Genomic DNA, 144,179 nt, shown 5'->3' on the forward strand with positions numbered 1-144,179 from the left:
GGTCAAATAATATAGAAGCCTCCATGTGGCACACTGAAACAACACCTGTGATCACTGCATTTGAAGCAACAACATCTGGCATGGCAATAAAAGCATAGAATCAGGCCTGACCGCCACCTAATCTGCCTCCCCCTCTTAGGCGACCCCTAGCTGCCTGACCCCCACCCCGAGCTGGTTGGGCGAGTGGTGTAACTACTGGTGCTGGTGCCGTTGGTCGAGAACTCTGCTGTGGAGCCCCACTCAATAGCCTAGGACAATCTCTCTTGAAATGACCCAATTCTCTACACTCGAAACAACCCCTCCTCTGACGAAACTGCTACTCCTGATAACCCGAAGAATTACCTGTAGAAGCCTGAGCGGAAGAGGCCTGATGAGAACTCTGCGCTGGTAGTGCACTGAACGAAGACTGGCCTGAGTGAGCACTGTAAACACCGTGGCTAGCTGATGTACCCGATGAATTGGATGACCTGCCTGAGCGTATCTGTAAGAACGACCCCTACCACGGTAAAACTGACCCCCTGAAGGAACTCCGCTGAAATCACCGGAACCACGAGGACTCTTAGCCACCATTTCAACCCGCTCCTGGGTGCGAACCATCTCAATTTGACGAGCAATGTCAACAACCTCGTCGAAAGTAGCACCAGACACACTCTCTCTCTAGTCATGAATAATCGCATCTGATAAGTGAGGCCATCTATGAACCTTCTAGTCCTTTCCTTGTCTATAGGAATCAACCAGATAGCATGACGGGCCAATTCTGAAAATCTCATCTCATATTGTGTCACAGACATATCACCCTGATGAAGCTGCTCAAACTGCTTGCGCAACTCCTTTCTGCGGGACTGAGGTACGAACTTCTCCAGGAATAGATCGGAGAACTACTGCCAGGTAAGGGGTGCTGCACCTACCGGCCTACACCTCTCGTAAGACTCCCACCATCTGCAAGCAGCCCCAGAAAACTGAAAAGTAGTGAATGAGACCCCACTGGTCTCCAGAATACCCGTTGTCCGAAGCATCCGCTGAGACTTATCGAGCAAACCCTAAGCATCCTCTGACTCAGCACCGCTAAAAGATGGAGGTCGAAGCCTCTCAAATCTCTCAAGTCTCCTATGCTCATCATCTCCCATAACAGGAACTACCGGGGCTTGAGCAGCTGCAACCGGCTGGGCTGGAAGTGCCCCCGGTATCTGAAGTCCCTGTACTACTTGGTCTGGAGTACGGGCAACGGGGGTATGAGTACCTCCCCCGGCCTGAGAAGCGACAGGTGCGGCCTGGGCCGAAACTCCCTGAGCCAGACCAGTGCAAACTGCCAATATCTGGGCCAAAGTCTCCTGAAGGCCAGGAATCTCAATGGGCACAGCTGGTGCCTGAGCTGATCCTGTCGGCTCAGCTATATCTGGAATCTGCTCCTGAGCTGGAGAAACTGGTGGTACTATAGGTGCTGGCCCAACTGTGGTACGAGCTACATCTCGGCCTCTACCTCGACCCCGGCCTCTACCACGGCCCCAGCCTCTCGCGGCCCTAATTGGTGGCACTGGTAGCTGACCGTCCGATCCGGTAGTACGTCTTCTCACCATCTGTGAGAGAATAGAATAACATAAATTTAGTTTCCAGAATCAACAATATCGCACGACGAAACACAAGAAAGTGAATTTTCCTAAGGGTTCTGCAGCCTCTCGAAGATAAGTACAGACGTCTCCGTACCGATCCACAAGACTCTACTAAACCTGCTCATGACTCGTGAGACCTATGTAACCTAGGCTCTGATACTAACTTGTCACAACCCAAAATCTCACCCATCGTGATGGCGTCTATCTCGATACTAGGCAAGTCGTTAATGTCACTTAACCACATTTTCTTTTAAGTTTGAAAATATAATATTTAAATACAATACAAAATCTCCCAAATACAAATACGAACACTCCCCAAAACCTGGTGTCACTGAGTACATGAGCATCTAATATGAGTACAAGTCTAGAAAATACGGTCTATAATAGTCTGAGACTAAATATAGTAAACAAGGAGATAGAGAAGGAGAGACAAGGTCTGCGGAACACGACAGCTACGTCAAAATCTCCTAAAAATCAACTGCGCAAAATGATCAACACCCGCTATGTTCAGGAATACTTGGATCTGCACACGAAGTGCAGGGTGTAGTATGAGTACAACCAACTCAGCAAGTAACAATAATAACTAAGGAACTGAAAAATAATGACGAGCTACACAGTCATAGTTCACTTTCAGTAGTTCCAGCAAAGAATAGACATGCTTCCAAATACGGCAGTTTAAGTCAAATCAATTTTATACAGTTCAATTTCATGTAATCCGGATATAAAATCTTTCAGAGATTTCACAACAATGACAGATAGCAATCAAGAGCAATAACAAATGCAAAGCAAGTAAAGCCTCTCAGGACTCACACTCAATGGGTACCCGCGCTCACTGGGGGTATGTAAAGACTCTAGAGGGGCTCCTACAGCCTAAGCGCCATAATCCGCATGGACAACTCAAGTGATGCACGGACAACTCACGTTCTATAATATCCTGCACGGACAACTCACGTGCCATATATCCTTACCTCACCGACAGGCCCTCGACCTTACTCAGTCCTCAACCTCTCTAGTCTCCCGGGCTCTTGAAAATCACAAAGATTAGCCCAAACAAATATAACATAGAAAATCAACAAATATCAAGAAAGACTGAGGTATAATGCACAAGTAAAATCATGACTGAGTACAAGACAACAATTAGCAAATAATTCAACAAGTACGCGACTTCTGTGGGTCCCAACAGTACTATCACATAGCCTAAGCATGATTTTTAACATGATTTACAGTCAAATTTCTTCAACACAAAGAGAGCTTATAGCTAACAACATGTTATTCAACTTTACAGTTTCACGGGACGGACCAAATCATAATCCCTTCGGTGCATGCCCACACGCCCGTCACCTAGCATGTGTGTCACCTCCAAAATAATCACATGACACAAAAATCTGGGGTTTCATATCCTGAGGACCAGATTTAAAACTATTACTTACCTCAAAACGTGAAATTCTTTACTCTTTTATGCCTTTACTTGCAAATCGGCCTTCGAATGCCTCGAATCTAATCACAAATAATTCTTTTCAATCAATAAAATTTATTGGAATTAATTTTCCATAAAAATCTGAAATTTAGCTCAAAAATTGCCTGTGGGGCCCACGTCTCAGAAACCGATAAAAATTACAAAATCTGAAAGCCCATTCAACCACTAGTCTAACCATACTAATTTTACCAAAATCCGACCACAACTCAACCCTCAAATCTACAAATCTTATTTCCAAATTTCTAAGTTCCAATCTCCGATTTACACCTCAAAATCATGTAATCTAGTCGGATTATTCGATGATAATACAATATTATGGAGTAGAAATGATTACAAGGGACTTACTTCAAGTTTTCCTTGAAAATATATCAAAAATCACCTCTTTTCAAGCTCTAATTTGTCAAAAATGACGAATGAGACGAAGTCCCTGCTTTATAATTCTGCCCAAACTGCCTCGGTTCTGCCTCGATCTTGGCCTTCGATCGAGATCCTCGATCCTGGGCCTCGATCATGGCCCTCGACCCTGGCCTTCGACCCTGCCTTCGATCATGGCCCTCGACCCTGGGCTCGATCGTGGCCCTCGACCCTGGGCTCGATCGTGGTCCTCGTCTCTGGGCTCGATTCTGGGCTCGATTTTCTGGGCTCGATTCTGGTAGAAGAAATTTCCAACAGAAGAAAATTGCAGCAGCTGTTGTAGTTTAATTTTTTATCCGTTAACCATCTGAAACTCACCCGAGGCCCTCAAGACCTCAACAAAATATACTAACAAGTCCTAAAACATCATATGAACTTAGTCGAATCCTCAAATCACCTCAAACAACGCTAAAACCATTAATTACGCCCCAATTCAAGCCTATTGAACTTTGAAACTTTTCATTTCTACAAACAACGCCAAAACCTATCAAATCGCGTCCGATTGACCTCAAATTTTTCACACAAGTCATAAATGACATAACAGACCTATTAAAATTTTCAGAATCGAATTTCGACCTCGATATCAAAAAGTCAACCCCCAGTCAAACTTCCCAAAAATTCAACTTTCGGCATTTCAAGCCTAATTCCTCTACGGACCTCCAAAAAAATTTTCTGACACGCTCCTAAGTCCAAATTCACCATACGAAACTATTGGAATTATCAAAATTCAAATCCGAGGTTGTTTACACATAGGTCCATATCCGGTCCACTTTTCTAACTTAATTTTTTAATTATGAGACTAAGTATCTTATTTCACTCCGAATTCCTTCGGGACCCGAACCAACTAACCCGATAAGTCATAAATCAATTGCAAGGCATAAATTGAGAAGTAAATGGGGTAACGGAGTTATAATTTTCAAAACGACCGGTCGGGTCGTTACAAAATCCCTCCAAAATTGCCCAAATCCGAGCTCCAAATATCCAAAAACAAAAATGACGAAATGACCATTTTTGGTCCTTAACATTCTGTCCAGTTTTGCACCTACAGACGAGTCGCCGCATCTGTGGAGCCGCTTTTGCGAGCCAAAACTCGCTTCTGCGAAGGCCACTGCCAGTCGAAGCATCGTACATGTGGGAAAAATGTCGCTTCAGCTAGAACCGCAGATGCGGCCAATTATGCGCTTCTCTTTTGCTTCTGCGTTGCAAACCTCGCACTTGCGATATTGCAGGTGCGCACCACTGTTCCGCTCACGCGTTCAACGTCCAGCCCTATCAAGCTTCCGCAGAAGCTATTACACCAGTAAGTCCAAAAATTCCAACAGCTCTAGTTGTCCACAAATCGATCTGTTAACCATCCGAAATCCACCCGAGGCCCTCAGGACTTTAACCAAATATACCAACATGTCCCAAAATACAATACAAACTTAGTCGAGGCTTCAAACCACATCAAACAATGCCGAAATTACAAATCGCGCATCGAATCGAATTATGAGTTTTCAAATCTTCCAAATTCTATATTTTGCGCTGAAGCATATCAAATCAATCCGGAACAACTTTAAATTTTACACGCGATTTATAACGTAATGGAGTTGTTCCAATTTACGGAATTGAAATCCGACCTCGTTATCAAAAATTCAACCTTCGGTCGAACTTTCCAAAAATCTGCTATTTCCAATTTTTGCCAAAATGCGTCGAATTGACCTACGAACTTCCAAATCCAAATCCGTACGTACGCCTAAGTCCGACAATCAACATGCGAAGCTATTGACATCATCAAAACTCCATTCCGAAGCCATTTTCTCAAAAGTCAACTCTCCGGTTAACTCTTTTCATTTTAGCTTCTAAAATAAGAATTGTTCTTTCCATTTAATTCTGAATCTTCCGAACATCAAACTCGACGACACAAGCAAGTCATAATACAAATTACAAAGTTTCTCGGGACCTTAAGTCGCTGAACGGGGCATTAATTCTTAAAACGACAAGTCGGGTCGTTACACAAGGCTAACACATAATGAAGCACAATTTCCATTAACAGTCAAGTAACCCGCCCAAAATTCAAGTAAGTGAAATTCGGTCTTTCATAAATCCTTTAACAACTTCCACATAATTTAGGCACTTTAATTAACAAGTAGGGTGCAAACATTACATGTAATTCATGATTTGGGTCCTAAACTACCCGGACATAAGCATAATTAGTAGCTACGCACGGACTCTCGTCACCTTGTGCGTACGTAGCCGCCCATAATTAGAAGCAAATATTAATTTAAATCACCTATGGGGTAAATTCCTTCTTACAAGGTTAGACAAGAGACTTACCTCATCTCAAAGCTCGCTTTCTAACCTCAAATTCACTCTAAAGTCTCAACTCGGTGCCGAAAATCCGAAACTAGTCAAAAGTTGTATAAATTAATCAATACATGTTCCAAAGTTCATAATTTAACTATTAGAGTAATTACCCAACCAAAATTGGAAGATTCCTAAAATTCATCCCCGGGCCAACGTGTCCGGATTCCGAAAATTTTCAAAGATAATCGCTACCCATAACCTTACGAACTCAAATATATAATTTTCATCCCATTCCATAATCATTTTCATGGTTAAATTTCATTTTTATCAAAACCTAGGTTTTTATCTAAAACCACAATTTTCACAATTTTACATGTTAAACTCTACCCATAATCCATGTATTTAACTTAAAATGAATAATAATTACTTACCTCCAATAGTTAGGTGGAAACCTCTCTCTAAGAGCTCCAAAATTGCCCAAGAGATGAAAGACAATGAGCCAAAAATAGCCTAAGTCCCTTTTTAAAAATGTTTCTGCCTAGTGGTCCTTATGCGCGATCGTGGCCAAGCTCTCGTGATTGCGAAGGCTAAACTGAAGAGCCCAGGAAAAAGGCTCTACGCGAACGTGAGAGTAACCTCGCAAACGTGATGCACTAGGTTGCCTACCCCTCGTGAAAGCGGGGCCTAACACGTGAACGCGTAGGGAAACTGGGTTGCCGAGGCCTAGGTCCAGGCTTCTATGCGAACGCGGCATGTCGAACGCGAATGCGAAGGCCAACAGTCCAGGTCTCCGCCAACGCGGCCTTGAACTCACGAACGTGAAGGGAAAAATCCCCAGTACCCCAAATCCTTCATCGCGAACATGCGGGTCCTTCCGCGTTCGCGAAGAAGGAAACCAAAATAACAAATTCTGGTGTTTTCAACATAACTCTGGGAGATCCGAAACACACCCGAGCCACTCGGGACCCCGACAAAATGCACCAACAAGCCCATAAATATGATATGGACCTGTTCGAACTCCCGAATTGCGTAAAACAACATCGACACTAAGAATCGCACCCCAAAACCAATAGGATCAACTTATGAACTTCAAATTCTTCCAACTTACTCCAAACACGACGATTCATACTTAAACTACTCGAAAAGACATCAGATTTTGCGTGCAAGTCTTAAATAACCATAAGAAACTATTCCTAGGCTTAAAATCTCAAACGGACCTTGATAACACCAAAACCTACTCCAAACCAAATTTAAAGAACTTTTAAACCTTCAATGCGCCAACTTTCAACTTTTTGCGTCGAAACGTTCCTGGGTCATCCAAAACTCGATCCGAACGTACGCCTAAGTCCAAAATCATCATGCAAACCTTTTGGAACCGTCAAATCTTGGCTCCGAGGTCGTTTATTCAAAATATTGACCAAAGTCAAACTTAGCCTTTTAAACCTAAACTAAGGAACTAAGTGTTCCAATTTCAACCTGAATCCTTCTAAATCCCGAACGAATCATCCCCGCAGGTCATAAAACAGTAAAAGCACATACGGGGAGTCTTATTTAGGAAAACAGGGATGTAGAAAGCAAAATGACCGGTTAGGTCGTTACAATCTCCACCTCTTAAACAAGCGTTCATCCTCGAATTGGTCTAGAATCATACCTGGAGTGTTGAATAGATGCGGATATCTGCTCCGCATGTCCTCCTCAGCCTCCCAAGTTGCCTACGCGAATGGTTGGCCCCTCCACCGAACCTTTACCGCCGAAATCCTCTTAGAGCTCAGCTGGCAAACCTATCTGTCAACAATGACAACAAGTTCTCATCTAACTGAACTGTGCTGAAGTCTAACACATGCAACCTGTCGGCATGATATTTTCGAAGCATAGACACGTGGAAAACTGGATGAACTTCCGATAGACTGGGAGACAAAGCAAGCTCATAAGCAAACTCTCCAACTTGCCCTTCTGAGATTCCCTTCATCGGCGAGACTTTCAAGAGAACCTTCTCGCCCACCATAAATGATAAATCACGTGCCTTTCGATCTGTGTAACTCTTCTGTCTGGACTGTGCTATGCGAAGCCGCTCCTGAATCAACTTTACCTTTTCCAAGGCATCCTTCACTAAATCAGTACCGTATAACTTAGCCTCGTCAGCCTATAACCATCCAATTGGCGAACGACATTGCCAACCATATAAAGTCTCAAATGGAGCCATCTCGATGCTGGACTGATAACTATTGTTGTAAGCAAACTCGGCCAAAGCCAAGAATCGATCCCACTGCCCTCCGAATTCAATCACACATGCTCTGAGCATATCCTCCAAGATCTGAACTGTCTGCTCCGACTGTCCGTCGGTCTGCGGATGGAAGTATGTGTTGAGCTCTACCCGGGTCCCCAGCTCGCTCTGTACTGCCCTCCAGAAATGCGAAGTAAACTGAGGCCTCTATTTGATATGATGAAAACAGGCACACCATGCAACTGAACAATCTCCTGAATGTAAATTTGGGCCAACCTTTCTGTAGAATACGTGGTCACAACCGGATGAAGTGTGTCGACTTGGTCAACTTGTCGACAATGACCCAAACTGCATCAAACTTCCACAAGGTCTGCGGCAACCTAACTACAAAGTCCATAGTAATGCGCTCCCATTTCCACTCAGGTATAATCATCTGCTGAAGTAGGCCACCTGGACTTTAATGCTCATACTTAACCTGCTAGCAATTTAGACACCTTGCTACATACTCAACTATGTCCTTCTTCATCTGCCGCCACCAATAATGTTCCCTTAGGTCGCGATACATCTTTGTAGCACCTGGATGAATAGAATACCGAGAATTGTGTGCCTCCTCTAGGATCTTCTCCCTCAAGCCATCAATATTAGGAACATATAGGCGATCATGGAGTCATAAAACACCATGCTCACCTATAGTAATCTCTTTGGCACCACCCTGCAGTATCGTCTCTTTGAGAACTAACAAGTGCGGATCATCAAACTGACGAGCCTTGATCTGCTCGAATAGTGAAGACTGGGCGACAAAGCATGCAAGTACTCTACTGGGCTCTGAAATATCCAACCTCACAAGTCTATTAGCCAAGGGCTGAATGTCCAAATCTATTGGCCTCTCCTCTACTGAAATGAATGCCAAACTGCCCATACTCTCCGCCTTTCTGCTCAAGGCATCCGCAACTACATTAGCCTTGCTCGGATGATAAAGGATGGTAATATCATAATCTTTTAGTAACTCAAGCCACCTGCGCTGCCTCAAATTGAGATCCCTCTGCTTGAACAAATGCTGCAAGCTGTGATGATCGGTGTAAACCTCACAGGATACCCCATAAAGATAATGCCTCTAGATCTTGAGAGTATGAACAATCGCGAGCAACTCCAAATCGTGTACAAGGTAATTCTTCTCGTGGGGCTTCAGCTGACGTGAAGCATATGCAATAACTCTCCCCTCCTGAATCAATACACAACCCAAATCAATGCGTGAAGTGTAACAATACATAATATACATCCCTGAATCGGAAGGCAACACTAACACTGGTGCTGAAATCAATGCGGTCTTGAGCTTCTAAAAGCTCGCCTCGCAATCATCGGACAATCGGAATGGAGCACCCTTCTGGTTCAATCTAGTCAAAGGTGTCGCAATAGATGAGAAGCCCTCCACAAATCAACGATAATAACTTGCTAACCCCAGGAAGCTCCTAATCTCAGTCATTGTGGTGGGACGAGGCCAACTCTGAACTGCCTCGATCTTCTTAGGGTCTACCTTAATAACCTCGCCTGATACAACATGCCCCAAGAACGCCATAGAATCTAACCAGAACTCATACTTGGAGAACTTAGCATATAGCTTATGTTCCCGCAATGTCCGAAGCACCACTCTCAAATGCTGCTCGTGCTCCTCCATGGTATGCGAGTATATCAAAATGTCATCAATGAAGACAATGACAAACGAATCCATATATAGCCTGAACACCCAGTTGATCAAATCTATAAGCGTCGTCGAGGTGTTAATCAATCCGAAGGACATCACTAGAAACTCATAATGGCCATATCTAGTCCGGAAAGCCGTCTTTGGAACATATGAATCCCGAATATTCAACTGATGGTATCCCAATCTCAAGTAGATCTTAGAGAACACTCTAGCACCCGACAACTGGTCAAAAAAATCATCAATACGCGGCAACGGGTACTTGTTCTAAATGGTAACTTTGTTCAACTGAAGATAATCAATACACATCCGCATGGTCCCATCTTTCTTCTTCACAAATAACCCCGGTGCACCTAGCAACTCCTCGAGTTGTTCCTTCAATTCTTTTAACTCCTTCGGAGCCATACGGTATGGTAGGATAGAGATAGGCTGGGTACCTGGAGCCAAATCAATATAGAAATCGATATCACGATCTAGTGGCATGCATGGAAGATCAGATGGAAACACATCAGAGAACTCTCGGACTACAGGCACTGAATCAATCACCGGAGTCCCTGTGGTAGTATCCCGAACATAAGCTAGATAAGCCTAATAATCCTTCTCGACCATGTGTCAAGCCTTCATAAAAGGAATAACCCAACTAGATGCACTGACAGATGAACCCCTCCACTCCAGTTTAAGCAACTCTGGCATCGCCAAGGTAACGGTCTTGGCATGACAATCAAGAATGGCATGATATGAAGATAACCAGTCCATGCCCAGGATGATCTCAAAGTTGGTCATATCAAGCAATCGAAGATCCGCTCTTCTCTCATAACCACATAATGTAACAATGCAGGACTGATAGATTCAATCCACAATGACAGAATCATCCACCGATGTGCACACATAAACAGGAACACCCAAGGACTCACGAGGAACACTTAAGTAATGAGCAAACAGAGATGAAACATATGAATATACAGACCCTGGATCAAATAGTACTGAAGCATCCCTACCGCAGACAGAAATAATACATGTGATCACGGCATCTGAGGCCATTACATCTGGTCTGACCAGAAAAGTATAGAACCTAGCTGGAGCGCCACCTAACTGGCGTCTACCTCTAAGACGGCCCGGCCTCTACCCACCTTCCCTCCGCCTCTAGGCGGCCGGATGACTGGTGGGCCAACTGGAGCAAGAATCACAGGCTGCTGACCCTGCTGCACTACCTTGCCCAAAATCCTGGGGCAGAGCCTCCACACATGATTGAGATCCCCGTACTCGAAACAACCTCTCGGTACGGTGGACTACTGACCTGAAGTCTGACCCTAATGGCCTAGATACCTACTAGAGGAACTCTCTGGCATGGCTCTGAAATAAGGTCGCACTGGAGCACCCCGAGGAGGCGGTGGTGTTGGATATATGGGCCTGCTAGACCGACCCCTCACAAACTGACCTCTGCCCCCAGCCGAGGCACCTCTGAACGCTCTAGAATACTGATACCGCTTGTCCCTCATAGCCTGCTTTCAACTACATTGACGTACACCCTCGATCCTCTGAGCTATCTCTACAACTAGCTCGTAAGAAGTCCCCATCTCAACCTCTCGGGCTATGGTGGCCTAAATACCAGTGTGCAAACCTGCAACAAACCTTCGCACTCTCTCTGCATCAGTGGGAAGTATCATAAGTGCATGGCGAGACAACTCAAAGAACCTCGCCTCATAGTCGGTCACTGACATCTGACCCTGCTGGAGCTGCTCGAACTGAAACCGTAACTCTTCCCTCTGAGAGGGAGGAATATACCTATCCAGAAAAATACGGGTGAACCGGTCCCAAGTCATGGGAGGAGAATCTGCTAGTCTGCCACCATCTACAGGCCCTGCCCTTCAGCTGGAAAGTGGCAAAGTCCACTCCATAGGACTTCAATATTCTCATGTTGTGTAGTCTATTCCTGCACCGATCAATAAAATCTTGGGGGTCCTCATTCCGCTCACCTCCAAATATGGGAGTATGAAGCTTGGTCCATCTGTCCAATTGCTTTTGTGGATCGCCAATCGCAGCTGGTCTGGGATCAGGTATAGCTGCTGTAACTGGCTGAGCTCCGCCCACGGGTAGTACACCCGGGGTTTGATATACGGAAGCTGCATGCCCTGGACCCTGAGCGGTAAGGGTCTGTGCTCCCCCTCCTGCCTGAGATATGGCTGGGTCTGCTGGAAATAAACCAGTCTGAGTCATAGAGTCCATGAACCGCAGGAAATGGCCCATGACCTCCTGGAATCCCGGTGCGAACATGAAATCCACCGGGGCTGGCTCTGTTGCAGGCACCTCACCCTGCTTCTCAATAATAGGATCCTCCATTGGATCTACTGGTGGCATAACTGGAGAAACTGTAGGAGGTCCTCGTCCTCTACCACGAGCTGGAGCCCTCTCTCGGCCTCTTCCTCGGCCTCTAGCAATAGGGGGAGCAGCTCCTGCATGATTGGGTAGATCTGCCGCGTGCGTTCTCACCATTTGTGAGGGAATAAGAGAAATATGCTTAACACAACATCAACTGCACGATTAGCCTCTCGAAGATAAGTACGGACATCTCCGCACCGATCCGTAAGACTCTATTAGGCTTGATCATAATTTGTGAGACCTACGTGAACCTAGTGCTCTGATACCATGTTGTCATGACCCAATTTCTTCTATAGGCCGTGATGGCGCCCGACGTCGTCGCTAGGCAAGCCAACAGTGAACTAACTACGTGAATACTCTTTTTAATAAGGTTCTAAGTAATTAATTTTCCATTGATTAAAAATTTAGAAGCAACATATTTAAATAAGTAAGTCGAAAGTAGCTGAGTGCAATCATGATAAAGGTAATAATCCAAAACCATAAAGTTTACTGGTGTGTGTGTCAAGACCTCGTGTCACAAGTGTATGAGCACTAGTGGAATATACAAAACTTTAACTATTGTCTAAAATAAAATAGATAGAAAATGAATAGAAAAGAGAGACTCTAGGCGCTGCAGAACGGCTCAGGAAGCAACTCACCACTAGGCCAGGGGAACGGGGATGCGCGCCGGTATGATTGCCAGATGCACCTGCCTCAGATCCTGCACAATAAGTATAGAAGTGTAATGTGAGTACATAAACAATATGTACCCAGTAAGTATCAAGTCTAACCTCGAAGAAGTAGTGACGAGGGGTCGACATCGACACTTACTATGGGCTAAAAATAAAATACATAAGCTCTAAATAAGCGTGGGTTATATATAATTACAACAATTCAATAATAAACAGAAAGTAAATAATTCTTTCATACATGATAAATCCCAAACCAATTTATGTCTGATATTATTTTAACCTCTCAAGCCATGAAATAACATCAAATATATAATTAAACTCCAAGTATTATCACGCACGATTATGCCGAGGTCATACGACCCGATTTAGAATAACGTGTACACTACCGAGGGTCGTGCAGCACGAACCATAGATGCATCTATCTACTGTCGAGGCATTCGGCCCATTCTACAAGAAGAGATGATACTTTATAAATATTTGGTTTAAAAGTTATTACAAGGATAATACATAATGAAGCACAATTTCCATTAACGGTCAAGTAACCCGCCCAAAATTCAAGTAAGTGAAATTCGGTCTTTTACAATACCTCTAACAACTTTCAATATAATTTAGGTACTTTAATTAATAAGTAGGGTGCAAACATTACAAGTAATTCATGATTTGGGTCCTAAACTACCCGGACATAAGCATAATTAGTAGTTACGCACGGACTCTCGTTACCTCGTGCGTACGTAGTCCCCCACAATTAGAAAAAATATTAATTTAAATTACCTATGGGGTAAATTTCCTCTTACAATGTTAGACAAGAGACTTACTTCGTCTCAAACCTCGCTTTCTGTCACGACCCAAAATCCCACCACAGGCGTTGTGATGGCACCTAGTCTCTAAGACTAGGTAGGTCGATTTTAATTACAATTCAAGCCATTTTTTTTAATAGAAACTAACAACGGAAATAATTACAAATATAACAACCTTCCCAAGACTGGTAATACTAAGTCACAAACTCTAACTAAATACATGAAATGATCTCAAGGATCGAATATTCAACACTATTTGAATAATAAATAATAGTACAATAAAATGGAAAGACTCCAAGGAACTGGGACGACTAAGCAGCTCTACCTTGAATCCTTGCGATCCCACTCTAACTCTGTCCGAGTCCGATATCTCCAATACCTGGCTCTGCACAAAAATGTGCAGAAGTGTAGTATGAGTACACCATGGTCGGTACCCAGTAAGTATCAAGGCTAACCTCAGTGGAGTAGAGACGAGGTACAATCAAGACACTCACTAGTCTAATAACCTGTGCAATATGATATACAAAATAATAGGAAACAGATAACAATAAGGCAACATAAAACAACCAGTGATATGCACAGCAAGACAACAAGAGCACCATTAACATCACTCAACAAATAATAAATACAAGTACACACAATTAATTAAGTCATTTCAATATAAATCTTTTGCCTATATGTTTTTCAAATATAAATCTTCAAGATATAATACTTTCAAATAAATCTCTTTTAAATAAATCCCTTTCAAATCTCTTTTAAATATAATTCCTTCAAATAAATATCTTTCAAATAAAATTCTTTCGAATAAAATTCACCATGCGACACATCATTTCAAAATCATAAAATACGGGTCTCAGCCCACTTTCATATTTTCACGGCACCTCATGCCAATTTCTCTATCAAAACTGCACGGACAACTCACGTGCCAATTCATCGTTATTTACTCACGGCACGTCGTGCCCACATTTTATATCACAAATGCACGGACAGTTCACGTGCTAATATCATCATTATTTACTCACGGTACCTCGTGCCCACATTTTATTTCATAATCTGCCTAGCAATAACCACAGGCTCTCAATTTCAACATAGATCAGACTATTATCAATTTACCAACAACAAGACAAATTGCACAAGGTATAAAATAATAAATACAAGGAAAATCACAACATCACATGAAAATTACCAACGCAATAACCCCACATAATCACATATTATCCCTGACAATAGTCACTCTTATCTCTCCTATAGCCACCCTTATCACTCCTATAATAGCCTCTCTTATCCCTCCGCCCTGACAATATCAATAGCCACCCTTATCATTCCTATAGCCACCTTTATCTCTCCTATAGCCACCCTTATCGCTCCGCCCAGACAATATCCCAACACATATTAGTGAAATGTCACCCTTATACCACATAATATCAACAGTGAAATGCCACCCTTATACCAACATAATATCAACAGTGAAATGCCACCCTTATATCCTCAAAATAATAACTCAAATAACACAACAATTTACACGGAATATTATCACAGCAACATAACAAAATCAATTCATATCACAATTTGCCCAATGACCACAACCAATTTCAAAGATATAACAAAATTAATTAATTTCACAACAAATAGCCCAAGACTCCACACAATGTGTATAAAACCTCAAAACAACAACAGAGATGGAAAATACTCAGTATAGGGCAACACCTTCATTAATCCAAATTCTTGATAATTATATAACGTTTCAGCTTAAACTTATTTTATTAATTATTTGCAGATGGAAAATCCATAATATAATTATTTTCAGGAAATATCAAATCACCAAACTCACGGAATTCACATAAATATACAAGCAACAACCACATCCAATTATCGTATAAAAACAAATTCAACAAACGTGAATTGAGGCATGACAAATAGATGATTTAATAAATGCCAACAATTATCCAATTTACTATACAATATTCCTAAGACTTTAACCCAATCAATTTTGCACATATAAGCCCGAGTACGTACTCGTCACCTCGCGTACACTGCTTTTTACATTTCAAAAATGGCACCTAAGACTCGATGCCTAAGAGGTAATTCCCCCACTCAAGGTTAGACAAGATACTTATCTTTTTGAAGTTATGCCGATGTTCCAAAACTGCCTCCTTGCTTGAATTGACCTCCCGACAGCTCAAATCTATCCAAATTAATTGTATAACTTCATTAGAATTCATCGGAAATAATTCCGGAAAATAAAATGTCGACTTAAAAATTTATTCTAAAAGTCAACGCGGGGCTCGCCCCTAGAAACCCGACAAAATTTTCATGAAATCCGAACACCCATTCCGATACCAATTTTATCCAAATCTGACTCCGGATCGGTATTAAAATCCCAAAAATTTGTTTTTATGAAATTTCTACAATTTTTCCCAAAATACTGATTAAATAATGAAAGCAATGATTTATTCATGTATGTTAACCAAATCTGAGTTAGAATCACTTACCGTGATGAATTTCTTGAAAATCCCATGACAAATCGCCACAAACCGAGCTCCCAAAGTCCAAATGTGAAATAATACCCAAACCCTCAGTTTTATAATATGCAATCTGACCCCTCATTATGCTGACCGCACAATTTTTGTATGGTCCGCACATTCCAGGTACTGTGGTCGCACTCCAAATTGTGTGGCCGCACTTCAACACTTTGCACTACCAGACTTCAGTAAAATACCCATAACTTTCTATACAATTATTCAAATGATTCGTGCTTTACCTTTCTGGAAACTAGATTCAAAGGTCTACAACTTTTGTTTTTGAATCATCTCCAAATTCGTTGTATATTAAACGATATAAGCCTCCGAAGTTGGACCATCGAACCTGCAGAACCCCTGATGTGCGGCCGCACACAAAATTGTGCGGTCCGGACTTTTCCTCTAGAGTGCGGCCATACACAAAATTGTGCGGTCCACACTTGTGCTCTGTGGTCCGCACTTTTCCTCTGAAGTGCCGAAATGTCCTATCTCGCTCAAAACTCACCCCGAAACTCATCCGGAACCTCCGAGACACAAACCATATATGAATTACAATCATAAAACACGTTACAGACCTGCTCGTGCACTCAAAACACTAAAAAGATGTCGTCTTGACCCGATATTGACTATGGTCAAACTCCCAAATTTCTTAACTTTACTAATCTCTCAACTGACCCAAAAATACACCCAAGCCCCTCGGGACCTCAACCAAATATACCAACACGTTCCAAAATACAATACGAACTTAGTGGAGGCTTCAAATCACGTCAAAAAATGTCGGAATTACGAATCGTGCCTCGAATCGAATTATGAGTTTTCGAATCTTCCAACTTCCATATCATGCGCCGAAACGTATCAAATCACGTCCAATTGATCTCAAATTTTGCACACAAGTCATAAATGACATAACAGACCTATACAAATTTTCAGAACTAGATTCCGACCCCAATATCAAAAGACAAGTCCTTGGTCAAACTTTCCGAAAAATCAATTTTCGTCATTTCAAGCCAAAATCCACTACGGACTTTCAAATAATTTTTCGGACACGCTCCTAAATCCAAAATCACCATATGGAGCAATTGGAAATCATCAGAATTCGAATTCGAGGTCGTTTACATATAAGTCAAATCTCTGGTCAACTCTTTTTATTTAAGCTTCAAAAATAATAATTGTTCTTATAATTAAATTCAGATTCTTTCGAAAATCAAACTCGACCACACACGCGGGTCATAATACATATTACGAAGTTGCTCGAGACATTAAGTCACTGAACATGGCGTTAATTCATAAAATGACAAGTCGGGTCGTTATACTTTCCAGGCTCAAATTCACTCTAAAGTCTCAAAACTTAGGTTTTTCATCTAAACCCACAATTTTCACAATCTTACATGTTAAAATCTACCCATAATCTATGTATTTAACTTACAATGGATAAAAATTACTTACCTCCAATAGCTAGGTGGAAACCCCTATCTAAGAATTCCAAAATCGCCCAAGAGATGAAAGAAAATGAGCCAAAATAGCCTAAGTCCCGTTTCTAAAATGTTTCTGCCCAGTGGTCCTTATACGCGATCGCAGCCAAGCTCTCGTGATCGCGAAGGCTAAATTGAAGAGCCCAGGAAAAAGGCTCTACGCGAAAGCGAGAGTACCCTTGCGAACGCGATGCATTAGGCTGTCTACCCCTCGTGAACGCGGGGCCCAACACGCGAACGCGTAGGGAACTAGGTTGCCCAGGCCCAGGCTTCTATACAAACGCGGCCTGTCGAACACGAACGCAAAGACCAATAGTCCAGGTCTCCACGAACGCGGCCCTGAACTCGCGAACACGAAGGGCAAAAGCCCCAGTACCCCAAATCTTTCATCGCGAACACGAGGGTCCTTCCGTGTTCGCGAAGAAGGAAACCAAAACAGCAAATTCTGGTGTTTTCAACTTAACTCCGGGCAGTCCGAAATACACCCAAGCCACTCGGGACCCAGCCCAAATACACCAACAAGTCAATAAACATGATACATACCTGCTCGAACTCCCGAATCACGTAAAATAACATCGACACTAAGAATCGCACCCTAAAACTAATAGGATCAACTTACGAACTTCAAATTCTTCCAACTTACTCTGAACGCGCCGATTCATACTTAAACTACTTGGAATGATACCAAATTTTGCGTGCAAGTCTTAAATCACCATACCGAACTATTCTCAGGCTCGAAATCCCAAACGGACCTCGATAACACCAAAACCTACTCCAAACCAAATTTAAAGAACTTTAAAAACTTCATTGTGCAAACTTTCAACTTTTTGCGCCGAAACGCTTCTGGATCATCCAAAACTCGATCCGAACGTACGCCCAAGTCCAAAATCATCATGCGAACCTATTGAAACCATCAAATCCTGGCTCCGAGGTCGTTTACTCAAAATATTGACCAAAGTCAAACTTAACCTTTTAAAGCCAAACCAACGAACCAAGTGTTCCGATTTCAACTTGAACCCTTCCAAATCCCGAACTAACCATCCCCGCAGGTCATAAAATAGTAAAAGCACATACGGAAAGTCTTATTTAGGGGAACATGGATCTAAAAAGCAAAACGATCAATTAGGTCGTTACAAAGTCTTCTCCTAATTTAATCAATTTGAAATTAGTATTTAAGTAAGCTTTCACGTATGGCGGGATATTTATCATGCTATGTGCACTATAATGAAACATTAAATGGGCAGTGAATAATTGACAAAATCTATAGAGTTATCAACTAATACATAAATTAAGGTAAAATGATATGAACTACAATGTGAATAACAAATTTCTCATCAAGTATCTCTGTGTCACATATTAAATGTTTAGCTACGGAAAATTAAAGCTATTGTTTTTTCCATCTACATGAATTGTGTATGGAGAATATTTGTATTTGTAGGGGAAGGAGAAGCAAAAGAGCTAGGCATCAATGCGAAAACCAGCGGTTCCTCATTCCAGAGCACATACCATGTTCTTTCTATACTCTATCCAAATAATGATTTGTACAATTTTACCTTCTTAGCAAAGTGATTAATTTTCTAACCAGCCTTTCTAGAAAATATTGAGAAGAAAAACTAATTTCTTTTGACAAAAATCACTTCTTCAACATTGTTTATTCATAGCAAGGTTGGCATTGCGATAGACGATGACACATGTCAGATTGAAATGTTGGAGAACATAAGCATATGAACATGAGTTCAGAGGGATACAAGATCATGTCAATATGGTAAAAAAAAATTAATTGCTTACTTTTTAGTACAAAGCATCAATTTCTGTCATTCAAACGATTAAATATTTGCCACATGGCCAAAATATCGGAGCAGATGGACTATCTTTAACTTGTACCTTCATTCTCTCCGGTCTACAGTTAAACTCAAGAAAATTTTGACCTTGACAAAGGCAGTAATTGATCAAGATCAGAAGACCTCAATTTTTACCAAAGATTAGTATTAAATCAAGGATCTATTGTACTTTTGTATGCAACTTCTATACCGACAATTTTCTATCTCTATCAAACAAAAATAATTAGTCATCACATATTAAGGAACTACTAAAAATTGTATTTTGTTTAGGCGCAAACCTGCATAGGATCTCATAAAAATTTCTTATTTTCTTTCACAAGAAGTGAGCAAGCTACGTACAAGAGACATGTAGTGCAGTGTAACTCATTGTAAGAAGCTTTCTAAGTTCATCAATATACAAATTAGACTAATTGTGATGATCCAAAATATCATCTTTAAATTTAATAAGTAATTTTGTGTTCTAAGACCTCGAAAATCATCATTTATCATTCTTCGACTTGTGTGTGCAGTCCGTAAAATGTTCCGGAAAGTTTTCACGTGAAAAATAGATTAAAATGTGAAATAGAACTTTAAAACTCAACTGAGTTGACTTTGGTCAATATTTTTAGCAAACGGATCCAGATCAGTATTTTGACAGTTCCGATAGCTACGTATCGTGATTTGGGACTTGGGCGAATGCCCGAAATTTAATTTGGAGGTTCCTAGCTCAAGTTATGACCATTTAACGAAACTAGCAATTTAAAGGCTAAAGATTTCCAAGTTTGACCATGGGGTTGACTTTTTGATATCGGAGTCGGAATCCAATTTTGAAAATTTGAATAGCTCTCTTATGTCATTTATGACTTGTGTGCCAAATTTGAAGTCATTCCGGATTCATTTAAAATATTTTGGCATAAGATTTGCAAATGGAAAAGTTTAAATATTTTAGCGTTGTTTGACGTGATACGAGACCCCGAGTAAGTCCGTATTATGTTATTGGACTTGTTGGTATATTTGTACGGGATTCCGAGTACCCCGAAAGTGATACTGATTGAAATCGGATCAAGAATTGGACTTAAGCAAAATCTGAATTTTTCCTTCTGTTGTTTTTGCCCGCAGGTCCGAGCTCGCAGAAGCGAGCCTTCCATCGCAGATGCGCCCAGGCGTGTCTAGGCTTCGATCGCAGAAGTGTGTCCGCAGATACGCACCAAATCACGCAGATGCGGGACAGGGCTAGCCTGGGGTCTTCGCAGGTGCGGCCATTTTGCGCAAAAGCGGATGTCGCAAGTTCGACAGGAGTGTCCGCAGATGCGGAACTTCACCTGGCAGCCTTGCATCGCAAATGCGAGCTTTGTCTCGTAAATGCGAGTCCGGAAATGCGGAACTTTTATCTGCAGATGCTAAAATGACTAGGCAGAGCCCATAAATTCGAAAGTCGCCATTTTTACTCATTTTTGAGTTTCAAGTCTCGGATTTGGGCGATTTCAAGCGGAATTTTTACGACTTTGAATTGAGTAAGTGTTCTTTAACCAAAAGTAATTATATTTCACAAATCCATGTCTATATTCATCATTTATTTCGGATTTAGATGGAAGAAATTGGAATTTTTGTAAAACTTTCCAAAAAACGAAAATTTAGATTTGAAGGTTCATTTGACATCGGAATTGGATAATTTTTATATGGTTGAACTCGCAGAGGAACGGGTGTTCGGATTTCGTAAGTTTTTCCAGAATTTGAGACGTGGGTTCCACTGTCGAATATTTTAATGAATTTTGGATTTTTATCCGAAAAATTAGTAAATTCATATGGAATTAATTCCTATAATTAGTATTGAATATATCGAATTGTTTGTGAATAGATTTGAAACTTTTAGAGATGAATTTAAAAGGAAAAGATGTATTGAGTGATTGATTGGAATTTGCAAAGCGAGATAAGTGTCGTGGTTAACCTTGACTTGAGGGAATATAACCCTTAAATTAATTGTTATGTGAATTGCATGTGAACGACGTATAGGCGAGGTGACGAGTGTCTATACGTCGTCAATTTAGTTGTTTGCATAATTATTTGAAAATCCTAAATTTGTTTTAATACATGAATTAATTGTTATAATAATTGTTTCTCTCCTATTCATTTGCCAAATATTAATTCTTAAATTTCTGTAATAATTGCTACATGCTTATTTGAATTATGTGCACTAATTGCTACTTGACATTTAGCATATTAATATTAAACTGTCTATTTTCTTCCTGATTTCCAAAATAAATTGTTATTGCCATTGTTTGTTCATAAATAAATTATAATTATTGTGTGACTTGATGCTTAATAGTTTCTTATTGGACGTGGTATTTATTGGAGTAATTTTTATTTACATTATGAGTTGTTTAAAGTTATATATATTGGGAAAACGGGTTGCACGCCGCAACGAAAATGAAGGTAAATATATCTATATTGGGGGATCGGATTGTACGCCGCAATAGACTTATTTAAAAGTCAATATTGGGGGATCGGATTGCACGTCGCAATAGACTTATTTAAAAGTCAATATTGGGGAATCGGATTGCACGCCGCAATAGACTTATTTAAAAGTCAATATTAGGGGAACGGATTGCACGCCGTAACAGACATTTTTAAGAGTCTATATATATACTTGATTGAAATAAATATATGACAGACTTGATTAAAAGGAATATATTGGGAGAGCGGGTTACACGCTGCAACAGAATTGAATGTGAATATATTGTGAGAGCGGGTTGCACGCTGTAACAGAATTTGTTGAAATAATAATGAATTATGACTGCTCAGTTGGCTTCAATTATTATAAATTAGTTACATGATTTATTTATATTATTTGTTGTTATTATTAATATTACGTACAAGTTAATGTAAGTGACCCACCTTAGCCTCGTCAAAACTCCATCGAGGTTAGGCTCAGCACTTACCAGTTCATGGAGTCAGTTGTACTGATACTACACTCTGCACTTGTGCAGATTTCGGAGTTGGTCCCAGCGGCGTGCCATAGACTTGCTCGGATTTCAGCTACTCGAAGGAGACTTGAGGTATAACTGCATGGCGTCCGCAGTTCTGAAGTCCCCGTTTATTTTACTTTAGCTGTGTATTTATTTTCAGACAGCTTTATTTTATTCAGACCTTTATTTGTATTATTCTAGAAGCTTGTGCACTTGTGACGCCAATTCTGGGGTGGTATTTAGACACTGTTATTTTTATGGATTATTCACTACATTTCAGACTTCACTTCTGCATTTGTTCTTTGATTATTAATAAATTTAAAAATAGTTTTAAAAATAGATAATATTATTCTAATTTTGGCTTGCCTAGCAAGTGAAATGTTAGGCGCCATCATGGTCTGAAGATGGGAATTTCGGGTCGTGACAGTTGGTATCAGAGCACTAGGTTGCATAGGTCTCACGAGTCACGAGCAAGCTTAGTAGAGTCTGAAGGATCGGTACAGAGACATTTGTACTTATCTCTCAGGGGCTATGGAGTTTAGGAACAATATCACTTCTTTCTTATTCTATCGTGCGATTTTATTCTATTATCGATGATTGAACCATTCTACTCTTATTCTCTCGCAGATGGTGAGAACACTTAATACCTCTACCGATGGTCAGGGACCAGAACCCCCGGTGGCAACTATGGCCAGGGGTAAAGGTCGAGGTCGAGGTCGAGGTCATGCTAGAGGCCGGGGCAGAGGCCGAGGTAGAGCTCAGTCCGGAGCTCGAGCAGTTGCACCTGTTATAGAACCTCAGGTGGACCTTCAGGAGTAGGTTCCAGTTCAGAATGTAACAGTTGGACCAGTTCAGGTCCCGGAAGGATTCATAGCCACTCCAGTACTTCAAGACGCTCTAGTCCGTTTGGTAAGTCTTATGGAGGGTGTGGCCCAAAATAGTACATTTCCAGTGGCACCAACCATCTCACAGGCTGGGGAAGGAGCACAAACTCCCACTGCTCCCACACCGGAGCAGATGGCTCCCTAGAATCATACTCCAGCAGCCCCGCCAGTTGGGGTAGTTCAGCCAATTGTTACGGCACAGATCGGTGATAGGTCTGTCATGTCTTTTGAGGCCTTATTAAGACTGGATAAGTTTACCAAGCTCTTTCCAGTTCACTTCAGTGGTACAACTTCTGAGGACCCATAGGATTATCTTGAACGCTGCCATGAGGTGCTGCGGAACATGGGTATAGTTAAGACCAATAGGGTCGATTTTACTGTATTTCAGATGACTGTTTCCGCCAAGAGGTGGTGGAGAGATTATATATTGACCCGACCAGTCGGATCGCCTGCACTTACATGGGAGCAGTTCTCTCACCCGTTTTGTAGATTTGGCCCGTTATCTTCTCCTTTTATTACCTACGGAGGGAAAGAGAGTGAGGAGGTTTATTGAGGGACTCACTCACCCTATCAGACTTCAGATGGCCAAGGAGACCGGAAGTGAGATTTCTTTTCAGGTAGCTACTAATGTCGCAAGGAGGATCGAGATAGTTCTTGCACAGGAGAAAGGGCAGAGGTCCGATAAGAGTCCTCGTTAGTTCGGTGGTTTCAGTGGTGCCTCGTCTGGAGGCAGAGGTAATTTTGGTAGGGATCATCCTCCCAGAACATTTCATTTGGCACTTCATGTATCTCCCGGTACTTCAGGGAGTCATGGTCCTATCATGCCTTACTCTTGGCAGCCAGCATTCAGTGCACATTCAGCTCCTATCAGTGCATCACCACTCCAGAGTTACTACAGCGGTTATCTGGCCCATTTGGGTCAGTTTCAGCTTCAGCAGCCACAGCATCAGGATGGGTGTTATGAGTATGGGAACATTGGTCACATCAGGAGGTATTGCCCTAGATTGGCGAGTAACAGATCTCGGCAAGATTCTCGTGCCATCATATCGGCACCGGTTGCTTCATCGCCAGCTCAGCCAACTAGAGGTAGGGGTCAGGCATCTAGAGGGGGAGGTCAAGCCATTAGAGGTGGAGGTCAGGCCATTAAAGGCGGAGGTCAAACCGTTAGAGGTGGAGGCCAACCAGTTAGAGGTCATCCCAGAGATGAAGTTCAAAGTGGTAGGGCCCAGCTCCGATTTTATGCTTTTCCAGCTAGGCATGAGGCCGAGTCATTTGATGTTGTGATCACAGGTATTATTCCAGTTTGCCATAGAGATGTTTTAGTTCTATTTGATCCAGGATCTACTTATTCATATGTGTCCTCCTATTTTGCTTCATATTTGGTTGTGCCTTGTGATTCTCTGAGTGCTTCTGTGTGTGTATCTACACCGGTGGGAGACTTTGTTGTAGTAGATCATGTCTATCGTTCATGTGTGGTTACTATTGGTAATCTTGAGACTAGTGTGGATCTGCTACTTCTTGATATGGTAGATTTTGATGTCATCTTGGATATGGATTGGCTGTCTCCTTATCATGCTATATTGGCTTGTCATGCCAAGACAGTGACCCTAGCTATGCCGGGGTTACCTCGGTTAGAGTGAAAAGGAACTCCTGGTCATTCTGCCAGCAGGGTTATTTCTTATATGAAAGCTCGGCGTATGGTAGAGAAAGGGTGTCTAGCCTATTTGGCTTATATTCGTGATCCCAGTGCGGATGCTCTTTCTATGGACTCAGTACCAGTTGTTCGTGAATTTCTAGAAGTATTTCCTGCAGATTTGCTGGGGATGCCACCCGACAGAGATATTGACTTCTGTATTGATTTGGCTCCGGGCACTCAGCCCATTTCTATTCCACTATACCGTATGGCCCCGCCAGAGTTGAAAGAATTGAAAGAGCAGTTACAAGACTTGCTTGATCAGGGATTCATTAGACCCAGTGTCTCGCCCTGGGGTACACCAGTATTATTTGTAAAGAAGAAAGATGTCTCTATGCGAATGTGTATAGATTATCGGCAGTTGAATAAGGCCACTATCAAAAACAAATATTCGCTGCCAAGAATTGATGACTTATTTGATCAGCTTCAGGGTGCCAAGGTATTTTAGAAGATCGATTTGAGGTCTGGTTACCATTAGTTGAACATTAGGGCATTTGATGTCCCTAAAACGACTTTTCGAACTCGGTATGGGCATTACGAATTCCTAGTGATGTCATTTGGGTTGACAAATGCCCAGCAACATTTATGGATTTGATGAATCGGGTGTTTAAGCCTTATTTGGATTCTTTTGTGGTTGTATTCATTGATGATATCTTGATTTACTCCAGCAGTCGAGAGGAACATGAGCAGCATCTTCGAAGTATGCTTCACACCTTGAAGAATAATCAGTTATATGCCAAGTTTTAAAAATATGAGTTTTGGTTAGACTCAGTTGCCTTTTTGGGGCATGTTGTATCGGCAAAAGGCATAAAGGTGGATCCTAAGAAGATTGAGGTTGTTCAGAATTGGCCTAGACCTACTTCAGTTATAGAGATCCGGAGTTTTCTAGGTTTAGCAGGTTATCATCATCGGTTCGTGGAAGTGTTTTCATCTATAGCAAGCCCATTGACCAGATTGACCCAGAAAGGTGTCCCATTCAGATGGTTAAACGAGTGTGAGTTGAACTTTCAGAAGCTCAAGACCTCTTTGACTACGGCGCCAGTGTTGGTATTACCCACAGGTTTAGGATCGTATACGGTATATTGTGACACATCTCACATTGGGCTTAGTGTAGTATTAATGCAAATGGCAAGGTAATTGCATATGCGTCGCGGCAGTTGAAAGTTTATGAGAAGAATTATCCTCTTCATGACTTAGAATTGGCAGCCATTGTTCATGCGCTGAAGATTTTGAGGCATTACCTCTACGGTGTCTCGTGTGAGGTATTTACTGATCATCGTAGCCTGCAGTATCTATTCAAACAAAAGGATCTTAATTTGAGGCAGAGAAGATGGTTGGAGTTGTTGAAAGACTATGATATCACCATTTTGTATCACCCCGGAAAGGCCAATGTGGTGGCCGATGCTTTGAGTAGAAAGGCTGTGAGTATGGGCAGTCTTGCGTATATTCCGGTTGGTGAGAGGTCATTAGCTACAAATGTTTAGACTTTGGCTAATCAGTTCGTGAGGTTAGATGTTTCAGAACCCAGTTGGGTTCTAGCTTGCACAGTCACTCGGTCTTCTTTATATGAGCGCATCAGAGAGAGGCAGTATGATGATCCTCATTTACTTGTCCTTAAGGACACGGTGCGGCACGGTGATGCCAAACAGGTTGTTGTGGGGGAAGATGGGGTTCTGCGAATGCATGGTTGTATTTGTGTGCCTAATGTGGATGGGCTTCGTGAATTAATTCTTTAAAAAGCACACAGTTCCAGGTATTCTATTCATCTAGGTACCGCCAAAATGTATCAAGATTTGCGGCAATATTATTGGTGGAGGAGAATGAAAAAGGATATAGTTGCATATGTAGCTCGGTGTCTGAATTGTCAGCAAGTGAAGTACGAGCATCAGAGACCTGGTGGTTTGCTTCAGAAGTTAGAAATTCCTGAGTGGAAGTGGGAGCGTATCACTATGGATTTTGTTGTTGGGATCCCACGGACTGAGAGAAAATTTGACGTAGTTTGGGTCATTGTGGACAGGTTGACCAAGTCATCACATTTCATTCCAGTGGCAGTTGCCTATTCTTCATAGAGGTTAGCTGAAATTTATATTTGTGAGATTGTCCGCCTTCACGGTGTCCCCGTGTCTATTATTTTAGATCGAGGTACGCAGTTTACCTCACATTTCTGGAGGGCTGTACAGCGTGAGTTAGGCACGCGAGTGGAGTTGAGTACATCATTTCATCCACAGACAGACGGACAGTCAGAGCGCACTATTCAGATATTGGAAGATGTGCTCCGCGCTTGTGTTATAGACTTTGGAGGTACTTGGGATCATTTCTTGCCACTTGCGGAGTTTGCTTATAATAATAGCTACCAGTCGAGCATTCAGATGGCTCCATATGAGTCATTATACGGAAGGCGATGCCGATCGCCAGTTGGTTGGTTTGAACCGGGAGAGGCTCAGTTGTTGGGTACCGATTTGGTACAGGATGCCTTGGATAAGGTCAAGATTATTCAAGATCGACTTAGCACAGCTCAGTCTAGGCAAAAGAGTTATGCCGACCGTAAAGTTCGTAATATTGCATTCATGGTTAGAGAAAGAATATTGCTCTTGGTTTCACCTATGAAAGGTGTAATGAGGTTCGGAAAGAAGGGCAAGTTGAGCCCTAGGTATATCGGACCCTTTGAAATTCTTGAAAGGGTGGGTGAAGTAGCCTACATGCTTGCATTACCACCTAGTATATCAGCGGTTCATACGGTGTTCCATATGTCTATGCTCCGAAAATATCATGGTGATCCGTCCCATGTGTTAGATTTCAGCTCAGTCCAATTGGACAAAGATTTGACTTACGAGGAGGAGCCGGTGGCTATTCTAGCACGGCAGGTCCGACAGTTGACGTCTAAGAGTTATCCTTCAGTTTGGGTGCAATGGGGTGGTCACCCGGTAGAGGCATCTACCTGGGAGTCCGAGTCAGACATGCGGAGTAAATATCCACACCTTTTCTCCAGCTCGGGTACTTTTTCTAACTCCGTTCGAGGACGGACGTTTGTTTTAGAGGTAGACAATGTAATGACCCAAAATGTCATCTTTAAATTTAATAAGTAATTTTGTGTTGTAAGCCTCAAAAAGTACCATTTATTATTTCTCGACTTGCGTGCGCAATCCATAAAATTTTCCAGAAAGTTTTCAAGTGAAAAATGGATTAAAATGTGAAATAGAGCTTTAAAACTCAACTAAGTTAACTTTGGTCAATAGTTTTAGCAAACGGACCCTGATCAGTGTTTTGACAGTTCCGGTAGCTCCGTATTGTGATTTGGGACTTGAGTGTATGCCCGAAATTTAATTTGGAGGTTCCTAGCTCAAGTTATGACCTTTTAACGGAACTACCAATTTAAAGGCTAATGATTTCCAAGTTTGACCACAGGCTTGACTTTTTGATATCGGAGCCGGAATCCGATTCTAAAAATTTGAATAGCTCCATTATGTCATTTATGACTTGTGTACCAAATTTGAAGTCATTACGGATTCATTTAATATGTTTTGGCACGAGATTTGCAAATGAAAAAGTTTAAAACTCAACGTTTGAATCGGGGTGTGAATTGTAATTTCAGCATTGTTTGACGTGATACAAGACCCCGAGTAAGTCCATATTATATTATTGGACTTGTTGGTATATTCGTACAAGGTCCTGAGTACCCCAAAAGTAATACGGATTGAAATCGGATCAAGAATTGGACTTAAGCATAATCTCAATTTTTCCTTTTGTTGTAATCGCACCTGCGGATTTTTGCCCGCAGAAGCGAGCCTTCCATCGCAGATGCGCCCAGGCGTGTCTAGGCTTCGATCGTAGAAGCGTGTCCGCAGATGCGCAGCAAATCATGCATATGCGGGACTGAGCTGGCCTGGGGTCTTCGCAGGTGCGGCCATTTTGCGCAGAAGCGGATGTCGCAGGTGCGACAGGAGTGTTCGCAGATGCGGAACTTCACCCGGCAGTGTGTCATCGCAAATGCGAGTTTTGTCTCACAAATGCGAGTCCGCAAATGCGGAACTTTTATCCGCAGATGCGAAAATGACTGGGCAGAGCCCATAAATTCGGAAGTCACCATTTTTACTCATTTTTGAGTTTCAAGTCTCGAATTTGGGCGATTTCAAAGGGGATTTTCACGACTTTGAATTGGGTAAGTATTCTTTAACCAGAAGTGATTATATTTTATAAATCTATGTCTATATTCATCATTTATTTCGGATTTAGATGGAAGAAATTGGAAGTTTTGTAAAACTTTCCAAAAAAACAAAAATTTAGATTTGAAGGTCCATTTGACATCGGAATTGGATAATTTTTGTATGGTTGAACTCGTAGCGGAATGAGTATTTGAATTTCGCGAGTTTTTTCGGGATTTGAGATGTGGGTCCCACTGTCGAATATTTTAATAAATTTCGAATTTTTATCCGAAAAAATAGTAAATTCATATGGAATTAATTCCTATAATTAGTATTGAATATATCGAATTGTTTGTGAATAGATTTGAAGCTTTTGGAGATAAATTTAAAAGGAAAAGTTGCGGTTGAGTAATTGATTGGAATTTGCAAAGCCAGATAAGTGTCGTGGTTAACCTTGACTTGAGGGAATATAACCCTTAAATTAATTGTTATGTGAATTGCATGTGAACGATGTATAGGCGAGGTAACAAGTGCCTATACGTCGTCAAATTAATTATTTATATAATTATGTGAAAATCCTAAATTTGTTTTAATACATAAATTAATGTTATAATAATTGTTTCTCTCCTATTCTTTGCCAAATGTTAATTCTTAAATTCCTGTAATAATTGCTACATGCTTATTTGAATTATGTGCACTAACTGCAACTTGACATTTAGCATATTAAATATTAAACTGTCTATTTTCTCCCTGATTTCCAAAATAAATTGTTATTGCCATTGTTTGTTCATAAATAAATTATAATTATTGTGTGCCTTGATGCTTAATAGTTTCTCATTGGACGTGGTATTTATTGGAGTAATTTTTATTTACATTATGAGATGTTTAAATTTATATATATTGGGGGAACGGGTTGCACGCCGCAACGAAAATGAAGGTAAATATATCTATATTGGGGGGATCGGATTGCACGCCGCAATAGACTTATTTAAAAGTCAATATTGGGGGATCGGATTGCATACTGCAATAGACTTATTTAAAATTCAATATTAGGGGATCAAATTGCACGCCGCAATAGACTTATTTAAAAGTCAATATTGGGGGATCGGATTGCACGCCGCAACAGACTTATTTAAGAGTCTATATATATACTTAATTGAAATAAATATATGACAGACTTGATTAAAAGGAATATTTTGGGAGAGCGGGTTGCACGCTGCAACAGAATTAGTTGAAATAATAATGAATTATGACTGCTCAGTTGGCTTCAATTATTATAAATTAGTTACCTGATTTATTTCTATTATTTGTTGTTGTTATTAATATTGCGTACAGGTTAATGTAAGTGACCCGCCTTAGCCTCGTCACTACTTCGTCGAGGTTAGGCTCAGCACTTACCAGTACATGGGATCGGTTGTACTGATACTACACTCTGCACTTCTTGTGCAGATTTCGGAGTTGGTCTCAGCGGCGTGCCATAGACTTGCTCGGATTTTAGCTACTCGGAGGAGACTTGAGGTATAACTGCATGACGTCCGCAGTTCTGAAGTCCCCGTCTATTTTTCTTTAGCTGTGTGTTTATTTTCAGACAGTTTTATTTTATTCAGACTTTTATTTATATTATTCTAGAAGCTCGTGCACTTGTGATACCAATTCTGGGATGGTATTTAGACACCGTTGTTTTTATGGATTATTCATTACATTTCAAACTTTACTTCCACATTTGTTCTTTGATTATTAATAAATTTAAAAATGGTTTCAAAAATAGATAATATTATTCTAACGTTGACTTGCCTAGCAAGTAAAATATTAGGCGCCATCACCGTCCGAATGTGGAAATTTTGGGTCGTGACAGTTGGTATCAGAGTTTAATCCATTTTCAACTTATGTATGGAGCTTTGAATGCACATTTGTTAGTGCGAAAATTTCAGTATTGAAAGAGAGATGGGACATAGTTCAATGGAAGACCTGATATTCACGCGATCTTGTCATATTTTTTCACCAGAAACATCAGCACTCAAGATAACCTTAACTTGACGTTGATTCCAACAGTTAGACCTTTCTTTGATATATATTCTCTATTCCTAATTGCTGTTTTTCGGAAAATACTGGAAAGATTCAACACAAAAGATAACATGTTAGAATTAAACCTTGGAACTCTTGTTATCTCAGCAGAGCAACATATAACTAAAAAGGGGAGCGAAGCAACTAAAGATATATCACCTCAGGAAAACCATTTCGATATTGCAACCTGGAACACACGATTAATAAGTCCCTCAATGAACTTTGTCACAACATCTGCAAATTATTACACTTCAGTATGTATAGAAAATAGATATTATTCTTTCAATAGATAACATAAGACTGTAGGACCTATTATATAAGCATGACAGAACCATATATCATACACACAAATGTACATAAAACAGAATCGTTTTCACTCCTCAATACGAAAAAACTAAGAAAAAATAAAAGCGAATAAAAGAGCAATATTTATCGGCCTCCGAAGTACTGAACAAACGAACGTATAACAGACATTAACAAAGAGCAAAAAGTTAAAATAAATAAGATGAAACAAAATAAATTAACAAAAAAAAAATTAGTAATAGACATTCGCAAAGAAAAAGCTCGAAAAAGACAAAACTTTACAAAAACAAATAAAGTAATAGTAATGAATATGCAACTGAGAAATCAAGAAAAGATGTATTATTTCTTGCTTATCTTTGATTGTGTAGGAAGCACAAAATGAATGTTTTTTAAACTTTCTGAACACAACGTTAATCCTACGCCAATAATTTAATATTATTGAAGTAAAAAAAATCTTCACCTTCTGAATATGCCTCTCATAAGAAATTGAATATCGGGAAAGTCGGTACAGAAATAAAAATGAATTGGACTATAAATTTTAATAACCAAAGCAGATAGATTTATATATAGTAAATTGCAGTTCTCCCACGAACGCCAATTAAAGATTAGATTGCATTCACTTGAATAGACGGAGCATCCAAAAGATTGAGGGAGTTCTTCTCCCTCATGCCTTACTTTCAAATCCCAAAAATATCCGATGGAAATTATAAGTCAGATATGATAAGGATGGAGAATCCGACAGATTGAGCGAAAAATGAGCTAAGATTTAGCTGAAAATTCATCTTTCAAACCCATAATGAGAAGTCCACCATTGTTCTTGTGTTTAGCTAGTAGAACCGAAAAGTAGGTAAGAAAAGAAGAACAGAGACGGTGGTTGAAAAGCTCAATAACATGTAAGCACTTTTATGGCTGAGAGAAATGATTCTTCTACCCTTGGTCGATCATCTACCCTTTTCTACGTAATAATATAATATAACCAGATGGGTATAGCCCGTGCTAGCATGGGCCCAACATTTACACTTTGAAGTGATTAGTTTTTTGCTATTTGGAATATTATCAGGATATGCAATTGAAGAAAATGCAATTGAATGCAAGCACTAATTTTAGCATTTTAAGCTTTGATATTACAAATGATTAGATCCTATTATTAGCTGAGTATATCGACTCCCGTATTGATCTTCCTGTAATAAGTTAATCGCAGGGATGAAATAAAACAAAATGTAACAGCTAAAAATATACACACGTCTTAGGAAATTATTCCTTCTTATCACAACAAAAGCTGGCATAATAAAATAAATGATTAGATACTTAGGCATTTGTCAAGTCTAATATAGCTCGCTTTAGTTGAGTAACCTAAATACGTCTGCGTAATCTGAGCATCTATAGGATCTCTATGGAATATTTTCTACATAGAAAAGTCGATCAAAGTCTTAATCCAAGCAAAGTTTCTGTAAACCAACTTTGCTTTTTTCACTAGTATACCTTGTCTTCTAAATATAATCCAGATACACAAAATGAAGTATTACAAAAATACCTTTAGTAACACAATGTTGAACGACATATCGCACCTTTTTGCATTGGTTAGTAAACAGGACACTGAGGATCGCGTGATAGGAAAGAAATTCAGTAAGAATTACAAATAAAATGGCAGCCAAACTTAATTTGACCAATCCATGTATAAATAAGAACTGTTCAAAGTTCTTCACTATACACAATGTCCTGAAATCTCTGTAATGGTACAAGGTACTTGATGAAAGACTGTATGAGATAAAGAAAAAGAAGGTATACGAAGCTTACCATGATACTTTTACTAGAAATTGTCCATTTATCATGAACAGTCCTTCTCTCTGAGTCAGGATCATTAACCTTACCTACCACAGTAGTGCAATAAGATAAATCTCCAGATAAAATACATCATAGTCTAAAGTATTCCACTAAATAACAAAACATTGACGTACCTTCTTGGTCATCTCAGAAAGCAGATAATCAAAGCAAGACTTGTAATATCTCAGAGCCTTGAATAGCAAAGTCCACATGTTGTTAGGCTACACATTTAAGTCTTAAGTTCACAGGTTTCTGTTCAACCCACTGTCGATCTGATCTGAGTAAACATACAAAAAACATTGTCACCCTCAATTATGCTGAAATAGTTTACATAATAAAGAAAAACAAGCACAATTGCCTCTTATTACTGAGAATGCTTATGCTTCATGGATATCTTTATATTTGCAAGTAGTTTTATCCAGCGCAAGAAAACCTCTAGTGATATCCTGGAAGTTGTTTTTTATTTTGGATTATTTGTGATTTTGTTTTGGTGGCTTTTTTCCTATTCTTCCTTTGTTTGTTCTTTAAAAATTCGTTCTCCTACTTAAGATATTGCAAGCAAAAAAAAAATTCTCAGTTTCTTTTTGCCCCCAAATACGCAGTAAAGGTGAAAATCAATAATCAAGTGTTTTAAAAGTAATGAATAATAGAATAGATGAAACTCACAAGTCATAACTTCTAAAACACCTTAAAAGAAAAGGAATTAGCAAGATTTCTATCTCCATTTTAACATTAAACTTTAGAATTTAAGACTTCTTTAGATCTGAACAATAACAAAAAGAAAACACCCATTAAGTTTTTTAACAATAAACTTAAACTTATGGATACATCATGGTTAATACACATATATTATCCAAGAAAATAATCATTTGGTGCATGCAACTAAGCATAGTCATTAGCAACTTCATTCGCTTATTCAATACTCTATTTTACAAGTCAAACAGAAATAGCAATTCTTTTCCTCTTTCATTTGGATACAAAGTTAAGACTTTGACAACTTCTAGTACTATATGAACGACTCCACAATTCTACTACATGTCGTCACACACAGCTAAACACATAGTAAAATTGTATACGGTCGAGCACAGAAACCTATGATCTTGCATGTGACAACTAAAATCAGAAACCAGATAAACATTGCGCTCTTAAAACTGAATCTTCCACTACCCGAGCTCCAACAATACTCTTCCTTCACGAAATCAATCCACATAAACTTTCATTATTTATACTAGAAAAAAAGAGAGGAATTTTCACTTTTTTTTTACTATGGTAACAATAATAAAGAGGAATTTACACTCTTTAAGAATTGAATTCCCCCCAATATTTGAGCTGCCAAATTGTTTAACCTAAGTGGAGCCACATAGAATTATAAGAAAAAATACTCATAAAATAAAATAAAATAGGATTGAACTCATACTGAGAATTTTTTCGAGAACGACATATTTCCCAACACTTTGAGCTACCGGAAAATAATCTCATTTTACATAAATGAACTATATAAAATAATAACAACAAATAGTTACCAAAAATATAAAATAATAATAACCGAAACAATGAAATGAACAAAGAAGAAGAAAAAAAGGCAATCTCACCGGCTACACGGGTGAATCTAGCCGAAGGAAGGACACATAATCTGGAGAATAAATCTGCAGCTATTAAAAAAAGGATTGCAGTTATGTGAGGATGACAATTGAAAAACCTTCACATCAGTAGTGAAATTGGGGAGAGAATTAGATAGAATAGTGAGGACATCAGACATAAATTTCAGTTGTGAAATTCGGGAGTCAGGAAGAAATTTGGGCAAAAATGAGATAAAAGCTAACCTCAAATGTGTAGAGATTTCAAAAAGCCATTCTTTAAAAGAACTGATTGTTCTCGAAAGAAGCACCGGAAGAAGAAGGCATTTTTATAATTGAGCAAAATGTCAAATTTGCCCTTGGTCGACCACACTTAGCTCTTCTATATAATAGAAAAAAATATATAATATAATATAACTAGTTTCTCGGTGTCACGACCCAAAATTCCACCTCAGGCGTCGTGATGGTACCTAGTCTCTAATATTAGGTAAGCCGATTTAAATTATATTTTTGAAGCCATTTTTTTAATTAAATAAATAATCAAAACTAACAGCGGAACAAATATGAATATACAACCTCTCAAGACTGGTAGTATTGAGTCACGAACTCTAACTGAATACATGGAATGATCATGAGGACTGAATATACAATATTGTTTGATTAAAAATTAACAATACAATGAAATGAAAAGACTCCAAGGAACTGCGACGACCAAGCAGCTCTACCTTGAATCCTTACGATCCCGCTTTAACTCTGCTCAAGTCCGATATCCCCAATATATGGCTCTGCACAAAAATGTGCAGAAGTATAGTATGGGTACACCACGGTCGGTACTCAATAAGTATGAAGACTAACCTCAGTGGAGTAGAGACGGGGTACAGTCAAGACACTCACTAGTCTAATAGCTTGTGCAATATAATATATAACATAATAGAAAACATATAACAATAAGGGCAACATAAAACAGCCAGTGATATGCACAACAGACAACAAGAACACCATTAGTATCGCTCAATAATTAATAAATACAATTACACCTAATTAAATCAAGTCCTTCAAATAAATGTCTTTCACATATAATTCTTCCAAATAACTCTCCTTCAAATAATTTTCTCAAATAATTATCTTTCAAATACAATTCTTTCAATAAATCTCTTCAAACATAATTTTCTCAAATAAATATCTTGAATATAATTCTTTCAATTAAAAGTCACCATGTGACATCTCATTTCATAATCATAAGAATACGGGTCTTAGCCCATTTTTATATTTTTCGTAAATACGGGTCTCAACCCATTTTTTATATTTTCACGGCACTTCGTGCTCTTAGTTAAATCATATTATTTTCCCGGCACCTCGTGCCCTCATTTCATATCACAACTGCATGGACAATTCACGTGCCAAATATCATTATCATTTACTTGCGGCACCTCGTGCCCACATTTCATTTTATAATCTGCTTGGCAATAGCCACATGCTCCTAATTTCAACATAAATCAGATTGTTATCAATTTACCAATAACAAGACAAATTGCATAAGGTATAAAAATAAATACAAGAAAATCACATGAAAATCACCAACACCACAACTCCACATCATCACATATCGTCCCTGACAAAAGCCACCCTTATCTCTCCTATAGCCACCCTTATCCCTCCGCCCTGACAATATCAATAGCCACCCTTATCGCTCCTATAGCCACCCTTATCGCTCCACCCAGACAATATTCTAACAAACATAACAACAGTGAAATGCCACCCTTATACCCATATAATATCAACGGTAAAATGCCACCCTTATCTCCTCAAAATAAAAACTCACACAATACAACAATTTATACGGGATATTATCACGGCAACATAACAAAAATCAATTCTTATCATAATTTGCCCAATGGCCACAACCAAAATTTTAAAGATACAACCAAATCAATTAATTTCACAATAAATAGCCGAAAGCTCCACACAATGTGTATAACACCCCAAAAACAATCAACAGAGATAGAAATTACTCAGCATAAAACAAAGTCTTCATTAACCCAAATTTAGATAATTATATTAACACTTTTTTTTAAACTTGCTTAATTAATTATTTGCATAGGAAAAATTCATATTGAAATTTAATTTCCAAAAAATATTAAACCAACAATACTCATGAAATTACATGAATATTTCAAGTAACAATCACATCAAATTGTCATATAAAAATAAATTCAACAACAAGGATTTAGGCATGGCAAACAGATGATTTAATAAATGTCCACAATTATCCAATTTACTACACAATAGTTCCTAAGACTTTGATCCAATAAAATTTGCACATATAAGCCTGAGTACGCACTTGTCACCTCGCGTACAAGATTTTTCACATTTTACAAATGGCACATAAGACTCGATGCCTAAAGGTTAACTCGAGGTTAAGCAAGACACTTATCTTTTTGAAGTTAGGCCGATATTCCAAAATAGCCCTCTTGCTTGAAATGACCTCCGGACAGCTCAAATCTATCCAAATTAATTGTATAACTTCATTAAAACTCATCGAAAATAATTCCGGATAATAATATGTTGACTTAAAAATTTATTCCAAAAAGTCAACAAAAGTCAATGCGGGGCCCGACCCTTCAGAACTTGACATAATTTTCATGAAATCCGAACACTCATTCCAATACGAGTTCAACCATACTAATTTTATCAAATTCCAATAACAACTCGACCTTCAAATTTTAAATTTAAACCGAGAGATTTTTTCTAAATTTTTTTTACTTAATTTACCCATTAATTGATGGATTCAAAGACAAAATTATGGAAATTAATTAAAACTGGATAAGAATCACTTACCCCAAACACCCACGCAAGAATCTCTCCAAAAATCGCCTTCTACCGAGCTCCCAATTTGTTTTTGTGTTAGGAACTCAAACTCCCGTTTTGGGACTTTTAATTTCGCCCAGATAGGCCTTCTTCGCGTTCGCGACCATTGCTTCGCGTTCGCGAAACATAACCTCGACTGCCAGATTTAACCCTTCGCGAACGCGAAGGTTTACTGTCCCCTCGTTCGCGAACGCGACGCACATCACGCAAACGCGAAGGCCAAACGCATATGGTCCCCAGCTGCTTCCTTTTCTTCTTCGCGAACACGTAACATCTCTCGCGTTCGCGATGCACACCCTGTCCACCCTTCGCGAACGCGAAGAGCAAATATTGCCAGCTTCTCAGTTCCTCTTCGCGAACGCGATCACTCGTACGCGAAGAAGACTTGCCCCAACTCTACGCAAACGCGGACTAATATTCGCGAACGCGATAAAGAAAATTCTACTACCATCCAAATACACTATGCGTTCGCGATCCTTGCCTCGCGAACGCGATGAAGGATTGAGGCACCAGATACCAGCAGAATACATCAGTGGAAAATGAAAGGAAAATGGTCCGAAATCAATTCGAAACCCGCCCGAGCCCCTCGGGATCTCAACCAAACCTACCAACAAGTCTTAATATATCATACGAACTTAGTCGAATTCTCAAATCACATCAAACAACATCAAAACGACGAATCGCACTTCAAATCAAAATCTATGAACTTTAAACTATCAAATTCTATATCTTGTGCCGAAACACATCAAATCAATCCGGAATGACTTCAAATTTTGCACACAAGTCATGATTGACATAACGAAACTATTCAAATTTCCAGAATCGAATTCCGACCCCGATATCAAAAATTTAACCCCCCCGATCAAACTTCCCAAAAATTCAGCTTTCGCCATTTCAAGCCAAATTCCTCTACAGACCTCCGAATAATTTTTCGGACACGCTCCTAAGTCCATAATTATCATACGGAGCTATTGACATTATCAAAATTCTATTCCGGAGTCGTTTGCTCAAAAGTCAACTCTCCGGTCAACTATTTCCATTTAAGCTTATAAATAAGGATTGTTCTTTTCCTTAAATTTTGAATCTTCAGTAAATCAAACTCGACCATACCCGCGGGTCATAATACATATCGCGAAGTTGCTTGAGACCTTAAGTCACTGAACGGGGCGTTAATTCTTAAAATGACAAGTCATGTCGTTACACTCGGTAGGTGCGTTGCACGTATATACCGAGTCATATTGTATACGATTTTATAAAATAATTCAATATAATCAAAATAAAGATTTCAATAAATAATCATACACAAATGAATAAAGTGCAAGTTTCTATAAATGATTAATGTTGATCGTTGTATGATGACTTATTTGTTGTAGTCAAGATGATTGGATATCATCTAAATCTATGAAGATGAACAATTAAGTTTTAATTAGGTACGTGTGTTTTTTCTTACTTATTTTGATTTTATAAGGTACGCGTATCTCAACTGATATTTCCTTATAGATGATATTCTTAATGTAATTTGCTTTCATCGATTTCGATTAATTTCTTTCATGATTAAGACTCTTGTTGGTCGATATTAATATCTCTCTTGAAAGTGTAACGTAAAATTGGCACATGTAGGCGGAGCCAAGATTTGAAGCTTATGGGTTCAGGATCTATTTTTTTAAGTTATTGATTTCTAACTTAATAATATACGCAAATTTAATAAATTTCTTAAAACAAATATAATGTTTGGATCAAACCTACTGGGTTCGGCAGAACCCGAAGCCGAAGGGCTAGCTCCGCCGGGCTAGCTCCGCCCCTTCATGTAAAGAAATATGTATATCCCCAAGTAAGTTATTTAGAGACTTTAAATTCGTAGATAAGTTACCTAGGGATTACAGATAACGATCATTTTTTATAAATCTTCTTAGAAAAGTTACCTAGGGATTACAGATCGGTAAGGTTAATTATCTTTATAGATAAAGTTAGTGCATTCACATGTTTCGTTAGTTCTTCTAAACCTCCGATATGTGTTACACAATTTTTTTCGTACGTCACCCAACTTTTTTACTCTATCTCTATTTTAGTGTCGTTTATCTTGCAATTGAGTATAGTTCAAAAATTGAAAGAACAACCTAGGGTCTAATAATCTCATCAACTTTTCATTATAGCAATTGTTGATTGCTCATGTTTATAAAGGTCTTCATCGTATTAAAATATATCTGACATAGTTACCATATCAGTCTAAGAACATTTTACATTATAAAGTAAATGAACCAAAATACAATTTAGCATTTTCCTCGCCCTTCTTTGACTTTCTTTTTAGGATCTTTTGTTTGTGTCAAGCTTTTACGCGAAATTCGCTTATTACCGGTTGTTCTACAAATAAACAAACAAACGTAAGATCACTTGATATAATACCAAAATATTGATAAAATATTAAAACTTACCTTGTGGCTTCTCCAATATAAGTTCATCATCACCAATCATGTGCGAACACTGAACATCTTGTATAGGATAAATTACTTTTGCTTTTTCTGCAAAAATTCTCGAATTAGAAATCATGTTATTGTAGTTTCTCTCTACACCCTTCGAGAATTTAAAATTATTTAAACTTCAACTGAGAAAATTGGTCATTGTTTGCCACCTTCTGCAATAGAAACTTGACTCAGCGGAGCAACAAAAATCTCCTCAATCTCTCACCTAAAAGAGAGTAAAATAAAAACTTGATACATAAAAAGAGAAAATATCTTCTGATTGGAAACTTTCCTTGTGCAATAGATATTAACCTATTGACTTAGCATCCAAACCAGTTAGCCAGTTACCAAAAGTAAAAAATGACAAATATCGAACCTAGATATATCAGTCAGTTACCATAACATAACAATGGTACTCCATAGTTTGTATTTTTAACGTAAATAGTATAATTATTAAAAACTTAATAAAGCTACTATATATCTTAGAAAAGTAACAATAAGTGTATAAATGCTAATGGCAGTAACATTTTATCTACGTTTTTATTCATGAACTTTAAAGATAAAAAGGTTGAGAAAGTGATCACTACCGTTAACATAGAGTTAATATGCATATTTAACTTTGGAGATATAAGAACGGATTGCAGGGCATTTGTATATCAAGGATTATACATATTATTATGCATTTATACTCGTGGCATTTGTGTTAGAAGAAGAAGTTAGTTACGATTTTGAATGAACACAACTTTTAGGAAAAGACATATCACATAGTTTTCTTCTCGTCCCGCCCTATTTAATAAACATTAATTATTAGATAATATTTATATAATTAAAAGTAGGGTATTTAAGTTATTTAAAAGAATATTTTTGTAATTTAACGTTTTGGTTTTTGGGGTTCCTACAAATAACATTTAATTTTTCACACAAAAAAACTTCCACACATCATATATCGGTTGAATAAACTTTCACACCAAAAAATATTTAATTAAATACTTATTAAAAAGACATAAATTTTTTAAAATGACACTTCAGATCAAATTAGTTTTCTTTTTCTTAACAAATACTATTGTTAACAAATATAGAATTATATATATTTATATTTAAGGATTTTTATAAATAGGATATTTATGGTCAAAAGCATACCTGTTTAGTTCTCAAAACGAAAAGGAAGAACATTGTAGAAAAGTATGGATAAAGGAGGAAAAAGTGTAAAATGGAATGCATTAAGAGGTAACTAAAGATAATCATTAACAGTGGTAGGTTATAATTAAAGATGTACTAATAGTATCATTTTTTTTATGTACGTTGTCAATACATAGTACAAAAATCTTAGTTAAAATAGGATCCGAAGGAAAGATAGTTAAAATAGGTCTTAGTTACCGAGTTTGATGACAATTGACGGAGACCCAATATTAAATACGGCGAAGGGCAAATATATCCTTGTACTTTCGAAAATGGTTTAAAAATACCCCTCGTTATACTATTAGGCTATATATACCCTCCCCGTCATACTTTGGAACAAATATACCCTTATTTTGGACGGAGTGCCACGTGTCAGCACCAGATGAAAACGACTCATTTCTTTTTTCTTACCCGATCCGTTTTAAAAAACTCACCACCCGACCCATTTTAAAATTCAGCTTTTTTAAAGCATATATTTTTTAAAAACTGAATTTTTTTTTTGTAAAAACTGGAAAAAAAAAAGAAATTTGTAAAATATATATTTTTAAGTCTTTTCAGTTTTTTTAAAGTATTATTTTTGTAAAAACTGAAAATAAATATATATTTTTTAAAATTCTTTAAAAACTAAAAAATATATATTCCGTAAAAACTGAAAAAAAAAGGATTTTGTAAAATATATATTTTTAAGTCTTTTCAGTTTTTTTAAAGTATTCTTTTTGTAAAAACTAGAAAAAAAATATTTTTCTTAAAAGCTGGAAAAAAAACTCTCCTAAAACAGTGGACTACATATGCATTAGTTTTAAAAAAATAAAAATATTATACAATTTTTATTTTTTTTTCAGTTTTTACAAAACTAATACTTTAAAAAACTGAAAAAACTGAAAAATATATATTTTGAAAATTTCTTTTTTTTTTTTCAGTTTTTACAGAATATATATTTTTTAGTTTTTAAAGCATTTTTTAAAAAAATATTTTTTTTCCAGTTTTTACAAAAAACATACTTTAAAAAATCTGAAAAGACTTAAAAATATATATTTTGCAAATTCTTTTTTTTTTTCTAGTTTTTACAAAACAAAATTTCAGTTTTTACAAAATATATGCTTTAAAAAAACTAAATTATAAAACGGGTCGGGTAGTGGGTTTTTTAAAATGGATCGGATAAAAAAAAAATTATCGTTTTCATCTGGTGCTGACATGTGGCACTCCTTCCAAAATAAGGGTATATTTGTTTCAAAGTATGACGAGAAGGGTATATATAGCCCAATAGTATAACGAAGAATATTCTTAGACCATTTTCGAAAGTATAGGGATATATTTGGCCCTTTGCCGTATTAAATAAGATACGGGACTTGAGCGGTGTCACATGGGAAGAGAAGCAGAGTCGAGGGAGGTGGGTAAAGGCCGAGTCTTGTGCTACATAACATGCATGCCTAAGCCAACAATAGCAATGGCTGAATACTATAGAAAATAGGAATGGTTACTCACATTAGTAATATATAAAATCTGAAGGGTTACACCCCTTCAAATATATTTAATATTTTTATTTATTTATTTAAATAAGTAAAGAATTTTAGATTAATAAGAGGGGTAATTTGGTAATTTAACTTTTTAGTTATGGGCTTCCCACTTTTAATATAATATAAATATAGATAGATAAATAGATAGAATATAATAGAATAGAATAGAAAAAATAGAAATCAAACATATTTGCAGGATCTTCAAATTAATTTGGATTATAGAATTTTAAAAACTACATGATTCCTACGTTGGGTTATCAATTTGAAGAAACTTACCATATTAGGAAGAAAACTACTCCCAATATGAATTGACAATTATTATTTTTAATTTTCGATTTTTTATTTTAAAATTTTAAAATAATTTTGAAACTCCAACTTTCTCGGAGCTTTATCTTAAAAATTTACACGTGTCATCTTATAATTATGCCACTTGGCATTATATAATTGTTTTGCTTCTCTTTTTCTATTTATAGAAGAAGATTAGTTTGTGTGTCATATCACGTGTTCCACTATGTATTTATTTTGTGCTGTCCCAAAATTGAGTTCAATTTCTCAAAGAAAAACTTATTGCTCGCCGTTAAACTTTTTAAACCAAAATTTTGTACAGTAAATTGGGTTGGATACCAGATTGGGCTTTGCTTAGTGGACGACCAGATTTTTAGAAATTGAAAGTATCTTTAACAAGAATAGGCAAACCCCATGCCCAGACAACCTTAGGATGAATGAACAAAAGGGTCATTAAAAATATCCAGAATCAGAAAGAACGGGTATTGGTGATAAAGTCCAATAAGGCTTTCAACATGAGCACTTGCTCATAACTACCAGCTCGTACTGAGGGAACAAGTAATTAGTAATGTATAAGTTGCACATCGACAATGCATCGAGATCCCTGTAAGAACGTTTTGGTTCACCTCCTGTGGTGATGACCACAAGTCCACAACACTTGCTCCGTAGTTATTCATATGCGGACAAATGACATGATGTAGCAACTTAAATAGCACATTGCGAATGCTGCTAAATCGATGGTAAAGAACGCGCTCCACTTCACTGGAGAACAAGAGCGAGCTCAGAACTAGCATTCAGCAGCAGGAGCACTTAGCTGCTAGTTTCAATCACTAGCAGTCACAGGCCTGCCAACACCCTCAGTTCTTTGGGTCTCAATTTCACAAACCGTATACTCTGTTCAATGAAAAATAAAATAAATTTTCTAGAAAATGTTTTCTTAAGAAAAAACAGTAACGCTGAGGCAGCTTCGGGCATGAGGATTTGCATGCAATAGATATTTATCTAAAGGTTTGCAAGTTACAATATTGAGTAATAGATCATTTCATTCATGAGGAATTGATGAAACCCCTTTCGCTTAATTCAAATGTTTTACTTCTATCCAACCTTTTACTATTTTGATAGTCCAACCCACTTTATCTTGGATATGAAATTAGGTCAGCATTCTTGCTGTTGGCAATGGCTTCAATCTTATACATTTCAAAGTATTGTGAGTGCAGTGAGAACCATTCTATGCACAAGGCCAATGAGCAGAACACAGAAAGGGCATTCCAGTTCTCTCTCTTTAACACGGTTTGCTGAAGTCAAAATGCAACCCTCTCGCTTGGATCAGGATTAACTGTTCTTAACCAAAGTCATTGAAGCGAAGGCTGCAGTTCATTCTTCTGCATTAACGTGCAGCACTGCTTTTCTATAGTGTATCCTACTAGACAATCAGGTTCAGGGAAAATGTGTCGGCTGTGAATTTTCATCAAGCAAAACTTGTACGGATGAAGCTTCAGATAATAGCATAATCATAATCATGAAGGGTTGATAAAGAGATATTGAAGCAGCGGAGCGACTACTCCCACACTTAAACTGTTTCCTAGCATTGCATAACTGCAGCAGAAAACCAAAAGGCATATCTTAGCAAGCAATTTTTTTATGAAACCCAGAAAAAAATTGCTGAAATCTTGTGAAGTAAAAAGCCTGGAAGAACTCCTAGCCCTCCTCGCTGATTCTTGTCAGGATAGCATTTAAGCTAATTAAAGTGACGAGTCTAATTTCACAAGGCAATCTCCGGCAATTTGGTGTGGTATTGCCATGTTTACTTGTTTGTTCATTTAATTGTTCACTTCTGAGAATATGGAGTTTTAAATAAGGTCTGCATGCCTTCTATACCGATTCAAATAATTAAATGATCAGAATCATCATATACTCCGTCTTCTTCATGTTATATGGCACTCATTCGGTTTTAGCATGTTCCAAAATGATTGACATGTTCTATATTTGAAAACTCTTTAACATTAAATGATATGCTCTTATAGCCATAAAAATGCCATGGCATGTCTAAGACCACAAGTTTTAAGAGTAATTTTATACATAAAAAAAGTTTTTCTTCTTTCTTAAACACGGTGCCCAGGAAAAACCCGCCACATAAAATGGAGCGGAGGGATTACACTGTTTGTAGCAGGGCAGGGACATGGAAATTTTTCTAAAATTTCAGTCCAACCACAATGTCCCTATGGCCTATGCAATATCAGCTTCTATAAATAACAAACAACAACTATACACTAACAATTGAACTATAAAATCACAAGAGTTAAAGAAAAAAAATGATTCATTACTATTGAAGTATGAGTACTGGGAAAAAAGACATACCGTTGACGAAGACTGATATGTTGTGGAAACTGGAAGTCTTCCGGAAAAGAATGCAAATTTGCAACCTACAATATCAAGAGGCATGAGATGTCTTGAATCTATATTGCTTTATTTCCCAAAAGAAAGCTAACAAGTACGAAGAGAAGTAGTTCATGAACTGAAGAGAATGAATACCTCCCTAGGTGTGAAGTATCTTAGACACAGATCCTGCAGTGAAGGTGTTCTTTTCTCTGTCTTTTCCTGGATTTATGAAATGGTACCCCATGAAATCACTGGAGAGAAGTGCTTTTAAAAGCGAAAAGCGCAAAAAATGACAGCGTTGATGAGGCTTGAAGCGAAAAGCATTGAAGTGAAGCATCCAAGTTACGAAAAATTTAAAACTACTAAATACATATGAGTTTAGTACTGTAATAACCAAATTGCAATTAAACTAACCAATTTCAGCCTCCAAAATACAATAATGCCGCCACAAATCCAAAGATCCTCAAAGTTGAGATTCGACAAACCGCCTGCTTCTTATTTGAAAGAGGGAGATGTGAATGATGCATTATTTTGAGCCCCACAAATGCCACCTTGGCAAGCAGTGACCATCCTTACACAAGTATTACAAGTTGTATTTAACATAATGTAAAATTTCTGTCTCTTACAGTCTTCATTCCAATTTCATTGACTGCTAGAACATCCTTGGATGCTAAAATTGCTCCTAATAGTGTAATGTCTGACATCTACAACAAATTTATTGTAGAGAGAGAGAGAGGGAAGAGAGATAAACCTCCACAACTTGCAGTTAAAAAGAACCTATGTGATCACTGTTAACAGGATGTACATATGTCTCATAGAAACAACACGCTCAAGTAGGGGTTTTCAATTTATGAAAATACAGAAGGAGGCATAAAAGAGAAGGAATAGATCTCTCGTAAAATTATAAAGAATGTGGAACTACTTGGGGGTTGTTTGGTTCAAAGATCAGTTTAGGAATAAGTAGTGTAGGAATAAGTTATCCAGGGATTATAGTGCAGAGATATTTCTTGTTGAATTTTTAATCCAAGTCTGCTAATACCCATATTGTTATTCCACATCCTATCCGACATAAAATAATACATAATTTCCCGCATAACTTATACAAGTATAATTTATGAGGAAAAACAAACTAGTAATCAAACGATGTACAAAACAATGCTGAGTTTTATATGGATTAATTCTCCATAATAACCACCCAAACGAGCATTTATTGTAATGGGCTACGGAAATGAGCAGTAATCAATATATCCTCCATGATACGTGGAATCATAGTTGCATGTCTGACATCTTATGTTCCTTAGAATTACCACAAACTTGCATTCAGTTATTCAATGTCCTTCTCCATTTCTATGAATGCCTAAACAAGAAATATCAAGGTAATCCCATAAAGTAGCAAAAGAAGAAATAAGATTATAAACCACTTTTCAGAAGCTACAGGGATTCTTTCTTAATTGTTATATTATATTATAAAGATAAGAGAAAAAAGTAAACATATTCAAGGAGAAAAGTGAACACCATGACATACTTTAAAGCTTTACCTGGACAGTTGCCAGCAGGGAGCCAGTACCCTTCACATATCTGTAATAGCTTTTTGTAAAACAACAGCAACGCTTTGAATGAGGATAAACAATATCTATAATATTTTAAGGATACATCCCTGCAATAACTGACAAGCAGAGAAAGCTATATTATGGCATAAGAAACAGAGGAAGGAGTGGGAATCAATAGCAAGAAGGATACCCATGGCACTTCCCCATCTCTCTACCAAGCTTGATGGAACAAAGTACACATTATTCTCCTCATCACTTCTATCTGATTTTGCAGAGTCATTGGCATGGAAAGAATAAGTTGATGAGTCCTCCCCCTTGCCAAAAGTTTTAAATACAAGAAAATCATCCACAGGTTGACAAGCTTGAAGCAGCTCATCCCAGTACTCTGCCGATTGCAGCTGTTCCTTTTCCATTGTGCTTTCAGTCTGTCCAAGTAAAGGGCCAGGGGTCCGAAGAAGCTGATTGTTAAATTCAGGGACTTCAAAGGATAAAGGTTTCCTTTTGGCCTGCAGTAAAGTATTTCCAGTCGATTCAAATTTGTGTTTTGCAAAATAAATAAATAAATGATCAATAACTCTTAGTCGATCGTATTATATACACCAGTATAGAACTTACTATGAAATACTTTTTGGTCGCCCCAATAAGCCACATTTGTGTTATACTAAACTCCCATGTCTAACTAGTCTTTAACAAAACTGATAAATATAGGTATTCCTTCTCAAAAAAAAAAACTAGTCTTTAACAAATAATGACGACGAAAAGCCTTGATTATTTATTTTCCAACTCAAGCATGTCTTCTGCAATCTATAAGCCATTGTTCATAAAGTCACCTAAACGTTTTCAATACTAGATAGTTGTCTGTTGCCTGTGGTTCAAGGGACAGAACGTGTTCTATGAAAAATGGACTAACTTAAGGATAACTTGAAACAATTACAATTTTTTTAATAACCAAGAAATCCTTGAGGACAGCGGGTTCAAAACTCGGCGGATGATCGCCCCCTTCCCTCACCCTTCTCCATTTAAATATACACGCTTTTGTCTGCCACATAGTCCAACCACGCGATGTGCGCCTAACCCACACATTACACGTTACACTCTTACCGCTAGATCAAACCCCGCTCTAGGGAAACTCAAAACAATGAAACATTAGAACAGATTAAGTGCTTCAGAAAGGTCTGGCCTAAAATCAAAACAGTAATGCATTTTTACCAAAAAAATGTTTGTCAACTAAGTGGCCCAAGTTTTTATAATCGAAGTATCCAACTATAATCTAAAATGTAAGAACTTGTAATGACTGAAGCATATTAAAAAAAGGTAACTGAGGAAAGCCGTTAACAGAAAACCATAGCATACTGAATATAATTCGAAAGTTAAGAGGAACCATATTAGTTACTGGATGTTAAGCATTTGACTAAGAATTTTATCTTTGCTCGTCTATGCCAAATATGATCAATGCCTTTGACTTTCTATTCAAATACAGCAATCTTTGCTCCACACAACATGTTTACTTGAGCACAATTCATTTTAAATTGTGAAAGATGCAACTTACAAGTTTCAATATGTCAAATTTAGTAATTGAGAAGAATCAACAACAATCAGTAGGTAAAACTACCTATCCTTTTCCCATTTGTTGGGAAAAAAGAGAACTTTTATTTAAACATGTGGGTAAGCTTCATAAGCCAAAGAGGAAAACTGCCCAAGTTCTTCCAATTTCTTGAATTATTCTTTGTCTCCTCATTAATCTGTTTCCCACAGAAGACTTTGCTTTCTAAGAGGAAATTTCAGTCAGTTCCCATAATACACTTCAGTCACTTCTCATTAATCATAAAGTGTAATCCATCAATCAATTAACTATACCTCAATCAGAAACTAGTTGGGTTGGCTATATGAAATCCGTTGGTACTATTCCTCTCTATTCAGCTCATTCCATTTCAACACATTGATAAGTGTAATACATTCCCAAAATATTAACAACGTTACAGATGTACAACTCTTTGAAAAAATGAAACAAGGCCAGAACATGCAAAATGAATGAGAACATACATGTGATGACGATGTATACTAGTCCATATTAGATAAAAACCAAAGAGGAAGACATAGAGACATACCAAGCAATAATAACGAGGCCGAGAATATGGCAGTCCAAATTGCAGCGGACTCAAAATAAATTCTTGTGTAACAAAATTATTCTTTTCCAATATTTCGACCAATATCTCATGGGTATCAGAAGTCTGCAATAAAGGAAAAAGTATTACATATTCCAAGATGACCATCTTTGAAAAGTATAGCAGAAGATAGTCGGATAGACTTAGTAAAATATAGGTGGTAGAATGGAGCATCGATTGGAAAGATACAAACCTCAAATCCTACAACATTTTCCACAAAAAGATATGATGGAGGCTGCAATAGCTGTGGTATAAGTTCCAGAATTTTAATAAAAGATGATGCCCGTGCATCACTGGAACCTTTCTGGAGTCCTGACACAAAAATGTAACAAAAAGGTTTCAGTTAATATGGCAATAAGAAGAACACGAAAATAAAAGGGAAAATTGGGAACACAATTCATCACCTTGTCGAGTATATGGCTGACAAGGAGGAGAAAGTAACCAAGCATCAGCATTGTAGCGGTCAAGATCAGTGGCATTCAGAGTCTGAATGTTACCCTAAGGTCATCCAAAAATATAAACTTTACCAATATTATTTAATTGTCATAAAAACATCTGAAACTACCAATGGATGAACAAATTTTCAGTAACTTTCTCTTTTGATAAGTACACATTGTCAGCTACATTCCTATAAAATTCAACAGACTAAAATGCTCCCTCCAATTCAAATTGAATTTCACATTATTGTTTTTAACCCATGTGATAATAAAAGAGTGAACTTTTCATACGTAGTAATAGAGGACTCACTTTTACTTTTCTCTATAAACTTATTCTCTACTTACTATACATAAAATAAAAGATACCTAAAAAGCTTAAGCATGCCGCATGTTCCTTTAATAAATAGTGAATAATTAAAATCTTTTACTGCAAAGACAAACAAAATTATTAAACTGAGAACAAATGCCAATATTAGGAATGATGTAATGCACTTCGTAAGTTTCTAGTTTAAATAGAAGTTGTCTCGTTACCACAAAAAAAAAAAAAAAAAAAGGAATTATGTGGTGAGTTTTCTCAAAAACCTGAAAGGGGCGGTGACCGAAATTGTGCTGGTAAACGTCATTAGCGACGTCGTTTATGTCGAAAGCTTCCACAACGGTGGCGTTGACGGCGGCTTTGAGCAAAGAATATCGCATGCCACCAATGCCACTGTAGAACTCCAGCACTCGCCATGGCTTTCTAGAACCTTCCAACTCCATCAACTTGCTGTTCCAACAATTTGAAAGGGATTCACAGAGTTCGCAAGTTGAAGCAGCTCGGTCGGATGAAGCTCTTTAATTATTAGAGTTGTTAACTCAAATGGTCCCTTAAGTTTGGGGAATGGTCTTTGTTGGTCCCTACTATAGTATATTGCTTAACATATATAATCCTTAAGTTTAGAAAATTAATACGCTTTCACCAACATGAGAGCCCCCTCTTAAGTGAAGAATATAATATGTCTACTTAAGATCGGAGATGAACGTCTTAGAAGGAAAGTAGTGCCAAAGCATTAATGCCCTCCTGGAGTTAATACTATTATCTTTCAATAATACTAGTTTTTAATATGTCTGCTCATTGACAAGCACCGCTTTGATACTTCAAGGTCGAGATAGTATTCGTCAATCAATTAATGTAGCTTGTGAGGTATAGAAAGAACTATCAAAATTTTAGCACGTCAATAAACTTCTTTGCTAGTTCATCGGCCATCCTGTTTTGATGCATGTGGTAATGTCTGAGATGAAGAGATAATAGGATTATAAGGTAATTATCCCTGGTTAAGCATTTCTATTACTTCCATCAACCAGTTTGTGACCTCAAGTGGTATGAGATTGTTTTCATACTACTGCGCTTCTCAACGCATAACGAGCTTAAGAGAATGCTTTCAATTCGACTGGCTAGTATTTTTTTTCCACATTTTAATACCAATTTTTTTGAATTGCCAATGGCATTCACATTTATTTCCCCTACCTAGAACCCATCCTATTACTGAGCTAAGTTTGAAAAAACAACCCATCATGAGTTTGGACTCACCTATTAGTCACTTATTTCTAGAATTTTATTCTTTTTCATTAAGTGCGTGTTTAGTATAATTAAAATAATTTTTATAAAAATACAAAACTTATGTTTTAGTATGTGGGCAAATATAAAAGTGTGTGATACATGGTAATCGCACAAGGTTGAGGATAGAATATGTTGATAATATCATGATGATATTCTTAAATATTGAAACTAAACCATTATGTTTAAATATTGACTTAAAAAAAGTTATGTGTAGCCAAAGCAGTGATATTATAAAAGAAAATGATTTTTGCCAATTAGTGGGGGAGGTGATTTTATCACTACTCTTAAAATAAAAATTTACCTAGAACAAATATTTTTAACAACTAAGATAATTTCATCAAGAAAAGGTATTTTGACAAAATATTATTCTTCATGTCAAAACACATTCATGGCAGAGTTAAAGGACCAACTAAAAAATGCCAAGGAAATTAGGTGTGGGCAAAGTTTGGGCAAATCCGAAATCCAAACCGAAATCCGAATTTTTTAAATTTTTAGATTACGGGTTGGATTTTAGATTTAATTTTTAAAATTTTTGGATTTCGGATTGGATATTGGATTTGGTACTTCGGATTTTTGGATATCTAAAAATTCGAAATTTTTATACTTTATATTTAGTCCATTATCCATATGCCAGTAGTAATAAGTTCAATACCCTACCCATTAAATATTATCTAATATATTCAATATTAATTACTAAGTTACTATCATGATACTTTATATTTGGATATGATTTTACTATTGCTGCTTCTTATCGATCGTATTAATGTCTATGTTGTATTTTATTAATAATAATTTTATTACTTGAATACTTTATTTGAATAATTGCGTCAAAAATAAAAAACTTTTCAGGCAATTTAACATGAGTATTTTATTTGAATATTTATTTTTCTAAAAAATAAAAACATCTCAACTTATACCTCAAAATCAAAAATTCATAATATCCAAACCGATTAATCTGAAATCGAACTTAAAAAATTCAATCCTATCTGAACTTATTTTAATTAGATTTGGATTATCCGAAATACGAAAATGCAAATCGAAATGTTCATATCCAATTCGAACCGACCAAACGACGGCGGAAATGTGTTCATGTTTGAGGACGAATAGTTGATGAATCTAAACGAGGGCTCAAAAGCAAATTCTATCAAAACATTAGCCAATGAGTCAATAACCCGAATTCTTTGTTTCCTGGGACGAATGAAAAAGACAGCAACTGCTGCTCTGGGGTTTAGGGTTACTGTGCTTTAGCTGACAAAAAACTAGCTAAAATGAAAACTTTAGTTCTCCCTTCTTCTTCCTCACAGATTCCACCATGGCTAATCCTCTTTTGCAGACGCCATCTTTGCACTTCTTCAATCTCATCGTCACTAATGAATCAACACCCACAAATTCCTGAACTTTCCCCCTCAGATTCTCTTGAAAAACCCATCTTAAACCCTCAAGATTCTGAAAAGCTTGTACCTTTACATGACATTGACCATTCTTGTGACAGACCCAATTCAGAAGATGGTGGGTTTACCAAGAATCATGTAGTTGATGTGCTTTTGAGCCACAGAGATGACCCTGATTCAGCTTATAGGTATTTCCAAACTGCTAGGCAACAAAGGGGTTTTTTGCATACTAAATCTGACCCTTTCTTTGTTTTGTTGCACATATTAGTAAGTTCTACAATGCATCAACATAAAGCTCGACGCTTGCTTGATAATTATGCTTTTAGTGACTCTGGTCCCTCTGCTACTGTTATTTTTAATGGTTTAGTTAATTCTTGTAAGGCTTTTGATTTCGAGTTAAATCCTCGTGTTTTTAATTTCTTGATAAATAGTTGTGTGAAAGTTAATGGATTGAATGATGCAATTGATTGTTTCAATGGGATGGTTGAACTTGATATAATGCCGTGGATCCCGATTATGAACAAGCTTTTGAAGGCATTGGTGAGGCAGGACATGATTGGAGTAGCGCGAGATTTGTATGCTGATGTAGTGTCTAGAGGAATCTGTTATGATTGTCGTACTGTGCATATTTTGATGGCTGCTTGTCTGAGAGAAATGAAAATGGAGGAGGCGGTACGGATTTTTAAGGAGGCTAAGATGAGTGGGATTAAGCTTGACGCGGGGTTGTATAGCCTTTGTGTTTATGTCGCTTGTAAGGAGCAGAATCTAAGTTTCGCGTTGGAGTTGTTGGGTGAGATGAAAGACAGGGGTTGGGTTCCTTCTGAGGGCACTTATGTGAACATAATTTCCACTTGCGTGAAGCAAAGGAATATGGTTGAGGCATTAAGGCTCAAGGATGAAATGCTTAGTAATGGGCATCCGATGAACTTGGTGGTTGCAACATGTTTGATGAAAGGGTATCATGTGCAGGGAAATTTATCGAGTGCGTTGGATTTGTTCGACAAACTGGCCTTGTATGGACTCACTCCGAGCCAGGTAACATATGCAGTTTTAATAGAAGGCTGCTGTAAAAATGGGAATATTGAAAAAGCAGTAGAAATTTACAGGCAAATGAAACTTGCAGGTATCAAGCCTAATGTTTATGTTGAGAATTCCTTAATAAAGGGTTTTTTGAGTGTTAACTTGTTAGATGAAGCAATGAATGTATTTGATGAGGCAATAAATTCGGGGACGGCCAATGTTTTCGTTTACAATAATATAATAGCCTGGTTTTGTAAGAAGGGTCAAATGGACGAGGCTCAAAACGTATGGGATAAGATGGTCGATAATGGAGTCGTACCTTCTATAGCTTCGTTCAACAATATGATTCTTGGAAATTGCAGAAATGGGAATATGGACAAAGCATTGGATTTGTTCTCTAAGTTGCCAGAAAGGCTGTTGAAACCTAATGTTGTAACATATAGCATTTTGATTGACGGATATTTCAGAAAAGGCGACGTTGATAAAGCGGGGAACATGTTTGATCAAATGGTCTCTTCAGGAATTGCCCCTACTGACTACACATTCAATACCATAATAAGTGGTCTATCTAAAGCCGGCAAATTGTCAGAGGCAAAAGATTTGCTTAAAAAAATTGTTGCAGGAGGTCTCCTTCCAACATGCATGTCTTACAATAGCCTAATAGATGGATTTTTGAAGGAAGATGATGTCACTTCAGCATTGGCTGTTTACAGAGAGTTGTGCGATAGTGGGATTTCCCCAGATGTTGTAACTTACACAACTTTAATTGATGGGTTCTGCAAAAGCAATAACATTGATCTTGCTTTAAAAATGCTGAATGAGATGAGAAATAGAGAAATTAAGTTAGATGTTATTGCGTATGCTGTCCTTATAGATGGCTTTTGCAAAAGAAGAGACATGAAAAGTGCGTCTGAACTTTTTGATGAAATCCTTCAAGTTGGTCTCTCTCCTAACCTATTTGTGTATAACAGCATGATAAGTGGGTTTAGAAATGTAAATAATATGGAAGCAGCACTAGTCTTGCGTGATAGGATGATCAGTGAAGGCGTTACATGTGATTTGGAAACATACACCACTTTGATTGATGGGCTTTTAAAGGACGGAAAAATAGTTATGGCGTCCGATTTGTTCACCGAGATGCTTGGAAAGGGTATAATGCCTGATGACATCACATATACTGTTCTTGTACACGGTCTTTGCAATAAAGGTCAGGTTGAGAATGCGCACAAGGTCTTAGAGGAGATGTGTAAAAAGAGTACGACTCCTAATGTTCTGATTTATAATACACTAATTGCTGGATACTTCAAGGAGGGAAATTTGCAAGAGGCATTTAGGTTGCATGATGAGATGCTTGACAAAGGTCTTAAGCCCGACGATGCAACCTATGATATTCTTGTAAGTGGATCATTCAGAGGAAACAGTTTCGCTCTTGATACTTCATTGCCGCAATGAACCAGATACCCTCTAGCATGCCTGTTTTAAATTCTTGAAGAGATATATTGTCCCTTGGATTTCATTCTTGTCACATGTCTCTGCTGTCTGCAAGGTAAACTGAACTTGCTAACTAGTTTTTACAGTGAAACGAGTTAGATACCGATGAATTTTGGGTTCACTATGACCATTCATTTCTATATGTATAATCTCTTAGGTTGACAGCTTTAATGGTTGGGTTCCAATGAACTGCTTTCGCGTCACCGCTTGAGTCCCTCAAGTCCCTCGAAGGTATGTATTCTAGTTCATCTTTCTAAGATTGTCACCTTTTGCATTCATAAAAGAGAGGGTGGGGTTGGGGGGAAATCAAAAGAGAAACAGAATTTTCCGCTGATTCATAATTTCATTGAATGGTTTTATCTGATTTGGATATGAACTTGGGTCTTCTAAAATCTTGAAATTGAACCGACGAGTTCAAGCTGTCTGGTAAATGTGGTCAATAAGTAAACAACTGGATCTTTGTTTTTTCTTTGGTAAATTTTAATAGTTTAATTTGGAGATACTCGAGGTGTGCTAGTGCTGCATCGTCTTATTTGGACCTTTTTTGATAGGTAAGCTTATTTTTATTAACAAAAAAGCACTATTACTGAGTGCTGGATATTCACAGAGGAGATTGCAGCAAAAAACTCAGCTCCCTATTTATTCAGCTGAGGAGCTGCGGAAATTAATAAGCTATCTACCCATTTACTATCTGCATCTTACACCAAAAATCCGGAAAAAGAAAGTCATTTTACTTTTAAGCTATGAATATTCTCTCATCTGCTTGCGGAAAATCTCAATTCTCTTTCTTTCCCAAATGATTGACTATAAATAGGGTGGGTTAGTGTCCCAAATCTTCCTTCTGTTTTTACCTATAACTTTCCTTGTCCAGCTATGCAGCTGTTCCTGCTGTTTTAGGCATTGCTCATCTTACTCCAAATATATTCAGGAAGCGGTACCAACAGTTCTGAGACCACTTTGCTGTTTAGGAACAGGTGATTGCTATCTTAAGCCACCATTCTACTGAGGTATGATTACCCTCCTTTATAATTCACCAAGCCAGGGCTGCCTCATAAGATACCACCCGACAGAAGCGAACCCCTTAATATATAGCCTTGTTCCTCTAGATTCCCTTCCAAGGCCGTTGGCGGTGTTGGTCGGCAGTAGGTAGCAGGTTTTTACACTGAATTCTTCATTCGTAGGGACAGATGAATACCTGAAGTTTTAGGGCTTGTCTGATCTTGTTCCGACTTCCGAAACTGAAAATTTTATTGTGTTAGACAACTCTTTCTTATGCTAAAAGAAGTGTAATGATTGAGGACCTTCCACAATTTGCTGGTTCCTTTGACACCAGGCGACTTTGTTGTTCCTCCCTCCCTCCCTCCCTCTCCCTCTCCCTCTCCCTCTCTCTCTCTCTCTCTCAAGTGTAAGAATTGAGGACCTTGCTCAATTTTGTTGGCTCCTTAGACACCGAGCGATTTAGGCCCCCTCCCCCCCCCCCCCCTCACACACACACACAATGATCTTTCATGCTGTTTGCAAAATCATGACGTAACTTGACCTTAGCCCAAAAAATGTGATGATGTAACTTGATCCACCTTGTTGGTGCCCATCTTTTAAAGTCCTTTCATCAATCAAAATAGATTTAAAAAAAGAAAATCTCTTCTTGTTAATAACTGAAACTTGTCTGTTCAAACAATTTCTTACTCTAGGTTGAAGGCGGAAGGCCTCGTATGAGAAAGCTTAAAACGGTGCAATCATATTGACTTCAACTATCTTGTCTTAACCCTTTTTGCTGAAGTATAATAAAAAGGACAAACAACAATTAGGAGGCTCTTGGAAATAAGGAGGGAGAGACTTGCTGATTTATTTTTCATCTTTAACAAGGGAAGTCCTAGTCTTTACTCTTTCCCTTGTTATATTTTGGTAAGACTGGAAATGAGGTAACAAATAAATCTTCCTTGTTAGGCAAAGCCAATGGTTGAAAAAGATGATTAAATTGCAGATGATTGCCTTTTTCACTTAAACAGGGAAAGGCCTCTCCTTTTCAGCTTTTAGCCCTACCTAATGTAGTGTAACTTTATGCTCAAGTATCTGTAGAGTCTCAAAGAGGTAGCATCACCTGATTTCACTTTGTCTGTGAAGGCTACGCAAAGGAAGACTAGATAAGTACTGCAGCGAAACATTTCTTGGATCTCTTGAAATCTTGAAAAGCAGACTGTAGAGACTTCCACTGAACCTACAGTTGCAAAGCAAATTTGGTAATTGATCCAAGGATGCATCACGCTTCTGCTTCTCGTGTATCTCAACTGAATTCTTGTCATGGCGTCTTCCAGCAGCGAAGGTAGAAGTGGGGAAATATTTATGGGAAGATATGCTGCGAAGTGATAATCTGTTATATGTCCAAGGGAAAACGAGTTGTGTGTGAAACATGTACGCTGAGGTTTAAATCATTTGTATAGATTCTGTAAACAATTTGACCTTATAGTTTATACAGCTTCTGATTCTGAAATGGTTGTCACCAAATTACTTTAGAAATACAAGGAAAAGAGTGTCAAGTCTCCAACTTAAGAAGTGAGGAAAGATGAAGAATGAAACTTGTACAGCTTTTCTTTCTCTATTGAATAGAATGTTCAGTTTGTTTTGCTCAGAATTTACTTTTCCTTTGTCATAATACAGTAAGCAAAATGATGTCATGACTTAAGGAAAAAATCCCCAGATAAATACTTGTCAGCATAATGCTGTATATAAGCAGTAATGGTACAACAACAATACTATACCCCAGTCCCAAACAAGTTGAGGTCGGCTATATGAATCCTCGTTGACCACGTTATTCCATTTAAATCCTCTCATGCCAATATTATGCAAATATAAATAAAAAAGTATTAGGAGTTGTATATATTTTCTATAAGCAGTAAAGGTAAGAGTTTCAATAACCATATTAATTGCATTATTATTAACCAGGAATATAGAAACTTTTTGGCACTTAGGAACAGGTTGAGAATGTTAACATCAGGAACCTGTGTTTGATGATTGTTTGAGTTGTGTCAACCCCTCTAGTTCTTAGGGCTACTCATTGTGCAGAAAATGGAAGTTTTAGGCATTCAAGGGGGGAATTCACCATGTAATGAGGTATCCTCCTCCAGTAGGCAAACCTTCTGCTACATATTTAGCACTGTGTATAGGCTCAGGATATTGAATAGACAATTGATGTACTGGACTTGATAGTTCCATCTTTTACTTACTAGTAGCAAGCTACGACCTTTAATGCTAGTCATTAAACTTCAAGACATTCTGTTATTCTTTCTTATACGGTGTTCCTATATCAGGTTTCTTTTAGAATTTTCCGTCTTTAGAAAATGTCAGCCACTATGAATGAATATTATTTCAATATAGCAAGTTGTTTCCCAAGTTGTGCTCGTAACACGAAGCTAGGGTAGCGACCTAATGTTGTTAAGTGTACATCTCTTAACAAGTTGTGCCCGTAACGTTCTACGAATTATTTTTTTTCTGGTCTTAAGGTTATAAGTTGTACATCTCTTAAAATTTGAATCAGAAATATATTCGTTTATCATAATCCAATTGCCATGTATCCAATGACAACTTACATATACCCTGCTTCAGAATAACCCGTGTCATAATTGAAGGCAAGTCACGGTAAAAGTTTGACTGACATTTCAGATAATTAGTTATATTTTAGGCAATGTTACTGTCTTTAAGTTACCAAGATTAAGATAACTTTATAAAGAAATCAAATGGTTATTTGAGGTTCTGATATATTTTGTCAGGCCCTCATTTGAGCCCTTGGTAAAATTAAGCATTCTACAACAATGTATTTCGAGAAATTAGGAACGATCTGCCGATTTGTTGTCTCTAAATAACTTACGATTTTGGATCAAAGGTTCATGTTCCCCATTACTATTCCCATTTTTAATACCAAGAAATGTTCAGAAATCATATACATATAGAAATCATATAGGTCTGTCTTGCATATAATATAGATAACACTAAATAGATTTAATCAATATCTTGAAGCATATATATATATATATATATATATATATATATATATATATACGTATGATTAATAGTACATTCACCATCAATCGGTAGATGAAGATTCGAGTCACGCTAGAAGATAAGTGGGAACACTAATAATCCTCTTGACAAGGTGGGGTAGGGTAAAAATAATTCGAATTCGTATTCCAATTCTTTGAATTTCAAATATTCCCCTAGAAAAGTGAAAGTAAAAGTAAAAGAGGGAAGCATTATACTATTATCTTAAACTGGTGGGCCAGTAGGAAGACATTTACTGTTAAGACAAGCAGCCCAAGTATCAAAGCAACCAACTCCAGGAGTAGTAGAGCAGCACGAACAATTTAAACCCATATAATTGAAGGGTACACATCCTTTACTAGAAGAGTTACTCTTTGGAATCACTGGGATCGGACCATCTTGAGGTCTACAAGGGTCTTTTGCACCTGCCATGTCACATACATGTATTAAACTGTATTGAATTGTGTAAAAATTACAAGTATATATAACTACTTCAATAAATCCTTATTTATTACTAAGGGACTATTTTGTCAACATAAAATAAAAGGTAAGTGTGGAAAAGGTGATATGTTTTGACGAGATGTGAGAATGATGGTTCATTTTGAATAACCAAAATAAGGAATTAAGCTCTACCTGTTCCCTTTTTTGGTGGAAGAGTTTTTATAATACATAAACGGCTATCACTCTAAAGTTTCTTTTTCTTTTTAAGTCTACCAACGTCATAAACATTAAAATGCAAAAAACATAGGAGACTTTTGTTTTGATTCTATTCTCTATAGGACTTTTCAAACCAAAATATACACTGACAAAGAAGTACGTCTTTGTGCAAAGCATTTTAACCCTTACTAAAATGGACCTCAAAACAAAAGATATATACCTTCGTATAGAGCCAGAAAAGTGAAAAATACACCGCAAAGCACAAAAAAACGAAGGGCCATGTTGAATTGGTGCAGAGCGGGTTGTATATATGTGGTTGGATTTTGAACCTTTTTATAGATATTTGAACTGGTTGTATCTTCGACAATATTGGTGATAAGATTTTTGGGAAGCTAAAGCAAGTTATGTCAATTTATGGATAATAAAATTATTTCCATATATGCATTGTAAAATTGGAAAGGAAATCACATTCACACCTTGCAACTAATTCCTTTCTTCATTTGGTGTAGCAACTTGCCTACTCTGCAATCTGACTTAACAAAATGTCACCATCACTATTGACTTTTAAAGGTTTACTAAAATTAGTTAAAAGTATGGATGTCCAACGGGACGGGACGGACGAGACCAAATAAACGGGACGGGATGATATTTAGCCGGGACGGTGGCGAGACGGGCCTAAACGGGACGAGACGAAACAGTAGGCCCATCCCATCCCGCTAACAAACGGGATGGGACAGGACGATTCGCGGGCCTTAAGTGGGCATTTTTTAAATTATTTAAGCATTAAGTTTGGCAACGGCTAATTTTTTGACAATGACTAAGTCTTTAAAGGGGATATTTTGGAAACTTATTTATCAAAATTGTTCTAATTTTGTATATTACCCGTCCAAAATAAAGATTACTTACAAATTATATATATTCTACCTTAAAAGGCCCTCAATCCATTATTAGTACCTTCAATCAAGGGATTTAGTTACACAATTTTCCTTTTTCTCTCCTCTCTCCCCTCTTCTCTCTAGATCGAAAATATTTAGCAATCAAATCCAGTAGCATCTCTCATCACAAAAATTCAAGGACTACAACACAACAACTGGGTTAGCAACAAATAACTTAAAAGAAGATAGGAGTTTTCATCCCAAAAATTTTAAACGGGGAAATTGATTCAATCATTAAAGTCGATTACTTCAATTGTCTCAGTATTGAAAGTCATTTTATTGGTGTAGTCAAGAAAGAAAACTAAAATTTGCAAAGTTTCCATTAAAAAATCTCAAAATATTCAACTTCAACTTTGAAATCTGAAAATTTGTTAGTTGTTTTTGAGTGGGTGTGGCTGGAATTTATCGAAAATACTTGGACAAAGTTATATACAAAAGTTGAGAAAAATTAAAAGTGATTTGGACTGGTTTGAATTAAAATTCGTAACTGAAATTGGTTGAAAAATGTCTTTATGATACATGTATCTCAAATGTATCTCAAATGTATCTCAATTGATATCCATGTATATCCCATACACGAATATACATATATTATATATTATACAACCTATCTACAACTTTCATGTATTATTTCTACCCAGTTAAATATAACTACAATATTATACAACTTAAATATAAATTTTATACAATATGTATTTTGTATATATTTTGTATCTGATTTGTATATATTTTGTCTGTGGTGTGTGCTTCTTCCTCTCTAAAATTCCAATCAAAACTTACTCTCTTAATACAATTTTGATATATATTAACAACTTTATGTAAAAAGATAGTATTGATAACTTAAATACAAATTTTATACAACAATTCATACATTATACAACTATTTTTCAACTTTCATACGACATTCAAAAAACAATAATATATAACTACAACATAATACAATTTACATACAATTTACATTATCTTCTTCTTCTTCTTCTTCTTCAACTTTAATCTGAAATTCAGCCAAAATTAAGTCTAATCTTCACCAAAACACCCTCAAAATTGAGATATAAACTCCAAATAATATTCCCAATTGTTTGTAACAACACCCATTCCAAACAAATAATGATTTTTGAAAACCCAAATTCGATTTTAAAGCTTCAAAGCTTTTTAATGTCTGTCAATGGTGGAGAGTCAAACACCTTCTGTCATGACCCAAAAATCCCACCACAGGAGTCGTGATGACACTTAGTCTCTAAGATTAGGTAATTCGATTACAATTACATTTCAAGCTATTTTTTTTATTTTATTCAATACAAGTGTCAACACTAGCAGCGGAAATATTCAACAAACAACCTCCCAAGACTGGTAATACTGAGTCACGAACTCTAATTGAATACATGAAATGATCTCAAGGATCGAATACTCAATACTGTTTGAATAATAATTAACAGTACAATAAAATGGAAAGACTCCAAGGAACTGCGACGACCAAGCAGCTCTACCTTGAATCATTGCGATCACACTTTAACTTTGTCCGAGTCCGATAGCTCCAATACCTAGCTCTATACAAAAATATGTGGAAGTGTAGTATGAGTACACCACGGTCGGTACCCAGTAAGTATCAAGACTAACCTCAGTGGAGTAGAGACGAGGTACAGTCGAGACACTCACTAGTCTAATAACCTGTGCAATATAGTATACAAAAATAATAGAAAATAAATAACAATAAGGGCAACAAAAATCAACCAGTAATATGCACAGCATGGCAACAAGAACACCATTAATATTGCTTAACAAATAATAAATACAAGTACACCCAATTAAATCAAGTCCTTCAAATATAAATCTTTCGTCGGTATGCTTCTCAAATAATACTCTTCCAAATATAATTTCCTCAAATAAATATCTTTCAAATATAATTCTTTCAATAAATCTTTTTTAAATATTTAATTTCCTCAAATAAGTATCTTTTAAATATAATTCTTTCAATAAATCTCTTTCAAATATAATTTTCTCAAATAAATATCTTTCAAATGCAATTCTTTCAAATAATACTTTTTGAATAAAAATCCTTCAAAATAAATATTTTGAATATAATTCTTTCAATTAAAAGTCACCATGTGACACCCCGTTTCATAATCATAAAAATACGGGTCTCAGCCCTTTTTTATATATTTTTCGTAAACACGGGTCTCAACCCACTTTTATATTTTTCACGGGCCCATAATAAATCATCATATTTCCCCGGCACCTCGTGCCCACTTTTCATATCACAACTGCACGGACAGTTCACGTGCCAATAATAAAACCATCATATTTTTTCGGCACCTCGTGCCCACGTTTCATATCCGTTGCGGCGTGCAACCCGATCCCATATAACATTACCTGCCCGGCAATAGCCACAGGCTCACAATTTCAACATAAATCAGGCTATTATCAAGTTTACCGAAATAACAAGACAAGTTGCACAAGATATAAAAATAAACACAAGGAATACTCCAACATCACATGAAAATTACCAATACAATAACTTCACATCATCACATATCATTCCTGACAATAGCCACCCTTATCACTCCTATAATAGCCTCCCTTATCCCTCTGCCCTGACAATATCAATAGTCACCCTTATCGCTCCTATAGCCACCCTTATCTTTCCTATAACCACCCTTATCGCTCTGCCCAGATAATATCTCAACACACATAACCACAGTGAAATGCCTCCCTTATGCCCACATAATAACAACAGTGGAATGCCACCCTTATATCCTCAAAATAATAACTCACACAACACAATAATTTACACGGAATATTATCACGGCGACATAACAAAATCAATTCATATCACAACTTGCCTAATGGCCACAACCAATTCCAAAGATATAACAAATCAATTAATTTCACAACAAATAGCCAAAAGCTCCACACAATGTGTATAAGACCTCAAAAATAATCAACAGAGATAGAAATTACTCAGCATAGGGTAATGCCTTCATTAATCCAAATTCTTAATAATTATATAAATACCTCTTCTTAAGCTCATTTAATTAATTATTTGCAGAGAAAAAATCCATAATGAAATTAAATTCCAAGAATATCAAACCATCAAACTCACGGAATTCACATAAATACAAAGGTAATATTCACATCAAATCGTCATATAAAAACAAATTCAATAAATGCGAATTGAGGCATGAAAAACAGATGATTAAATAAATGCCAACAATTATCCAATTTACTACACAATATGCCCAAGACTTTAACTCAATAAATTTTGCACATATAGCCCGAATACTTACTCGTCACCTCGCGCACACGGCTTTTTCACATTTCACAAATGGCACATAAGACTCGATACCTAAGGGGTAATTCCCCCACTCAAGGTTAGGCAAGACACTTACCTTTTTTTGAAGTTATGCCGATATTCCAAAATTGCCTTCTTGCTTGAATTGACCAACGGACCGCTTAAATCTATCCAAATTAATTATATAACTTCATTAAAATTCATCGAAAATAATTCCGGATAATAATATGTCGACTTAAAAATTTATTCCAAAAAGTCAACAAAAGTCAACGCGGGGCCCGCTCTCGGAACCCGACATAATTTTCATGAAATTCGAACACCCATTCCGATACGAGTTCAACCATACCAATTTTATCAAATTCCGATTACAACTCGACCTCCAAATCTTAAATTTTTTATTTTTGGAAGATTTTACAAAAAATTTAATTTTTTCCATTTAAATCCGAACTAAACAATGAATATAATCATGGATTTATAAAATGTAAACACCTTCGGGTATAGGACACTTACTTGAGTTGAAATCGTGAATAAATTCTCAAAATCGCCCAAGAACCGAGCTCCAAAAATTCCAAAACGAAATGGCAAAGTGACTGATTTTTGGTCCTTATGTTTCTGCCCAGTTCCGCTTTTGCGAGCACTGTTCATGCTTCTGCGCTGCCTCCGCTTCTGCAGGCACTGTTCACGCTTCTGCAAGCACTGTTCACACTTCTGCGATCACTGTTCATGCTTCTGTGAAAAAACCCAGCAAGCTGCCAGCTTTGCTTCTGCATTCTTACTTGCGCTTCTGCGATTGCGCAGGTGCACAGAAATGTCCACTTGTGCGAGTTCAAGCCAGCCTCTGTCCAGATCCCTTTCCATTCGCATCTGCGATAATTTCCTTGCTTCTGCGATGAAACTTCCGCAGAAGCGAAAGCATCAGCTACTGCCCAGAAATTCCAGCAGCTTTTCTTCAAGTCCGAATTGATCCGTTAACCTTCTGAAATCCACCCGAGGCCCTTGGAACCTCAACCAAATATACCAACACGTCCCAAAATACAATAAGAACTTAGTCGAGGCTTCAAACCATGTCAAACAATGCCGAAATTACGAATCGCGCATCGAATCGAATTATGAGTTTTCAAATCTTTCAACTTCTATATTTTGCGCCGAAACGCATCAAATCAATCCGGAATGACTTCAAATTTTGCACACAAGTCATAAATGACGAAATTGAGCTATTCAAATTTCCGAAATCGAAATCCGACCTCGTTATCAAAAATTCAACCTTCGATCGGACTTTTCAAAAATCTTCCATTTTCCAACTTTCGCCAAAATGCGTCGAATTGTCCGACAGACTTTCAAATCCAAATACGAACATACGCCTAAGTCCGAAATTACCATATGAAGATATTGACATCATAAAAATTCCATTCCGGGATCCTTTGCTCAAAAGTCAGCTCTCCGGTCAACTCTTTTTATTTAAGCTTCTAAATAAGAATTTTTTTTTCAATTTAATTCTAAATCTTCCGAAAATCAAACTCGACCATACCCACGGGTCATAATATATATTACAAACTGCTCGAGACCTTAAGTCGCTGAACAGGATGTTAATTCTTAAAACGACAAGCCGGGTCATTATATTCTTCCCCTCTTAAATATACGTTCGTCCTCGAACGTGTAAAGAATTATTCTGTTGACATTAAATTACTGAGTGCATTATTTCACACATACTCACGGGTGATTCTACGTCACCGTAAATTTAACAGGGGTCCGACATCATCTTAGTGGAGATTATTTCTTTTATTCACACTTATAAGCCTTTAAGCCAATTCCTTAACACTCCAAATAAATTTTGAATTCCTGACATCAACACACGGTATTAGTCTCAACCGGCTGTAGCAATTCGTGCCTACGCACACGACATACATATGTCTATAACCACATCTCAGGTCATAATAACTGTTTATAATTAATTTCGAGCATCCTCAATTAATCTCATATTCACCAAAATCTCATTTCAACTTTTCGTAACATTGACAGCAACACACGAGGCATGAATACCTCATAATCTTTTACCCAAATTAACGAGTCACATTTAACGCCACCTAGGCACCCACCTTATAGGCTAAAATTCAATATTTATAGCACGAATATGGCTAAATATGCATAGAAAAATATACAAGAATTGTCAAATAAGCCTAACAGGCATGTCTCCATATTAATATTATAGTACAAATTTAATTTCATAAAAGGGAAAATTTAAACTCATAAAATTTTTACCACAAGGACCTCGTCCTTATATCACTTCCACCGCGGTTCGTAACCCAGTATCATATAAAAAAATGCTGGGATCTCATCCTCAACTCCGAATCACAAGTATTTTGCACATTGTACCAACTGAAAATTTCAATTTCCTTTCTTTCTTCTTTTCAATAAATTTCGTAAATAATTTTCACAACATATAATGAACCCTCATACCAATAGGGCATAAAATTCATAAAATTAAAATCAATTATTCCGAAATCACATCAAAACCCACTGTAGTGAATAATAAAAATTACTTTTGGACTTATAGCCCTCAATGGTGTACAAAAATAAAAATGATAAACACGGGCTATCATCATCAAATTTTCCAACAGGGATAACATATAAGTGGGTCACAAAGTTACGAAGCTCACCCATAAGCAGAGCATAATAGGAGGACTCACCTCAATATTCAGAACCGAATCAAATTAAGGGAAAATACCATTTTATAACAAATCAGGATCATAACGTAACGACACCATCTGGTGTAGTGGCCCCCGCCACACCATAGCCAATATATCAACGGGATGGGCCTCCTCCTCTAGGGCGCCCTCTACCCGCCTATCCTCCACCCCTAACTAGTTGTGCACGTGGGATAGTAATTGCATTGGGGCCCATAGCCTGAGTGTTTTGATGAAATCTACCTCTCCCAAGTCTGGGATAATCTCTCATGATATGCCTAGTATCACCACACTCATAACAACCCTTCTGAGGTCGCGACTGCTCGTACTGAGTCTGTGCCGGATAACTGGAATAACCACTGTAAGGATCTCATGTCGGTGGTGCACTACAAGAACTTACTGGAGCACCCTTAGTAATATGATGTGCGGACTGAGCTAACCGACTGCTCGAGTCTCCACCATAATGCGCCATAGCTGAGGAGTAAAATCCACTGAACCCTCTAGAGCTTCGAGACCTTTTGGCCTCCTTATACTCTCTTTCCTCACCTAGAACACCCTCGATCCTCCTCGCAATCTCCACTACTTGCTGAAATGGAGTATCAGTTTGCAACTCTCGAGCCATGCATATTTTAAGATCATAATCAATCCTCTTGATGAATCTGCGGACTCGCTCTCTAACTGTAGGAACCAAGATAGGTGCATGTCGGGCTAATTCACTGAACCTGATAGCATATTCTGACACTGTTATAGTGCCCTGACGCAACCGTTCAAACTCTGTGCGCCACGCATCCCGGAGAGTCTGGGGAACAAACTCTTTCAAAAATATTTCCGAAAATTGAGCCCAAGTTGGTGGTGTTGCATCGGCTGGTCTACCTTCTTCATATACTTGCCACCACTGATATGCTGCGCCTGACAACTGAAATGTAGTAAAGGCAACTCTGCTCACTTCCACAATACCCATGGTGCGGAGAATACAGTGACACTTTTCTAGAAATCCTTGAGCATCCTCTGAAGCTGTGCCACTGAAAGTAGGTGGACTATACCTCTTAAACCTCTCAAGTCTCTTTTGTTCTACTTCTGATGCCCCTGGCCTGACCTCAGGCTGAATCGGAATAATAGGCTGTACTGGTACTACACCCGAAACTTGACCAATATGAATTCGCTGCTCTGGAGTACGAGCGGTGGGAGTCTGAGTTACTTCCCCAATCTGTGCAATATTTGGTGCAATAGAGATCAATCCCGCCTTAGTTAATGTACCAAACATATTCAAAAACTGTGCTAAAGTCTCCTGAAGTCCGGGGGTAACAACAGGTGCTTCTGGTACCTGTTCCCCAACTGGAGCTACTGGCGGCTCCTCACCTGCTGCTGTGACATGTGCTCCAGTCGCGGCATGTGCCCTTACTCGGCCTCTACCTCGGACCCGGCCTCTCGCAGCCCTAGCAGTATGTATGGGTGCCTGCTCAGCTGACCCGGTAGCATGTGTCCTCACCATCTGTGAGAGAATAGAGATGCAAAGGCTCAAATTCCAAATTCAACAAATTCCGCACGACAAGAATGAAAGAAGTGGAAATTTCCTAACAGTTTTATAGCCTCTTGAAGATAAGTACAGGCGTCTCCATACCGATCCGCAAGACTCTACTAGACTCGTTCGTGACTCGTAGAACCTATGAACCTAGAGATCTGATATCAACTTGTCACGACCCAAAAATTCCACTACATGCGTCGTGATGACACTTAGTGTCTAAGACTAGGTAAGCCAATTACAATTACATTTCAAGCCATTTTTTTTTATTCAATACAAGTGTCAGCACTAATTTTTTTTCATATTTTTTGTAAACACAGGTCTCAGCCCATTTTCATATTTTCCACCGCACTTCGTGCCCATAATTAAATCATCATATTTCCCTGGCACCTCGTGCGCACTTTTCATGTCATAGCTGCACGGATAATTCATAACTTGCCTGATGGCCACTACCAATTCCAAAGATATAACAAATCAATTAATTTCACAACAAATAGCCGAAGGCTCCACACGATGTGTATAAGACCTCAAAAACAATCGACAGAGATAGAAATTACTCAGCATAGGGCAACACCTTCATTAATCTAAATTCTCAATAATTATATAAATACCTCTTCTTAAGCTCATTTAATTAATTATTTGCAGAGGAAAATCCCATAATGAAATTAAATTCCAAGAATATCAAACCATCAAACTCACAGAATTCACATAAATACACAGGTAACATTCACATTAAATCGTCATAACAAAACAAATTCAATAAATGCGAATTGAGACATGGCAAACAGATGGTTAAATAAATGCCAACAATTATCCAATTTACTACACAATATGCTCAAGACTTTAACTCAATAAATTTTGCACATATAGCCCGAGTAGGTACTCGTCACCTCGCGTACACAGCTTTTTTTATTTCACAAATGGCATATAAGACTCGATGCCTAAGGGATAATTCCCCCACTCAAGGTTAGGCAAAACACTTACCTTTTTGAAGTTATGTCGATATTTCAAAATTACCTTCTTGCTTGAATTGACCTCTGGACCACTCAAATCTATCCAAATTAATTGTATAACTTCATTAAAAATCATCAAAAATAATTTCGGATAATAATACGTCGACTTAAAAATTTATTTCAAAAAGTCAACAAAAGTCAATGCGGGGCCCGCCCCTCGGAACCCGATATAATTTTCATGAAATTCGAACACCCATTCCGATACGAGTTTAACCATACCAATTTTATCAAATTCCGATAACAACTCGACCTCCAAATCTTAAAGTTTTCATTTTTGGAAGATTTTGCAAAAATCTTGATTTCTTCCATTTAAATCTGAATTAAACGATGAATATAACCATGGATTTAAAAAATATAAACACCTTCGGGTATAGGACACTTACGTGAGTTGATATCGTGAATAAATCTTCAAAATCGCCCAAGAACCAAGCTCCAAAAATTCCAAAACGAAATGGCAAAGTGACTGATTTTTGGTCCTTATGTTTCTGCCCAGTTCCGCTTCTGCGAGCACTGTTCACGCTTCTGCGAGCACTGTTCACGCTTCTGTGCCTGCAGTGTTCACGCTTCTGTGCTGCCTCCACTTCTGCAGGCACTGTTCACGCTTCTGCGGGTACTGTTCACGCTTCTGCAAGCACTGTTCATGCTTCTGTGAAAAAAACCAGCAAGCTGCCAGCTTCTCTTCTGCGTTCTTACTTGCGCTTCTGCGATTGTGCAGGTGCACAAAAATGTCCACTTCTTCAAGTTCAAGCCAGCCTCTGTCCATCTCCCTTTCCAGTCGCTTCTGCGAGGTTGCTTCTGCAGAAGCGAAAGCATCAACTACTGCCCAGAAATTCCAACAGCTTTTCTTCAAGTCCGAATTGATCCGTTAACCTTCCGAAATCCACCCGAGGCCCTCAGAAACTCAACCAAATATACCAACACATACCAAAATACAATACGAACTTAGTCGAGGTTTCAAACCATGTCAAACAACGCCGAAATTATGAATCACACATCGAATCAAATTTTGAGTTTTTAAATCTTCCAACTTCTATATTTTGCGCCTAAACGCATCAAATCAATCCGGAATGACATCAAAAATGACGAAAATCTTCCGGAATAGAAATCCGACTTCGTTATCAAAATTTCAACCTTCAGTCGGACTTTTCAAAAATCTTCCATTTTCTAAATTTTGCCAAAATGCGTCAAATTGTCCTACGGACTTCCAAATCCAAATACGAACATATGCCTAAGTCTGAAATTATCATACGAAGCTATTGACATCATAAAAATTCCATTCCGGTGTCGTTTGCTCAAAAGTCAATTCTTCGGTCAACTCTTTTCATTTAAGCTTCTAAATAGGAATTATTCTTTCAATTTAATTCTAAATCTTCCGAAAATCAAACTCGACCACACCCGCGGCTCATAATATATATTACGAAGTTACTCAAGACCTTAAGTCACTGAACGGGGCGTTAATTCTTAAAACAACAAGTTGGGTCGTTACACCTTCAAAATTTGTTGATTGACAATTTCAATTTGAACATCAATTGTGCAACATGAAATGAAATTGATAAGTTAAAATGATTGAAACCCATTGATGAATTCTATTAAAACTCTATACAACAAGAAAGCATAAAAAAATAGAGAACATCTAATGAAGAAAAATTGGGGAAAAAATTAGAGAAGGAGAGTAGAGAGACGAAGAGAGAGAGAGAGAGAGAGAGAGAGAGAGAGAGACGGAGAGAGAGAGAGAGAGAGAGAGAGAGAGAGAGAGAGAGAGTGGGCAAGTATAAAGAGATAATGAAATAACTGATATTCCTTATTCATTTCCTAATATAAAGGGGTACTCATTTAAAACTTATTTGTACATAATTGGTAAATTGTATGTGCCCATGTAATTAAATTAAAACTTGAGTAGGGAGGGGAATAAGGCTTCAAATAGTGTATAGGAAGGTAAAAATTTCTTTTTAAAGTTTGCAACTGCTAGTTTTTTAACTTATTTAATAAACTTAAAACTTAATAAATTATAAAAAAACTAAGTAAAGAATTATAAAATATTAAAAAAAAGGACTTGTAATGAAATATTTTAGTAATTATAATAGATTTGTAATTTATTTAATATAATTTCAAGCCATTAAGTAACTAAGTAAGAGTGTAAGACAATTCATAAAACAAATTCAAGGCTTAGAGCCTTTTATTTTATTAACAGAACTTTAAAATTTTACATACAAATATCATACTTTTGAAGAGCACCTAATCTATGCAGCCACCTTCTAGGAAGGGTTCTGTCTGAACTAGGCCTCTTAGTAGTGTAACGATACGGTCGGTCGTTTTGAGTATTATAACCCCGTTCCCCCCATTTACTGCTCAATTTATGCTTTACAGTTATTTTATGACTTACCAAGTTAGTTGGTTCAGGTCCAGAAGGATTTTAGAGTGAAATGAGACACTTAGTCTCATAATTAAAAACTTAAGTTGGAAAAGTTGACCGGATATTGACTTATGTGTAAACGACCTCAGAATTTAATTCGGATGATTCCAATAGCTCCGTATGGTGATTTTGGACTTAGGAGCGTGTCCGGAAAATTATTTGGAAGTCCGTAGTGGAATTAGGCTCGAAATGGCGAAAGTCGAATTTTTGGAAAGTTTGACCGGGGGGTTGACTTTTTGATATCAGGGTCGAAATCTGATTCTAAAAATTTTAATAGGTCCGTTATATCATTTATGACTTGTGTGCAAAATTTGAGGCCAATCGTACTTGATTTGATAGGTTCCGGCGTCGTTTGTGGAAACTTGAAATTTTAAAATTCATTAGGCTTGAATTGGGGTATGATTCATGGTTTTAGCTTTGTTTGAGGTAATTTAAGGGTTCAACTAAGTTCGTATGATATTATGGGACTTGACGGTATGTTTGGTTAAGGTCCCGGGGGCCTCGGGTGAGTTTCAGGAGGTTAACGGATCATTTTTGGACTTGGTATGTTGGCTGAAGACTGGTGGTGTGTTTTTCTGGTTTCCTTCTTCGCGTTCGCGAGTGGGCCCTCGCGTTCACAAAGGGGAATTTGAGGCCGGCAAGATTTCCCTTAGCGTTCGCAAGGGAGTCTCGCGTTCGTGAAGTGGAGCTAGTGTTAAAGCTTCGCGTTCGCGAAGATGGGCTCGCGTTCGCGAATAAGAGAAGGCAGTTGGGGATCCCGTGTGTTTGGCCTTCGCGTTTGCGTGGGGTGTGTCGCGTTCGCGAAGTGAGGGGACAGCAAGCTTCGCGTTAATGAGGCTTGTGTCGCGTTCGTGAAGGGTTAATTCTAGGCAGTCGAGTTTGTGCTTCGCGAATGCGAGGCTCCTTCCGCGTTCGTGAAGAAGGCATATCTGGGCAGAATTAAAAGTCCCAAAATGGGGGTTTTGAGTTCATAACACAAAATTGAATTGGGAGCTCGGTAGAAGGCGATTTTTGGAGAGATTCTTGCGTGGGTGTTTGGGGTAAGTGATTCTTATCCAGTTTTGATTAATTTCCATGATTATGCTTTTGAATCCATCATTTAATGGGTGAATTAATTTGAAAGATTTGGAAAACCCCCTCGGTTTAATTTGAAGATTTGAGTGTCGAGTTAAAGTCGGATTTTGATAAAACTGGTATGGTTAGACTCGTGGTTGAATGTACTTTCGGATTTTATAACTTTTGTCGGGTTTTGAGACATGGGCCCCACAGGCGATATTTGAGCTAAATTTCAGATTTTGTTGGAAAATTAGAATTTTGTTATGGAATTAATTCTAATAAATTTTATTGATTGAATCGAAACATTTGTGGCTAGATTTAAGGAGTATGAAGGCCAATTCACGAGGAAAAGACATTGCAAAATAAAGAATTACACGGTTGAGGTAAATAACAGTTTTAAATTTGGTCCTGAGGGTATGAAACCCCCAGATTATGTGTTATGTGATTGGTTTTGAGGTGATGCACATGCTAGGGGACGCGCGTGTGAGCATGCACCGTAAGAATTGTGACTTGGTCAAATTCCATGGGACTGTGTAGTTGAATTATCTGTTGATATCCATACATTCTCTACGTGTTAGGAAAAATTGAGCTGAGACTCGTATTAAAAATCATGCTTAGACATATGCTGTTATTATTGGTACCCACTGGGGTCACATTGTAGGAATTCTCCGTTCTCTTTTTGGAGAAGTTTGTGCTGCAGTCTCGTAGAGAGGAACTACGCAGATAGTTTGAGCAGTTACATCAGGTATGAGATACCACAGTATGAGATGAGATTTTCTGAGTTGGCTCGTCACGCAGTTTGGTTGGTTCCCACTTATATGGAGAGGATTAAGAGGTTTATTGATGGACTTACATATCAGCTAAGGTTACTTATGACTCGGGAGAGAGTATCTGGTGCTACTTTTGATGAGGTAGTTGACATTGCTCGGCAGATAGAGATGGTCCGTAGCTAAGAGCGTGGAGAGAGGGAGGCTAAGAGGCCTCGTGGTCCAGGTGATTTCAGCAGTGTTCCTTCCAGGGGTCAGTTTTACCGTGGTAGGGGTCGTCCTTACAGACATGCTCAGACGGGTCATCCAGTTCACTGTGGTGCATCATCCAGCCAGGGTTCATATAGTTCTCATCAGGGTTAGTTATCTCTCAGTGCCCTGTCAGCCCATAGTTCGTCCCGTGCTCCTTCAGTTCATGGTTCATTTGCACCAGGTGCTTCTAGCAGTTATTCTGGTTCTCGAGGCTCGATTCATTCAGCACCACCACCAGTACCGGGGATCTGCTTTGAGTGCGGGGAATTTGGGCATATGTGGAGACAGTGTCCTCGTCGCTCGGGAGGTCCAGTGTAGCAGAGAAGTCAGACTACGACTTCAGCAAAAGTTACTTCACCACCCGTCTAGCCAGTTCGGGGTGGGGGTCAATCAGCTTGGGGTCACCCAAGAAGGGGAGGCTGACCAGGTAGCGGTCATGACCAATTCTATGCTTTTCCTACCAGGCCAGATGTCGTTGCCTCAGAAGTAGTGATCACAGGTATTGTCTCAGTGTGCCACAGGGAAGCTTCTATATTATTTGACTCTGGTTCCACTTATTCATATGTATCGTTGTATTTTGCTCGTTATTTGGATATACCCCGTGAGTCCTTCGTTTTACCTGTTCGTGTATCTACGCCGATGGGCGATATTATTATTGTGGACCATGTATATTGGTCTTTTGTGGTAACCATTGGGGGACTGGAGACTAGAGTTGATCTCTTATTGCTCAGTATGGTTGATTTCAATGTAATCTTGGGTATGGATTGGTTGTCTCCATGTCATGCTATTCTGAACTGTCATGCAAAAACTGTGACGTTGGCGATGTCGGGGTTGCCGAAGGTCGAATGGAGGGGTTCTCTAGATTATGTTCCCAGCAGGGTAATTTCTTATTTGTAAGCCCAACGTATGGTTGGGAAGGGGTATTTGTCATATTTGGCCTTTGTGAGAGATATTGATGTAGATACACATACTATTGATTCAGTACCGGTCGTGCGAGACTTTTCGGATGTATTTCCTGCAGACCTTCTTGGTATGCCACCCGACAGGGATATTGATTTCGGTATTGACTTGGTGTAGGGCACTCAGCCCATTTCTATTCCTCCGTATCATATGTCACCAGCTGAGTTAAAAGAATTAAAAGAGAAACTTCAGGAACTTCTTAATAAGGGTTTTATTAGGCCTAGTGTGTCGCCTTATGGTGCACCAGTTCTGTTTGTGAAAAAGAAAGATGGTACTATGCGGATGTGTATCGATTACAGGCAGTTGAACAAAGTTACAATCAAGAATACGTATCCTTTACCGCGTATTGATGATTTATCTGACCAACTTCTGGGAGCGAGGGTATTCTCTAAAATTGATTTGAGATCTAGATATCACTAGTTGAAAATTCGGGATTCGGATATTCTAAAGACGACATTCAAGACTTGTTATGGTCACTATGAATTTCTTGTGATGACATTTAAGCTATCCAATACCCCAACAGCCTTTATGCACCTGTTGTGGTATTTATTGATTATATCCTGGTGTACTCACGTAGCCAGGAGGAGCATGCACATCACTTGGGTATTGTATTATAGAGGCTGAGAGAGGAGAAACTATATGCCAAATTCTCTAAGTGTTAGTTTTGGTTTAGTTCGCTGGCATTCTTAGGACACATAGTGTCAAGTGAAGGGATTAAAGTGGATCTTAAGAAGATAGAGGTAGTTCAGAGTTGGCCCAGGCCATCTTCAATTACTGAGATTCAGAGTTTTCTCAGCTTTGCTGGTTATTATCATCGCTTCGTGGAGGGTTTCTCTTCTATTGCGGCGCCTATGACTAAATTGACCCAAAAAGGTGCCCCGTTCAGGTGGTCAGATGAGTGTGAAGAGAGCTTTCAGAAGCTAAAGATAGCTTTGACTACAACTCCAGTATTGGTGTTGCCTATAGGTTCAGGGTCTTATATTGTGTATTGTGACGCGTCGCGTATTGGTCTCGGCGCAGTGCTTATGTAAGACGGTAGTGTTATTGCCTATGCATCCAGACAGTTAAAGGTACATGAGAAGAATTATCCGGTCCACGACCTTGAGTTAGCAGCTATTGTTCATGCCTTGAACATTTGGCGGCATTATTTGTACGGGGTCTATTGTGAGATTTACGCTGATCATCAGAGTCTACAACATTTGTTTAAACAGAAGGATCTTAATTTGCGGCAGCAAAGGTGGTTAGAGTTGCTTTAAGGATTATGATATCACAATTCTCTATCATCCCGGAAAGGCCAATGTGGTGGTCGATACCTTGAGTTGTAAAGCGGAGAGTTTGGGCAGCTAAGCATATTTACAGGTAGCAGAAAGGCCTTTAGCCTTGGATGTTCAGGCCTCGGCTAACCAGTTTGTTAGATTGGATGTTTCGAATCCGAGTCGAGTTTTGGCTTGTGTGGTTTCTCGGTCTTCTTTATATGATCGCATTAGAGATGCGCCAGTATGATGATCCCCATCTGCTTGTCCTTAAGGACACGGTTCAGCACGGTGATGCCAAGGAGGTCACTATTGGGGATGACGGTGTATTACGGATGCAGGACAGGCTATGTGTGCCTAATGTAGATGGTTTACGTGAGTTGATTCTCCAGGAAGCTTATAGTTCACGGTACTACATTCATCCGGGTGCTGCGAAGATGTATCAGGATTTGAGGCAGCACTATTAGTGGAGGCGAATGAAGAAAGATATAGTTGGGTTTGTAGCTCGGTGTTTAAGTTGTCAACAGGTAAAGTACGAGCATTAGAGACCGAGAGGATTGCTTCAGAGACTTGAAATTCCGTAGTGGAAATGGGAGCGTATTACCATGGATTTCGTAATTGGGCTCCCACGGACCTTGAGAAAGTTTGATGCTGTTTGGGTGATTATCGATCGGTTGACCAAGTCCGCGCATTTTATTCCAGTTGGAACTACTTATTCTTCAGAACGGTTGGCTGAAATTTATATCCGCGAGATTGTTTGCCTACACGGTTGTCACGCCCCAAACATGGGGGGCAAGACTGGCACCCGGTGCCTCACCTATCCTTGCGTATCAACCTACGACTAAGGAATTCTCCCTGACCTACACATAACATATATAAATATATACACAAGATGTACGTAAAGCTCTAGTCCCGGCAACTCCGAAGGGCATAGAGCTTACCGATCAAGCTGAACTTGGGCAACACCTAATGAGGAGGTCTACCCGTCTGTCTGTCTGAACCTGCACGCATGAAATGCAGCGTCCCCAGAAAAGGGACATCAGTACGAAATAATGTACCAAGTATGTAAGGCAATATACTGGAAGTTGAAACTGAACTGATAATATAATAACTGAAAGTAACTGGGAGTCAAAGATAATCTGAAGATATGCTCACCTGTTGATACTGACTCAACTTTCTCAATATAGTAAGTATAATAGTTGTCCGGTCTTATAAGGCTCGGTATATATATAACTGCTCTGCCATAGTAGGCTCGCTCATAGGCGCTCGACCATACTAGGCTCTGTATCTCGGCCAACTGGGCTCGTTCATAGGCGCTCGGCCACAGTAGGCTCGGTATATAACTTACCATCTGATCAGAGGTTGCCCAATAGGGGCCTGCCCATCGATTATAGCTCGATGGTAATGAAAATACTGTAATACAGTATATATAAGCTCTCTGCTCTCTTGACTGGAAGAAGACAATACTCAATTAAATATGAAGTCCCGATAAGGAGAGTACTGTAATTTATGAGACTAGGATAGTGTACATAAATTCGGGAGTATGAACTTCTCTTTATGCCTCGTTATCAAACACATGTAATTACGAGATCATGCCAACATGAAAGAAGGGATTAGCCTTAACATAGCTGAACCGATTCTCTTGACGATCCCTCTAACACATATCTTTTGCGAAAATATGTAACGGCGGATTGAAGTAGGTGAAAATCAGTATAATATTCTTGAGAAAGATTGCACCGTATTCCCTTAGATTCGCAAATATCACGCTTTATCGCATCAAGAAGTTTCAAATGAATTACTTGAGTTCTATCTGTATGAAAACTCCTAAGCAATCAAGGTATGAAAAGACCTTATCTTTTGAGGTTTCAATTGTCTTAGCAATATCAGCTTTTTGTCACTTAGAAGATGTATTCAAAACCTCTTATTTTGAGATTTGTGGACCCCACCTTTTTCTGATGACTTGGCCATAAAATCTCCTAATTGTGACACCAAGTATATGACTTAAGAGTCATATTTAGATAAAGCTTCTTGGCTGCCACGTTTTTGGCTAAGCTTATCCAAGATCTTGATTTATTTAATTAGCTTAATTAACTTATTAATCTCTCACTAATCTAATAATTAACCAATTACCTAATAATTAAGAATTATCTCAAATTACATAAAATATTACTCACTTTTAATACACTTTATACACCTTACTAATATGGCCATGTGGTACCTTGTATGACACTAGTCCATAATACCGGGTATTTTAGCTCGGGCCGTATTTTATCACAAAATATTAAATTTTGACGAAATTCCTTTTCTTCAATTTGCTTACCTCTCACCTTTACGAATTTACTGATCACTTGTTACAAATAGCATAATGCTTATAATCTTAAAATAATCTCATTCTCGAACTTTACGTCGATTAACTGACGACGAAACTTTAACATACGAAAATGTAGGATGTAACATCATTCCCCCCTTGGAACATTCTTCCTTAAATGTTGACTGATGCACTTATCATTTTCATAACCTGTGTCTTCTGAATACTTTATTACTCTCCTTTCCATCTAGGCAACTGTTTTGTGAATAAATCCAAAGGCCAGGGCGTTCCCCCCTTTAGGCCTCTTTCTTACACCACGACTTGTGGTCGCAATCCTTCCAACCTCGTAACTATTGCTACCTTCTGTCATGCAACCTATACGACTCTGACCTTGTAAGTGTGCCTATGCGACTCTTCTCTCCTTTTTTTCATTCAGCTTTTAGCCAATCTCTAGGCTTCACTTTGCAAACATATACAGAGCTTGATAAGATGTCCCTCTGGGCATCTATGAGTATACTGAAGTTTTTCGCTCGGTACTTTGTTGAACTTTCAAATATCGTTATACCTTATTTCATAGGTCCGTTTATCCATCCGTATGAATTTACTGCCATAACTCTTACTTTGATTTATCGTTACTGAGGTCTGATACCAAACTCCAGGTTACTCTCGTGCTTATCCTATATGTATAAATCTAAGTCCTTTAATGCTTCCTCATCGCTGTTCATCTTAAGAATGGTGGCCTAATCTCATCTCATACTTTGTGACTTTCGTCCATCCATTGTTGATTCACCTCAATATTGATCTACAATTTACCATTGATAACTTGAAATTTCTTACGTAATATATTGTCACTAGGGCTCACGTCTCATTGGGGAAACATCTGAAGTGATTAGATTGATCCACCTAGGGGCGATACTATACTTCAATAACCTTATTTCATAGCATCCCAATGTGATTCTCCTTATGAGGGTATTTTAATCCTTTACAATTCATCAAATCATTACTCAATCGAAAGCCCAAACGTCATCCTTTATCTATCACAATTACACCCTTATTTTATTACCAGGGAAACATTCCATCTCTTTTAAATTCTACTAGTCTTAGTCTCCCTTAAGTATATTCAGGCTATACTGAACTTTCTATAATTCTTGTTCTCATGGGCTTAATTCAGAGGACTTATCCCTTCTCGTCACCTTCTCACTTGTCGTTTCTTATCCTTACTCATGTCTTCCTAAAACCTTGTCACTTTACCATACTTTAGCTTGCGACCTACACATATCTATTTATACTACTCGCAACCTTCCTTCAACTTACTTATACCATAGATTTCCTTGTGTTATTCTGGAACATCAAGCGAGACATCGCATCATCTCTAACTCTTCTTTACTCTCTTAACTAGTCCTCTCGATACCTAGAAACCATAGGCTGGATGATATGCCATTGACAATGCCGCTATCATTCCTGGATACTGAATCCCAACACTTCTAGTCTTCTATCCGAAGTATGGACTATTCACAACCTTCTGCACTTGAGTATCTCGTACGTTGTTTACCTTTACCTTACTTGCCTTGAAATCTCGCATCACATCTTTTATTTCTTTCACGACCTCCCTTCCACATAGGTATAATTTACATCCACAACTTGAAGCTCTATTATAATACTTGCACCTCTAGTGCATACACAATCCGGTGAGAGCTTCATACTGACTTCTTATGAGCATAGTACTCTTCTAACTGGCTTTATCGTAGAGCCGTTATAGAATATGGTTGTTGTACTATCTCTCTTGTACCTCTGATATTAAGAGTGACTCTTGTATGTTCTCAATCACGGTTTCTATAAGTTTCTGGGTCTAATAATCAGACTCCTGATTTACTTCGTTGACGTAACTCTTTAGTTTCCCCTTCCTTCTGATCAGCCTCTATGTAGGCTTAAGATATCTTCCGATCTTCGACTCATGGTATTAGTTATTATTTTAGCCTTTCATGGACGCTTTGGAATATCCATGATACAATCTTCTAACAATTCAATCCGTTGTCTATGACTTGGACTCAATTCTTTCTTTTAACGTATACCGGAGTCTTCTATGGATGTATGATTGTCAACATATATGCTACATGGATAATACTTCGAACTCTTAAGTGCGTTCATCACGTAACTAACTCTGGATCATTAATCGAATAATTCCTTTCGCTCCTTCTCAACTTTCTTTAAATGCAAGCAATTGCTTTTCCTGGTCGTCCTGCCACTTGTTGCATGAACACTTGGCTTATCATAGTGCCCACACATATTGGAATTCCATACAACCCATATGATCTTGAATATCATCTTTTGATTTTTTCTTCTTCTTCCCATTCATTAGCCACTATAGATTCCACTTTCTTATGGAGTGCGTACAATGTGTTTATGAGACTTGTTGTTACAAAATCATTTCCTCTTTGGGTCACTGTGCTTAGGTTGAAGCCTCCTTCCTTGCTTCCTTAGGGAGGACCCTCTGATTCTTGCAGGGCTGCGAGCTTATCACATCGTATTATTATTATTATTATTATTATTATTATTATTATTATTATTATTATTATTATTATTATTATTATTATTATTATTATTATTATTATTATTATTATTTTATTTGTACTCACCTATAATTATCCTTAGTTACTTATCTCCACATTTATGTGCTCGTACGGTTGCTTCTGAACTAAAGTTTTGACTGTCTTCCCAGTGGGTTTCTCTTTTATTTCCGTAACACTTATATGGTGCCTTTAACTACCCCAACTCCTATCTGAATATTTCTCAAGGATCACGATGTCATATCTGTGAGACTGAATTTCCCATGTTGGGGTTCACTATGTTTATCTTACATGATATGTTGATTTGTCTATAGCCTCTTGTCTAGCCATGACTAGGTTCTTCCTGAATCAATTACTAACTACTCGTTGGCCCATTCTCATATCAATATTTCACATAATCTTTCTTGGGTTATTTCCTTTGTCTTAACTTATGTCTCGCACTGGCTCCTTATTTATCAAAAATATCCCGGGCCGGAACCCTTACTTTCTCTCCTTGACGTCGTGCTTGCATAATGTTCTGGAATCGTAGCATATCTGTAGGATTTGGATAAGTGCAATCCCATTCCTTTCTCATTTTTTTTTCGCATTCTTCCTTCACCGTTCCATAGTTACTAGAACCACTTAATTCTGACTTAATGCCACATCACCCATATTCCCCCCTTTAGGGGAGTACTAAGAGTTGTAGCCACGAGGATCTACCTATAGATGTTTTACCTTTTCATCTTTGGCATCTTTTCACATCATCGATGACCCTTGATTGCCTTGCAGTAATCTTTCTGTATTAAGGATAACGAAATTTCCTTACTCGTGAGGGTGACACTTAGTGTTACTGGCACATACAGTCCCTTAAGCTTAACTTTGCTCACATTGCTTGCTTTAGGGAAGTGTCTTCCTGAATGACCATTCTCTGAATTTTTCATGAATCTTCTTCTATTGTCTATTCTATTATCGCCGGAACGAAATCTGAAATTCTCATGATGTCGACCATTATCAAATCACTTAGTCCCTAATCCATGTTTAGTTTATCTTGTTCGCCAGCCCATACTGATTTCTATTACTCTGAAGGTCTAGCTTTTCCCTCTGGTAATCACGTTAGCGTCACAAACTTATTTCTCGAAATAAGGATATGACTTTATGGCCTATACTTTTTTGTTGTCCCAAGTCTTATCACCTCTCGTTTCTTCCTTCACCTGACTATAGACTCTGTAATACTGCAATTTTTTTTGTCTACCGTTGCCATCCATGTATCACACCTTACTCATAATGCTTCTTTATCTCTCTCCTTATTACCCCGCTAATATTTCTGCCTATCACTTTCTTTTGAAAACTTCAACAAGACATTCTTTTGCTTTTAGCTCCCCTTGCTTCATCCATTGGCTCTTCGGGTTGCCTAGCATTCTCACTCTACTAGGGACGGTAGCCATAATAAGGCAATATTTATTCCTTCCAGGATTCCAGTGCATGTCTTTGAATATTCTAGTATTCATATCTAGATGTACTATTCTAGAGTGCACCATCTGGGTATCTCACAAGGAGGTCTATTAGCATATTTGCTATATCCTTCGAAAATGTCAACTAACGCAAATAATCCATTCACCATTTTGGGTTACTCTAACCCAAGCCGGATCCCGATATTCTGTCCTTCCCTTAAACTACACCTATTAGCCCCCATAGGGCATAACTGAAATGGGTGTGGCCAATTGTACATACCTCTGTTACTGTTGAAGGTAACTCAAAATGCTTATATCTCTCTTCCTGAATTGTAGATAATGTTCATCTTTACTAACTGGGTACCTCATACCCTTCTTCACCTTGCTTCTTTTACTTGTTGAAATCTGTATCTATCTTCTAAATCTCTCATTGACTTTCACCATAGGGGTGGATAGATATTCTTGCCTTAAGGCTCCTTATCAAGAAGCTTGCACATCTTAGTATCCACATATTCTGCTGGAGACCTTACATTTACTCATCATAAGCATGATGCAAAATCGAATTCCTCTGACTCAATTCTTCCACAACCATATTCAATCCCTTACCAACCGTCTTTCTAGATATCAGTATCGTTGTATTACGAATATAATAAAATTTAGGAATTTGAATTTCTACGACTGAGCTCTACCACACGATTTAGATTAAGAAGAAAGAGTGACAGTCCTAAATGCCCTGTAGCCTCCTGCTTATAAGTGTGGTGCACAACACACCTATAAACAAGACTCTACTAGACACGACTTGTAGACTCCCTAGAACAGAACTGCTCTGATACCACTTTTGTCACGCCCCGAACATGGGGGCAAGACCGGCACCCGGTGCCTTACCTATCCTTGCATACCAACTTGCGACTAAGGGATTCGCCCCGACCTACTCATACCATTTAAACATATATACATAAGATATATGTAAAGCTCTAGACCCGGCAACTATGAAGGGTATGGAGCTTACCGATCAAGTTGTACTTGGGCAACACCTAATGAGGAGGTCTACCCGTCTGTCTGTCTGAACCTGCACGTATGAAATGCAGCGCCTTGAGAAAAGGGACGTCAGTACGAAATAATGTACCGAGTATGTAAGGCAATATACTGAAAGTTGAAATTGAACTGATAATATAATAACTGAAAGTAACTGGGAGTCAAAGATAATCTAAAGATATGCTCACCTATTGATACTGACTCAACTTTCTCAATATAGTAAGTATAATAGTTGTCCGGCCTTATAAGTCTCGATATATATATAATTGCTCTGCCGTAGTAGGCTCTCTCATAGGCGCTCGGCCATACTAGGCTCTGTATCTCGGCCAACTGGGCTCGCTCATAGGCGTTCGGCCACAGTAGGCTTGGTATATAACTTACCATCTGATCAGAGGTTGCCCAATAGGGTCCTGCCCATCGATTATAGTTCGATGGTAATGAAAATAATGTAATACTGTATATATAGGCTCTCTGTTCTCTTGACTGGAAGAAGACAATACTCAATTAAATATGAAGTCCCGATAAGGAGAGTACTGTAATTTATGAGACTAGGATAATGTACATAAATTCGGGAGTATGAACTTCTCTTTATGCCTCGTTATCAAACACATGTAATTACGAGATCATGCCAACATGAAGGAAGGGCTTAGCTTTAACATACCTGAACCAATTCTCTTAACGATCCCTCTAACATATGTCTTTTGCGAAAACACGTAACGGCGGATTAAAGTAGGGGAAAGTCCGTATGATATTCTTGAGAAAGATTGCACCGTACTCCCTTAGAATCTCAAATATCACGCTTTATCGCATCAAGAAGTTTCAAATGAATTACTTGAGTTCTATCCGTATGAAAACTCCTAAGCAATCAAGGTATGAAAAGCCCTTATCTTTTGAGGTTTTAATTGTCTTAGCAATATCATCTTTTTGTCACTTAGAAGATATATTAAAAACCTCTTATTTTGAGATTTGTGGACCCCACCTTTTTGTGATGACTTGGCCATAAAATCTCCTAATTGTGACACCAAGTATATGACTTAAGAGTCATATTTAGATAAAGCTTCTTGGCTGCCACATTTTTGGCTAAGCTTATCCAAGATCTTGATTTATTTAATTAGCTTAATTAATTTATTAATCCTCCACTAATCCAATAATTATCCAATTACCCACATAATTAAGAATTATCTCAAATTACATAAAATATTACTCACTTTTAATACACTTTATACACCTTACTATCATAGACATGTGGTACCTTGTATGGCACTAGTCCATAAATACCGGGTATTTTAGCTCGGGCCGTATTTTAACCCAAAATGTCAAACTTTAATAAAATTCCTTTTCTTCAATTTTCTTACCTCTCACCTTCACAAATTTACTGATCACTTGTTTGAAATAGCATAATGCTTATAATCTCAAAACAATCTCATTCCCGAACTTTACGTTGATTAACTTACGACAAAACTTTAACATATGAAAATGCAGGATGTAACAACGGTGTGCTCGTGTCCATCATTTCAGATCGAGGCACGCAATTTACATCACAGTTTTGGAGAGCAGTGCAGCGAGAATTGGACACACAGGTTCATTTGAGTACAACATTTCACCCTCAGATGGACGAACAGTCCGAGCGCACTATTCAGATATTGGAAGATATGCTACGCGCTTGTGTCATTGATTTTGGAGGTTCTTGGGATCAATTTCTGACACTGGCAGAGTTTGCTTACAATAATAGCTACGAATCGAGCATTCAAATGGCTCAGTATAAGGCTTTATATGGGAGATGGTGTCGGTCTCTGGTGGGTTGGTTTGAGGCTGGTGAGACTAGACTATTGGGTACTGATTTGGTTCAGGATGCTTTGGAGAAGGTTAAATTGATTCAGGAGCGACTTCGCACGGCGCAGTCTAGACAGAAGAGTTATGCTGACCGGAAGGTCGGTGATGTTGCTTACATGGTTGGGGAGAAGGTTCTGCTCAAGATTTCACCCATGAAGGGTGTGTTGAGGATCGGAAAGAAGGGCAGTTGAGCCCTTGGTATATTGGGTCTTTTGAGATACTTAAGAAAATTGGAGAGGTGGCTTATGAACTTGCTTTTCCACCTAGTCTATCAAGTGTTCATCTAGTATTCCATGTGTCCATGCTCCGAAAGTATGTTGGGGATCCGTCTCATATTCTGGATTTCAGTATAGTGCACCTGGACGGAAATTTGACTTATGATGTAGAGCCGGTGGCTATTTTAGACCGGCAAGTTCGAAAGCTGAGGTCAAAGAACATAGCATCAGTAAAGGTACAGTGGAGAGGCCATCCAGTCGGAAAAGCTACTTGGGAGATTGAGCAAGAGATGCGGAGCAGATATCCACACCTATTTGAGACTCCAGGTATGATTCTAAACCCGTTCGAGGATGAACTTTTGTTTAAGAGGGGGATAATGTAACGACCCGACCGATAGTTTTGAGTATTATAACCCCGTTCCCCCCATTTACTGCTCAATTTATGCTTTACAGTTGTTTTATGACTTACCGAGTTAGTTGATTCGGGTCCGGAAGGATTTCAGAGTGAAATAAGATACTTAGTCTCATAATTGAAAACTTAAGTTGGCAAAGTTGATCGGATATTGACTTATGTGTAAACGACCTCGGAATTTAATTCTGATGATTCCAATAGCTCCGTATGGTGATTTTAGACTTAGGAGTGTGTCCGAAAAATTATTTGGAAGTCCGTAGTGGAATTAGGCTTGAAATGGCGAAAGTTAAATTTTTAGGAAGTTTTACCGAGGGGTTATCTTTTTGATATCGGTGTCAAAATCCGATTCTGAAAATTTTAATAGGTCCGTTATGTCATTTATGACTTGTGTGCAAAATTTGAGGTCAATCAGACTTGATTTGATAAGTTCCAGCGTCGTTTGTGGAAACTTGAAATTTTAAAGTTCATTAGACTTGAATTGGGGTATGATTCGTGGTTTTAGCATTGTTTGAGGTAATTTGAGGGTTAGACTAAGTTCGTATGATGTTATGGGACTTGACGGAATGTTTGGTTGAGGTCCCGGGGGCCTCGGGTGAGTTTCGGGAGGTTAACGGATCATTTTTGGACTTGGTATGCTGGCTGAAGACTGCTTGTGTGTTTTTCTAGTTTCCTTCTTCGCGTTTGCGAGTGGGCCCTCGCGTTCGCGAAGGGAAATTTGAGGCCGGAAAGATTTTCCTTCGTGTTCGCGAGGGGGTCTCGCGTTCGCGAAATGGAGCTGGTGTTAAAGCTTCGCGTTCGCGAAGAAGAGAAGGCAGTTGGGGATCCCGTGTGTTTGGCCTTCGCGTTCGCGTGGGGTGTGTCGCGTTTGCGAAGTGAGGGGACAACAAGCTTAGCATTCGTGAGGCTTGTGTCGCATTCGCGAAGGGTTAATTCTGGGCAGTCGAGTTTGTGCTTCGCGAACACGAGGCTCCTTCCGCGTCCGCGAAGAAGGCATATCTGGGCAAAATTAAAAGTCCCAAAATGGGGGTTGTGAGTTCATAACACAAAATTGAATTGGGAGCTCGGTAGAAGGCGATTTTTGGAGAGATTCTTGCGTGGGTGTTTGGGGTAAGTGATTCTTATCCAGTTTTGATTAATTTTCATGATTATGCCTTTGAATCCATTATTTAATGGGTGAATTAAGTTGAAAGTTTTGGAAAACCCTCTCGGTTTAATTTGAAGATTTGAGGGTTGAGTTGAGGTCGGATTTTGGTAAAATTGGTATGGTTAGACTCGTGGTTGAATGGGCTTTCGGATTTTGTAACTTTTGTCGGGTTTCGAGTCGTGGGCCCAACGGTCAATTTTTGAGCTAAATTTCCGATTTTATTGAAAAAATAGAATTTTCTTATGGAATTAATTCCAATAAATTTTATTGACATAATCGAATTATTTGTGGCTAGATTTGAGGAGTTTGGAGGCCAATTCAAGAGGAAAAGATATTTCATAATAAAGAATTACACGACTTGAGATAAGTAACAGTTTTAAATTTGGTCCTGAGGGTATGAAACCTCGAATTATGTGTTATGTGATTGGTTTTGAGGTGACGCACATGCTAAGTGACCGGCGTGTGGGCGTGCACCGTAGGAATTATGACTTGGTCAAATTCCATAGGACTGTGTAATTGAATTATCTGTTGATATCCGTATATTCTCTACGTGTTAGGGAAAATTGAGCTGAGACTCGTATTAAAAACCATGCTTTGACATATGCTGTTATTATTGGTACCCACTGGGGTCATATGTGTGGTTGAATTGTATGTTCAAATTGTTAATTTTGGGCTGATTATCATGATTTTTGAGAGCTCGAGAGACTGGAGAGGTTGATGACTGAGTGAGGCCGAGGGCCTAATTTTGAGGATATTTATGGATCGGACTGCACGCCGCATCATATTTTTATTGATTTATGCCATAATTAGCTTGATATAGCGCTTGGGCTGAAGGAGCCCCTCCTGAGTTTGTACACACCCCAGTGAGTGCAGGTACCTACTGAGTGCGAGTGCCGATTGCGAGTGTTTAGTGCGAGTGCCGAGTGCGAGTGCCGAGTGATGAGTGACTGTGAGGAATGAGCGATTGTGAGGAAAGAGTGACTGTGGGGATAGAGTGACTGTGAGATTGGAGTGAATGTGAGGATTGAGTGACTGGTACTCTGAGAGGATACATTGATTTCATTATTTGTTGCATTTCAACTATCATATATCACTATTTTTGGGAATTTCGGAAAAATATTATTTTCTGTTTCGGTCAAACTTGATATGAAATTTCAGTGAAATCTTAAATGTTGAACTTGAGAGCATGCCTACTCTTTTATATTGTAAAGTACTGTATTTGGACTTAGCTGAGAAGCTCGTCACTACTTTCAGTTCTTTATTTATTATTGTTACTTACTGAGTTGGTTGTACTCATACTACACCCTGCACTTCGTGTGCAGATCTAGGTAATCCCGGATATAGTGGGTGTTGATTCTTTCACACATTCGATTTTCTGGAGATTCAGAGGTAGCTGCCATGTTTCGCAGACCTTGTCTCTCCTTCCCTATCCTTTTGTTTATTGTTTTTGGTCTCAAATTATTATAGACCACATTTTCCAGACTTGTAATGTATAGATGCTCATGTACTTAGTGACACCAGGTTTTGGGAGTGTGTGTATCAGTATTTGCGAGACTTGTGGATTGTGTTTAAATATTATAGTTTCAAATTTAAAAGAAATTATCGTTTATTGAGGTTGTCGACTTGCCTAGTATCGAGATAGGCGCCATCATGACAGGTTAGGATTTTGGGTCATGACAAGTTGGTATTAAAGCCTAGGTTGCATAGGTTTCACGAGTCATGAGAAGGTTTAGTAGAGTCTTGCGGATTGGTACGGAGACGTCTGTACTTATCTTCGAGAGGCTGCCGAACCCTTAGGAAAATTTCAATTTCTTGTACTCTGTCGTGCAAATTTGTTGATTCTGGAAACTAAATTTCTGTTATTCTATTCTCTCACATATGGTGAGAACACGTACTACCGGATCGGACGGTCAGCCACCAGTGCCACCAGCTAGCGCCGTGAGAGGCCGAAGCCATGGTAGAGGCCGGGGCCGAGGTGTAACTCGTACCACAGTTGGACCTACACCTATAGTACCACCTATTGCTCCATCTCAGGAGCAGATTCCAGATATAGCTAAGCCAACAGGACCAACTCAGGCACCAACTGTGCCCATTGAGATTCCAGGCCTTTAGGAGACTTTGGCCCAGATATTAACAGTTTGCATTGGTCTTGCTCAGGTGGTTTCGGCTCAGGCCGCACCTGCCACTTCTCAGGCCGTGGGGAGGTACTCATACCCCTGTAGCCCGTACTCCAGATCAGGTAGTACATGGACTTCATATACCGGGGGCACTACTAGCCAAGCTGACTGCAGCTGTTCAGGCCCTGGTAGTCCCCGTTATGGCAGATGATGAGCAGTGAGCAGAGGAGACTAGAGAGATTTGGGATGCTTTGACCTCCATCATTTAGCGGCGCTGAGTCAGAGGATGCTCAGGGTTTTCTGGATAAGTGCCCGCGGATACTTCGGACAGCGGGTATTTTGGAGACCAGTAGGGTCTCGTTCACTACTATTCAGTTTTTTGGAGCTGCCTTCAGATGGTAGGAGACTTATGAGAGGTGCAGGCCGGTCGGTGCAACACCACTTACATGGCAGTAATTCTCCGTTCTCGTTTTGGAGAAGTTTGTGCCGCAGTCTCATAGAGAGGAGCTGCGCAGATAGTTTGAGCAGTTACATCAGGATGGTATGTCTGTGATGCAGTACGAGATGAGATTTTCTGAGTTGGCTCGTCACACAGTTTGGTTGGTTCCCACTGATAGGGAGAGGATTAGGAGGTTCATTGATGGCCTCACATATCAGCTACGATTAATTATGACTCGGGAGAGAGTATCTGGTGCTACTTTTGATGAGTAGTTGACATTGCTCAGCATATAGCGATGGTCCGTAGCCAAGAGCATGGAGAGAGGGAGTCTAAGAGGCCTTGTGGTCCAGGTGATTTCAGCGGTGTTCCTTCTGAGGGTCAGTTCACCGTGGTGCATCATCCAGCCAGAGTTCATATAGTTCTCATCAGGGTCAGTCATCTCTCAGTGCCCTGCCAGCCTAGAGTTCGTCATGTGCTCCTTCAGTTCAGTGTTCATTTGCACCAGGTGCTTCTAGCAGTTATTCTGGTTCTTGAGGCTCGATTCAGTCAGCACCACCACCAGTACCAGGGAGCTGCTTTGAGTGCGGGGAATTTGGGCACATGTGGAGATAATGTCCTCGTCACTCGGGAGGTCCAGTGCAGCAGAGAAGTCAGACTATGACTTCAGCACCAATTACTTCACCACCCGCCCAGCCAGCTCGGGGTAGGGGTCAGTCAGCTAGGGTTCGCCCAAGAGGGGGAGGCCGATCAGGTAGCGGTCATGCCCGATTCTGTGCTTTTCTTGCCAGGCCAGATGTCGTTGCCTCAGAAGCAGTGATTACAGGTATTATCTCAGTGTGCCACAGGGAAGCTTCTATATTATTTGGCCCTGGTTCCACTTATTCATATGTATCGTCGTATTTTGCTTGTTATTTAGATATGCCCCGTGAGACTTTAGTTTCACCTGTTCGTGTATCTATGCCGGTGGGCGATATTATTATTGTAGACCGTGTATATCAGTATTGTGTGGTAACCATTGGGGGACTAGAGACTAGAGTTGATCTCTTATTGCTCAGTATAGTTGATTTTGATGTAATCTTGGGTATGGATTGGTTGTCTCCATGTCATGCTATTCTGGACTGTCACACAAAAACCGTGACGTTGGCGATGCCAGGGTTGCCGAAGGTCGAATGTAGGGGTTCTCTAGATTATGTTCCCAGTAGGGTAATTTCTTATTTGAAAGCCCAGCGTAAGGTTGGGAAGGGGTGTTTGTCATATTTGGCCTTTGTGAGAGATGTTGATGCAGCTACTACTACTATTGATTCAGTACCGGTCGTGCGAGACTTTCCGGATGTATTTCCTGCAGACCTGCTAGGTATGCCACCCGACAGGTATATTGATTTCGGTATTGACTTGGTGTAGGGCACTCAGCCCATTTCTATTCCTCTGTATCGTATGGCACCAGCTGAGTTAAAATAATTGAAAGAGCAACTTCAGGAACTTCTTGATAAGGGGTTTACTAGGCCTAGTATGTTGCCTTGGGGTGCACCAGTTCTGTTTGTGAAAAAGAAAGATGGTACAATGCGGATGTGTATCGATTACAGGCAGTTGAAGAAAGTTACAATCAAGAATAAGTATCTTTTGCCGCGTATTGATGATTTATTTGACCAACTTCAAGGAGCGAGGGCATTCTCCAAAATTGATTTGAGATCTGGGTATCACCAGTTGAAAATTCGGGATTCGGATAATCTAAAGATGGTATTCAGGACTCATTATGGTCACTATGATTTTCTTGTGATGTCATTTGGGCTAACCAATGCCCCAGCAGCATTTATGCACCTGATCAATAGCGTATTCCATCCGTATCTTGACTCATTTGTCGTGGTATTTATTGATGATATCCTGGTGTACTCACGTAGCTAGGAAGAGCATGCACAACACTTGGGTATTGTATTACAGAGGTTGAGAGAGGAGAAACTATATGCCAAATTCTCTAAGTGTGAGTTCTGACTTAGTTCGGTGGCATTCTTGGGACACATAGTGTCCAGTGAAGGGATTAAAGTGGATCCAAAGAAGATAGAGGCAGTTTAGAGTTGGCCCAGGCCATCTTCAGTTACTGAGATTCGGAGTTTTCTCGGCTTGGCTGCTTATTATCGTCGCTTCCTGGAGGGTTTCTCGTCTATTGCAGTGCCTATGACTAAATTGACCCAAAAAGGTGCCCCGTTCAGGTGGTCGGATGAGTGTGAAGAGAGCTTTCAGAAGCTCAAGACAGCTTTGACTACAGCTCCAGTATTGGTGTAGCCTACAGGTTGAGGGTCTTATACTGTGTATTGTGATGCATCGCGTATTGGTCTCGGCGCAGTGCTTATGCAAGACGGTAGGTTCATTGCCTATGCGTCCAGAGAGTTAAAGGTACATGAGAAGAATTATCCAGTCCACGACCTTGAGTTAGCAGCTATTATTCATGCCTTGAAAATTTGGCGACATTATTTGTACGGGGTCCATTGTGAGATTTACACTGATCATCGGAGTCTACAATATTTGTTTAAACAGAAGGATCTTAATTTGCGGTAGCGAAGGTGGTTGGAGTTGCTTAAGGATTATTATATCACAATTCTCTATCATCACGGAAAGGCCAATGTGGTGGCCGATGCCTTGAGTCGTAAAGCGGGGAGTTTGGGCAGCTTAGCATATTTACCGGTAGCAGAGAGGCCTTGGCTAACTAGTTTGTTAGATTGGATGTTTTGAAGCCGAGTCAAGTTTTGGCTTGTGTGGTTTCTCGATCTTCTTTATATGATCGCATTAGAGATGCGCCAGTATGATGATCCCCATCTGTTTGTCCTTAAGGACACGATTCAACACGGTGATGCTAAGGAGGTCACTATTGGGGATGGCGGTGTATTACAAATGTAGGGCAGGCTATGTGTTCCTAATATAGATGGTTTGCATGAGATGATTCTCCAGGAAGCTCACAGTTCGCGGTACTCCATTCATCCAGGTGCCGCGAAGATGTATTAGGATTTGAGGCAGCATTATTGGTGGAGGCGAATGAAGAAAGATATAGTTGGGTTTGTAGCTTAGTGTTTAAATTGTTAACAAGTAAAGTACAAGCATCAGAGATCGGGAGGATTGCTTCAGAGACTTGAGATTTTGGAGTGAAAATGGGAGCGTATTACCATGGATTTCGTAGTTGGGCTCTCACGGACCTTGAGAAAGTTTGATGCTATTTGGGTGATTGTGAATCGGTTAACCAAGTCTGCGCATTTTATTTCAGTTGGTACTACTTATTCTTCAGAACGGTTGGCTGAAATTTATATCTGCGAGATTGTTCGCCTACACGGTGTGCCAGTGTCCATCATTTCAGATCGAGGCACGCAGTTTACATTACAGTTTTGGAGAGTAGTGCAGCAAGAATTGGGCACACAGGTTCAGTTGAGTACATCATTTCACCCTCAGACGGACGGACAGTCCGAGCGTACTATTCAGATATTGGAAGATATACCACGCGCTTGTGTCATTGATTTTGGAGGTTCTTGGGATCAATTTCTGCCACTGGCAGAGTTTGCTTACAATAACAACTATCAATCGAGCATTAAGATGGCTCTGTATGAGGCTTTATATGGAAGACGATGTCAGTCTCCAGTGGGTTGGTTTGAGGCTGGTGAGACTAGACTATTGGGTACTAATTTTGTTCAGGATGCTTTAGAGAAGGTTAAATTGATTCAGGAGCAACTTCGCACGATGCAGTCTAGACAGGAAAGTTATGCCGACCGGAAGGTCCGTGATGTTGCTTACATGGTTGGGGAGAAGGTTCTGCTCAAGATTTCACCCATGAAGGGTGTGTTGAGGTTCGGGAAGAAGGGCAAGTTGAGCCCTCGGTATGGTGATTCTGATGATTCCAATAGCTCCGTATGGTGATTCTAGACTGAGGAACGTGTCCGGAAAATTATTTGGAGGTCTGTAGTGGAATTAGGCTTGAAATGGCGAAAGTCGAATTTTTGGGAAGTTTGACCTGGGGGTTGACTTTTTGATATCGGGGTCAAAATACGATTTTGAAAATTTTAATAGGCCCGTTATATGATTTATGACTTGTGTGCAAAATTTGAGGTCAATCGGACTTGATTTGATAGGTTCCGGCGTCGTTTGTGGAAACTTGAAATTTTAAAGTTTATTAGGCTTGAATTGGGGGTATGATTCATGGTTTTATAGTTGTTTGAGGTAATTTGAGGGTTCGACTAAGTTTGTATAATGTGATGGGACTTGACGGTATGTTTGGTTAAGGTCTCGGGGGTCTCAGATGAGTTTCGGGAAGTTAACGGATCATTTTTGGACTTGGTATGTTGGCTGAAGACTGCTGGTGTGTTTTTCTGATTTCTTTCTTCGCGTTCGCGAAGGAGAATTTATGTCCGGCAAGATTTCCATTCGCGTTCGCGAGGAGGTATCACATTCGCGAAGGGGAGCTGGTGTTAAAGCTTCGCGTTTGCGAAGATGGGCTCGCATTCACGAAGAAGAGAAGGCAGCTGGGGATCCCGTGTGTTTGGCCTTTATGTTCGCGTGGGGTGTGTCGCGTTCGCGAAGTGAGGGGACAGTAAGCTTCGCGTTCGCGAGGCTTGTGTTGCGTTCGTGAAGGGTTTAATTCTGGGCAGTCAAATTTGTACTTTGCGAACGCGAGGCTCCTTCCGCGTTCGCGAAGAAGGCATATCTAGGCAGAATTAAAAGTCCCAAAACGGGGGTTTTGAGTTTATAACACAAAATTGAATTGGGAGTTCGGTAGAAGGCAATTTTTAGAGAGATTCTTGCGTGGGTGTTTGGGGTAAGTGATTCTTATCCAGTTTTGATTAATTTCCATGATTATGCCTTTGAATCCATCATTTAATGGCTGAATTAAGTTGAATATTTTGGAAAACCCTCTCGGTTTAATTTAAAGATTTGCAGGTCGAGTTGAGGTCGGATTTTGGTAAAATTGGTATAGTTAGACACGTGGTTGAATGGGCTTTTGGATTTTGTAACCTTTGTCGGGTTTCGAGACGTGGGCCCCACGGACGATTTTTGAGCTAAATTTCGGATTTGGTTGAAAAACTAGAATTTTCTTATGGAATTAATTCCAATAAATTTTATTAACTGAATCGAATTATTTGTGGCTAGATTTGAGGAGTTTGCAGGCCAATTCACAAGGAAAAGATATTGCAGAATAAAGAATTACACGGCTTGAGGTAAGTAACAGTTTTAAATTTGATCCTGAGGGTATGAAACCCCGGATTATGTATTATGTGATTGGTTTTGAGGGGACGCACGTGCTAGGTGATGGGTGTATGGGCGTGCACCGTAGGAATTGTGACTTGGTCAAATTCTATGGGACTTTGTAGTAGAATTATCTGTTAATATCCGTACATTCTCTACGTCTTAGGAAAAATTGAGCTGAGACTCGTATTAAAAATCATGCTTAGACATATATTGTTATTATTGGTACCCACTGGGGTCATTTCTGTGGTTGAATTATATGTTCAAATTGTAATTTCGCACTAAGTCATGTTTATTCATTTCATATCATATCTCAGTCTCTGTTGTTATTTACTAAAACATCATATTATCAAATTTTGGGCTGATTATCATGATTTCTGAGAGGCCGAGAGACTGGAGAGGTTGATGACTGAGTGAGACCGAGGGCCTAATTGTGAGGATATTTATGGATCGGGTTGCATGCCGCAACATATTTTTATTGATTTATGCCATGATTGGCTTGATATAGCGCTTGGGCTGAAGGAGCCCCTCCGGAGTCTGTACACACCCCAAGTGAGCGCAGGTTCCTAGTGAGTGAGAGTGTCGAGTACGAGTACCGAGTGTGAGTGCCAAGTGCCGAGTGATGAGTGACTATGAGTAATGAGCGACTGTGAGGAAAGAGTGACTGTAAGGAAAGAGTGATTGTGAGGTTGGAGTGAATGGGAGGACTGAGTGACTGTTAATCTAAGAGCATGCATTGATTTCATTATTTGCTGTATTTCAGCTGTCATATATCACTATTTTTGGAAATTTCAGAAAAATATTATTTTTTGTTTCGGTCAAACTTGATATGAAATTTCAGTGAAATCTTAAATGTTGAACTTGAGAGCATGCCTACTCTTTATATTGGAAAGTACTGTATTTGGACTTAGCTGAGAAGCTCGTCACTACTTTCAGTTCTTTATTTATTATTGTTACTTACTGAGTTGGTTGTACTCATACTACACCCTGCACTTCGAGTGCAGATCCAGGTGATCCTGGATACAGTGGGTGTTGATTCTTTCACACAGTCAATTTTTCGGAGATTTAGAGGTAGCTGCCATGTTTCGCAGACCTTGTCTCTCCCTCCCTATCCTTTTGTTTATTGTATTTGGTCTCAGATTATTATAGACCACGTTTTTCAGACTTGTAATGTATAGATACTCATGTACTCAGTGACACCAGGTTTTGGGAGAGTGTGTATCGGTATTTGCGAGACTTGTGGATTGTGTTTAAATATTATATTTTCAAACTTAAAAGAAATTGTCGTTTATTGAGGTTGTCGGCTTGCCTAGTATCGAGATAGGCGCTATCATGACAGGTTAGGATTTTGGGTCGTGACAAGTAGCCAATTACAAATCATCATTCTAATATTTGTAAGCTCCTATATAGCTTCGTTGTAACTTATCTATAATTTCTCTCAGACATTGTTCTGAAATTGGCAATGTTGATTGATGTTCCATAAGTTCCATGCCGTCATCGCTCCCAGTGCTAAGTATCTCATTGTATTCTTCTTCTTCTTCCTTAGTGGTTAATTTTTCAAAACCAATATTTCTTCTTTCTGAATTAATCAAATCTCTAAATAATACGGAAATCTCTAGGTTGTCCTCCGCTAATGAATGTCTATGATCTCTGATTTGAAATCTTGTCGTGCTAAAAGCACTCTTCGATGCTACTGATGATTCTTGAATAACCATGATATCTCGGGCCATTATTGAAAGTGTTGGAAAAGCCTTGCCACGCTCCCTCCACCGTGCAAAAATTTGTTCCTTTCCTTCTTCGTCTTTAATACTTTCCAATCCTTGATTAAGATAAGAATCAAGTTTATCATCAATAGAGGAATCAAAACCTATTATATTATCCATACATTCCCATAGAACTTCTATTCTAATCTTAGAAGTAGAAGGAGCAGTTTTACCACCTGTTATTTTCATAGATTTATATTTATCAAACATTGACATAGCACAAGAATATATGTTAGCTTGGTAGTGTTCGAGAGATGGTTGTTCATTTTCTTGAATTGCTAAATTCTTATAAATTTTACGAACAATTCCCTTTGCACCTCTTAATTTTAAAGATAGGTTAAGTAGAGTAGAAATTAAATAAACTTGGGGAATAGGAAAAAATACTTTTTAAATTTTGCAATCATTTTATTAATAGCCGGTGCATAAGTGGAATTTATTTTATACTTACCAAATACAATAGAAATTCCAAAAATATACCATAATATTTGTGTAACGGTAGGATAATATATACCAGAAAATTATTTTGTAGCATAATAAAAGTTTTCTAAAAATTTGTAAGCTCTTTGATCTCATCCCAATCAGAATCAATAATTTGATCAGCGGGAATACCATTATGCATATTAAATACCTTTTGTATAGGCTCCCGATAATCATAAGCAACTTTTAGCATTTCGTAAGTAGAATTCCACCTAGTACATATATCTTTTGGAATTTTTCTATATGGAAGGTTAGCACTAGCACATTGTTGAAAAAATTCACGGAGTCTACTCGCTTTATTAGCACGAAAAATATAGCCGCAAGCATGTTGTACTTTACTACAAGTATCAGAAAATAAATTAATACCATATTTTACAACCAAGTTAAAAATATGGCATGCACATCTAACATGAAAATTTGCTGGATTAATTGGACAAAGTCTAGCTCTTAAGCTAGTTGTTGCGGTTGTGTTAGCAGAAAGCATTATCTAAGGTGATTGTTAAAACTTTATCAATGAGCCCATAAAAATCAACTATTTGTAGAATAGTAATTGCAATATATGCTCCGGTGTGTTTTGAATCAACAAATTTATAACTAATAATACATTTTTGCATCTTCCAGTGATGATCAACCCAATGACATGTAACAGTTAAATAATCACAACCATTTGGACTACAACCTATATCAGATATGATATACACTTTACAATCTAAGTGAAAAAATACACAACGAATATACTGAAGATATTCGGTTTGAAATTTAAAAAAATTATTTCTAAATATGGTCTTAGGAAAAACTTGAAAAGCAGGATTATAAGTTTTTTGTGTATAATGCACAAAATCAGGGTGAGAAGGAAAAGTAAAAGGTAAGCCACAGACAACGACCATTTTTACTAAATTTTCACGATCTCTATCTTTGTTATAGGGACGTAAAATATTACCAGAAGCAGGGTCAAATACATTTTTTACCAGAAGCAAGGTCAAATCTCTATCTCTATCTTTTTTACTACTTTTTTTAAACATGCCAAATACATTTTTAGGAGCCATAATTTAAATACGAAATTAAATTTAAAAAGTTAACATAAAAATTAAACACACAAATAAAATACGAAAACAGAACACATAAAGTAAACATAAAAATTAAGTACTAAAATGATATGCAAAAATTATATATTAAAATTAGGAGATGGAACGAGTGCACCATGATTAAATATTAAAACTTGAAGAAATTTCCCAAAACATTGCTCCAAATACTTGACGAATTAATTTGAAGCTTGAAAGTTTCTCTAAAAATTTGCCCAAATAGTTGAAACTTAGTTGATTATGAGAAAATTGAGAGAATAATATAGATAGAATGTAAGAGATTTGAGAGAGAATGATTGATTTTTGTGGGAAAAAATGAAGAAGGATGGGGGGTATTTATAGTTAAAAATAGAGCCAAAGTATAATTTAATAAACTTAGGGGTTAAATTAAAATTTTGGGGGTAGGGGTGTTTTGGGGAGGAGGGGAGGGGCAAATATGGTCGTTTATAGCCCTTGGCCAACGGCTCTATTTCAAAAAAAAATTTAAATAACAGCAGACAGACGGGTCGGGACGGGACGTGATGGGACGGGATAAACGGGACAGACGAGACGGGATGAATGGGAAGCCCGTCCGATCCCGTGTACCGTTTAATATGGGATAAACGAGACGGGACAGGATCGGGACGGGCCAGCCCGTCCCGTTGGACAGCCTTGGTTAAAAGTAACAAATGATACACATAATCTATTATCAAAAAGTAACAAATGGCTCCTAAAATTACGATGAAACTAAGAAAGAACCAAGAAATCAAGGATGCAAAGCAAGCAAGCAAACTTTTAGGAGAAATTTAATGAGATAAAAATATTCCTGGGTTATGGGATTAATGTCTCTCCTATTGCGTTCTTCCGGTTGATTCAATTTTTTGATGTATCTAATTTGTTGGTTAACATGATTTATTATGCTCGCAAAATTCTTTCGATGCTTCGCTCGCCTATTCAAGCCAACCTAATACTATACATCTATAGAACCAGATTTAACAAGAATGCATGTATATCTCCTGCAAAAATAAACAAGTAAGGCAACTAGAATATGTCTATCCTAATCACGAATCTATTCTCCAATGCCCGATTTCAAGAACTTACTCTATTTAAAATTATATGCAATCTATAGTTTTCACTTTCGAGTTCAACTATAAATTCTTAGATAGTATTCTACTATTAGTTACATCGTAAAATAATTAAATGCAAGATTGAATAAATAAATTAATATAATAATTCAAGCAATGTAATAAACCGTCAACAACAATAGTTAATAATAACCCATAACCCCAGAGTAATGGGGTTCTTAGATACTCATATTCATAACAACAATCAAAGTATTATTTTAAACATAAAAGATATGAATACTAGATGAATGATGGAAGAATCGATGAAATTCATGACCCGTTCGTGTTTCTAAGCCTTTGTCGCCTTCAAAATAAGACCAACCCCTCACAAATCACGTTTTAGGGGATACTTATAGGCTAGGATTGAGGTCTCCAAGTCCAAAATCAAGTAGAAAATACTTAATCCGCGGACCGGGAAAGGGTCCAGGCCCCTAAGCTCGCGAGGCCTGGATAAGGGCATGCTAAGGACCTCGCGGAGCGAGGCTGGTCGCCAACTTCACCTTTCCAGAAGCCAGGCGTCGCCTGGCCTGGCGCCTGGTTCTTGGCCTTCTTCGATTTTTGCCTTTTTGTGCCTTTGTTATGTATTTTCAGCATCCTCGTGTGCAACTTTTACTTATTTTCATCTTCCAACGATCCTACACATAAAAAATAACTTAATTAAGCCTAAACATCACACATATTAGCATGAAAACATCAAAATGTAAGGTACTAAAAATATACATTTATAGCCAAATATCAGTACCCCACACTTAAACATTACTCGTCTTCGAGTCAACCAATAATTTATACTATCCTTGAGCACTTTATATTTAACACAATCGAAGCACACTATACCAATGACCATGGTTGATAGCAACAATTAAACTCTAGCATATTCATTCAAAACACACTTCTTTTTTATTTATGCCAAACTTCGTAAATATTCAAGCAAAGATAACATGCTCATAACACTCTTAGCCTCAAAAAGTAACTCAATGTCATAATGTACCCATGGCTTGAATACCTAATATCGTAGAGAAGTCTAATAACGTTACCTATCCCTCGTGAAACCATGGGCCCTCACAACAAAATCAAAGAGAACAAGTAGAATCCACACATTCGAATGTCATGATCAAATATAATTTAAGGACTAACATGCATCAATGAAGTCTCTCGCACTCACAAAGAAGTCACATGCATGCAAAAGATATCATAGGCTTACCCTTCTATATAAACATCTACTAATGTAGGCTCGCTCAATCTAAAATCAATTAGGACTTTTTCATGGTTGTAATATGGACTAAGGAATGGGCAAGATATATTTAAGGAATAGTGACTAATCCTCCTAAGCACTTTAACACATTGCAAAATTAACTTTAAGCGCATATTTCTTCAACCCGACTTCAATTTCACAAACAAGATCACCCAAAAAAAAAATTCTTCTTCTTTAAGCACTATTTTAATTCATAACCCACTAGCAAGACAAGATGTAATTTGTTTATCTACACTCTTGTTTTTCTCAGATTTTCTTTTCTCTTTTTTTTTTCTTTCTTTTCAACAATAATTTTTTTTTCTCGCTAGTGGTGTATCTCTTACAATACAAGTGTACATTTCTTTCTTTCTTTAGTTCCGCTCAAAAGCGAACCAAGTTCTCTCCTTACTCTTTCTAGCGCTCATTCTACAATTAAAGTTCTTTAAGAGATAAAAAGATCAAAACAATGCCAATTAAGAACAAAAAGGGTATAGATTCGTAATGTGGGTGCCAATTAAAAGTCTATATGCTCAAAAGGATAAACTAAGGATAATTTTTATTTGTGATAAGAAATAAGCTAAAAAATCAAAGAAGGCCTAAAATCATTTTTCAAACCGAGCATCACCTAAAATTTCGCTTCAATTTATATGTCGGGCAAGTTCTAGACGCAATTACAATGACATGGACTACACAAAAATCTCACCACACATGGTATATGACTCACTAAAGATGGTCTCATTCCGGCTCTCAAATTAATGCAAGTATTCATGGAGCGACAAGATACTAACCATTAAGCATAAAGTGAACACAAGTCAAGAAAATGAGACATAGGCGTCATAAAACATGTTATCTACTCAAACAAGGCATCACGGGCAATTTCAAAACATATGAAAGACATTACACATACCAAAGCCTAAATATGCTAATATTAAACAAGTCAAAGACGCCTGGTTTCATCATTCTTCCTCCTTTTATTCCCTAATTCTAATCTACTCTAAAAGAAAACTTCTACTCGGTTCAAACTATATTCCATGAAAAAGAACCGAGGCACAAAGAAAAGCCATGAGGGATTATTACTACCTAAGAAAAATTAAAAGACATGTTTTTAGATTTTTCTATTTTTTGTGTGTTTTTTGTTAGACTTTAATCCCTCACGAAAACTGTCTAGGAGATCCATTGTCGGGAAAAGTCCAAATTATTTTTACTTTTTTTTATTTTCTATATTTTTTATATTTTATTTATTTTATTTATTTATTTTCCCGAATTACACTATTACTAAATTAAACTAAAAAAACTACACTAATTTGTTTTTCAATGTTTTCATGTATTTATCCAATTAATCAATGTCGAACTAGAGGTGAAAAAAACTAATCTAAAGCTAGACTTCTAAAAATGAAAATAAGAAACTAAAAGATACTAATACACTATTTACACACCATGAGAATCCCCCACCCCACACCTAAAGCATGCAACATCCTTAGTGCATAGAAAAATAATTAAAATCAATAAGGGAGGTAAGAAAACTCCCTGGTCACCACTCGCCATCCTCCTCATCATAGAATGTTCCCCCAGCCCTATCTCACTTATCATCACCAGCTCTATCATTATCATCGGCGTCATTGCCCTCCACCTCGGGCTGTTGTGGCTCGAGCTCTGAATCCTTCTCATCAGAGAATGTTCCCTCAGCCCTCTCTCACTTATCATCATCAGTTTCATCATCATCATCGTCGTCATTGCCCTCCATCTCGAGTTGTTGTGGCTCGGGCTCTGAATGCTCGGGTGTGTTCACATCTTCATCTTCAGGAAACCTCTGGCCTTCACCCAACCCAACCAAATGATGAGCATGAGCATTGAACGATAACGCTCATTCGGGTGTGCTCGCTCCTCTAGAGTAGCCGACTGCTCACAAATATGCAATTGCATGTCGAGCATCCTATAAAAGTGGACCATGAAACTATCAGCACGATCCTGACGCTCGGCACCGGTAAACACAGACCCATCATCATCTTTCTTTGCCCGTATACTCGTAATATCGGTCCCTCAGAGTGCCGGCAGGATGATCATGTCAAATTTACGCTCCTCATTAACCTCCTCCTTCCTAAGGTGTTGTGTCAACACATTTCCAAAGAACAATTTATCCACCGTCTCACTCCTCCTCACCTACGTTATCTAGTGGCATATCAAAATGACTCACATTCACCTTTTGGCATGTCATCACAAAGTACAACAAGCACACTCTCTCACGCCCAATGTGGGTATTGTGATCTCATGGAAACAACCTAGTGTTGATCAATTGGAACCAAACTTTAGCCGCCAATTTCATCTTTTTCTTTGGTAATTTTACATGGTGGTGAGTCCTCTTATTACGGACCCAAGCAGTAACATAATTAACACCACACAAGGCATGTCAAATCTCATAATAAGTTGGTTGGTTTCCCAATGGATCATGTCGGACATCAGTTTCCCAATGGATCATGCCGGACATAATTAACACCACACAATGAAGGGCAGACGCAAAGATATCGATCAACCTCCCCTGAACTGGCACTAACTGCTCCTCATCTTATGGATCCCATCCAGTATAGAACTCACGGACTAGGCTCACATTGATGTCACTCGGGCTCCTGAAGATATAGCTCAACCCCAAATCATGGATAGATTTCCAATTTGTCGTATGCTTAGATCGCAACCGATGCTCCTCCACCGCTATGTCCGTGTCACGACCCAAAAGTCTCACCCTCGGGACTATGATGGCACCTAACATTTTACTTGCTAGGCAAGCCAATGTTAGATATAATTATTAAACATTTTTAACAATTCAAATCAGTTCGCAACAATAAAACTGAACCGTCTAAAATAAGGTGATAAACTAATAAGCGACGAAATCCAAACACAACCCCAAAACTGGTGTCACGAATACATGAGTGTCTAGAGTACTACAAATAATAGTCTGAATAAAAATATAATTGTCTGAATCAAAATAAACAACTAAGATGGTATAGAAGGGGACTTCATGGCTGCGGACGCCATACAACTATACCTCAAGTCTCCACTGATAGCTAGATCCGAGCAAATCTTACTTTGCGCTGTCGGGAACAACTCTGATATCTGCACAAGAAGTGCAGAGTGTAGTATGAGTACAACTGACCCCATATACTCTGTAAGTTTCAAGCCTAACCTTGACGAAGTAGTGCCAAGGCTAAGGCGGGTCACTTACAATAACCTGTACGCCATAATAATAATATAAAATGGAGGAATTGGAAATAAAGCAGTTAACTCGCAAAAACTAACTCGAAATCCAATTAGCAGAGAGCCCAGAATAACAAGCCTTATAAACGCATCTCAAATACCGAGGCAAATTCAACAGTCACAAACAAATATAACTTATACAATCCATTGTGGTGCGCAACCTGATCCCACTATATCATCATCTGTCAATATCACAATCCATCCTTATTTCGCCATTTTAATTCATTACCTTTCAATTTACGTTGCAGCGTGCAACCCGCTCCTCAAAAAATTTCAATCAACAATAGCAATTCAATAACCCAAATTTACAAGAATTTCTATATCAAGAGAGTAAATATACGAGGCAATGAAAAATCACATAATAATCAAAGAATCTCTAACAACTCGAATGTCTCAACTTTACCAACTCATATGTAACTACCAATTAACAACTGATACAAGTGAAACTACGTCATAGAAGACAACAAATATTACAAAACTATAAGACAAGTAAGACATAGGACAATTTAGATATGCAAGTAAAGCAAATAACGACAAGTAGCAAATAAGAATGGAATCATGGAAGGGATGGACAATTTAATACAAAGATAACTAAATGACAGGTAACATTATGGCATAGAAGTCAAATAAGCACGTAGCAATTAAGTCATGTAACAAGATATACTATGAAGTAACGAAAATATGAAAGCAAGTAACATAACGGCATATATATACCCGTCACCTTGCATATACGTTGTTTCCCACATAATTCACATAACATGTAGTTCAAGGTTTTCTAATTTCCTCAAATCAAGGTTAGACCCGACACTTACATCACTTTGCGACTCAAGCAATCAATCAACCATGGCCTTGCCTTATGAACAAGCATCCAAACCAACCAAATCTAGCAAATTATTGACAAAATGATTAAAAATAAGCTTTAGAAACTACCCACAAATGAAAGAGATTCAATTTTGATCATTTCTGAAAAAAGTCAACAAAAGTCAATCCCGGGTCCGCTTGGTCAAAACCCGAGATTCGAACCAAAATTCAATTACCCATTCACCCCAGCCCAGTTATGTAATTTATTTCGAAATCTGACCTCAATTCGAGGTCTAAATCTCAATTTTACAAAAATTCTCAATTCTGCCCAAATTCCTAATTTCTACCATAAAAATCCTAAATTTGATGTTGAAATATCATAAAATGTAATGGGTAACTGAAAGGAAATGGATTAAAGTCACTTACCAATGAATTTGGGAAGAAAATCCTTTTGGAAAATCGCCTCTAGAGTGTTTAGGGTTGAGAAATGGTGTGAAATGAGCTAAGTCCTGTTTTCCCCCTCTTTTACACATCTGCAGATGTCGCGATTGCGAAGTCTTATTCACAATTACGATCATCGCAAATGCGAGACAAGGGTCGCAAATGCGAATCCTACCTCAGAACCACAGAGGTCGCAAATATCACAAGAAGTTCGCAATTGCAAAGATACTCTACTGTTGCCACGCATCGCAAATGCGATCAAGTGATCGTAAATGCCACCCTGAGCTGTTCGCAATTGCGAACTATTTCCTCGCAAATGCGAGGTTACCCAATCCCAGGACCTGATCGCAAATGCAAACACTTGTTCGCAAAAGCGAGGCTCACAATTGCGAATAGAACACCAGCAACAGAGTGTACCAGCTATCTTCACACTTACCAAACTCATCCGAAACATGTACGAAACTCACTCGAGCCCCTCGGGCTCCAAACCAAATATGCACACAAGTGTAATAACATCATACGACTTTACTCGCACAATCAAATCACCAAAATAACATCTAAATCTACGAATAAATCCTTAAAATGAATAATATTTCAAAGTGAAACTCAAGAATACTAGAATCATATTTAAGCGTCCGAACTATATCAAATCGATTTTGAATTGAACCAAATTTAACAGACAAGTTTCAAAATAGCGATACAGACCTATTCCAAGTTTCAACATTAAAATCTGAACCCATTAGCTAAGAAGTCAACTTATAGTCAAACTTAGTAATTTTTTTCAACTTTGAAAAATGCTAGTTTTCGACAAAATGAGTCAAATCAATTTAGGGACCTTTAATTTCAATTATGGGTATACGCCCAAGTCCAAAATTATGATACGGACCTACCGGAATTATCAAAATACCGATCCGAGATCATTTTCATAAAATATTAACCGTGGTCAACTCAAGTTGTTTTTAAAGCCAAATTTCATATTTCCTTCAATTTTTTGCATAAAAGATTTTCAATAGTGACACGAACCATGCATGCAAACCAAGAAATATCAAACAAATCTAACAGAGGTCTCGAAATATGGAATTAAAGGCTAATACTCTAAATAACCTATCGGGTCATCACAGTCCTGGTGCATGTGCCTGGGCCTACAAATCTTGTACCACTTCTTAGCCGATTGGGCCCATATTCGCTCTCACCCCTAGGCCTTGATCGTGAGGCTTCTGTAGCTGCAACCGCTTGTAATGTTTTAGCTTGACTACTAGATTCTGCGTCTTGGGTGGTGGTGTAGAAGATGTCTTTCCCTTAGTGGTGGGTTGTAGCTTTACCCTGGCCTTTTTCCGTAGGTTGTGCATTTGGTTTTGGACACACAATTTTGTACCTTCACATGTTCATGTTAGTCAACTCAGAGGGTCATGAATCAAAATGAAAGCGGTCCTAAAGACCACACACTTAAGAATTTAGCAAATGCTGTCAAATAAATCGAGGCTACTCAGACTTCACCTCATGAAATTAAGCATGAGTGTATTCTTAAGACAATTAGTTCATATGGGAAAAACAATGTACGTACCATATTTTAACCACTTACTCCGTCTCCGATGAGACACCCAACACTTAAATTTCATGATAGTTAATCTTACAAACCACTAGTGTTTCAATCCCGGAGACTCGGGCTCCAATTGGGACAAAAATTGCATTTGACGCATTTTAGCGAACACTTGGTGCGCACTAGTTAGGATGAAGCTTTTGTATGGGAGAGCGATTGACTCATCCTCCCATATTGGCTTGGGATTATAGTGTAAACACTCTTTTGAGCCAAGAATATCAATCCTATAGGGTTCATGGGGATGGGACAACCATGTACAATTTCACCATTCAAAATATTAATAAAGGTTGCATATTTTAATTTACTTCCAATAATCCCTAATAAAAAAGAGAGAGACAAGAGACCATACCTTAGATGTTGAAGAGATGATGAGTGATGTTCAATTAGTGTTGTGATTGGTGTGCGTGAGAGAAAAAGGTGTTGAGAGGTGATCCACGTCCAATCCGCACTCAATAATGAGTGGAAACGGTCATTGGAAGAATAGTACCTAACAAGAGTCGGGGTCGATTTTCATAGGGAGTTACAATGAGTGTTAGGAGTATAAATTTGACGATAGCGAATGGATTAACTTAACTTTCACTTCCGCCAAAGGTTTTGATTTCTAATTTTACTTTTACTCTAACAATTGTAAGCTAAGATAAGAATCTAGAAGCGAATGATTGTTTTGGTCTTTTTTCAAATAGTTAAAAAGCCTAGGGATATGACCATAACCTAGGTGTTCGCCTAATGAGTTAAATATGTTACTTGTTTTGTTGATTAGGGTGTATTATAGCTCTCAACTCTAACTCTTCGTTACTCACTCAATACCTCGCGGTTAGAGAGTGATTTTGCCCAATTTGGCTTTCTCAAGTCCAAATGAGTATCAAACAAAATAGTTGATATGATCTCAAGTGGGGTTCTTACTATCTCTAGTTTGAACCCTTTAATTAGGCTAACTAAACTCTCAATTAACCCAATTCCTTGTTAGCCAAGTTATCCTAGACTATGTCCCTCTTTCTCAAGTAGAGACTAAGTCAAAAAGGCATGAATCAATGTTTGCAACCATTAATTCTAAAATTGAAGCATGAACTAAGCTAAATAATCAACACTCAATCATAAAAAAATATTAAATTAAGTACCCATAAGGTTTATACACTAGGGTTGGGTCACAACCCTAGTAAGAATCTAGCTACTCATAGTGAGAATTGAAGAAAATAAAGAAGAAATTCTAATTAAACCCATAATCAAAGATTAAAATAATAAAATAAAATATTTAAACACTAAAATAATCACAAACTTCCTAAAATGGCAAAATGTAATGGCTACAACAGCTCAAACTTTGAAACTTGACCTAAAAATATGAAACTCGTCTATTTATAGTGGCCCAAAATTCGCTAACAAAAATGCCCCTCTAGAGGTTCTGCGGCCGCACAATTCCATGTGCGGTCTGCATATTTCTTCAGTTGGCAGGAGCTTGGATTTTGCAGTCGCACATTTCTGGATTGCGGTTGTGAAGCATCTTTTGCGGCTGCATAATTCTTGTGTGGTCCGCACTTCAGCAAGGCTTCAAGACTTGGTCTTTTGCACACTCTCAGAACTTGGAATAATTTGTGAATGCAGACTATGTTCTGCTGCCGCACATTGGCCAAAGTCCTGTTGGGTTCTTTCATTTGGTTTGTGGCCGCAGATAGAATTCTGTGGTCCGCACTTTCTTCTGCGGGCCGCACTTCTTTGATTCTTCGCCCTTTATTGGCTTGTGATTTAGAACACTCCTTTTTGAGTTGGATTTCATCATGGGAGACCAAACTTCCAACATTCTTGTAATTTGCATATTTTCATTAGTTTTGGGAACATATATCAATACTATCGGACTAAAACAAAAGCAAAATGGTGCTAATAAGTAGTCAAAATCCTCACTTATCAACTCCCCCAAACTTAAGTTTTTTCTTGTCCTCAAGCAAATAAATTAGTGTCCCACCTCCTAGAGTTAAGGGTTATTTCAGCGAGTCAAAGGTGAGTCATTCACACATCAGTTGGGACCAACAATTACCCACACTACTCATGTATTATCAACAAGGTGACAAGTCAAATATTCATGCACATATAGTTCTAATGTGATATTTGAGCTTCAAGAATTGACTTTACTCATCAAGGACTCTTGTTCTATCATGTATGTCATGGTGGACTCCAAACTCTTCCTCATCTAGTTTCCATTTGCCAAGCTCACTTATGAAATTAGCACTCAATCTTAGGATTCATGAAGGTTCACTCGTCTCTCACAAGAGAATATCACAAGTACGGCTTCAAGTCCCATAAACTTGCCCCTCATGTAGATCGCTACTAATGTAAGCTCACTCGGTTTGAAATCAAGTAGGACTTCTTTCGGGTTGTAATGAAGGCTTTTGGATTAGGGTAGGATATCATATGAGTAAATGGTTACACCTTTCCTTAAGCACTCTACGCTTTCATTTCCCGACTCACAATTGCCAATTCTTAGAGTCATTTTCTTTTCATTGGGGGATTAGAGAGACTTAACATCACTCTTTCTTGTTCATTCCATTCTTTTTCTCCCTTTTTTGATTGCTCATTCTTGGTATCATTACCTCTTTTTGAGACCATCAACCCTTCCACTTATTCAAGTTTTGCATTTTCCTTTTTGTTCTTTTCTTTTCTTGCCTTCTCTTTTCATAGAGATCCTTTCTTATCTCTTTTTGTGCCTTGATACATTTTTCAAATTTCTCATCTATCCCCCAAACTTATTATTTAAGCCACTTGTCTCACAAGAGTGTTAAGAAAAGTTCGGGTGTCAAGAGAGGGTCACAACAAAACGGGTAAAGGCTTATAACATGATTATCAAATGAGAAAAGCTAGAGGCTCAAAGGGTTTGACTAGGGACAATGACATTGGTTGGAAATAGAAGGCTCAAATGGTCCAAGGAAAGCCTACAATCACTTCTCAAACCAAGCAAAACTTAGGATTTCGCCTTGAAACACATTCGAGGCAAGTTCTAGACCCTTCGCATGGATACTTGGACTAACAACAATTCATCTCACACCTCACGCAACTAGATTGTAAAAGAGGATAGAGTCGAGGGCCTACCATGACCAAATTCAAGTTTAAAGATCACTATAGTCCAATTAAACCATGCGATGATTGCCAAAGTCAAATCAAGAGTCACAAAGTCACTAACTAGAGCTATTTCTTTCAAAAACCTTGTCTCGAACCATAAGCATGTAGTTAAGTGTATTGGTACTAATTGAAGCATGGTTGACTCTTCGAGCATGACTTGATTAGTTCTTTTTATTCATTACTAATACTATTATTACCTAAACACAAAAACAAACTTATTCCCTTAAGAAGGTTGTCACGCCATCCATCGTTGGGATGAGTTACCTGGTTCACACAACAACTACCTTTGGAAAGAACCGTGGCATTAAGAAAATTAAAGGCTTATTATCTACTAAATCATAAAAAGAAGCTACTTAACAAAACAAGAACTAATATGGAAAAAGAAGTTAATAACCAAAAAAAAAAAAAACTAATGAGCAAAAACTACTAAAGATAGAATGAATATATATAAAAAGAGAGAGAGAGAATATAGATAAATACAAATAAGAAAAGAGAGAATATCATCAAATTATTACAGACCAAATGTATCAAAGTGTACCAATGTGTCAAATAAACTCCACCCCCCCGAATAAAAGTAAGCATTGTCCCCAATGCTTAACAAAATAAGAGTAAAAGAGAAGAGGGTGAAGAAAACTCTCTATCGATCCTTGGACATCTCAGTGTCCCCAGCAATGTTATCTCCCTCAGGATCAGCCAACTGAATCTCATCATCGTCAAATCTAGGTGTGGCTAGGTTGGCGAACATCTCATGCACTGCATGTGCAGTGTCTGCAACAAGGTCTGGCTCGTCAGACTGGCCAGTTGGTGCTACCGGTGCAGATGGTGCTGAAAGATCTGGGGTGGACTGGTACGGGTCAAGCAGCATGTCAAATGGAAGGTCTCCAGCTATAGCAAGTCTAGTCACCTCCCTCAGGAGCTTGTGCACTGATTTCTTGCGCACCTGGGACTTCCTCATCTTCTTTACTTCCTTTTCCAGCTCCTCAATCACTGACCCGTGTTGTACCAAGGTATCCATGATAGTCTTCTAGTTCTCCAGAATCTTCTTCAGTGTCTCCTCAATGTCATAAGGAACCTGTAATGCCTATGAAGTGGACTGCGTTACAACAGTACTGGACAAGTTAGACAGCTTTGCAGTAGTTATCTGCATCCAGTTGTTGAGACTCATCAATGTATGGGAGAATCGCAGTGCAGAAAGTGGGCAGTGGGCATGGGCACTGGCCTCTGAGCTGTGACGGGAGCTATGGTAAGAGCTGTGGATGATGGCAGAGGCATAGTAGTGGATCTGGTAGAAGGCTCAGCAGAAGTAGATGGAAGATCAACTACCTCAGAAGCTACCACTGTTGGCTCATCAGACTAACCTGTGGTGGTAGAAGGCTGTACTTTCTTCTTTGGGTTGCTCGCATCCATCAGAGAATACCAATCGAAGGGCTTCTTTTCCTTCACCTTAGTGTCAAAGTCCCTTGGCTTTACCTTTGCATCAATGAGATATTTTGTAATAGTGTTGGGATAAGGGTAGGCCGAGCTGTCCTACCGTGAAATCATTGAAATGTTGGCCGACATCACGTCCCCCATATTGATTGGGTAACCGGCCATAATGGAGCCATAAGAACTTCTCGAGCAAAAGGAAGGTAAGTCTCGTTCTAGCATAGATCCAACCTACTACAAATAAAGGTCCGCCTCCCTTTTGCCCCAAATCTTAAAGTGTTCCGGTGGATGGGAATCCCAACAGCGATCTGTGGTGGTGGCCCTGGTGGTGCTAGAATCTCAGCTAGCCAAGGACGGACTTCCTCTTTCAGTGCTCACTTCTCCAAATAATATGTTAGCTCAACATCCTCGAAGCCCAAGTACAGGTTTAGTGTATGCTGATCAAACCTCACCTTGAGGTTGCGTATTTTGGTAACCTTTGTCCCTTTCTTTATATGAGCCACATTAGCATAGAATTCATGGACGAGATATTTTTTGGCATCCTCTACACTCTGGGTGAACCACATCCACCCCTTTCGTGCCCTGAACTATCTCAATATAGCTGGGTTGTACTTCTCCAAGTCCTTTAACAGAAACTGTCGCTCAAGAGTTAGCGATCTCACTGGCCACCACATACGGAAGCTGGTGAAGGTGGCTAGGCTGACAAAGCGATCCTCCTAAACCTCTTTCTTCTTAGATCTTTCAAGGCCTGAAGTTGTAGCATCTCCGCATATGCCATTATCGGGGATATCATGTGTAATTTGTGCCTCAAGGACTGGTGTAGTCGATGGCTCAGAAGCCTGACTAGCACTCTCCGATCTGTCGGAAGTGCTGTGAGATGAAGACGGCTCGTCCCTCAGCTGGCATCTCCCCTGTGGCCTCGACTATGTGGTCGGATGCTCCTCTTGAACAAAGGCTGAATTTCCCTCTGACACTTCCCTAGACGGGATATATGAGATAGACTTGGAGAGGTCTGCACCTCTCCCTCTGCCTGCTGGTGCTTTCTTTCTTATTGTCTTTGGCTGGCCAAGGGGCAAGGCATTTTTGCCTCGACCCCAAGAAGATTCACCTCCCCCTTTTGAAGTTTTGCCTCGTCCTCTTGATCGAACCATTGTCTGTATCAAACATATGAGATTTTTAGTTGCAATTCGATGTTCAAACACATACAAGATTCATATAGGTAAGGGAGAAACACTTGGACACAATGGGGTTATGAAGTTAATACATGTTTGCAGGATAAAGGATCTGCAGTCCGCACATTTTAACTTGTGCGGCCACAGATGGGTGTTGCGATCCGCAAATCTGGTGTGCGGCATACTTTGACTTGCAGCCGCACTTCTGAGTCTTAAAAATGGTGACTCTCTAATGACAGAGAATGGGCTGATCTGCGGCCGCAAAGGGAATTCTGCGGTCTGCACATTTTAACTTACGGCCGTAGATTCCTTCTTCACCGAGTTGCCCAAATTCAACATCTACGAACCACACAAATATGACATGACAAGTAGACATGAAAACATTGTAAAAATATGAAATTGTACTGCCCCAACCCCCACTAAAGCATGTATCATGGTTACCCAATCCAGATCTACCCAATATGGACACATAATGAAACTCTAATAACAGATGGCCTAAAAAGAACTAAAAATCTACAAATTAAACTAATTAAAAAGATTATTATGAAATTGAAGCATACCAGATAGAGTGAATGTAGTGAGTGAGTGATCTAGGTGACTGTGTATGTGGACAGTTGAAATCTCCAAGAATATTTAGTAGGACAACAGTGTTTGTTCAAAGTGGGAAAAGAGTAAAATGAGCCCTACTGTTCTATTTATACCGTTTAAAAAGGCAAGGGATCAGAGACATGTGCGGTCCGCACTTTTTAACATGGGAGATTACTTTTGGAAACCATTTTGTTGTCCGCACATTTTTGGGTGCGGCCGCAGATTTCTCGTGCGGTCGCAGATCGACCTCCGTACTAACAAGCTCAAACTTCATAGAGTTTGTGTTTTTGACATTTCAATTCTGCGGTCCGCAAGATAAATGTGTGACCGCAATGCTCATCTACTATGGCACCTAAAAATGTGCGGTCCGCACTCTTTTGAACACTCAGCCATATTTTTGTCCACAATTCCTGTAAGTCACACTCACCCCTGTAGCACACTTCAAATCAAGTTAGAATAAAAATAGCACCTAACTACAAAAGAAAAAGGAAAAGAAACATGGGTTGCCTCCCAAGAAGTGCCTGATTTAACTTCACGGCACGTCGCAAAATACCCTCAAGTGAGATGAATGATTGCCACCATGTGGCCATATCCAACCTTTCCCAAGTAGTGCTTCACCTGGTGAGCATTACTTCATTACTTTTGTTCTTCAAGTCAAATGCACCAAAAGGTGTCACACCCACAATTTCAAAAGGACCACTCTATTTGGATTTTAGCTTCCCGGGAAACATCCTCAACCTTGAGTTGAACAACAATACAAGATCGCCCATCTTGAACTCTTTGTTCCAAATGTATTTGTCATGAAGATATTTCATCTTTTCTTTGTACAAGGATGAACTCGCATAAGCATGGTACTGGAACTCATCCAATTCATTCAAATGTGCAACCCTCAAGTTAGCGACTACATCCTAATCAAGATTCAACTTCTTTAGAGCCCACATGGCCTTGTTCTCTAGTTCCACCGGAAGATGAAAAGCTTTACTGAACACCAACCGGTATGGTGACATTCCGATAGATGTTTTGTAAGCTATACGATAAGCCCATAATGCATCATCAAGCTTCTTGGACCAATCTGTCTGATTAGCAGTCACCGTTTTGGACAAGATACTCTTTATCTCTCGGTTGGAGAATTCCACTTGTCCACTAGATTGTGGGTGATAGGGAGTCGTGACTTTGTGAGTAGCAGTATACTTTCTAAGAAAAGTGTCAAACTCCTTGTTTCAAAAATGTGACCCCCCCCCCCCAATCGCTTATAATTACATGTGGAGTACCAAACCTTGTGAAGATATTCTTCTTCAAGAAATCCACCATACTTCTTGCCCCATTGTTGGGTAAAGCAACTGCTTCAACCCATTTGGACACATAATCCACCGCGACCAAGATGTAGGTACTTCCACAAGAACTCACAAAAGGGCCCATGAAGTCAATACCCCACACATCAAAAATATCAATCTCCAAAATGATTGTGAGAGGAATTTTATTTTTCTTTGAGATTCCACCTGCCCGTTGACATTCATCACATATTTTCACTAACTCCCTAGCATCTTTGTAAAGAGTAGGCCAATAGAACCTGCAACTAAGCATTTTGGTCGTCGTTCTTGCTCCACCATGATGACCACCATATGGCGAAGAATGGCAAGCCCCAAGAATTTCATCTTGCTCTTCTTCCGGTACACATCTTCTAATCACCCCATCCATACAAATCCGGAAAAAGTATGGTTCATCCCAATAATAATCTTGACAATCCCGTTTTAGCTTCTTCCTTTGGCTTGAAAAGAACTCATCCGGAATGATTTCACACACAAGAAACTTTGCTAGATCCACGAACTATGGCACCTCTTTCATTGAAATTGCCAAGAGTTTCTCATCGGGGAATGAGTCATTAATTTCAAGTCCATCATGCGGCCTCCGCTCCTCCTCCAAACGAGATAAGTGGTCCGCCACTTGGTTTTCACTACCTTTCCTATCGTGGATGTCAATATAAAATTCTTGCAACAAGAGCACCCATCTCATCAACCGAGCTTAGGAGTCCTTTTTGTTCATAAGGTAACGAAACACCGCATGATCCATGTGGACAAAGACTTTTGCACCCATCAAGTACGGGCGGAACTTCTCAATTGCAAATACAATAGCAAAAAGCTCTTTCTCTGTAACGATATAGTTGACTTTGGCACTATTCATGGTCTTACTAGCATAGTATATCGGATGAAAGATTTTGTTGATGTGTTGCCCCAAAAGCCCCAATCGCTACGTCACTTGCATCACACATGAGTTCAAAAAGGACACTCCAATTTGGAACGGTGATGATGAGAGTAGTTGTCAACTTGAGCTTCAAAAATTCAAAAGCTCTCATGCAATCATCATTGAATTTAAACTCAGCATCCTTCTCAAGAAGCCTGCACAACGGGTTCACAACTTTAGAGAAGTCTTTGATGAAGTGCCGGTAAAAACCTGCGTGGCCTAAGAAACTCCGCACACCCTTCACCGAAGTTGGAGGCGGAAGCTTAGAAATCACCTCAATCTTTGCCTAGTCAACTTTAATTCCACTCCTTTAGATTTTGTGGCCAAGTACAATACCTTCCTCGACCATGAAATGGAATTTCTCCCAATTGAGCATTGAATTGTTTTCTTTACATCTAGCCAACACTTTGTCCAAATTTGCAAGACAATCACCAAAAGAATCTTCAACCACCGAGAAGTCATCCATGAAAACTTCAAGGTAGTCCTCCACCATATCCGTGAAAACAGCCATCATACACCTTTGAAAAGTCGTCGATGCATTACACAAACCAAATGGCATCCGCTTGAAAGTAAAAGTATCATAGGGACATGTAAAGGTTATTTTCTCTTGATCTTCTGGAGCAATGAGAATTTGGTTGTAGCCCGAGTACCCATCAAGAAAGAAATAGAAAGCACGACCGGCCAATCTATCGAGCATTTGATCTAAGAAAGGAAGTGGAAAATGATCCTTCCTTATGACTTTGTTGAGCTTGCGATAGTCCATACACACCCTACAACCGGTCACTGTTCTTGTAGGAATAAATACATTCTTGTCATAGGTGACCACTGTCATGCCCCCCCTTCTTTGGGACATATTGAATCGGATAAGTCCACGAACTATCGGAGATGGGGTAGACAACCCTGGCATCCAACCACTTGATAATCTCCTTCTTGACAACTTCTTGCATAGCCTCATTGAGTCTCCTTTGATATTCAATAGATAGTTTGGCGCCATCCTGCAACTTGATCTTATGCATGCAAAAAGCATGGCTTATCCCCCGAATATCCGCCAAGGTCCACCCAATTTCCTTCTTTCTCTTTTTTAGCACCGCCAAAGTAGAATCTACCTGCATGTTAGTCAAACAAGAGGAAAAAATAACCGGTAAAGTAGAACAAGGACCAAGAAATTCATACAGGAGATGTGGAGGCAATGGCTTCAACTCCAAAGTAGGAGGCTCTTCAATAGAAAGCTTTATCGGAGGAGTTGTTCTATTTTCAAGAACCAAGGACAATTTTCGGGGTGCATAGTTGTACGACCTCATTTCTTGCAAAGAATTCACACATTCCATGAAGCCATCCATCTCGTCATCATTAAAGTTGAGCAAGACGGCCTCCAACATATCACCAACATTGATTGTAGTACTTGTTTCATCAATAATAACATCGGTTACCAAGTCCACAAAACAACACACCTCATTGCTATTTGGTTGCCGCATGGACTTACACACATGGAATATCACTTTTTCATTACCAACCCGGAAAGTGAGTTCTCCGGCTTCAACATCACAAAGAGCCTTACTCGTAGCAAGGAAAGGTCTCCCTAGAATAATTGGTACTTCATAATCAACCTCACAATCTAGAATGACAAAATCTGCCGGAAGAATAAATTTATCAACATGAAGCAAAACATCTTCAATCACTCCCAAGGGCCTCTTCATGGTACGGTCGGACATTTGCAATCTCATAGAGGTGTGTCTTGGTTTCCCAATTCCCAAAGTCTTGAAAACCGAATAGGGCATCAAATTGATACTTGTCCCAAAATCACAAAGAGCTTTAGCAAACTCGGTACTTTCAATTGTACAAGGAATCATGAAAGAACCTGGATCCTCCAACTTAGGAGCCATTAAATGTACAATTGCACTCACTTGATGAGTGACCTTGATGGTCTCAAAGTTCATTGACCGATTTTGTCACAAGATCCTTCATAAACTTTGCATAACCGGATATTTGTTCCAAAGCTTCAACTAATGGCACATTGATTGAGAGACTCTTCATCATTTGAATGAATTTCTTAAATTGATTCTAACCATTTTGCTTGGCAAGTCTTTGAGGGTATGGAGGTAGAGGCTTAGGCAATGGTGCCTTATCCTTTTGCACTACCGGCTCCGGTATGTCAATAATGTGTTCCCTAGACGGGTTCACCTCCTCTTGAGTATCTTCCACACTATCATTAATATCAATACTAACTTCATAATTAAGTTGCACTACATTGTTCGAGATCCCTTCGTCTTTCATCACTTGATCATCATCAACAAGTTGCCTTCCATTTGAGGTGGGTGCGTTTTCGCCTCTTCCACTTCTTATGATAACCGCCATGGCATGCCCCGTGTTATTACCACCCTTTGGGTTTACCACCGTGTCACTTGGTAGTGCCCCCTTAGGATGAGAATTTAAGGCTTGTGTGAGGCAGGTTGGGCATCCGAATCGACATTCTTTTCCATCATTTGTTTGAATATATTTTCAATATGCCCCATCTTATTGTTTGAAGAACTCGAACAATGGGAAGGATAAGTATGTGGGTTGCTTAGTTGTTGGTACATTGGGGCCTTTGAAAACCTGACCCTCGGTTGCCTTGATTGTTGTTCCATCCGCCTTAATTGTTACCTCCCCAATTGCCTTGGTTGTTTCCACTCCAATTTTCTTGATTATTGTTGTTATGCCAATTCCCTTTATTGTTGTCTCCACTCCAATTTCTTTGATTGTTAGAATTATAATTGCCTTGATTATTTTGAGGTCGACATTGTTGTTGGCTTGGGCCTTGGGAGTTGTTTTTTTGCCCTTGAAAATTATTCACATATTGAACCTCCTCTTCTTATTCTTATAGGAATCATCTTGCTCAAAACTACCATCTTCTTACACATAGTTCTCCACTCGATTTTGCACTTGTGGACCCTTGGTCCTTCTTTTGTTCACTATCATGTTTACTCCTTCCATAACATTGACTTGCTTAGGATTTTGCACTTGATTTAGTTAGGCCTTCGCTAGTTGAGTCATGGAAGTTGTTAATTCGGCAATGGCTTGCCCATGGTCTTACAATTCTTTGTGAAGGTGGATCATATTCGGTTCCCCTTGTGGAACATTAGCCCAGGATTGCCAAGGCGATGACGTTTCCGCCATCTCATCCAAAATCTCACACGCCTCCGCATAAGGCGTAGTCATAAAGTTTCCATCGGCCAGTAGATTCACTACACATTGGTTGGTTGTGTTAATCCCATGGTAGAAGGTTTGTTGAATCATGTTTTCCGTCATATCATTGCTGAGACATTCCTTGACCATAGTTCTATAGCGTTCCCATATCTCGTGTAGTGGTTCATTCGGCTCTTGCTTGAATGCTAGGATCTCATATCGAAGTGTAGCCATGTGTCTGGGAGAGAAGAACTTAGCAATGAACTTTTCCGCTAACTCATCCCAAGTGTGAATTGAATGGTTCGATAATCGTTCCAACCAATCTAAAGCTTTCCCCCATAGAGAGAAGGTAAAAAGCCTTAGCCTTAGTGCATCCTCAGAGACATTTATTTGCTTGCTCCCCAACAAGTGTCCACAAACCCCTTCAGATGTTTATAAACATTTTGTGTTGGAGCACCGGTGAAGAATCCCCGTTGCTCAAGCAAAGTGAGCATCACATTGGTGATTTGGAAGTTGCCTGCCCTAATACGGGGAGGGACTATTGCACTAACATAACCTTCGTTGGGAAATATGCGGTATGGAGCCGCTCGTGGTGGAGGTGGGGGTAGAACTGGCACATTTTCATGAGGTACTCGGCCTATCCGATTGGCTTGTGGCTCATGAGGTACCTCCTCTACTTGCTCGTCCTCCGCATCCAAATCCCCCAAAGGCAAATTTCTGAACTCATTGTTCGCCATGGTTGTACCTAAGATTTCTCACATAAGTTAGTAACACGGAAGGAAAAGAAGATATTCCAAAAACAAATCCAAATATATAGCTAACACCGCTTTAACTCCCCGACAACGGCGCCAAAAATTGATCCACGTCCAATCCGCACTCAATAATGAGTGGAAACGGTCGTAGGAAGAATAGTACCAACAAGAGTCGGGGTCGATTTTCACAGGGAGTTACAATGGGTGTTAGGAGTATAAACTTGATGAGAGTGAATGGATTAACTAAATTTTCACTTCCACCAAAGGTTTTGATTTCTAATTCTACTTTTACTCTAACAATTGTAAGCTAAGATAAGAATCTAGAAGCGAATGATTGTTTTGGTATTTTTTTCAAATAGTTAAAAAGCCTAGGGATGTGACCATAACCTAGGTGTTCGCCTAATAAGTTAAATACGTTAATACTTGTTTTGTTGATTGGGGTGTATTATAGCTCTCAACTTTACGTTACTCACTCAATACCTCTCGGTAGAGAGTGATTTTGCCTAATTTTGCTTTCTCAAGTCCAAATGGGTATCAAACAAAATAGTTGATATGAGCTCAAGTCGGGTTCTTACTATCTCTAGTTTGAACCCTTTAATTAGGCTAACCAAACTCTCAATTAACCCAATTCCTTGTTAGCCAAGTTATCCTAGACTAGGTCCATTTTTCTCAAGTAGAGACTATGTCAAAAAGGCATGAATCAATATTTGCAACCATTAATTCTAAAATTGAAGCATGAACTAAGCTAAATAATTAACACCCAATCATAAACAGATATTAAATTAAGTACCCATAAGGTTTACATACTAGGGTTGGGTCACAACCCTAGTAAGACTCTAGCTACTCGTAGTGGGAATTGAAGAAAATAAAGAAAAAATGCTAATTAAACCCATAATCAAAGATTAAAATGATAAAATATAATGTTTAAACACTAAAATAATCACAAACTTCCTAAAATGGCAAAATGTAACGGCTACAGCAGCCCAAACTTTGAAACTTGACCTAAAGATGTGAAACTCGTCTATTTATAGTGGCCCAAAATTCACTAACAAAAATGTCCCTCGGGAGGTTCTATGGCCGCCCAAATCTATGTGCGGCATATATTTTCAGTTGGCATGAGCTTGAATTTTGCAGCCACACATTTCTGGATTGCGGCTGCGAAGCATCTTCTACGGCCGCATAATTCTTGTACGGGCCGCACTTCAGCAAGCCTTCAGGACATGGTCTTTTGCACACTCTCTGAACTTGGAATCATTTGTCAGTGCAGACGTTGTTCTGTGGACGTACATTGGCCAAAGTCCTGTTGGGTTCTTTCACTTGGTTTGCGGCCGCAGATGGAATTCTGCGGTCTGCACTTTCTTCTGCGGCTGCAGAAATTCTTCTACGGACCGCACTTCTTTGATTCTTCGCCCTTTATTGGCTTGTGATTCAGAACACTCCTTTTTGAGTTGGATTTTATCACAAGAGACCAAACTTCCAACATTCCTGCAATTTGCATATTTTTATTAGTTTTGGGAACATAAACCAATACTATCAGACTAAAACAAAAGCAAAAAGGTGCTAATAAGTAGTTAAAATCCCCACTTATCAAGAGGTTTTTGAGTGTGTTAGAGAGAGAGAGAGAGATGATGGGGCTGGCAGTGAGTTTTGAGCGTGGGGTTCTTGGGAGGGGATTTAAAAGGGATTGGCGTGTATAAAAAAGGGAAGGAAACTCTTAATTGGCCTCCCGAGCTTGGATGCAGGGCCTTTCTTGCAACGGGGTCAGCAACGCAGGGGATGGGGAAAGGGGAAAACTGGGCAGGGCGAGGGCTATCACGAGCCTGATCTCGCGCCTGGGCAAGCGGCACCAGGATTTGCACGAAGGGGTTGGGGGGTCGCGACACAAAGGTTAACGCGAGATATTTCTCGCATCTAGCTAAGCGACGCCATGCCTATAGCGAGATCTCTACCTCGCTAGGCGGGGTCCGAAATGCACACAAGTGATTTTCAGTCCATTTTTTGGACTCCTTTATGTGTTTTGACCTCCCTATTTCTCCCATGATCATATCATTGCATTGGATTGCACCCATAACTGTTTAAACACCAAAATCAACCCATTAGTACCTCAAAATCAAAAATAAAAATCTAACTAAGCTAAACTACTCTATGAATTGGGTTGCCTCCCAACAAGCGCCTTAGTTAATGTTATGGCATGACGTTTACAACCTCACTATGAGTTGCCTCCCACTAAGTGCTTGATTTAACCTCGTGGCACGACGCAAAATATTCCTTCATGCATCTACCAAGTTTATCGAGGTTTTGTGATGAGGACCCCTCCCCCCCCTCCCCCATAATGTTCAACTCTTTGACCATTGACTAAGAATGTGCCCCCACTTTCAGGATCCCGTAACTCAACAACTCTATGCTTCATAACACGTACCACTTCAAATGGACCTGACCATCTAGACATAAACTTCTCATGAAAAAGCTTTAACCTTGAATTGAACAATAGAACGGTTTGACCCGGTTCAAACTCATGATGCATAATGTGTTTGTCATGCCATCTCTTTGTCTTTTATTTGTACAACTTCACATTCTCTTGTGCGTGATACCGAAACTCCTCGAGCTCATTGAGTTGCAACAATCATTATTTCCCAACTAGATCCATATCAAAATTGAGCTCCTTGATTGCCCAATATGCCTTATGCCCAAGATCAATGGGCAATTGATAAGACTTATCATAAACCAATATGTACGGAGAAGTACCAATTGGAGTCTTGTTAGTAGTTCGATACTCCTATCGAGTTCCATCTAGCTTGCTAGCCCAATCGTTTCTACTTGCATTCACTATTTTCTCTAAAATTTGTTTTACCTCCCTATTTGAAACTTTGACTTGACTACTAGTTTTCAGATAATTGGTTGTTGCGACCTTGTGTTTCACCCATACTTAGCCAAGAGGTTTCCCAACAGTTTGTCACAAAAGTGAGTACCTCCATCACTAATCAAAGCACGCGAAGTTCCAAATCTCGTAAAGATGTTGTTCTTCACAAAGTTCACCACAACCCTTGCATCATTTGTAGGCAAAGCCATGGCCTCTACCCACTTCGATACATAATCAGCTACAACCAAGATGTACTTGTGACCATTGCATGATGGAAATAGCCCCATTAAGTCTATTCCCCAAACATTGAAGATTTCGACCTCAAGTATGCCCTTCAGGGGCATCTCATGCCTCCTTGAAATTATGCCCGTTCTTTGGAACCTATCATATCTTTTCACAAAATCATATGCATCTTTGAACAGAGTGGGCCAATAGAATCCCGACTGCAACTCATTTGTAGTCGTTTTGTCTCCACCATGGTGCCTTCTATAAGCCGATGCATGACAATCATGCAAAATTACTTCCAACTCTTCCCTAGGAACACAACGGTGCACCAACTGATCCGCACAATGCTTAAATAAAAATGGATCATCCAATAAATAAAATCTAACATCATGATTGAATCTTCTCTTACCATCCAGTGACAACTCTGGAGGCGTCACCCCACTTATGATGAAGTTCACATAGTCAGCATACCATGGGGCTACGCTAGCCGTAACAACTAACAATTGGTCATCAGAAAAACTTTCTTGGAACTTACCTTCTTCATCAACATGCGTGCGAGTTTCCAAGCGCGACAAGTGATTGGCCACCTGATTTTTGGTCTACTTTCGATATCTGATTTCCACACCAAATTCCTGCAAAATAAGAACTTATCGAATTAGTCTAGGCTTAGCATCCTTTTCTCAAACAAGTACATGATGGTTGTATGGTCCATGTAGACGATGACTTTAGTTCCCACCAAGTAGGCTCTAAATTTGTCAAACACCCATACTACCGCCAACAAATATTTTTCTGTAACTGCATAATTTATCTCTGCTAGATTCAGTGTTTTGCTAGCATAGTAAATAGAGTGGAATGCTTTATTTTTTCTTTGGCCCAAAATGACCCTAATTGTCGTGTCACTGGCATCACACATTAACTCAAAAGGCTCCTCCCAGTCTGAGGCGATGATAATTGCTTCAATTATCAATTTCTTTTTCAGCTCCTCATAAGCCTTCAAACAACCATCGCCAAACTTGAAAGAAGTGTCCTTCTTAAGAAACCTGCACAAGGGAGCAAAAATGGGCCGCAAGGAGTGTCCTTCTTAAGCAACTTGATGTCAGCTATGGTCCATCCAATCGCATAATTTTGCTCTTGAAGCACGTGAAATAGCTTTTCTTCCTGCAAATCAGATAACTCAAAAGATATAATAACAAGTAATATTTTATTAGAACTCAAATAAGCATAATGGAGGTGAGAGGGTAAGGGCTTGAGCTCCAACTTGGGAGCTTCTTTGATAAACAGTTTGGGTTGTGGCCCAGTAGGTCAATCTAGGGGCTTGAAATTTATCGTCCCTTTTATGTTAGCACATGTATCTAGATGATGTACCATCTCTTTGACCTTATCATCCAAGTCAATGTTGTCGAAAAACATAAGTACTTTCTCTAGAGGGCCATCCAGATATGCACCTACATCACTTTTTTCCTTTTTTTTTTCAACCACAAAAATCGTTGTGAAGTCTTCATAGTGACTTGGAAACTGAATTGCCTTGTACACATTAAAAACTTCTTCCACATTGTCAACTTTGAGAATTAATTTTTCCTTCCCGAACTTTTATCACTACGTCAGTGGTGGCCAAGAGAGGTCGTCCCAAGATGATTAGGACATGTTCATCAGCTTCGTAATCTAATATGATAAATCCGTCGGGAGAATAAATTTCCTAATTTGTGATAATATATCTTCCATCATACCCTCGGGATGGACAATATATCTATCAGCAAGCTACAATATGATTGTGGTTGGTCTTGGGCCCCCCAATCCCATTTGACTGTAGACCGATAAGGGCATTAAATTTATGCTTGCCCCCAAATCATAAAATGCTCGTGCTTCTCAGTGACTTTGTTTTCTTTGTGGGGATTTTTTTATCAGGAATTTCCATGCTAGATCATCCCACGTATGGATTGATCTTGCTGGCTCTTTCTTCAACCATTCCTTTGTTTCTCCCAACATAGAAAAGGGAAACAAGGTTAGTCTGACATAATCTTTGGAGACGTTCGGATAGTTGTATGTATTCATAATCTCCAAAATGTTCTGTATATGCCTTTATGGATCTTCATGAGATAGACCCACAAATTGCCCTGTGGACTGGACTAGTTGTACCATGTACTGCTTCAACTTAAAGTGATCAGTTATGTCAGGATTCACAATAGCCTGAGTCATGTTTCCTTAACTTGTGAAAAAGTCTTTGGGGTTCAGGCTCATGAGGGGGAAGATTGTTCAAACTATTACTTCTTATTAGCATTCAATGTGAAGACATGTAGGGTCAAAAACAGTAAAGAAATTAAAACTTGAACAAACAACGAATAACAGCTTATTTTAGATAAGTAGCTAATTTCTAAATTCCCGGTAACAGTGCCAAAAACTTGTTGGGGCCAAACGCATACGCAAGTATACGCGGTCAACAAGTAATAAAGTGATGAGAAAGTATCATCCCACGAGTATTTATGATTAACTATCGTCCAATCTAAACTACTCATAAGTTAATTGCTCAAGCGGGTATGAATAAGTTGATTGTGATTTTTACTACTAAAAATTCCTATGAAACTAAGAAATAAGCAAGAAATCAAGGATGCAAAGCAAGCAAACAAACACTTAGGAGAAATTTAATGAGATGAAAATATTCCGGGGTTATGGAATTAATGTCTCTCTTATTGTGTTCTTTCGGTTGATTCAATTACTTGATGTATCTAATTTGTTGGTTAACATGATTTATTGTGCTTGTGAAGTTCTTTAATGCTTCGCTCGCCTATTCAAGCCAACCTAATACTATACGTCTATAGAATCAGAATTAATGAGAATGCATGTATATCTCCTGAAACATAACCAAGTAAGGCAACTGGAATATGTTTATCCTAATCGTGAATCTATTCTCTGATGTCCGGATTCAAGAAATTACTCTATTCAATCTTATATGCAATCTATAGTTCCCATTTTTAAGTTCAATAATAAATTCATAGATAGTATTCTACTATTAGCTACGCTGTAAAATAATGAAGTGCAAGATTGAATAAATTAATTAATATGATAATTCAAGCAATATAATCTGCCGTCAAACAACAATAATCAATAACAACCCATAACTCCAGAATAATGGGGTTCTTAGCCGCTCATGTTCATAACAACAATCAAAATATTATTTTTAAATATAAAAGCTATGAATACTAGATGAAGGATGGAAGAATCGATGAAATCCGTGCTCTGTTCATATTTCTAAGCCTTTTCCGCCTTCAAAATATGACCAACCCCTCACTAATCATGTTTAGGGGATATTTATTAGGGGTGGGTATAAAATCTGATAAAACCGGATCGGACCGAATTAATTCGGTATTTTGGCATTGGTTCTTTGATTATTCGGTACTAATTCGGTACTACGTTTTCAAAAGTTCGGTACTTTGGTACGATTTTCGGTATTAATCTTTCGATACTTCGGTAAACCAAAATACCGAAGTACTGAAATACTTAAGTAAGCCTGCCCAACAATGAGTTTCCTGGCTTTTCTTTTCAATCACATTGTTCTTTCTAAATTGGCGTTGGCTGTTTGGTTGCATCAACTATGTTGTTTGTCCTTCTATCTTCTACTTCACTTATTAATTTATACTTTAATATCTCATAAGTTGATTGTAATCTTTCTTGTTTCTTTGTTTCTTGGCCATATGAAATGTAACGACCCGACCGGTCATTTTGAGATCTAGTGCGTTGTTCAGAGGTTTGAGGCCTTGAGTAGCTTCACTTCAGGTATTATGACTTGTACGTGTGGTCGTAATTGAATTTCGGGAAAGTTCGAAGTTGATTCGGATGGAAAATTTTAAATTCGAAAGCTTTAAGTTGGAAGAATTGACTAAGGTATGACTTTTGAGTAAACGACCTTGGAATCGGGATTGGGAGGTGCCAATAGGTTCGCATGATGATTTCAGACTGGGGCGTATTTTCGGATTGAGTATCGGATCAACCGGGAGCATTTCAGCGCTTATTATGGAAGGTTGGTATTTTAAAAGTTTAAGAAATTCTAAGTTTGACTTGAAGTAGATTTAATGTTATCCATGTCCGTTTGGGATTCCGAGCTTTGGAATAACTTCGTTATGGCATTTATGACTTGTGTGCAAAATTTGAAGTCATTCCACATTGATTTGATACGTTTCGGCACAAGATATAGAATTTGAAAATTTAGAAATTTATAAGTTTTATTCGAGGCGCGATTCATGATTTTGATGTTGTTTGACGTAGTTTAAGGCTTCGACTAGGTTCATATTATACTTTGGGATGTGTTGGTACGTTTGGACGAGGTTCCGGGAGCCTCGGGTGCGAATCAGATTGAAAACAGATCGAGTTTGGACTTGGGAGAAATGCTGAAGCAGCTGACATCTGGTGTAACCGCACCTGCGAGGTTTTGGCCTCAAGTGCGGAGCCGCAGAAGCGGCCAAGAGGGTCACAGAGGCGGCCAGGCGTGACTGGGGCTGGGGTCGCAGAAGCGAGCAGGTGGACCACAGAAGCGGAGTCGCACCTGCGGCGGATCGATCGCAGAAGCGGAAAGTCTGAGAGAGGGATGCTTTGCAGAAGCGACAATGTTGCCGCAGAAGCGAGTCCACAAAAGCGGACCTTTTGTTAGCAGAAGCAAGGGAAGCCACAGAAGCGAGGAGGAGCATCGCATCTACGGAGCCGCATAAGCGGCTAATGGACCGCAGATGCGAGAGGTCGCTGGGCAGTAAAGTTTGTATAAAAACGGGACTTGTCCTATTTTCTTTCATTTTTACTTGGTTGGGGCGATTTTGGAGAGATTCAAGGGGAGATTTTGATCAAGCAACACAAGGTAAGTGACTCCCACCTATTACAAGTTAAATACATGGTTTGTATAAGGATTTAAACATGAAAATTTATAGAAATTGTGGGGTTTTGGTGGAAAACCTAAAATTTGATATTTTTGGATTTTGACCACGAAATTGGACGTGAAATTGAGAATAAACTTTATATTTGAGTTCGTAACATGGTGGGTAATATTTATCTTCAGATATTTTTGGAATCCGGACACGTGGGCCCGAGGGTTAACTTTATCGACTTTTAGGACGGAGTTGAAAATTTATTTAAATTGATTAATTATGGGTATTAGAGTATTTTTTTGATTGGTTTGCATATTGTTTGACCAGTTTTGGACCGACGGGCATTGGTTTGAGGTGTTGAGAGGCTTTGGAGCCGGTTATGGAACTTCAAAGTAAGGTAAGTCTCCTGTCTAACCTTGTGAGGGAGAAGATAGCCCCTAGGTGACATTTATTATTATGTGCTACTAGTTGTGGGTGCTACGTACGTACGAGGTGACGAGAGTCCGTACGTAGCTAAAGCATGTTTATGTCCGAGTAGACTTAGGATCTCATCATGAAATGTTTGAATTACTTGAACTCATTCTGCTAGCTTAATTAATTGAAGTTATAAATGAAATTGATTTAGAAATAAAAATATGTACACTAGGCCAAGCCTTAACACTTTGAGTTGTGGACGAGTAATTTGAGAAATGGTAAAAATATTATATTAAGTTGATGCTCATGCGTTGTCTTGTAAACACGTGTCTCGTAATTCCGTGATTTATTTCCTTTTCTTGTGGAGCGTACCGAACACCTCGGCAGTATATAGATGCATCTATGGATCGTGCCACACGTCCCTCGGCAGTGTACACGTTATTCTGAATCGGGCCAAACGACCTTGGCAGTATCGTGTATTATATCGCTAGTAGCCCAAATATTTACGAGCCTGATGCCCGGCATTTTATGGTATTTTCTATTTATATGATAATGACACTTGACATTTTTTTTCTGAGTTGTTAAGGTAGAATATAAGGATTAGAAATTCATGCTTTAAAAGAGTAATTGGAAGGTTATGTAACTTACAAATTTACCCCATAATTGTCGTATGCTTCCTATCTGCTCATGTTTTATTATATTATTTTATTGGACCTTTAGTAAGTGTCGATGTCGACCCCTCGCCACTACTTCTCCGGGGTTAGGCTAGATACTTACTGGGTATGTGTTGATTTACGTACTCATGCTGCACTTCTGTACTAAATGTGCGGGATCTGACAGGTTCATTGATGATTACCTTAGCGCGTAGGCGCACCTGTTGAGGAGACTTTAGGTGAGCTGCATTTCAATCTACGCATCGCAGTCCATCGAGTCCCCATCGTACTATTTATTTTATTCTGTCTTATTACATTCGGGACAGACGTTGTATTATTATTATATTTCCTAGAAAATGCATGCCACTTGTGACACCGATTTTGGGACTTTCTCCAGGTTATTCATCATTGTGGTTCGTGTAAATATTTTTATTTACTCTGTAAATTCTATTTTATACTGTTCAATTAAGGAAAATTATGATTTTAAAAATATTAAAATGAGTAATTAAATTGGCAAATCACCATTGGCTTGTCTGACGCTGACGTTAGGCGCCATCACGACCTATAGGGGATTTTGGGTCGTGACATGAAACATGCAAAAATGTGGGAATATTGACATTTAAGGAGTTAACTCAACTAATTCATGCTATGGTGGACCTGCTGCATTGTTCAACTGTGTGAATTTGGTGGAGAGCTCTTCATGGGAATGGATGCTATGGATTTGTTGTATGCACAGATAGTGAAGTAATGATCATCACCTATAAACATTTTCATAGCATTTGTACTGTCTAATAGACTTTGAATCAGTGGCATGTAGCTAGAAATAGATTGGGGCCTCTTAGTTGCAGTTGTATCCATCTTCCATTTAATATGATACATAGGTATACTTGTAAAATGTGTTCATCTTTAGGTCTATGCCGAAGGACCTGCTAGGCCAATGGGAGTTGTTGCTATTGCTATGCTAATTGGCTAGTGATCTTATATTCTTATGTGATTTCTAATGAATTATAATTCACCACTTTTGTTCACAAAGACTTGGTATGATATCGAAATCGTACCGAAACCATACCGAACTAAATAAGAAAATACTAAATCGTACCGACTACTTTGATATGGTATTTGGTATGCACAATTGATAAAACGAATACCGAAATACCGTACCAAAATTCTTAAAAACAATATCAAAGTACCAAACGCTCATCCCTAGTATTTATAGGGTAGGGTCGGAGTCTCCATGTCCAAAATCAAGTAGGAAACACTAAATTCACGGAATGGGAAAGAGTCCAAGCCCCTAAGCTTGCGAGGCCTGGAAAGGGGCGTGCTAAGGACCTCGCTAGGAGCCAGGTGTTGTCTGGCCTGGCGCCCGGTTCTTGGTCTTCTCCGATTTTTGCCTTTTTATGCTCTTTTTATATATTTTTGGCATCTTTGTGTGCAACCTTTACTCATTTTCATCTTCCAACGATCCTATACATAATACAGCTCAATTAATCTCAAACATCGTACATATTAGTATTGAAACACCAAAATGTAAGGTACTAAAAATATACATTTATAACCAAATATCACCAAACATGGGCCCAACATGTGAGCTAGTGTATCTTGATATGTTTGATTCAAAATAGTGAAATTTTAGTAGAGAAATCCAAGCTTTCAGTTTGCGTATCTTGTAGATAAACTGATCTAAAATTATATTATAATAGTATTTTATATCAAATATGCATCTAATTTTAAAAGCCTGTAAAATAATAATTCACGTGTAATTTGATGAACTATGTTAGCTGATTTTGGATATCCTTAGAAGGAAAAATATTTTGTTTCCAAATAATTCGAAACTCTTAAAGGAGTTTTACACTCACATAATCGGGAATTTATAAGTCTGAAAATGATTTGCAAAGTGAAGTGTTTGTATTTTCTTGGATGATCCAATAAGTATATACAAACAACTTAAATGTTTGTCCTTTTCGACGGACCGTAAAACTTTTTGAAGAGAATTCGTAAGTCTAACTTTACGACAAATCTTGTCAATGACGACATCAGAGACAAGTCAAAAACTATTTTAACCAAACTCTCTGATGACATTCGTTACAAGATTAATAAAATTTAAAAAAAAAATTTAAAATTTCGATAGTTCTCATCGAAAATTTAGCGAAAACCATGATTATAGTGAAAAATCATTTGTAAGGTAATATTTAAGCAAATATGTCAGTTTTATAGGTAAAAGACTATAATAGTAGAATGCAAGATTGATGAAAAATAGATTGTCAATTGACAATACCATGATAAGATGTTGCTGTTGCAGAGAACCTAAAGAAGAGACGTTGGATCATCTATTTGGGGACAGTGAAATTGCAACAATTGTGTGAAGATTCTTTTGCAACATTTGTGGTGTGAAATTAAGCCCTATTCTTCGACATAGGATCATGGTTTGGTGGCTGCAGAAGCCTATGAACAAGGTTGAAGAAGTAATGTTCCAATGCCTGCCGTCTGTTTGGAAATCCAGGTGTTCAACTAAATATGAGGGCACCAATATTTCCTACAGGTATGTTATTGATCAAATCAACTATATCATGATTTTATTTTCTTAAACTCGGCTTTTCCTGCTCTATCTTTTAGTGGGAGATGGTTGGAGGTTAGCGCAACTACCTTTTGATTAAAAGGCGTAAATGAGATAAATCAGAACTTTTTGAACTTAAGTTGAATATTGATGGTTGCTCTAAGGCGGGTTGCTTCGATGGTAAGCACCCTCCACTTCCAATCAAAAGGTTGTGAGTTCGAGTCACCCCAAGAGCAAGGTGGGGAGTTCTGGAAGGGAAGGATGCCGAGAGTCATTTTAGAAACAGCCTCTCTACCCCAGGGTAGGGGTAAGGTTTGCGTACACACTACCCTTCTCAAACCCCACTAGTGAAATTATACTGAGTTGTTATTATTCATTGTTGTTGTTGCTGCTCTAAGGGCGACCCAGGACAGGCAGGAGCAGGAGGTGGAAGGGTCACAAGAAATCATAGAAGAGATATGAGGCCAATGCTCTGCTATTTGGGATCAGTTGGTGTATCCAGAATCAATTCACAGAGTTAAAGATTGAATCTGACTCTATGTTAATTGCGAACATGGTCAAAGGAAAAATTAAATAAAATTGACAATTGATGGAGATTATTATTGGGGGTGTACATATATCGGGTTAGTTCAAATTTTTCAATTACTAAACCAAACCAATAAAGTCGGGTTTTTTAATCTCGGTTTTTCTCGAATTTTTTGATTTTTTCGAGTTTTTGGGTTTTTTCCCGATAAAGTCTTAATAGCACAAAATATGTAACTTATGCTCTAAATATTTATTTTAGTCCTAGTAGGATACAATTATATAATGTATTTTTCAAGAAATTAAAATAATAATATGAGATGAGTCATAACATTGTACTAAAATATTCAATAACATAGATAATAAAATCGCACAAAGAAAATATTACTAATTAATACACCATAATAAAAATTAACATAATCTAAAAATACTATATAAGTTGTGCTAAAATAAGTACAACTAATAAGTACTATTAATTACACAACTAAACATTAAAAAAAAAAAAGATAAACTAGGTTATACATTTTCATTATAAATCAATGCAAAACTAAAAAATAGATATCCAACACTATTGTCATTCCTAATGTTGAATTGAATTTCCTTTATTAGCATTAGTATTGATTTGAACTTTATTTGACTTACTACCTTTTTGGGCTATAAAATTTATTGGATCATTCAAGAATATTAAGTCCAAACTTTAAATAATACTTTTAAAGATAAAACTGTGAATAAGTTTAAGAAATATTTATAAATTATATTACAATAAATATTTATATGCATAAAATATATTTTTACATTGTATAAATATAATGTCGGGTTGGTTTGGTTTCGGTTTGACTTTTTTTAGTTAAAACCAAACCAAACCAATTATGGTCGAATTTTTTTTTCCAACACCAAATCACAATCGGATTTATTTTTCTCAGTTTGACTCGGATTATCGAGTTGGTACGATTTATCGGTTTTCTTTGTACACCCCTAATTATTACCATTATCAAAAAAATGGTAATCCAAGGACATTTTGTTATTAACCACTACTATAGGGAATCCAACATGGTTGCGGTTAATTTGGGGGTGATTAATAATAATAGAATTATTTTCACCTATGGCAGTAACTCTACCCAGTGAGGTTAAAGCCATGATGAAGATGGATTAAAATAACATTCCTACTTTCAGAATCAGGCTAAATAAAGGAGCTTCAGTGTTCATCTTGTTAAAGAGGACTCTCCCTTATTTCTTTTTAAGCATAGTCATAGTTTAGATTGCACTACCTTGTGGCATGGATATGATCCCAGGTTTCTATGAAATTTTGTATTGGAATGATGTTGTACATTCCTCATTTAGGATCAAGAGGTTATGCAACATTTCACCCTTTCTTTGGTGCAATTATTGATAAGGGTCTGCCAAACCCCTCTCCACCTCAAAGAGGCTTGAAAAGAATATATTTTATCTCTGTTAGTTTATAGATATGTATAGTGTAGTCTTGTCCCACATTGAAAGAGGAGTAATATCTCCTTGTAGTGTATAACTATAATAAGGATCTCTTGTATTGTATTTATCATCCAATATCAATAACATATTTTCTCTCGTGCCTTCTCACATGGTATCAGAGCATTAGTGAGAAAAGATCATTGTGCGTCATTCCAGCGTTAACCGGGAAGAAAGAACTTAGTCATCTTGTAATTTTTCCGGTGACCTAAGGCTTGTCTAAGTGAAAGTCACTTTCTGTCGGTGTTGTGCTAAAACCAACACTACCACGAGGTAGATCACCCTCCAACGACCAACCCCTAAAATTTTATCCGGCAGAAAAGCCGCCACGCTCCTCCACGCGCCGGCAACAACAACTTATCCGGCAAGGGTTCCGGCCACTTTTCGGCCATTTTTTCGCGAAGCTTCTTCAGGACAGTGTGCTCTCCTCAAAATTCCGAGCTTACCCATCTAATTCAAATCAAATTTTGACTATTTTATATTTTTTCGGCGTGAACAGTGACCTTTCCGGCCATTTTTTGAAAATATTTCTTTAGGACAGCTTGCTCGCAAAGGAATTCTGAATCTATCCATTCTGGTTTCGACAAATTCTGACAACTTTGGAATTTTCCGGTGAGCTACAGTGTTTCCGGCGTGAACAGTGTTCTGTTTTCCTGCTGTAAACAATATTTTTCAAGCTATTTCTTCAGGTTTTTCATAGGAGTTACTTATTTTCACTATTTCAAGTTAACCCTACTACTACAAATTGTAGCGACATGGGAATCGATGCTTTGAATAGTCGGATGGTTTCTTTAGCAGAGTATATTGAATTCCTTCAGTATAAAGCATGTAAGAAGACATCTTCTGATATAGCTTATGTTGTTCAAAAAGGTAATATCGTGACTTGTTTCTCCCAATATTCATCCTCTGAGTCTTGGTCATTGATTCAGGTGCATCAGATCATATTTCTGGCAACAAATCTCTTTTCACTACTATTTCGTATTCTCAATCTCTTCCAAAAATCACAATGGCCAATGGGTCTCAAACCATGGCAACTGCAATAGGTCAAGCAAGCCCACTTCCCTCCTTACCTTTAGATTGAGTCCTTTATGTTCCCAATAGTCCTTTTAATCTCATAGTTGTTAGTCGCTTAGCCAAATCACTTAAATACGCTGTTTTATTTCTTAATGATCGTGTTTTTATACAGGAACACAGTACGGGATGGATCATTGGTACCAGGCATGAATCAAACGGACTTTATTACCTTATCCTTGCTAAATCACATGGACTCACATCTTGTCTTCCTTCTACAACTTGTTCTGTTACTGATTCACCAGATTTATTACATAAACGGTTGGGACATCCCAATTTGTCAAAACTTCAGAAAATGGTATCTGGTTTATCTCACTTGTCAACTCTAGAGTGTGAGTCATGTCAGCTCGGTAAGTATACCCACTCCCATTTCCCTCGGCGTCTTGATAATCGAGCAGAGTCACCTTTTACTTTAGTCCATTCAGATGTTTGGGGTCCTAGTCGGGTCAGTTCCACCTTGGGATTCCGCTACTTTGTCAGTTTCATTGATGATTATTCCAGGTGCACTTGGATATTTTTGATAAAAAATTAATCTGAGTTGTTTTCTATTTTCCAGACCTTCCACGCTGAAATTCAAAATCAGTTTGGGGTTTCTATTCGCATATTTCGTAGTAATAATGCCCGAGAGTAGTTGTCTTCCCCATTCCAGGAGTTTATGAAATCTCATGGGATTATTCATCAAACATCTTGTCCGTACACATCTCAACAAAATGGGGTAGCTGAAAGAAAGAATAGATATCTTATTGAAACTGCTCGTACCCTACTCATACAATCTCATGCTCCGTTGCGTTTTTTGGGGGATGCACTTCTTACATCTTGCTATCTTATTAATCGTATGCCATCTTCAGCTATCCAGAACCAAGTTCCATTCTCTGTCATGTTTCACCACTTACCTTTGTTCTCTCTTCCACCCCGTATCTTTGGAAGCACTTGTTTTGTCCATAACCTTACTCCAGGAACAGATAAGTTAGCTCCTCGTGCTCTTAAGTGCGTATTTCTGGGTTTCTCGAGAACACAAAAGGGGTATCAATGCTACTTCTCCTGACCTCCAGCGGTACCTTATGTCCGCTGATGTTACCTTCTTTGAAACCCAATCATACTTCACAGGTTCAGGTCATCACTTAGATATTTTTGAGGTACTACCAGTTTCATCTTTTGGAGATTCAGTCACTCCAGCTCCACCACCTACAGCTCCAGTTGTAGCTCCACCACCTATAGCTCCAGTTGTAGCTCCACCACCTATAGCTCCAGTTCCACCACCTACAGCTCCAGTTGTAGCTCCACCACCTATAGCTTCAGTTCCTCCACATAATCCAGTTCAACCTTCTGCAACTCTACCACTCTTGACTTATCATCGTCGTCCACATCCAGCATCAGGCCCAGGTGATTCACGCCCCGTATCAGATTCTGCACCTACTGCGGACTTGTCTCATCTTAGTCAACTAATTGCACTCCGCAAAGGTGTACGATCCACACTTAATCCTAATCCCCACTATGTTGGTTTAAGTTATCATCGTCTGTCGTCACCTCATTATGCTTTTATATCTTCTTTGTCCACTATTTCTATCTCTAAGTCTACAGGTGAGACACTATCTCATCCAGGATGGCGACATGCTATGATTGACGAGATGTCTGTTTTACATGCCAGTGACACTTGGGAGCTTGTTCCTCTTCCTGCAGGTAAGTCTACTATTGGTTGTCATTGGGTTTATGTAGTCAAAGTTGGCTCGGATGGCCAGGTTGATCGGCTTAAGGCTCGTCTTGTTGCAAAAGGTTATACTCAGATTTTGGGGCTTGATTATAGTGATACTTTCTCTCCCGTAGCTAAAGTAGCATATGTTCGTCTCTTTTTGTCCATGGTTGTTATACGTCATTAGCCTCTTTATTACTTAGACATTAAGAATGCTTTTCTCCACGGTGATCTTGAGGAAGAAGTTTATATGGAGCAGCCACCTGGTTTTGTTGCTCAGGGGAAGTTTAATGGTTGTGTGTGCAGATTGCGCAGGTCACTATATGATTTGAAACAGTCCCCTCGAGCTTGGTTTGGTAAGTTCAACATAATTATTCAGGAGTTCGTCATGACTCGTAGTGAGGCTGATCACTCTGTATTTTATCAGCATTCTGCTCCTAATCTGTGTATTTATCTAGTGGTTTATGTTGATGATATTATTATTACAGGTAATGATCAGGATAATATTACTAATCTGAAGCAACATCTCTTTTGGTACTTCCAGACTAAGGATCTGGGTAGATTGAAGTATTTTCTAGGTATTGAGGCCGCTCAGTCTAGCTCAGGTATTGTTATTTCACAGCGAAAGTATGCCTTAGACATTCTTGAGGAGACTGGAATGATGAGTTGCAGACCTATTGACTCTCTTATGGATCCAAATGCTAAGCTTCTGCCTGGACAGGGGGAGCCTCTTAGAGACCCTACGAGATATAGGAGGTTGGTGGGCAAATTGATTACCTCACAATGACTAGACCTGCCATTTCTTTTCCGGTGAGTGTTGTAAGTCAGTTCATGGATTCTCCCTGTGATAGTCACTGGGATGCAGTTGTTCGCATTCTTCGGTATATAAAGTCAGCTCCAGGCAAAGGGTTACTATTCGAGGATCGAGGCCACGAGCAGATTGTTGGGTACACAGATGCTGATTGGGTAGGATCACCCTTTGATAGACGTTCTATGTCTAGATATTGTGTTCTAGTAGGAGGTAATTTGGTCTCGTGGAAGAGCAAGAAACAGAATATAGTTGCTCGATCTAACGCCGAAGCGGAATATCGGGCTATGGCTATGGCGACATGTGAGTTAGTTTGGGTCAAGCAGTTGCTCAAGGAGTTAAAGTTCGGAGAAATCAGCAAGATAGAACTAGTGTGTGATAACCAAGCTGCTCTTCATATTGCGTTAAATCCGGTGTTCCATGAGAGGACTAAACACATTGAGATCGACTGTCACTTTGTCAGAGAAAAAATACTTTCAGGAGATATTGTTAGAAAGTTTGTAAAGTCGAATGATCAACTAGCAGATATTTTCACTAAGTCTCTTTCTGGTTCTCGTATTAGTTACATGTGTAACAAGCTTGGTACATATGATGTGTATGCACCGGCTTGAGGGGGAGTGTTAGTTTACAGATATGTATAGTGTAGTCTTGTCCCACGTTGGAAGAGGAGTAATATCTTCGTGTAGTGTATAGCTATGAATAGGGACCTCTTGTATTGTATTTATCATCCAATATTAATAACATATTTTCTCACGTGCCTTCTCACAATCTCAAACTCAGGAATGCTCTATACATATATATATATATATATATATATATATATATATATATATATATATATATATATATATATATATATAATTAGGAGAAGTATCATAAAGAGGAAAGGCACAATTTTTTCATAGAGCATGAATCATTTGTATTACTCTTTGTGGAGAATTTTACAAGAATGTATATGAGCATACTGAATTCACACCTTTGCTCAGAACAACGAATCTCAATTTGACTGCAATACCATTAATCAATTATTTGGCCCGCCTAATATTGAGGCTGGCAAGTACATTATCCTTGGAGAAATGAGGATATATGAAATTATGATTACGCTTCGCCTTAAGACCTTGACGAAATATGCAAGAGAAGAAAGTGTATCTTTTAAGGCGCAATATTGAGTGTAAGGCTCGTCACAAGAACAACAAAAGTACGTATTACATGCGAAGTCTATGCTATTGTAACTACCATTGAGATTGATGTTGGTTTTTTTTGGGTGTGTATCTCTAATATTTCGTATTTTGTGCATACTCTTTACGTCTTGAGTTCTAATCTTTTCTCTTAAATGTTTGCTATATGTGATTACGATGATCTACGAGATGGACCTTAGTTTTGTGAATTAAAATTTGCTTAATATGTAATGAAATTTTGCGTTGGGTAAATTTTGTAAGAAATAATATTGTAAAATATCTCTTTAGAGTCTGTTTGGAAAGTCACCTAGGAATTGGATTTGAGTGTAATTGGATGTAATTACATAGTTTGGTATGTTTGTCTGGCCAAGTAATTACTTGGTCGGCATGGAATTGGGCATAATTGAAGATGTGTAATTACACTCTCCAATTCTCAAGGAGGAGGTGAGACTTGGTGGTAATTACACTGTGTAATTACAAGGTTACTTTTTAATTTCTTTTTTATTTTTATTTAATTTATTTTCTTTATAACTTTTTATTTCCATTATTTTTATTTCTTATATTTATGGTTCCAATTTACTTGTTTCAGTAGTATTTACTTGTCATTTCACATTGCATGTTGTTCATTTTTTAGTTAGAATTGATAGATAAGTTTTGTCGAACATTTGCATAATGTTATGACATTATATTTATAAATATTAATTTATCTTATCAAACATGCATTTCATGATAATCTTAAAAAACGTGTGTTTTTAATTTAAATATAATTAATTTAGAAAATATATAAAAATTATTTTTACAATATTAGTTATAAATATATAATTACTAATGAGTGTATATTCAAAAAACAATATGCATCTTAAATACTAAATCTAATATCATTTATACTTATAAAAAAATATTTATAGGCATATATTTATTATATTAACTTTTAAGTTTTGATAATTACTTCATTTAAAATTTAATCTAACTATGTAATTACACTTGTGCAGCCAAACAGTACGCTTGTAATTACAATGTAATTACGTTATGACAAATAAACAAGTCATTGTAATTACTAGGATGTGTAATTACTGCCCTAATAATTACATCAATTTTAATTATCGGGTTGGTTCTCAAACAGACCCTTAAAGAATATGCTTGACTTTGTTTTAATAATTAATTAGATTTAGAAGGTAAGTTAAACTTTTATATTCAATTCAAAACCGCTGGCAAGAAGGAAAAAGAAGAGAATTAACAAAGTAGAGGCAAGTGAAAACACGCTCTATTTGACAGATCTTCCCAAAGTACCCTCACCCCAATATTTATTCACTGATCTATCCTTTCTCCTCGAACCCCAAAATATATTTGAAAACCCTAGAACCGCAATATCTAATTATAATTTCTAAAAGCTTTGTGTTCTCCGGGAGCAATTACAATCCAGAATACTGAGAAATACTTGTTCAATTAAATATCTATTTCATCAATTCTTCGATAAAGGTGCGTTTTCTTAGCTTATTACCTTGTAATTTTTGGGTTTTTGTAACCCTAATTCTTCCATATTTGGGAACGTATTGAGTGTTTTATTTCATTTGGGGTTTTTAATTACCTTAAATTGAATATATTATTTCTGTGCTTAACTGAATTTCTTAAAATATTTTGGGCATTTATTGTATTTTTTTCTTTATTTGCTAAAAAGTTCCCCCTCATTGTTTAGGGTTTTAATTTCCGCAATATTCAACCGATTACTTCTATTTGATCTTATCGAAATTTCTAGTTATATAAGTTTTAGGAATTTCATAGATTTTTTTGTGCTAATCATGATCCGAATCTAATTAAATATTTCTTTTATTTTGTATTTTTTAGGGTTGTAAATTTCATAACTTCAGTTCACGACTTCTATGAGATTTCATCTGAATATTTTCATTTTTATTGTTCTAGGGAATTTCATCGAATTTATTTATTGCTAATCACAACGTTAAGCCAATTACGAGAATTGTTTCTCTAATTTTTATTTTTTTTATGATTTTATTGGGACCATTTTCCTTATTTGATAATCAATCCTAATTTCTTCAAGAAACAGCAATAAAATCCTTAAATCTCGAAAATCCAAAAAGATTATGAGCTAATGATTTAACAGTTGTGCAACTTGGTTCAGTATTGCAATTAATTTGTAGGCGATTTGGCATATTAAACGATTTTTTCAGGTAATTGTGATGTTTTGAAGGCTTCTTTTTAGTTCGGGGTCTATGGTCAACTTTGGTTTTGTCTATTTTAACTTATTCGTTTTGTATAATGAAGGAGGGTTGTGTATAAGTTTTTTGAGATATTTAGCCTATCGGTTTACTGAGTTTTTGGTATAATGCGTGAACAGTTAACATAATAGAGTTTTCGACTGGAATTCAAACATGTTCTCCTCTAGTCTATTTGAACTTAATTTTCAGTGCTTATGTTGTATTGGGATCTTTTTACAGGATTTTGCTTAGTATTATATCTTTTTGTCTTATCACAGGTTGTGGCTGTTGGAAAGAATTTTTTCTCACATGAGGTTCAAAAAGGGTGATAAGGTGGAAGTAATGAACAGAGCTGAGGTGCCAATCTCATGGCGTGCTGCCGAGATAGTGTCTGGTAATGGCCTCACTTGCAGTGTTAGATATGGTTCTGGTTCACCAGTGCAAAGTGAAAATATCAAAGAAAGGGTATCAAGGAAGATGATAAGGCCCTGCCCCCCTGTAGTGCAGTGTGTGGAAACTTGGGCACCTGGAGACATTGTGGAGGTATATAATGACTGCTCTTGGAAAGTTGCGATCGTGCTCAGTATTTTACCATGTGATCGTTATTTGGTGAGACTACTTGGTTGCTCTCTGGAACTTAGCATTCATAAATCAGGCATGAGAGATCGGCAAAATTGGAAAGATGGCAAATGGATTTTTATAAGAAAGGTACATATTCTTTTTCATTTTATTATTATGTTTGGCTTTACAGAGAACAAGCTTGTTATAAAAGTTTGTAATAACTTGGAGTTGCTCTCATCATTTATTTGCTCTTTTCCCTGCCTTTGTTTTTAATTAGAAAAAGTTCATTTGACAGGATTATTTTGTATTGCTGTCTACGTCAGATCCATTATGTTTTGTTTGAGTCCATATATGTTTTTAACTAGATGTTTTTGTGAGAACTGTTTCATTTGTGTATATGTGTCTCTATGCATTCGTTCTCTGGACAAGGTATAGTCCGTGTAGCTTGAACAATATGGGAAGTGGGTTTGACCCTGGTGGTTAAGTGTTCTAGATTATACGCATCATATCAAATTATAAAATTATTATTCTAATTGATGGCAGTTCTATGTGAAGAGGGAACACTTTTGAACATCTGTTTAGTTGTCCTTACACAGTATTGTATTTGATGTGCTTATAGTAATAAGCAGGTGAATTTTTTATTTTATGCATATGGCGTATCTTTCAATAATTTGTATAAAAAATTCAGAATCTATTTCTTCCTTGCCTTCCCTGATCTCACTATTGTTTTCTTTTGTAGGGTTGTGATAAAGCTGGGACCCAGAGATCTAACAAAATTTCAGCTCAAGATTATAGTCAGAAGACTAAGTCGCAGCCGCTGCAACTTGATGCACATACTAAAGGTCTTGGAGAAACTGATGGTTTAGCCACTGAAGGAAAAAATAGAGGACAAGAGTCTTGTTTAATCTCATCAAGATCCCTAAAGAGAATGTCTCCTTATTGCACATCTGGTGTTGATTCACTTTATGAGAATGCTCAGAAACTTCAAGCAATCGAGACAGATAATCGCAGGCAACGAGCAGCTCTGGTGACCTTACAGGAAAAGGTAGATGCTGTTGCTTACCCAAGAGGAACTCTGGGTGAAAAATACGTGCATACTTCCATTAACATTAGATCAAATGGATTTAATGAATTGGAGAGAGAAGATTTAGGTGGTGTCATTGGCTTTTTCCCTAGGAGAAGTTTGGAACCTAGCGATTCCGATAGCGATGCCTGCTCTGTTGATAGTTGTAGTGTCACTAGTGAGAGACCAAACGAATTATTAGGTCATCTTCCACGAGTTTCACGTCGAGTTTCAGGTGGCCTTTGTAGTGATGCGGAGTCAGTTTGTGGTTCAGGTCCTTCAGGATATAAGGAGAAAAGTCACAATAATCCTCCAGAAGAGGAATTGGCAACAAGTGTTCATAGATTAGAGTTGCATGCTTATCACTGCACCCTGGTGGCATTATATGCTTATGGACCATTAACTTGGGAAAAAGAAGCATTATTAACTGATCTTCGTATAACACTGCATATTTCAAATGATGAACATTTGATGGAGCTAAAGAACCTAATTTCTTCTAAAGGTTCATATTATATCAAATAGCGGCTGTAATGTTTTTCTTTCTTTTCTTCTCTATGTTAGGTTCCTGTTGCTAACAGAATTGTAAAAAGCTAGTCATGTTATGTTTTGTAACTTGGGAGGTTCAGTTAAATACAGTTTTTCTAACTGTTTACTTTTGTAGTATGGGATGTTGTATCTATTTTTTTTATATTGGAAACATGTATCAACATATCATGGTGAATGACTGTACTGATTCCTGTCCTTGTGCGGTCAGGGTTTTCTTCAGTTCACTTTTATCTTGTGATTCCTATATGCAGTATAGGAATACATTGCAGAAATTAGAAATATCTATTTTAGAGGCAAAAACATCCTGTAGCACAAAATAAACGAGATGTGAATGATGTTTTAGCAACAGCAGGTATAGGAGTGATAATACACTGTATCCTTCATTGAAATGTGTGTTAAAGTTCTTTCGTACCTCTTAAATGATTGTATGAGGAGCTTTTGCAGACTAGATGCCAAAATATTTGAAGGAGGGCACATGCCCATTAATGTAGGCTGTAGTTGAAGTTTAGCTGATACAAATAGTTGAAGGATAAGCCTGGAACTTTTTTATCTGATTATTTAGTTTGTACAGAAGGTTGTACCTTCAGATGTAATTTGGAATGTTGCTTACCTGTATGAAATGGTGGTTATAACTTGGGACTAGAAACTTTAAGTCTTATCTACGTTTTCTGTGAATCTTTGTATATGCTCTAATTCTGCACAACTTCCCAATTTTACTAATGGTTTTAACTATGGATTTATGGGCAGAATTTTGCTGTCTATAAAAAATTTGGCAGCATATGAAGCTCCTTTTTGAGGATATTATTAATCAGTCCCATGCATATTCCAGGGCCAAAAATTGAAGCATCATCCCTTGCTTCCATATTTATAAAGATGATGCTGGGATTTGCGGCCATTCAAGTGGCATAAAATGGGGATACTGTATGCATCCGCTTTCCCAGAAATCTGCAAATCTCTCATATCACAGGTTTCCTATTTTGTTTTGCAGTTTAACATTGTTTGTATCCGAGCTTCAAATCTGCATAAATTCCGTTTTTTCGAAGGAAGTAAAAGAGTTGATATGTTTCATTGCAGTTCCTCATGGAAGATTTGTTGTTGGAAAATGTAGACATGTAGTGAATTTTGTTTGGTACATTCTGTATAACTTTAGGTAAGCCCACATTTGCTATCAAATAATTTGGATTTCATTACCGTGGATGGTGGTTAGATTTAAGATCTTCTGGTGATTCTATAATGTGGTTTATTTCTGTATCTGTTTACCATGTTTCCGTATTATAAGTAGGTCAATTGCCACTGTTTCCTTTGCATTGTGAATTATTCCTTGAGCAGATATATAATTATAGCAAATTTTAATTTCACGCTGATGGTGTATTCTTCTTATTCTTTATTTGTCCATTTCAGGCTGTTTGTTGGTTTATGGATAATTTTTTGGCATTTGGAAAATCTATAGCAATTTATTGTTTCATATTGGAATTTTTCAGGCAGGTTCTCATAATATGTTCCTTATAGAAAAAAGGGAGAATTCTTTTTTTTTTTTGTTCTCTTATAAATAATAAGAAAAAGTGAGAGAGAGAATGCAGTATATGTGCTGGAATGAGTTCTTAGCTTCATCTTATTAAGTTTTGGAGCAAATAACAAACAAGTTAAATAAGCTTGACAAAGTTTTTTCACTACTTTTACGATGTCAATCAATTGGTAACATGTTAAACTCCATGCACGATGATGCCATTTAAAGGAAGTTGGTTCCAGTTCAGTTCTATTAAGGCTGCAGAATCGTATTTATTGATTTTTAGTCCCCAAATATGAATCATTATATCTGTTCCACTCTACTCAGACCCCCAACAAATTCATTACTATGTGGATTCATCATAAATTGATTATATTCCTGCAGCCTTAATCAACTACAAGGTAAGTGCTAAACATAATGGTTGACCTTCTCCTAACCTTGCTTACCCTGGCTACACTTTTCATAATATTAGTTAAGGAATATTACTCTCTCAAATTTTTTCTGGTTGTATTGGGTCGGGGAGGGTGGGACTGTGGTTGAAGGGGCGTTTCACTTGGCAGAGGTGCCAGTTGATACCTCAAGTGATGATTCCAGATATCTGTTTGGTAGTCATCCTTGTTTTTTCTTTATTTTCAATGTGATCTTATCATCCTGCCCAATTTGATGATTCTCTCATCTACCAAATTACTCTAGGACATCTGCACTTTGGATATTTCTCCAAGCTAATGTTATACATTTGCACTTTAGCAAAACTATGTATTTCAAAACGAGAATCTGCTCAAGTATGAATGCTTAAGATTGCTCAGTTTTAATGAATTACACCCAGATTTCTATACTTCATGAATGATTTTTGGCATTTCTCTATGTTCTCTGTTATGATGGAAGAGAGACAACAAAAAGTTGAAGGTGTTCAGGATTCCATTATTGCCCTTTGAGGTGTTGAGTTCCGGTTAGACCTTTTTGAGTTTCTATCTTTTGAAAGGTGTTTACAGCAGGCCAAATCGGGCATGTGGAAACATGATGAGGGGTTTTAGATAGTGGTGTTGCCTTTTTTTACTTTGAG

The 144,179-nt window shown here is 38.3% G+C and overlaps 3 protein-coding genes and 1 long non-coding RNA gene across 19 annotated transcripts; 2 read left to right on the top strand and 2 right to left on the bottom strand.

Moving 5' to 3' along the window:
* Positions 1-13,534: 13,534 nt before the first annotated feature.
* On the bottom strand, positions 13,535-35,153 carry LOC104108134 (uncharacterized). 6 transcript variants are annotated; one of them, XR_011410447.1, is made up of 5 exons: positions 34,837-35,061; positions 33,379-33,521; positions 33,218-33,291; positions 31,277-31,351; positions 13,535-13,942 (listed from the first exon to the last, which is right to left on the bottom strand). It is a non-coding gene; the product is annotated as an uncharacterized lncRNA (long non-coding RNA). The 6 variants fall into 6 exon arrangements; XR_011410446.1 differs by lacking the exon at positions 13,535-13,942 and adding an exon at positions 19,243-19,476; XR_688951.4 differs by lacking the exon at positions 13,535-13,942 and adding an exon at positions 31,006-31,161.
* Positions 35,154-44,095: 8,942 nt separating this feature from the next.
* Positions 44,096-50,522, bottom strand: LOC104108135 (tRNA (cytosine(38)-C(5))-methyltransferase 2). 8 transcript variants are annotated; one of them, XM_009617117.4, is made up of 9 exons: positions 50,243-50,513; positions 49,628-49,721; positions 49,417-49,535; positions 49,167-49,289; positions 47,249-47,564; positions 47,047-47,141; positions 45,662-45,727; positions 45,488-45,552; positions 44,096-44,725 (listed from the first exon to the last, which is right to left on the bottom strand). In XM_009617117.4, the coding sequence occupies exons 1-9, from the start codon at positions 50,417-50,419 to the stop codon at positions 44,647-44,649; spliced, it is 1,134 nt and encodes a 377-aa protein (XP_009615412.1). In that variant the 5' UTR covers positions 50,420-50,513; the 3' UTR covers positions 44,096-44,646. The 8 variants fall into 8 exon arrangements, 3 of the variants coding, with proteins under 3 accessions (XP_009615412.1, XP_070038594.1, XP_009615414.1); XR_011410448.1 differs by lacking the exon at positions 44,096-44,725 and adding an exon at positions 45,923-45,999 and having other exon boundaries at positions 50,243-50,522; XR_011410449.1 differs by lacking the exon at positions 44,096-44,725 and adding an exon at positions 45,923-45,996 and having other exon boundaries at positions 50,243-50,521.
* Positions 50,523-52,277: 1,755 nt separating this feature from the next.
* Positions 52,278-57,794, top strand: LOC104108136 (pentatricopeptide repeat-containing protein At3g54980, mitochondrial-like). Of its 4 annotated transcripts, none has more exons than XM_009617120.4 (4): positions 52,278-55,217; positions 55,320-55,393; positions 56,034-56,169; positions 56,854-57,794. In XM_009617120.4, the coding sequence occupies exon 1, from the start codon at positions 52,529-52,531 to the stop codon at positions 55,121-55,123; it is 2,595 nt and encodes an 864-aa protein (XP_009615415.1). In that variant the 5' UTR covers positions 52,278-52,528; the 3' UTR covers positions 55,124-55,217; positions 55,320-55,393; positions 56,034-56,169; positions 56,854-57,794. The 4 variants fall into 4 exon arrangements, with proteins under 4 accessions (XP_009615415.1, XP_009615418.1, XP_009615416.1 ...); XM_009617123.4 differs by having other exon boundaries at positions 57,287-57,794; XM_009617121.4 differs by lacking the exon at positions 56,034-56,169.
* An 80,648-nt stretch (positions 57,795-138,442) lies between these two features.
* Positions 138,443-141,784, top strand: LOC104091099 (uncharacterized). Its single transcript, XM_009596371.4, has 3 exons — positions 138,443-138,705; positions 139,718-140,147; positions 140,740-141,784. The coding sequence occupies exons 2-3, from the start codon at positions 139,749-139,751 to the stop codon at positions 141,583-141,585; spliced, it is 1,245 nt and encodes a 414-aa protein (XP_009594666.1). The 5' UTR covers positions 138,443-138,705; positions 139,718-139,748; the 3' UTR covers positions 141,586-141,784.
* The last annotated feature ends 2,395 nt before the right edge of the window (positions 141,785-144,179 follow it).

This window comes from Nicotiana tomentosiformis, chromosome 8, assembly GCF_000390325.3.
Source record: "Nicotiana tomentosiformis chromosome 8, ASM39032v3, whole genome shotgun sequence".
Lineage (NCBI taxonomy): Eukaryota > Viridiplantae > Streptophyta > Magnoliopsida > Solanales > Solanaceae > Nicotiana > Nicotiana tomentosiformis.

Coding starts and splice junctions, on each gene's coding strand:
- LOC104108135 (XM_009617117.4), bottom strand. CDS start 50,419: ATGGAGTTGGAAGGTTCTAGAAAGCCATGGCGAGTGCTGGAGTTCTAC. Junction 47,565..49,166: donor GGCCTCGTTATTATTGCTTG/GTATGTCTCTAT, acceptor ACTTTACTGCAG/GCCAAAAGGAAACCTTTATC. Junction 45,728..47,046: donor CCCTGCTGGCAACTGTCCAG/GTAAAGCTTTAA, acceptor TCATAAATCCAG/GAAAAGACAGAGAAAAGAAC.
- LOC104091099 (XM_009596371.4), top strand. CDS start 139,749: ATGAGGTTCAAAAAGGGTGATAAGGTGGAAGTAATGAACAGAGCTGAG. Junction 140,148..140,739: donor AATGGATTTTTATAAGAAAG/GTACATATTCTT, acceptor TTTCTTTTGTAG/GGTTGTGATAAAGCTGGGAC.
- LOC104108136 (XM_009617120.4), top strand. CDS start 52,529: ATGAAAACTTTAGTTCTCCCTTCTTCTTCCTCACAGATTCCACCATGG.